General features: G+C 45.2%; 1 protein-coding gene across 2 annotated transcripts; it reads left to right on the forward strand.

The window, feature by feature from the left end:
• The first annotated feature begins 6,275 nt into the window (after positions 1-6,275).
• SMAD3 (SMAD family member 3) lies at positions 6,276-117,836 on the forward strand. Of its 2 annotated transcripts, none has more exons than XM_040414303.1 (9): positions 6,276-6,689; positions 96,546-96,739; positions 98,525-98,659; positions 100,545-100,616; positions 100,790-100,840; positions 107,453-107,665; positions 110,671-110,808; positions 113,010-113,154; positions 116,004-117,836. In XM_040414303.1, the coding sequence occupies exons 1-9, from the start codon at positions 6,484-6,486 to the stop codon at positions 116,125-116,127; spliced, it is 1,278 nt and encodes a 425-aa protein (XP_040270237.1). In that variant the 5' UTR covers positions 6,276-6,483; the 3' UTR covers positions 116,128-117,836. The 2 variants fall into 2 exon arrangements, with proteins under 2 accessions (XP_040270237.1, XP_040270238.1); XM_040414304.1 differs by lacking the exon at positions 6,276-6,689 and adding an exon at positions 28,723-28,858.
• Positions 117,837-121,896: the final 4,060 nt, after the last annotated feature.

A 121,896-nucleotide genomic window follows, 5' to 3' on the forward strand; every position in this document is an offset into this window, starting at 1 on the left:
GTAATGTGACCTGACGGCGCACAGCGTCAGGTCATAGTGCGTGCCTATGTGCACTACCTCTTGCTGCTGTGTGCGGTCAGGACACAGTGCACAGTGGGACCCAGAAGAAGAACAGGGAAGGTAACATTTTTTTTGCATTTCTTTTTCTCCTTTTTTTAAGTCCCCTTAGGGGACTTGAATATGCGATCTTCATATTGCTTTTCCCTTACACGGCAATGAATTACCATTGCAGTGTATGAGAGAATTTCTATTTTACTGTAGAGGCTTGCCACAATTGACCAAGGTATCTAAGGAGGTATCCGAGACTAAAAAATGTCTCCCATATGGCCGGGCCCCTCACACTGAATATTTACCTGGCTCCCCGCGCCACTGCTTCTCCCTGTCCCCGGGGACGAGCCTCCCTAGTGTCATCTTAGATGCTAGGGAGGCTCGTCCCCGTTAACCGCTAGCCAATGGCTGCTCCTCCGCCGACACCGGATGTTTTGATCCATCTGCACACAGGGAGAAGCAGCAGCGGTGGTGCGGGGACCAGGAGCTGTGCAGGGAGCCAGGTAAGTATATTGTCATGCTCCCACACCGAGCATAGGAGGGAAGGGGGAAACAGGGAATCAGGACTGAGAACTAGAGAAGAAAGATGGACACCTCCTAGTGAAAACCCTAACCAAAATCCTGACTGACTACCAGTATGAACAGATCCCAGAGGTAGGTGAGTTCATACGCAGGAATACCTAGAATCCTATCTAGCCCTATAGGACCCTGATACTAATGGCAGGGACGAGACTACCTGTTCCTCCAAAAGGAAGGCCGAACAGGAGTCTACTTTGGGCCTAATACAAACAATAGGGAAATGCAACACACAGAACCAAAACAAAAAACTAAATACAAAAGTGAAAGGAAAGACTTAACTGCAAATAGGCTACGGAAGCACCAGGAACTCAGCCGAGATCCAACCACAAACAATCCACAGGCACAGAAGCTATAAACCACACAGCATAGTGGGAGAAGCAACTATAAATAAGGAAGGTTAAATGACCACATAAGCAACACCTGGAGGCAAGGGGTGTGGCCATTACCAGAAACAACACAGACACCTATTGATCCAAAAGGAAAACCTGTCAGATCAAACCACGTGTTGCCAGTCTCACAGATCTCCTGCCACTCACTGTCGCCGGGACGTCCGTATGTCTCGGTACGTCCGTGACATATATTCATTGTGATGGGCCCGGAAATATGGGGGACATATTTTAGTCTTGGATAACCCCTTTAAATGTCTCCACTCGGCCTTATCTCTGTTCGCAGACAGTTGCTCTGGGCCAGTGGCGTCGCCAGGGGGGTGGACAGAGGGGCTTATTACTGGCACATGATGGGGGGCTTATTACTGGCACATGATGAGGGGGGGCTTATTACTGGCACGTGATGGGGGGCTTATTACTGGCACGTGATGGGGGGCTTATTACTGGCACGTGATGGGGGCTTATTACTGGCACGTGATGGGGGCTTATTACTGGCACGTGATGGGGGGCTTATTACTGGCACATGATGGGGGCTTATTACTGGCACATGATGGGGGGCTTATTACTGGCACATGATGGGGGGCTTATTACTGGCACATGATGGGGGGCTTATTACAATACTGGCACATGATGGGGGGGCTTATTACTGACACATTATGGGGGGCTTATTACTGGCACATGATGGGGGGCTTATTACTGGCACATGATGGGGGGCTTATTACTGGCACATGATGGGGGCTTATTACTGGCACATGATAGGGGAGCTTATTACAATACTGGAACATGATGGGGGGGCTTATTACTGGCACATTATAGGGGGCTTATTACTGGCACATGATGGGGGGCTTATTACTGGCACATGATGGGGGGATTATTACTGGCACATGATGGGAGGGCTTTTTACTGGCACATGATGGGGGGGCTTATTACTGGCACTTGATGGGAGGGGTTTTTACTGGCACATGATGGGGGGCTTATTACTGACACGTGATGGGGGCTTATTACTGGCACGTGATGGGGGCTTATTACTGGCACGTGATGGGGGGCTTATTACTGGCACGTGATGGGGGCTTATTACTGACACGTGATGGGGGCTTATTACTGGCACGTGATGGGGGGCTTATTAATGGCACGTGATGGGGGCTTATTACTGGCACGTGATGGGGGCTTATTACTGGCACGTGATGGGGGCTTATTACTGGCACGTGATGGGGGGCTTATTACTGGCATGTGATGGGGGGCTTATTACTGGCACGTGATGGGGCTTATTACTGGCACGTGATGGGGGCTTATTACTGGCACGTGATGGGGGCTTATTACTGGCACATGATGAGGGGCTTATTACTGGCACATGATGGGGGGGCTTATTACTGACACGTGATGGGGGCTTATTACTGGCACGTGATGGGGGGCTTATTAATGGCACGTGATGGGGGCTTATTACTGGCACGTGATGGGGGCTTATTACTGGCACGTGATGGGGGCTTATTACTGGCACGTGATGGGGGGCTTATTACTGGCATGTGATGGGGGGCTTATTACTGGCACGTGATGGGGCTTATTACTGGCACGTGATGGGGGCTTATTACTGGCACGTGATGGGGGCTTATTACTGGCACATGATGAGGGGCTTATTACTGGCACATGATGGGAGGGGTTTTTACTGGCACGTGATGGGGGCTTATTACTGACACAGGATGGGGGCTTATTACTGGCACGTGATGGGGGCTTATTACTGGCACGTGATGGGGGGCTTATTACTGGCACGTGATGGGGGCTTATTACTGGCACGTGATGGGGGGCTTATTACTGGCACGTGATGGGGGGCTTATTACTGGCACGTGATGGGGGCTTATTACTGGCACATGATGGGGGCTTATTACTGGCACATGATGGGGGCTTATTACTGGCACATGATGGGGGGCTTATTACTGGCACATGATGGGGGGCTTATTACTGGCACATGATGGGGGCTTATTACTGGCACATGATGGGGGGCTTATTACTGGCACATGATGGGGGGCTTATTACAATACTGGCACATGATGGGGGGGCTTATTACTGGCACATGATGGGGGGCTTATTACTGGCACATGATGGGGGCTTATTACTGGCACATGATGGGGGCTTATTACTGGCACATGATGGGGGGCTTATTACTGGCACATGATGGGGGGCTTATTACTGGCACATGATGGGGGGCTTATTACTGGCACATGATGGGGGGCTTATTACTGGCACATGATGGGGGGGCTTATTACTGGCACATGATGGGGGGCTCTTGTTACTGGAACCTTGGGGGGCTCTTATTACTGGAACGTGATGGGGGGCTGGGCTCTAATTACTGGCACAGAAGAAGAAGCTGTGCAAAACGCGCGTCAGGGGTGCGCTCACCAAGGTCCCAAGGTTTGGTTCCCCTTTATTATTATCTCATGCTTATTATCTCATGTATGTTTTCCATGCCAGTTGCGATTATTTATGTGTTGGGTGCATATTGCATTTACTAAGTTCGCTGTTGTGGATATATTATCCACACGCTGCACCCATTTCACTTGTGATGCGGCTGGCATGGTAACAACTGCACCACCACTTAAAGCCCACGTCTCTATCTGGCCTGTGTAAGAGGTTTCATCTCACTTTAGCCATTAGGCTTACTCAGACTAGCAAGTGACGTGCGCTTAGGGGATAGATCCACTCTGTGGAACCTTGGTGTGTCGCCGATCCGCAGTGTTGCCACATTACTGCATTACTTATCATATATTATCTTTGTCTACGGTTTTTGTCCTTTATGTGACTAATTAATAAAATATCCCGTTATTTACGTATATGTGTGTTGTTGTTTATCGGTTACATTGAGTTAGTACTCACATATGATTTTCTCACTGGTATTGAGAAGTATTTCGGTTATACCTCTACACTGTGCCACACAATAGACAGTATACCTCTACACTGTGCCACACAATGTACAGTATACCTCTACACTGTGCCACACAATATACAGTTTACCTCTACACTGTGCCACACAATGTACAGTATACCTCTACACTGTGCCACACAATGTACAGTATACCTCTACACTGCCACACAATGTACAGTATACCTCTACACTGTGCCACACAATCTACAGTATACCTCTACACTGTGCCCCACAATATACAGTATACCTCTGCACTGTGCCACACAATGTACAGTATACCTCTACACTGTGCCACACAATATACAGTATACCTCTACACTGTGCCACACAATATACAGTATACCTCTACACTGTGCCACACAATGTACAGTATATCTCTACACTGTGCCACACAATGTACAGTATACCTCTACACTGTGCCACACAATATACAGTATACCTCTACACTGTGCCACACAATATACAGTATACCTCTACACTGTGCCACACAATGTACAGTATATCTCTACACTGTGCCACACAATGTACAGTATACCTCTACACTGTGCCACACAATATACAGTATACCTCTACACTGTGCCACACAATGTACAGTATACCTCTACACTGTGCCACACAGTATACCTCTACACTGTGCCACACAATGTACAGTATACCTCTACACTGTGCCACACAATATACAGTATACCTCCACACTGTGCCCCACAATATACAGTATACCTCTACACTGTGCCACACAATGTACAGTATACCTCTACACTGTGCCACACAATATACAGTATACCTCTACACTGTGCCACACAATATACAGTATACCTCTACACTGTGCCACACAATGTACAGTATACCTCTACACTGTGCCACACAGTATACCTCTACACTGTGCCACACAATGTACAGTATACCTCTACACTGTGCCACACAATGTACAGTATACCTCTACACTGTGGAGTCTGTTCTATAAGCACCTTGTTCTGTGGCGGTGGACAGAAAATAATCTGGAAGTGCCCCTCCCGAGACCAGGCTCTGGATCCGCCACTGGTCTGGACCGCTCACAGGAGTGTACATTTCTTCTAAACTGTAATCCGTATGCTCTGACCTGCAGAAATCAGCACTCGCTCGGTAACAACTAACAGGCAGTACCTGTAGGCTGTAGCCTGGCCCTGTTACCGAAGCTAGCCGAGTGGTGTAAGGTTAAGGTACTAGTAGAGATGAGCGGCCGCTTAATCCTGATTTAAAGTTAAAGTTACTGCAGGATATGGATTACAGTTTAGAAATGTCAAATGTACACTCCTGTGAGAGGCGGGGAGGGAGATCTGTGGATGACACTGTTATGGAGGGGGAAATGGGGATGACACTGTCATGGGGTGGATCTGTGGATGACACATATAGCATAAGATGCTATATGGTATGTGTCATCCACAGATCCCCCCCATAGCAGTGTCATCCACAGATCCCCCTCCCTAAAAAAGTGTCATCCACAGGCAACTAGGACATGGAAATCTGAGTGATTTTATTTTATTTTTTAAACCACAGACAGCAGGACTTTTCTTCCCTGTTGCGGTTTTAGGTATTGGGTCAAGTATCGCAGCATTTCTAAGTGTACTTCTGTAAATGTATCGTTGTTATAGCTGCCCCCCCTACTTTTGTCCTGGCCCCCAGTGTGCCCCCCCAAAATTTGAAAGCTAGAGACGCCACTGCTCTGGGCGCAGTGGACCGCCTTTTCAGATCCCGTTCTTCCACCATAAACATACAGCGGGATTCCTGAAGGGAGTAATCATTTACTGTGGGATAGGAGCAGACTAGATAGAGAATAATCATTGGGGGGGGGGGGGGGGGGGGGGGTTCCTGGTTCCCACTGATCTGGTTCTTATGACCTATCCTGAGGATATGGGGCCGATTTTACATTATTCTATGGGGCCCTATGATATGTGAGTACAGCTCTTGCTTGGACTAGGTTAACCTTACACACTTCTGTAGAGTTATATTAGAAATCTTTGATATTTATTATAAACACGTGTACACTGAGCTTGGCACGGAATGGTAACTACTATAGGAAGGGCTGGTGGAACTACAAGACCAGATAACGGAGCGCACGGCAGCCCACAGCAACACGTTCCACCCACGCAAGGGAAAGTGAGTGACTAGAGACAGCCGCGTCACCGGGCGCATTAATCTCGCCGGACCTGTCAATCATCTCTGGCCCCGCCCCGTCGCTTTCCGTAGCCACTGGCCTATAGGCGCTTTATAGAACAGGCCGTCACTGCGTGGGGCGTGGCCACAGGGGTGTTTGCGGGACAACGTGGGAGTGACCGGTGTCAGGGGTGGGGGGAGGAATACCCTCAGAGGGAGGGGAGGTGACGCGGCTCAGACGGAGGGGGATGAAAAGTTAGAAGAGAATTGGAGGCAGAGTGAGGGAGAAGTGCGGGCAATGAGCGGCAGGTAGAGGCTGGCACAGGGCAGTGGCACGGACACTCACCGGACACGGACAGACTCCTCCGCGCCCTGCTGCCCACTCTTTCTAGCCTGCATCTTTTCCTACAGGGGGCTGCCATGTCCTCCATCCTGCCCTTCACTCCCCCAATTGTCAAGAGGCTGCTGGGCTGGAAGAAGGGAGAGCAGAATGGCCAGGAGGAGAAGTGGTGTGAGAAGGCGGTGAAGAGCCTGGTGAAGAAGCTGAAGAAGACTGGCCAGCTGGAGGAGCTGGAGAAGGCACTGGCCACCCAGAGCATCAGCACCAAGTGCATCACCATCCCCAGGTGAGGGCTGCCACCCAGCCATGCTGGCACAGCACTGCTTCTTAGTGTGCTTGGTACCCAGTGGCAGCACATGCCTATGTGACCACTGGGCCCAGAGGACCTTCTGCCCCCCAATGCTTATGGTGAAAACCCATGGGGGGCACAGAGCACTATGGCATCTTATTGGTAGGAATACACTCGTGTCCTATAGTACCTTCACATTGGGAACAGTCTCCCCTACTTCATATCATTTCTATCACCAAAAATAAAAAAAGTTCTGGAGCCGTCCTCCTCTCTAAAGTCATTCACGAATGTCTTATTGATATTTGGGTGACGACCAACATGGCTGCCATTAATATGACCCAGCCCCCGAGGTTCCCGGCTGACATGTCTGCCTAGCGATTCATTGCCTTCTACTATATTCTAGTGTAAGCGCGTCTATAAATTGTGAAAGGTGGATGACAACAACATGGCTGGTGTTAAGACTCCGCAGCGGCTGTCACCCAGCCCCCGAGACCTACTAGATCACAGCATAGTGAGGTCTAGAGGCTAGGTGACAACCCCTGGAGGTTCAGTGGCCATGTGGATTACTATGTACAGATGTCTACTCTCTCTGTATACACATATACCATGGATTCGGAAAGTCTTTAGACCCTTTCACTTTTTTACATTTTGTTATGTGACGACCTTGTGCTAAAATAAACAAAGAAGTTCAAGTTTTTCCCCATCATTCTGCCCTCAATCCCCCATAATGGAAAAGTGAAAACAGAATGTTAGAAATCTTTTCTAATTTATTGAAAAGGAAAAACTAAAAATCTTGCATTGACCTAAGTATTCAGACCCTTTACTCAGGACGTAGTAGAAGCACCTTTGGCAGTGATTCCAGCCTCCAGTCTTCTATGATGCCACAAGGTTTGCACACCTGGATTCGGAGATTTTCTGCCATTCTCTGCAGATCCTCACAAGCTCTGTCAGGTTGGATGGAGACCGTCGGTGGACAGCTATTATACAGTCTCTCCAGATGTTCGATTGGATTCAAGTCCAGGCTATGGCTGGGCCACTCAAGGACATTCACAGAGTTGTCCCCTAAGATTCTCCTGTGTTGTCTTGACTGTGTGCTGAGGGTCGTTGTCCTGTTGGAAGATGAACCTTTAGGCTGGGTTCACACTTGAGCGCATTTTATATGCGCGTTTAACGCGCGTTTTTTGCAATAGTAAACGCGCGTTTGACGCGCGTTTGTGTGATTGACTGCAGTGTCCTATGGCCACAAACGCGCGTCAAAACGCCCCAAAGAAGCTCAAGAACTTGTTTGAGCGTAGGGCGTTTTTCAGCGCGTTCAAACGCGCTGTAAAACGCTCAAGTGAGAACCAGGGCCATAGGGAAGCATTGGTTTTCATGTGTTGAGCGTTTTACAGCGCGTTTGAACGCGCTGTAAAACGCTCAAGTGTGAACCCAGCCTTAGCCCAGTCTGAGGTCCAGAGAACTCTGGATCAGGTTTTCAATAAGAATATCTCTGTACTGTGCTCCATTCAGCTTTCCCTCAGCCTTAACTAGTCTCCCTGTCCAAACTGCTGAAGAACACCCCTACAGTATGATGCTGCCACCACCATGCCTCAATGTAGGGATGGTATTGGGCAGGTGATGAGCGGTGCCTGGTTTCCTCCAGACATGATGCTTAGAATTGAGGCAAAAAGTGAAATATTTGTTTCATCACACCAGAGAATCTTGTTTCTCACAGTTTGAGTCATTTAGGTGCTTTTTTTTTATTTTTTATTTTTTATTTTTTTTTCAATCCCCAGGCAGCTTTCATGTGTTTTACTGAGGAGAGGCTTCTTTATGGCCCCTCTGCCATAAACCCAGATTGGAGGAATGCTGCACTGATGGTTTTTCCCAACTACACACGGGATCTTTGGAGCTCAGCCAGAGAGACCATTGGGTTCTTGGTCACTTCTCTAACCAAAGCCTTTTCCCCCAGTTACTTAGTTTGGAAGGGAGGGGGCAGTTTTAGGAAGAGTCCTGGTTGTTCCAGACTTCTTCCTTTTAAGAATTATAGAGGCCACTGTGCTCTTGGGAACTTTCAGTGCAGCAGAAATTTCTTTTGTTCCCTTCTCCAGATCTGTGCCACCACACAATCCTGTCTCTGAGCTCTACAGGCAGTTCTTTCCTCCTCATGGCTTGGTTTTTGCTCTGATATGCATTATCAGCTGTGAGACCTTATGTAGACAGGGCTGTGTCTTTCCAAATCATGTCCAATCAACTGACTTTACCGCATGTGGACTAAAGTCGGGGTGTAGAAACATCTCAAAGATCATTAAAGGGGTTCTGCACTTTGTTTTAACTGATGATCTATCCTCTGGATAGATAATCAGCTTCTGATAGGCGGGGGTCCGACACCCGGGACCCCCGGCGATCAGCTGTTTGAGAAGGCAGCCGCGCTCCAGTAGCGCCATGGCCTTCTCACAGTTCCATGTGAAATTTTTGTTTTTCCTTTCTAGTAAATTTGCAAACATTTCTAAAATCCTGTTTTCCCTTTCTCATTATGGGGTACTGAGTCCAGAAGGATGGGGAAAACTAGATTTTTTTTTAAAATTTATTTTAGCACAAGGCCGCAACATAACAAAATTTGAAAAAAATGAAAGGGTCTGACTTTCTGAATGCATTGTACATACTAGTGTGTCAAGAGGTTCCCAAGAAGTCGGTTCCCTTTTTTCTATATTTCTTAAAAGCATGGAGTGCGTAAAGGGGTTGTTAGATAACGTGGGGAGATAAAGTTTTTTACATAAGGGGCAGAATTAGTTAAAATGTTATTCGCCAATCCCTTGCCTTCGCCATTCCTGCGCTTACCAAGTCCCCACTGGTCTCTGCACACAGTAATGGGCCAGCATCTCCAGGCATTTCCCAGGTGTCACGTCAGCAAGTTTCATCTAGTATTGTGTGTGGTATGGCACCTCAGCTCAAATACTGTAAATTGGTCTGAGCTGCCATACCACACACAACCTGCTGACTGGCGTGGCGCTGTTTTGGTAGAAAGACTATTTATTTATTTATTTTCCTGGTTTGGGATAAATCTTTTAAAGGAGTTGTCTGAAGAGCGTATGCAATTTTTACATCCCCTACCTCTTCTAATGGACTGATGTGGTGCTCCGTCTCGAAGACAGCAGCCATGTCTTTATATTACTGTACAACCCCTTTTAAAGGGATCTTGTTCCTTTTGAGTGGATTGTACAGGCTGCAAATATTGATGACCCATCCTGAGGATCGGGCATCAATATCCATTCGTTGGAGGCCCGATCCTGCCGCCGTGACGCTACAAATGATGCTGTGTACAGGGCTAGCACCAGACAGCTCCACACACTGTGTAGTGGCCATGCCTGGGTACTGCAGCTGAGATCTTTTTCAAGTGAATAGGAGCTGAGCTGCAGTACGCTGGTGCTGGAAACTACAACATGTACCGAGCCTGCTGCTTTCAGCTCCGTACACTGTATAGTTTCCAGCAGCATGGGGGATGGCAGCATCGGACCCCACCGATCTGATATCCTGAGGATAGGTCCTCAGTATCTGTAGCCCAGACAACCCTGACAAATCTGGTCCCCAAGATCCAAGGAGGGAAGGAGGAGGTCTGTGCACGTGTGACATGTACATATAGATATATACATAAGCACGGACCTTGAAATCAGCATAAATGGTGCGACAGGGAGGATTGCGGGTGTTTTACAGCACATGGTGTTAGTGAGGTGCCAGATAATCTGTGGCCAGCGTGACCGAGCAGTTGAGTACCCCTCCATGTATGACTCTTCTGGATGCAGTGTCATGTCCGTGGTCATGCAGAAAGGTGTTGATCATTTGGACATTCTGCGGGTTTTTCTTCGGACGGCTCTAAGGCTTCGGTGTTACTGCCATCATACATTTACAAGTGGCATGTGGCCAAGGCGTCCGTGATCGCGCTTCCATCTCTCTGCGTGTTCTGTGTCAGAAAGGCACGTAATCTGCATGTTACCAAAGTGTCCCGGGCAAAGAGGGCATGTGAGCACATGTATGGGAACGGCAGGGGGGGCGGCCGAGCCCAGTGCTGAGAATAGCACAGTTGTAAAGCTGGATTTTAGCCATTCCTCACTGAAGGTATAATCCAATTGAAGGAATTTCTTGCCTCTAAATACACAAACCCCCCCAGTTGTTATGTCATCTGCTCATTTATCTAGGGCATAGATCCCAGCTGCCATCTGATCAGTAATGGGCAGGAAACGGGCGAATTTCCTGTGAGTGAAATACTCTTGTAGGACAAATATACCTGTGCAGAAAAAGTACACTTCCATCATCCACTGAGCATAGAAGGAACTCCGCATGATTGTATTGTGAAAGGGTATCCCTATGTCATGAAGGGATGGCCTATCGCTAGGATTTAGCATCCTATTATGATTGGGTGGGGGTCCGACCTCTGGGACCCATGCTAATCCTGGGGCAGCAGTGTGGTTCTGTCTCTGCTTTTCCTAGCACAGCAGCACTCCTGGTCCGCGGAAAGCCTCTGTCTGCATGTATTTTAATATATATATATATATAAAAAAAATCCAGCGGGAGCACTAACCAAGGAATGGGTGCAATGTCCACAAGGGCAACGGCAATGCCCCAATAATACAGCTTGAAGAAAATAGGACTGCACTCCAGATTAAAAGTGAAAATAGTGATCTTTATTCACCCATAGTATGGCAACCTTGCAAGGTTGCCATACTATGGGTGAATAAAGCTCACTATTTTCACTTTTAATCTGGAGTGCAGTCCTATTTTCTTCAAGATATATATATATTTGATTTTATTTTTTTCCAGTGGGTGGAGGGAGACGAGCAGCCACTATACACTTCTGATGACTGCTTATCTCCCTGCACAATGAGGGATCAGGTATGGTAAAATCCACCATGCTCCGTCTTCATTTACCCTGACATTAATCTAATATATACGGGCAAGTTTATCAGCGCCGTTTATGGGTATGTAGACAGAAAATTAAGATGTGGTAGAATTTAGAATACATACAAGACTAATATAACCTAGTAGAAAATGGGTTGCCACCTAGAAGGCCTCATTCACATGGCCATGGTGCCATCCATGCTTTTAGTTCTGGTGACAAGACCTGCCATTGATCCCAGACTTGTGGCCACAATACAGATATTAAGACATGGGGTTATGACCGTCTCGCTGAAGCCTAAAAGTTATCACTGATCCCAAGGCATGGTTTATGAGAGTTTACTTCACTGTTCATATCCACGTGGATGATCCACTGTGTGTGATCTTGTGGATCCCAGGTGGATCGGCAGCACTCCTAGTGGCCTACAGCTTCTCATGGTCTTTGCTGACAGTGAGATCTATCCTGTCCATGGTAGAGCTTATACATAAACTGAAGGACTGATGAGAGAACTGCATGCGTTGCACCTCCAGGGTTCGTAGCTCGTCTTGTACTTGGTAATGGTAATTGGTAATGCTTCCCACTGAATGTCTATACGGTGGGATATGTCGCAGCCTTCTTGCAGTGGGATCTATGCCTCCAATATAGGGCCAAAATGTCGCCTGATCTGAAGCTTCTTGTTGAGAATCAGTTGTTCATCCATGTAACCTATGGGACTAATGAGCGAGTAAATCGAGCTTCACTTGCCACGTTGCGTTACCCATCAGTGCAGCCACGTGTTTTGCTAGAAATTCAAGCATGGCTGCAGATCACGACAAAGCTTTAGTCGATGGCAGTTTTGGTGCAACCCTAGTAGAGAAAAGGTGGACAAGGCAGATGTGCAAAGTATCCCATTCACTTCCATCATAGAGCAACGTAGAGGAGATCTGTCACCACGACTGCGGACCAGTATCTACAATAATACATAAGTAGTACTGCAGATAGGGAGTCCAGACTGCTACTTTTTTATTTTCTTACGGCGCTCTGTTGCCCCACTGTCAGCGTTTACATCTGCACTGAGATACATTGTAAGGACTTCTGTGCTTGCGCTCAGGAGTCCTCTCCGTTATATTAGCGCAACACTACAGTCCAGGTTATGGATTTCAGTGCAGCTCTGACAGAGGGGGGAAAGCTGGGCAGGTGGAACATAAAACATGGCGATCTGGACTCGTTATGTGCAGTGCTATGCTTGTACTACTGCTGATGGTAGTCCAGAATCATGGCAACACATTCCCTTTAGGCCTCATGCACACGACCGTTGTGTGTTTTGCGGTCCGCAAATTGCGGATCCGCAAAACAGTGATGGTGTCCGTGTGGGTTCCGCACGGCACGGACAGCCATTGATATAACTGCCTATTCTTGTCCGCAAAACGGACAAGAATAGGACAGGTTATATTTTTTTTGCAGACCATGGAACGAAGCAACTTCAATAGTCAATGGGGCCGCAAAAGATGCGGACAGCACTCAGTGTGCTGTCCGCATCTTTTGCGGCCCCTTTGACTATTGAAGTGAATGGGTCCGCATCCAAGCCGCAAAAACTGTGGCTCGGGTGCGGACCAAAACAATGGTCGTGTGCATGAGGCCTTAGGCTACATGCACACAAACGTATTTTGTTTCCGTGTCCGTTCGTTTTTTTTTTTGCGGTAAGGATGCGGACCCATTCATTTCAATAGGTCCGCAAAAAAATGCTGCCCGCATCAGTATGTCCGTTCCGTAGCCCCGCAAAAAAAATAGAACATGTCCTATTCTTGTCCGTTTTAGGCATTGTTACAATGGATCCACAAAAAAATACGGATTGCATCTGAATGTCATCTATTTCAATTTATTTCATTTTTTTGCGGACCAAAAAACACATACGGTTGCGTGCATGTAACCTTAAGATGTAAAATGTTGCAGGATCACATAAGTCACATCAGCCTGTGACATTGTGTTTCTGTCCTATACATAAACCAGAAATTGCTAAATAAAAGGGAATTCAATCTGATGCTCACCTGTCCCGACATGTAACCTGCCAGTCTAGTGGTGATGCCCAGGCATCTCCTATCTGTATGAATATGTAGAAGTCTGTCATGGAAAGGGAAAACTTGTGCTGTTGTTTGTTCCCATGTGCGACCTGCTGTACATATGTTGGCACTGCTCCCCATGCACATGCTGCACCTTTGGCACTGGCTGTGATGATCTGTTTACTCGCCGCTCATTCTCAAGCATATCGGATATTGTAGTTCACGCGCTCTGTCGCAGTCTCATGCAGAGCACATTCCTGGGTTTGTTTACACACACCGGTCGTGTGGAGCTAGCGGTGAATGGCAGGGTGCGGCTGCGCTGATAGCCACAGGTGTGAACCGTGCCCAGATGTGGTAACTTATTGCCTAGGAAGACGTCAAATCGTGACTCATCCTGGACAAGCCTTCCCTGCCAAAGTGTATTGATAAGCGTCTCCCCTGCTCCTGACTGCGCCCTGTTACTGGAATATCTGATCGGTACAATCTCATAAATCCTGAATCTACTGGATCCCTTTAGATTATTGAGAAATGGAAGCGTTCAGTGATACTTTCAGTTGGAAGGAACTTTGAGAACTGAGATATTCTTGAATATTGATAGTTAAAATGCTGTCTTTAGTTGCCTATCTTTCCCATAGTCTTTATTTCTTAAAAGGTTATTTAAAAAAATATCATAACTCCCTTTGAAAACCGCCTCGCTGATCCCATTCAGATTTTTCCCAGGTGCCCAATGGCCTCTACTTCCTGGCCCCTCTTGAGTCACAAGGAATTCACAGGTCACAGTGGTGATTGGCTGAATAGTCATTTTCTATATGTCTAGCGGCCCTCCAGCTGTTGCAAAACTACAACTCCCAGCATGCCTGAACAGCTTACAGCTATCGGCCTACAGCAGGGCATGGTGGGAGTTGTCGTTTTACAACAGCTGGAGGGCCGCAGGTTGAGCATCCCAGGTTCCAGAGCGGATCCTTTTTTTGCTTGCACACTATAGGAAAAGGCAATGGCCTCTCTGGTGGGCGGGAGTGTGCATAGGCTGGCACCTTTTCCTATAGGCTGTAAGCACAGTCACTGCTGATGGATTGCAGGGTGGTTGTAACCATGGAAACAAGCAGTGTATAATGTGATGGAAAAATGAATCAAGCCAGCAAAGGAGGCAATATGGACAATCACAATACATTAGTAAGTGCCTTGTATTAACTTTCTCTACATAATAAGTGCCTCTTGCTGAAGTGAGACAACCCCTTTAATTGTAAAATAGTGTGTGTAATATGCACAGTGCAGTGAGATGTATGTGCCTGGATGCTGCTGAAGCTGGCTTGTAATAATGTATCCCGGTCTGAGAGATGGAAATGAAGTCATGAGGGGCGCACTTTATATAAAAGGTGGTTCTTCTGGAATGGCTGCCAGCATTCTGTCCTAGAATGTGAGCAGGACTGGTTGCCACCGGTCGCAGAGCTGCCTAGGGGGGTGATGTGTTGGGACCTCAACGCACACTACACTGCTCTTCCATAGATATTGATATGATCCTGCTTACAATATGCCATCATGGCTGAGCAGCCCAACAGCAACGCTCACCAATGTGTAGTACATGCAAGTTGCAGAGCACAGTGTGTAGTGAGGCCCCGTCCCCTCACCCCCTACACAGCTCTGCAGGTGGACGCAACCAGTCCTGCTCGCATTCTAAAACAGGTTGCTGGTGGCCATGTTAAATCTTTCACAGAGAACCCCTTTAACTTCTCGAGTAGTTAAAGAGGACCTTTCATGGGTTTGTAGTAAGTGAGATAAATATCTGTACCTGCGGGGTACCCCCCGCTGTGCTGCCACCCTGCCTGTTTTTTTAAAATAGCTCTCCTGTGGCCCGTTATGGCCCCCAGCAAATTTCGCTCTCCGTATGCTAATACTGAGCTTAGGAGCAATGGGGAGGAGACTGAGTCTTTCTCCGTGGGCGTCTCCTTCTCCCTGGCTGTAGCGCTGTCCAATCGCAGCGCAGAGTGTCACAGCCAGGGAGAAGGAGACGCCCACGGAGAAAGACTCAGTCTCCTCCCCATTGCTCCGATGCTCAGTATTAGCATACTAAGTGCGAAATTTGCGGGGGGCCATAACGGGGCGCAGGAGCGCTATTTAAAAAAAACAGGCAGCGTGGCAGCACAGCGGGGGGTACCGCGCAGGTACAGATATTTATCTCACTTACTACAAAGTACAAACCCATGAAAGGTCCTCTTTTTAATATACAGTGCATGCTATTTTCTAACTTCTCCTTTATGGACAGTTTCGGAAGGGACATATTTGGAAACCTATTACCGTTGACATTAATGGCAAGGTGGCATTTTAAGGGCCTAAAATGTGATGACAGTGTCCCTTTAGATAAAGTTCATATGAGCGCATCATTGTGGACTATGGATAGATTGTGGGGGTCATTTATCAAGCTGAAATGCGCTTAAATAAGCGTATTTCAAGCGCAGATTGCAGTGCAATGGGTAGTTGCGCCGCAATCTGCGTCTTGTCCCCGCTCACTCTAGGTCTAAATAAGTGGGTGTGGCGGGGAAGGGGACAGGCTGGCAGAACCGTCTCATTTACCATGTTCTATGCCTGTTTCAGGTGTAGAAAAAGGTCTAAATGTAAGACAGTTCAGAAGCTTCTGGATACGCTGAAGTTATGTAGAGGCCGACACTTCATAACTTTGGAAATCCACCGCCAGCGATGGGGCTTTATTAAAGGGGTTGTTTCATCATGGACAATGGGGGCATATTGCTAGGGTATGCCCCCATTGTCTTATAGGCGAGGGTCTCTATATCGAGAATGGAGCCCCTCAAGGTGGTGGCTGGAGGACTCCGGTCAGGCCACCACCAAGCTGGCTTCCTAGCGATATGCCCCCATTGTCCATGATGAGACAACCCCTTTAAGACCGGCGTCTTAATTGCCGGTCTTAATGAATGTGCCTCTGTGTGCTTGGAATTATGCATTGTAGTAATAATTGATATAGTAAGTACTATAATGTTTGCGGTAAGCAAAATAAGAGCTACTTCCACAGAGGGTGACTGAATATTGAGCAGGATAGCCAGGTGCCGAGGAACAGATGGGGACTGACCTGCTACGTACTGAGGCTGAACGCTGCATATAGAAGTCCTGACCTCCTCAAAAATAGGACGGAGCAGAGGCAACAACCTGAGGGTGAACACGGCTCACTGTGCCCATATTTGTGTTGTCTGGAAGCTACACCCGTATTACACCTCTCCATCCAAGGTGGGCTGGACAGCAGGAGAAATGCTAGGCCAAGTACGATATTTGGCAAGTTATGGCAATAATGAGATATATTACAGTGTCTAGGAAGGAAAGCAAAAAAAAAGCCATATGATATTTAAAGAGTATCCTTATTAACAGCAAGTCTTATCCCCCATAACAATTACATGTCTCTTTCCTGACCTATCACCCCTTTTACCCAGTGTCCAGATATATACAGTATTATGCAGTGCAGTGGAATCGTACCTGCTTGTCATTGGGAGCTGCCATTTAACAGGGCCAGAAACTCCCATCCCCAACACAGTAATCCATAGCGCCCCCTTGACCGGGCTGTGCATTACTTTACCTTCCTGCATGCTCCAGAACCACTGCACCCAGCAGTTATTTAGGCCTCTTGCACACGACCGTATGGCTTTTTCAGTATTTTGCGGTCCGCGGAATGGAACAGCTGGCCCCTGGTAGAACAGTACTATCCTTGTACGTTATGCGGACAATAATAGGGCATGTTCTATCCTTGAACGGAAAAGCATACAGAGTACATTCCGTTTTTATTTTTTTTGCGGACCCATTGAAATGAATGGTTCCGTATTTGGACTGTATACGGAACGCAAAAAAAAAGGAATGTAAACTGAAAAAAGAAACGTTCGTGTGCAAGAGGCCTTAAAGGGAGTCAGGAACTTTACATGTCTCAAACTGCTCACACCACACTGCGGGACACGTATGCAGAAAACAAATGGTACCTTTTTTAGGCTTTTATGCATCTGTAAAGCTCCAAAAAGAGCTTTGATGGGATATGCAAATGAGGATTGCAAGTGCCCAGGGGTGGTGGCTATCATTGCAAGTGCCCAGGGGTGGTGGCTATCATTGCAAGTGCCCAGGGGTGGTGGCTATCATTGCAAGTGCCCAGGGGTGGTGGCTATCATTGCAAGTGCCCAGGGGTGGTGGCTATCATTGCAAGTGCCCAGGGGACCCCAGTGTTACTGGTCGACATCTCCTGCCTTGTTTAGCTTTTAGCCAGCCCAGTGTCACATCACCACTGAGCCCAGGCATGTGCTGTGCAGTACCCACTATGGGCAGCGGCATGCATGAACGGACTGCACATGCACTGCTTTTCACACTAGTAAGTGGTGCATGAGCACTCTATCGATGCCGCTGGGCACATGCTGTGATAGCCACCGCCCCTGGGCACTTGCAATCCTCATTTACGTATACCAATAAATCTTTTTTGGAGCTTTAAAGACACAGAAAAGCCTAAGAAAGTAGCTTTTGTTTTCTGCCTATGTGTCCCGCAGTGCGGTGTGAGCAGTTTGAGACATGTAAAGTTTCTGACAGACTCCCTTTAAGGGCTCATGCACACGACCGTTGTTGTTTTGTGGTCCGTTTTTCACGGATCCGTTGCTCCGTCCTCTTCCGTTCCGTTATTCCACAAAACATATCCGTATGGTTTCCGTATGCGATCCGTTTTTTGCTGATCGGAAACTGAAACAGTAACTTATTAATCACCAAACACATGAGCAATATGGGCTGGGAATAGCATTTCTACAGTATGGATCCACAAAATACGGATGACCAACGGATGTGTTCCGTGTGCGTTCCATATTTTTTGCGGACCCATTGACTTGAATGGCGCCTCGGACCGTGATTTGCGGACAATAATAGGACCTGCACTACTTTTTTGCAGAACGGAAATATGGAAACAGAATGCATACGGAGTACCTTCCGTTGGTTTTGTGGACCCATTGAAGTGAATGGTTCCGCATACAGTCTGCAAAAAGAACGGCAGCGGAAAGAAAATAAGTTTGTGTGCATGAGCCCTAAAAGAGATGTTCAGCAGTAGAAAAACGTGGCTGCTTTCTTCCACAAATGCCCGCACAGCCCACGGACATTCCTGATGCTATTTCTGGCCAAAAGCAGCCATGTTTTTGAAAGCTTGGACCGTCCTTTTAAATATGAGCCCAATGCGTGGCTTTTATAACCCCCCCTCCTGTGTCCAGATTGCGTTAGCCCCCGCAGGGTGCCTGGGATGGCTGGCATTTGTAAGAGTCGCTGACTAGCTCTTGCCGGGGCTACTGACTTTACCAGATTTGAAGTACTGCAGTCCTGGAAATGAGTATGGTGGTAGCTGTAAATAGCCCGGCCCTACCTGTACACGTGGGTAATCACATCTATTGTGTGAAATAAGTGTTAAAAAAAAAAAAAAGGTCCTGTAATAAAACAGCAAGGCGTTAGGGCATTCTTTGGCCAGGCTCCCCAGGTGCTAACTATAGGAACTTTCTCTAGCGGTAATTGTATTAATGTCACCCACATAATAGCTGGGTCTGCCTGCATCTCTTCTCACCAGCGAGCGGGGATCAGCTGCATAGATTTCTCTGCCTCCTGAGGATTTGGCATAACAAGTCGGAGGGCTGTACTTTTCAATGTTTAAATTCAGCATAATTGCAGTCTTGTTAAACCCCCCATCCTGTTGTATCAGGTTGCAATATAAGAGCCCCGTTTCAATTAATGATAACCATCTGTACATGTGGATTTCTGTATATGCAGATGTTATTCTCACTACGAAACCTTCACAGTGCAGAGGGGGCGAGGAGCAGCCGGCTAGATGTGTTCCCTTTTATTGCCTCCCGCAGCTGCACTTCTACGCTCAGGAACCAAATTTTCAACTCTAAATGTAGAATTGCGAGCGCAAATGTGGAGGCTTTTTGCAAATGAAAACAATAGAGTTTTTCATTTAATGATCATCAGTTCCCGTGCAAAGGGTTAATGGGGCAGCGTTTAGATGTAAATGTACAGATGGGTTTTGGTTTGGTTCCAGAATTGCAAATAAAAACCGTTCTCTGCCAGAGAGGAAGTAACCTGCTTGCTGAATTCAGTCTAGGGTTAACACTGGGTTCAATCCCTTGGCCCTTCAGAAAATGAGGTTATCTCGGTGAAGTTAGATGGTAAGCTCTGTGAGAAAATAACCCAGGGATGTATCCTTTAGTGCACATGCACACAGCCGTATCATGGCTCTGTACAACCTTTTAAAGGGAGTCTGTCACCTCCAAGATCAGTTTAAAGGGGTATTCCAGTTCTTTCAATTTATCCCCTATCCAGAGGCTAAGGCAGTGATGGCGAACCTTTCACAGACCGAGTGCCCAAACTGCAACCCAAAACCCACTTATTTATCGCAAAGTGCCAACACGGCAATGTAACCTGAGTACTACAGTCCAATATTGTATATCTTACATGTACTTTATCATTTAGCTATAATAGCCTGCCTACATTCAGTGCTCTGCCTGTGTCGGTCATAGTGCGCCCTGCGCTGATGAATGGCAGGAAAAGTCTAAGGCATGTTGGTGCACCATAGACTTTTTACAGGGTGGGGGTGCCCACAGAGAGGGCTCTGTGTGCCGTCTCTGGCACCTGCGCCATAGGTTCGCCACCACTGGGCTAGGGGATCACGAGGACGGGGGCACCGTACCCCCTACATCCCCCTGAAATGAGCGAAGCTACCAGCTGCTCCATTAGTTTCAATGGGAATTTTGGAGATAGCAGAGTACAGCGCTTAAAGGGTTTGTCTGGGTTCAGGGCTGAACCCGGATATCTCCTCATCTGTATTAATTTAGTATGTGAGGAGCGTCGGAGCATTTCCTTGCTCCAATGCTCCCCTATGCCTGGCTGCATTGCGCAGCGGGAACCAAAGTTTGTTGTGAGCCGGTGACATACCTGGCTTCACAACATAATGCTAGGTGGAGGCTTCTGCCTAGCAGTGAGCCCGGTGATGTCACTGACACAGACGTGCGGTGTATAGGGCTGCCCTAGGCTCTTTTGGAGGCGGGTACTATGCTACTTTGCGGTCTCCCTTAAAGGGGTTCTCTGGGAATTAAGAGAAAGAAAATGCGTAAATATTACTTTATTATAAATATATTCCCAAATACCTTTCAATAGTTATAATGGCTCGTTTTGTCTAGAGAGCAATGATTAGGAGAAACAAAATGGCCGCTGTCCTATTAGTTCACACAAAACCTGTCCTAATCACACAGGAGGACAAGTTACTTAAGAACACTGAGGTAAAGAGCTGCCTCATCCTCTTCTATGCTTGTCAGGGATTATGATCCTGAATGCGGTTTAATATGATATTTAGCTGAATCTATGTGGGAATGGAGTTCATGAGGAGACATGAAGTACAGGGAGAATGGACAGGACAGACTGGGGTAATGGAGACTGCATACAAGTGCTGCTGCTCATTAGCCACATCTCCTCATGAACTCAATTCCAACAGAGAATCAGCTAAAGATCTTATCAGCCGTATTCAGCATCATAATCCCTGACAGTCAGAGCAGAGGAGGATGAGGCAGCTGTTTACCTCAGTGTTGTGAAGTAACTTGTCCTCCTGTGTGATTAGGACATGTTTTGTGTGTACTAATAGGACAGTGTCCATTTTATTTCTCCTAATGATTGCTCCCCAGACAAAACGAGCCATTATAACTAACTAATGTAAGGTATTTGGTAATATTTAAGTATTTTCATTTTCTTAATTCCCGGAGAACCCCTTTTAACTGTGCCCATAGAAATGAATGGAGCAGCCATGCTTATGTGCGACCAGCCACTCCGCTAATTTCAGGGAATGGGGGCTGCAGGGGGTATAAAAAAAAAAAATAGAACATGTCCTATACTTGTCTGCATATAAAACACTGTGGGACCTGCGGAAGGGAAAATGTGAGATGCACAAGGCCGGTATCTGTTTTGGGTTTCCACGATTTGCAGATGGCAGAAACAGATACGGTCATGTGCATGAGGCCTAAGAGTAAGCATTCCGCCATGTGCGGTAGATACCTCCAGCAGATCTACTCCGCTGACCACTGAAGAGGAGGTTGTTCTCTTCTTGAACGCCTAAATGCTGTTGTAGTGGGTCAGTCCTATTGTGTCCATGCCTTATCTCAGGTTTCTCCAGTTTTGATGATCTGTGAATTGTATTCACATCTGGCCCCATAGGGGGCCATTATATATATATATCACATACGTGTGGCCAGCCATAAGCTTTATTTTATTAAAGGGGTTATCCCAAGTAGAGATGAGCGAAGCGAGCTTCGGATGCTACATCCTAAGCCGCTTTGCTAAAAAATTAGTTATAACGCTGTACAGAGATCCTTCTCCGTACAGCATTAGAATGTACTGCCTCCGATGAGGCGAAGTCCGTTATTCACAAAGTTCTGCGAGACATCGGTAAATGATTATTACAGTGAAAAAACACTCCAAAACATGGAACCAAACTCTGCTTTGGTTCCGGGTGGTACCTTGGAACCGAAGCCAAGTTCAGTTCCAAGGTTTTTCACTGTAATAATCAATTACTTCACCTCATCGGAGGCGGTACATTCTAATGCTGTACGGAGAAGGATCTCCGTACAGCATTATAACAAATTTTTTTGCAAAGTGACTTCGGATGTAGCATCCAAAGTCGCTTCGCTCATCTCTAATCCCAAGAATTAAAAAATATCTGGAGTAGTAGTGCACACATCTTTAACACTATTATTTTATCTGTATCAGTGCAAAAAAAACTCTGCTCTCCAGTTTAATTTCCCCCCTTTTAGCTGCTTTACTCCCCTCTCTCCTGCTTTGGTCTTTTCAGTTTCTGTGGGAGGGCAGCAGCTCATCACATATGACCGTCCAGCACCTGCATCTCCCAGGAGTGTAGTGCAGTCAGCCCTTTTTGTCTTTTGCATAGAAAATGGACCCTCACACACAGCCCTAACGTTCCTACTGATAAATAGCGCTATGATAGGCAGTACCCCCCCCCCCCCCCCCCCCCCCCCAATCTCTTTCTCCACTGTCTAGAGAAAGAGCTATAGGTATATATATATTACTATGACTTAAGTAGAGATAAATGAATGAAAGGTGTCTGGGCCATTTCACTATAAGATTAGTATGCCAGCACTGAGAAGGGGAAGCTTCAGAGCACGTCAGTCCACCACTGAATGAAGCAGAAGGTGGACCAGAAGGATAGACAGCAGGGGGAGCTACCAGAGAGGTAAATATATGTAGAAGCAAAAAAAATATTCTTTGTTGCATGTATATTGCAATAATACTTCATTTAAGGCTCTATTCATTGCACAATGTTCAAAGGATAACCCTTAAAGGGGTATTCCCATCACATACAATGGGGGCCTATCACTAGGATGGATTACATTGTCGTAACCATGGAAACGAGCAATGTACAGTGTGTTGGAAAAATGAATCAAGCCATCAAAGGAAACCATATGGATAATCACAATACATTAGTAAGTGGCTTGTAGTAACTTTCTCTACATGGTAAATGCCACTTGCTGAAGTGAGACAACCCCTTTAATGCCCTTTCACACACAAATTTGCTCTGGTGTTTTTTGTTCACCCCAAAAAAAACCACCTAATTAACAAAATGCCACTAGGCAAAAAAAGCGTGTCCTGTGTTTTGTATTTCTCATAGACCTTCAGCTAATAACCGGAACTGGCGTTTTCTCCTGCAAAGAGAAAAAACACATCAGAACCTGCAGGTGGGAAAAAAAACCTCAGCATTAAAACGCCACTAAAAACTTTCCCTTTTTTTCCCTTTACATCTGACTGACTGCTGTGATACGGGCACTGACCGTGGGGCAGCCGCATGCGGATCGCGGACCCATTCACTTGAATAGAGTCCGCAATCCATCTGTTCTGCAAAAAGATAGAACAAGTTCTATATTTTTGTGGAACGGAACACCACGGAAGCACTCCGTAGTGCTTCCGTTCCGTACCGCATCTCCGGATTTGCGGACCCATTCAAGTGAATAGGTCCGCATCCATGATGCGGAATGCACACGGCCGGTGCCCTGTGTATTGCTGAACTGCCGTATACGGCCCCCAATACGGCCACCGGGGCACTACGGCCTTGTGAAAGAGGCCTTTGGCGTAAATAGCAGAGAAGAACTACACCAGCCAGAGGCTGGAGTAGTTTTTACGCCAGGCGCAAGGACCGCCACCGATGCGCGTAATTTATGACAAGGCGCACGCCTCGTCATAAAGTAAATAAATCTAAAGACAGCGCAGCGGGGAAACTAAGACCAGCGTAAAAAAGCTGGTCCTAGTAAATTTGCCCCTTGACCAATTAGGCTACTTTCACACTTGCGTTGTTCTTTTCCGGCATAGAGTTCCGTCACAGGGGCTCTATACCGGAAAAGAACTGATCAGGTATGTCCCCATGCATTCTGAATGGAGAGTAATCCGTTCAGTTTGCATCAGGATGTCTTCAGTTCAGTCGTTTTGACTGATCAGGCAAAAGAGAAAACCGTAGCATGCTACGGTTTTATCTCCGGCTAAAAAAACTGAAGACTTGCCTGAATGCCGGATCAGGCATTTTTTCCCATAGGAATGTATTAGTGCCGGATCCGGCATTCAGAATACCGGAATGCCGGATCCGTCCTTCCGGTATGCGCATGCGCAGACTGAAAAAAAGGTGAAAAAATAAATGCCGGATCCGTTTTTGCCGGATGACACCGGAAAGACGGATCCGGCATTTCAATGCATTTTTTCGACTGATCAGGCATTTTTAAGACTGATCAGGATCCTGATCAGTCTTACTAATGCCATCAGTTAGCATACATTTTGCCTGATCCGGCAGGCAGTTCCGGCGACGGAACTGCTTGCCGGATCTCTCTGCCGCAAGTGTGAAAGTAGCCTAAATCTGCTGTAAAGGGTACATCCGGCGATAATCGTCACCCCATCCCATGCGATTTGGCCAGCCTTGCTTTATTTCATGCTGCAAAAGGAGTTTGTGGCATATTTCAATCACATTCTTGCTTTGTTCGGGGGTGACGGAGGGATTTAAATGCTTGCTCTCCTGCGGTGCTATCAGACGCACCCCATATAGCTGAGCGGGCTTGTGATCGGTTTGAGTTTCCCCAACAGAGGCTTCTTTCCATTGCTCAGGCAATAAATAGTTTTCCTCTGTAACCACAACCCATGTGACTTTGGAATCTGTGCGCAGGGAGTGGTGCACACACAGCTCCTTCTGTGTGCACTCAGCCCAGTGCTCACCGGAGACGACGCAGATATATTTAGATCCATGTATGCCCAGTAGACTTGGGGTGCTCAGGTCTGGAGGCTTTAAAGCTCACAAGTTGTAATTAGCTTCATACACTGGGCAAAGGCGAATGATATCTGGAGAATCAACTATAACCTGTGCCGCACAAGCTCAAAATCATATTCAAAAACATAAGTAGTGTTACAGTACACATCCACCTGCTGCAAAAAAATCTGGATCGAAATCTGCAGCATGCTGTGCGGATTTCATCATTTGCAATGCATAGGGTGAAATCTGCAGCAAATCCATGGCGGAATTTCCTACTACGTGTAACTACACCCTTAGGGCTCATGCACACAGCCGTAGCTTCTGTCCGCATCCTTTTTCTGCAGATGGGATTCGGACCCATTCAGCTCAACGGGGCCGTAAAAGATACGGACTCGCCTGCATGCTGTTTGCATCCGTAAGTCCGTTGCGCGGCCCCGCAAAAGAGATAAAATGTGTCCTATTCTTACCCGGTTTGTAGACAAGGATAGGACATTTCTGCAGGAGTAGGAAAAAAAAATGGCAGCATGCACTCGGCAGGTATCAGTGTTTTGCAAACTGCAAAACACTTACGACCGTGTACATGAGCCCTTAAAGGGAGTCTGTCTCCTACAAAATCTGTTTCAAACTAAGCATGCCGCCATGTAGGGTAGGTGTCTGGAAACCTAACCCAGAGCAATAATTCTTTTTATTTTTATGCATGTATGGATATCGGTGCGCCATGGCGGAGCCGCTCCGTTTGTTCCGTCGGTGTCCCAAAACAAAGCCATACTTTTCTTAATTTATCGAAAAAATAAATAAAATATGGGGTCTGATTGGTTGCTATGGGCAACTAAGCCAGTTTTTATTTACACCAGTTTTGATAAAGTGATGCAAACTGATCTTAATGGAGGCTCAAAATAACGGAACCATTTGTTAAAATAATTTATATGTTCTGCTAACGCTAATGCTGAAAGCTAAGGCTACTTTCACACTAGCGGCAGCCTTCTCCGGCAGGGGAACAGTCGTAGTTTTATTCCGGCCGCCTCTCTGCATGTTTGCCGTGCTGCGGCTGGAGCTCCGTCCCGCCCTCATTATAGTGAATGGGGCCGGAGCGGACTTCCGGCGGCACGGTGCACTAGAGGCAGAACGGATCCAGCAGGCTGTTCCCCCACCGGAACAGCCTGCCAGAGAAGGCTGCTGTTAGTGTGAAAGTAGCCTTAAAGGGGTTGTCTCATCATAGACAATGGGGGCATATCGCTAGGATATGCCCCTATTGTCTTATAGGTGTGGGTCTATAGAAGTAAATGGGAGCGTACCGTGCATGCGCGGCCCCCGCTCCCATTCATTTCTTTGGGGCCGACGGAAAAAGCCGAACCAGCGCTCGACTATTTTCGGCGGCCCCATAGAAAATGAATGGAGGGCGCGGTGGGACCTGCACCTATAAGACAATGGGGACATATCCTAGCGATATGCCCCCATTGTCCATGATGAGACAACCCCTTTAAGGGCAATGTGAACGTGTGCCACTGGTGCTGTGCATTGGGGACTGCAATTTGGGGCACTGTCCGTGTGGCCTGCGCTGACTGATGCATACCCATTCAACTTCAATGGGTCAGTGATCCCTCTGCACTGCAAAAAATATAACTTCTTTTTTTTTTTTTTGCGGTCAGTAAAAAAGCGCTCAGTAGTGATGCCGTGGCCTTCCGCTCTGTGCCTCTGCTCCGTATCTTACGGATTGCGTTATACAGTGCACACACAGCGGGCTGCAATACGGGCACAGCCGGCACACGTTTGTGTGCATGAGCCCTTACTGATTCATCCACTTTGAAAGGAAGGCTGGGATTGGCATTATTAGCTGGTACAGATGGGTCTTTAACTATCCCTCTGAAATGCTGACACAGAAGGTGTGAGTCAACATGACGTGCTGCAGTATTTACCGCCACAGAGTTTCTTACATATTAATTCTCACAGTTTTTTGCTGGCATTATATAACTCTTATATAATTTCACACTATCCTCCGAAAAATTTCATAAAAAATCTGTAGCAGCACTAAGGCTCTGTTCACATCTGCGTCTGATCCTGGTCAGAGGAGGACAGAGGGCAGCAGCGACAAGATCTGTATCCTGGACCATAGAGGTGGCAAGATGATCTCAGCCGAATGTTTGGGAAAGTGGTCAACACATCGACCACAGGACAGAATTCTATAATACTTTAGCTGCCCCCACACCGGGCTTCTCTGAGTTGGGAATAAGGGTTTCCCTCGCTGTGTAACCTTTTTCTTTTTCTTTATTTTTTTAAAAACCAAAAACTGGAATGGGTTTTAAATAGTTAGACGTTCTCACTGTACACGTAAGATGGAAAACAAAGCAAATAGTACTCCAAAGCGTCCACATTTTGTTTTTGTCTACAGCTCCTATGCAGATGTATGCATCTCTATGGCAACAGACTACAAACAAACCCTGTGTAGTTTTAGGCCCCCTGCACACCACCATATTTTTGGCATGCCTCCGATCCACATTCTTTGCAGATCAGATGCGGACCCATTAATTTCAATAAATGCAGACAACACACTGTTTGCTGTCCACATCTGTATGTCCGTTCCACTAAAAAAATGATGTCCTATTGTCCGTTCTGTGTTGCACTGGGAGCCCATCGGGGCAGGTGAAGCCAAGTATGCTTCCCTTCGCAGGTCTGCTCAGGAGGGGGGGGGGGGTGGTTTGCTCAACCCTCTTCGCCCCCCTTCCCCCCCCCCCCCCAAAAAAAGTGTACAATCCCTTTAATTTTAATGACGACAAGCAGAGATCTTGAAAAATTGCAGTTGATACACAAAGTATATAAGGAAGTTTTGTGACTCTTCATTATGCAAATAATAGCCTTTTTTTTTTTTTTTTGCAGAAACCCGAATACCCCTTTAACATAAGCATATTTATTGAAAAGGATTAGAGATGAGCAAAGTTATCAGAAATTCGATTTGACTGCTCTGCCAAAGTTCTTGATGAATTACTTTGTCATAAATTGCATTCCATTGTATGTAGTGGACTCAATCACTGGGAACCGCGATTGCGCTTGCCCCCCTATTGAACCCCTTAGGTGCCACGTTTAATGTTGAACGCAGCATCTAACAGTCACATTGAGGCCTTTCAGGGGTTAAAAGCCAAAAAAGATACAAACTTCCCTCATCCATTTGCTCGAGAGGCCATGGCGGCCAACTTAATTGAAGAAAACGTGTCAAATCTTGTGCTGGCTGACGCGATGACGTCACCATGTCATCAGGCTGGCAGGACGCGCTGGCGTCACTGCAAGCAAATAGATAAGAGTATGTTGTTGTTTTTATTTTTTTTTACCACCATTTCAGTAAAAATTCATTCATTACCACAATGCGTAAGGAAATTCGGCTTTTTGACGAATCAAATTTTTCCTGAAATTCGGATCGAAGTCAACTTCGATTCGCTCAACACCAAAAAGGATGCACAGTGGACCCGAACAAAAGGTACTCCGCCGAAATATCGCATGCACATGACTTTTATAACTGCGAAACTGCCGGACAGCGTTTTTGACTGAAGAATACAACTCAAGGATGTGTGTTTCCCGGTCCGATATTTCATGGAAACGCTTTTTGGTGGTTAATTAATGTTTATTTTAAGGGGTTACTGTTGATAATTCCAGATCAGCACAATTAATACATCTGTTCCTTGAAATCCATCTCAGTCCTTCAGGGTTCAGTGAGATTAGGTGCGGTGCAGACAGCAGCAGGGTGAGCGCTCCAGGCATTAATGCAATTAGTCTGAGGAGGCTGGTTACAGTAATAGGCGGCCCTCGCAGGTATCGCGTTGCTGCAGACAGTTTATTCAATCTCCACTCAAGAACAACGGGATCTCACCGCTCCACCTTAACCCCTTGCACCCTGGCAGAAGTTTCCACGTACAAGAGGAGGGCTTCTCCTCCACTGGATATGTGGCCGCGCTCTCTGGCGGTATTCCAGGTGTTGTATAACCCGATTCGGAGGCGTTTCAGCCTGGCTTTCTGTAATATAAGCTGTGGTAGTGGAAACTGTGGAGGGTAATTTGTACTTACTCAGTAGACTTACTTCTGTCAATAAATAGACGGAGAATTTTTTCGTTTTAGTTAATGAGGAGGAGACTGGGGAACAGTGCGATGTGTGTGGATGCAGATGCCAACAAGATTATTCTTCCGCTGTAACACGTTATGTGGTGGAGCTTTTAGTGCTTGTTAGTCGCATAGTGCTGCTGGGATATGGCATGTTCAAATAGTGTTTTGGTAAATTGCATTTTAGGAATTTCTTTTAGTTGGGTTCGCATGGAGCTTTCTTTTTTTTTGGCTTTCTTAGGGTACTTTTACACCAGCGTTTCTCTTTTCCGCCTTAGAGTTCTGTCCTAGGGGGCTCTATACTGGAAAAGAACTGATCAGTTTTATCCCCATGCATTCTGAATGGAGAGTAATCCGTTCAGGATGTCTTCAGTTCAGTCTTTTTGACTGATCAGGACGGAGATAATAACGCATTCAAAATACCGGAATCTGTGACCCCTCTGCCCCTTCTCCAAATCCTTATTATGAAATCTTTCTCATTCGGATAAAACGCAACCGGAATGCCGGATTCGTCCTTCCGGCCTGCGCATGCGCAGACCGGTAAAAATGTAAAAAAAAAATACAAGACGGATCCGTCTGTCCGCATGACAAGCGGAGAGACTGATCCGTTCTTGCAATGCATTTGTGAGACGGATCCGCATCCGGATCAGTCTCACAAATGCTTTCAGTCACATCCAAATCGGCTGATCACACTGACGACGGAACTGCCCGCCGGATCACATTGCCGCAAGTGTGAAGTAGCCTTAGTGCTGTGTTTTACTACAACATCCTCTTTCCTCTAATGCAGTTTTTTTTTTTGTTATTCCGATTGTGGTTTCTTACTTTTTTTATATTTTTTTTCTAAATGTCCATTTTTGTTTTTTTGTAGTGACCATTTTAAGTTTCCTAATGTTTTTTTATACATTTGTATTTTTATACATGTATTATGATTGTCAGAATAAGGCCTCATGCACACAACAGTATTTTTTCACGGTCCGCAAAACGGGGTTCCGTTGTTCCGTTTCCGTGTGTCTTCCTTAATTTTTGGAGGATCACCAGACATGAAGGAAAAAGTCGTTTTGGTGTCCGCCTGGCCGTGCGGAGCCAAACGGATCCGTCCTGACTTACAATGCAAGTCAATGGGGACGGATCCGTTTGACGTTGACACAATATGGTGCAATTGCAAACGGATCCGTCCCCCATTGACTTTCAATGTAAAGTCAGGAGTCCCTATTAATATACCATCGGATCGGAGTTTTCTCCAATCCGATGGTATATTTGAACTTGAAGCGTCCCCATCACCATGGGAACGCCTCTATGTTAGAATATACCATCTGATTTGCGTTAGATCCTCAAAACTCAGATCCGACAGTATATTCTAACACAGAGGCGTTCCCATAGTGATGGGGACGCTTCAACTGTGTACATGACTGCCCCCTGCTGCCTGGCAGCACCCGATCTCTTACAGGGGGCTGTGATCAGCATAATTAACCCCTCAGGTGCCGCACCTGAGGGGTTAATTGTGCGTATCGTAGCCCCCTGTAAGAGATCAGGTGCTGCCAGGCAGCAGGGGGCAGACCCCCCTCCCTCCCCTGTATTAAATTCATTGGTGGCCAGTGCGGCCTCCCCTGTATTTAATTCATTGGTGGCCAGTGCGGGAGCTGGCACAGATTTAAGTAAGTCACACGGCCAGCGCCTCTGCATAACTTGGGTGCATTGAGCAACAGCACGGGGTTATTAAGCCCAGCGTCTAAAACGTTGGTCTTAATAAATGGCCCCATTGATTTGTATATTTGGTGAGCTGAACAGATGCCATGAGTGTCCTTTTGGTATGTACCAGGTATGTGTTGCAATACCTTTTTTCCCCCTCTCCTGGTATAGCTTGGGTTGCTGCTGTTTCCTGTACTGTTGACCACCATTAAAAAATGTATGTGTACAAACCGGGCCGTATTCTGTCCTAGATTCCTATGACTGCAGTGTGATGATCCGGCTCAGTTGCTTTCCATACAGTTTACAGTTTTGAAGATAAAAAGCTGATCCCTAGAGATGATCCCGAGCAGGAAATGCTGTGCTGTAAAGCTACTTTTTCCCGGGTTCATCTCATACAATTGATTTCTTAATTGCCCTGCGACTAACAACTGCAAAAAAAATCCATTGAGCGTGTGCCTTCTGACTATTTGTTGCAGGTCGGTAGGTGCATTCGGAAGTCTGGCGCCTGAGAAGCGCTCACAGCATTTCATTATCACATTTGCTGAATTATCCTCCGTGGCAATAGCAATCTGAAGGAGATTTGCAGCGAACCGTAGAGCTGTACACCTGAGCGGATTCTACTCCGTATCCGTTCACACTAACATTAACTGATTTCTTAATTTTTTTTCTCTTTTGATTGTTAGCAGTCTAAGTCTGGGGCATTATACTTAATAGCACTAATGACTAATGTTGGTATAAAAAAAAAATCCAGAAAAGAAATTAAGAAATCCATAACACGCGGGATTGTCACATCAGGGATCCAATTAAAATTATCATTTAAAAAAAAAAATATATTTATTGTTTTACTAATGTAAACTTGTGGGTTATAGGAGAAAGAAAATTAACAAGATTTAATGGACTGAGCGACCATTAATTTTAATTTATTAATTTATTAGCAGCAGTTATTTGTACGTAACAGGAGAGAGATGTCATTATTCTGCTTGAACTGCTCACTGATACAAACCGCATCATGGAGCGCTTGGTTTAAATTGAAATCAGTTCGTATTCCCCTTGGTTTCTTCTGTAATACGGGCTTGTATTAAACAATCTGAGCTGCGCTGTAAGTACCTGCTCTCAGCTGCACTCTTGGAGAGTGGCGTCTTAACCCCTCACATGGGTGGCAGTGCCGAGAAACATTACTTTTTTGCTACGCTCACTTATAGTTAATTAAAAATGCACCTAATCTATTATAATGAGACTGTCTGGAGCCGGTTTGGCCACAGGGACGAATTGATAGAGTGGTTTCCTTGGCCGGGACGATGAATAAAATGTATGTAATGTATTTCTCCCCCCCCCCCAAGTAAATATAAGTCCGCACCAGACATGTCAGTTTTTAGTAAATAATTGTATGATAAGTTTGCATTTTCTCCCCATTTCTAATTGTTTGCATTTTCGTCCACAGGGTGACAGTGAATGATGGTAATGCTTGTATAGCGCTGCCATCCCTCTGTTCTTCCTCCTACAAATCTATAAATGCATTGACGATTGGGTGGTGCCAGTTGAAGGTGTGTCCCCGCTCAGTCCGATACTATCCAGTCGGTGCTGCCAGTCACTGTGTGTTGTATCGCCTAGTTGTCAATTCATAAATTTATAGGAGGAAAAAACTGAGGAACAGCGTAACACAGAGCTAGTAGAAAAGGTGTTACATGGTGGTTATTTCATGGAGAATATAAGTATTTTTTTTAATAGGCACATTACGAGAGGTGACAAATCCTTTTTAAAGGGGGTTGTTCGGTGTCCTATGAGGTCCGACTCCCGGCACCCCCGCCGATCAGCTGTTTTAAGAGAACGCATCGCTTGCACGAGCGCTATGTCCTCCTCTCTGTTTACCTGCATCTGCGAGCAGGTGTAATTACTCACATTCACTTCAGTGGGAAGGAGCAGTTAGGCCCCTTTCACACGGGCGAGTATTCCACGCGGGTGCAATGCGTGAGGTGAACGCATTGCACCCGCACTGAATCCTGACCCATTCATTTCTATGGGGCTGTGCACATGAGCTCTGATTTTCACGCATCACTTGTGCGTTGCGTGAAAATCGCAGCATGCTCTATATTTTTCACGCAACGCAGGCCCCATAGAAGTGAATGGGGCCGCGTGAAAATCGCAAGCAAGTGCGGATGCGGTGCGATTTTCACGCATGGTTGCTAGGTGACGATTGGGCTGGGGACCCGATCTGTATTATTTTCCCTTATAACATGGTTATAAGGGAAAATAATAGCATTCTGAATACAGAATGCAAAGTAAAACAGTGATGGAGGGGTTAAAAATGAAAAAAAAATTAACTCTCCGAGTCCACTTGATCGCGTAGTTGCGGATCTCTGTCTTCTTCTGTAATGTTGAGCTGCCGGCTAAGGACCTGTGGTGACGTCACATCACATGGTCCCTCACAATGGTGATGAACCATGTGATTGGACCATGTGATGAGCACAGTGACGTCATCAAAGGTCCTATTCCTGTGCACAGCAAAGAAGACAGAAGAGATGCCGGCTGCGCGATCAAGTGGATTAAGGTGTTCCCGCAACGCACCCGCACCTTTTCCCGCAACGCCCGTGTGAAAGAGGCCTTACACTCCCGTCTGCTCCTTCCAACGTCGAGCAGGTAAACAGTGAAGAGAAGGCAGCGCTCAGAGGGGGTGCCGCCAGTCTGACCTCTGCCAAGCTGATATTGATGACCTATCCAGAGGAAACAGGAGAACCCCTTTAAGGCTGGCATCGTGGACATTTGGTTTCACACTGGAGTGGAACTCATACCAGAACTCATCCCATAATGTTCTGTGGGATCGTGTATTACATCGGCATCAAAGCTGATGAATCGGAGGTTAAAGTGCCGAACAGGAAAGACTTAGAATGCAGTATTTTTCTGTCTTTATATTAACTAACTCTGGCGTAAACCGACTGGCCGGACACAAATGATAAGTGAAAGCCCGGTCTAAGGCCTCAGGCAAACCACCGTATTTTCTGGTCTGCATCTGCTGTTCAGACGCGAACCCTTATATTTCTATGGTTCCGCAAAAAACGAGGACAGCACACCAAAGTCATCCGTGTGCTGTTTTCATCCGTGCAGCCTTTCTGCTAATTATAGGACATGTCCTGTTCTTGTCCATTTTGCAGACAAGAACAGGCAGTTCTATAATAGGGACCGAGAAAAGTGCGGGATGCTCATGGCCAGTATCCGCATTTTGCAGATCTGTGGTTTGCAGACAGGTTGTGCATGAGGCGTTACTTGTTGTCTCTTTTCAAAATGTTACATTCAGTTTCTAGTAAAGCTGCCACAGTAGTGGTCACTCCACTCACCTTTTCTAGTCTAGAATGGGGGCATTCACACGACCATATCCTTTTTTCGGTCCACAAATTGCAGATCAGAAAACACGGATATCGGCCTTGTGCATTATGCATTTTGTGGATCGGCACTAGGGATGAGCGAATTGAGTTCGGATGAAACATCCAAAGTAGATTCGCATAATGCTTCGTTTGAATACGGTACGGAGCGAGCTTGAAAGCATACCACTTGGAACCGAACCAACCGAACCAGAGTTCGGGAAATGTTTTTTTTTTTTTTTACAGTAGAATATGATTTATGAAGTTATTATGCGAATTCTTGCGAGACTTCGCAAAGTAATAACTTTGGCTCATAGGAGCCAATACATTCTAATACTGTACAGCGCGCTCACTCTGTACAGTATTCAAACTAAGTATTATGCGAATCAACTTTGGATTTTTCATCCGAACTCGATTCGCATGTTCTGCCTTTTCTTATGAATGACTGTTCTTGTCTGCAATACCGATAAGATTAGGGCATGCCCTATCTTTTTTGCAGAGCCACAGAACGGACTTACGGATGAGGACGGCACACGGTGTGCTGTCTGCATCTTTTGCAGCCCCATTGAAATGAATGGGTCCGCATTCGATCAGCAAAAAAATGCGGAATGGATGCAGACTAAAACTGCGGTTGTGTGAATTCCCCCTAATAGGTATTTCAGACAGGTATAATACTGCCACATTTTAGGGTCTTTTTCGGCAGCAACATACAGACCCCTCCCCATTGGTTCTGCTGAACTGAAATCACTATAGGGTTTTCTGGTGATCCAGGTTCAGAACAGTAGGTCCGTTGTAAGACACCCCCTGACGTGCAGCCATGTCACAGCTTTCTGACGTAGGTTTCAGGCCTCATTCAGACACCTACACATTACAGCTCCTTTTGGTAGCAGTATTACAACCAACTGAATGCAGCCTAATTGTACACTGGTGTTTCTTCGCTTTAGTATCACTGCAAATTGTCAGTGTTTTCCGGCTCCTCGAGACACGAACATGGAAAATGTAGCATGGCAGCCGTTCAGATAATTATCACTCTGTCCATGTAATACCTGGACAGCGTGAGTCCTCTGGAGAGGGTGCTTCTGCTTGGTCACAGGTCTCCCCTCTGTCTCATAGGTGGGCCCTCTCTTTTATGTCCTATATGCCTAACGGAACATAAGGAAAGGGAATGTTCTGGTTGACATGTTTAAAGTGTCCCTAGGCAACGTATCAAAGATTTTAAAAGGTGAGGAACCAAGTGTAGAGACACCCATCGATCGCTATAACGAGGAGTAAGGACTCAATAGAAAGCCTATGAGCCCGTCTTGTTTCTGTCGCCTGCAGCGAGGAGAGGGAGCGTGATATGTGAGAGCTTCCTTCTTCTCATTCTAGCAGTCAAGCGTGGTCTCTGCACTCGGAGCCCCACCGATCAAAACGTTTGACACCGCAAACGTTTTTTCAAGAGTGCAGTGACACTTTAAGACCGTGTTCACATTGAGTTTAGTTTTTGATACCTTTGGGTATATACAGTCAGGTCCATAAATATTGGGACATCAACACAATTCTAACATTTTTGGCTCTATACACCACCACAATGGATTTGAAATGAAACGAACAAGATGTGCTTTAACTGCAGACTGTCAGCTTTAATTTGAGGGTATTTACATCCAAATCAGGTGGACGGTGTAGGAATTACAACAGTTTGCATATGTGCCTCCCACTTGTTAAGGGACCAAAAGTAATGGGACAATTGGCTTCTCAGCTGTTCCATGGCCAGGTGTGTGTTATTCCCTCATTATCCCAATTACAATGAGCAGATAAAAGGTCCAGAGTTCATTTCAAGTGTGCTATTTGCATTTGGAATCTGTTGCTGTCAACTCTCAAGATGAGATCCAAAGAGCTGTCACTATCAGTGAAGCAAGCCATCATTAGGCTGAAAAAACAAAACAAACCCATCAAGGAGATGGCAAAAACATTTAGGTGTGGCCAAAACAACTGTTTGCAACATTTTTAAAAAGAAGGAACGCACCGTTGAGCTCAGCAACACCAAAAGACCCGGAAGACCACGGAAAACTGTGGTGGATGACCGAAGAATTCTTTCCCTGGTGAAGAAACACCCTTCACAACAGTTGGCCAGATCAAGAACACTCTCCAGGAGGTAGGTGTATGTGTGTCAAAGTCAACAATCAAGAGAAGACTTCACCAGAGTGAATACAGAGGGTTCACCACAAGATGTAGACCATTGGTGAGCCTCAAAAACAGGAAGGCCAGATTAGAGTTTGCCAAACGACATCTAAAAAAGCCTTCACAGTTCTGGAACAACATCCTATGGACAGATGAGACCAAGATCAACTTGTACCAGAGTAATGTGAAGAGAAGAGTATGGAGAAGGAAAGGAACTGCTCATGATCCTAAGCATACCACCTCATCAGTGAAGCATGGTGGTGGTAGTGTCATGGCGTGGGCATGTATGGCTGCCAATGGAACTGGTTCTCTTGTATTTATTGATGTGACTGCTGACAAAAGCAGCAGGATGAATTCTGAAGTGTTTCGGGCAATATTATCTGCTCATATTCAGCCAAACGCTTCAGAACTCATTAGACGGTGCTTCACAGTGCAGATGGACAACGACCCAAAGCATACTGCAAAAGCAACCAAAGAGTTTTTTAACCCCTTAAGGACTTAGGACGTACCGGTACGCCATGTTTGCAGAGCCCTTAAGGACGGGGGTTAATCGGAACAGGATGTCCGCTGAAATCAGCGGAATCAGCATAGGCGATCGCAGCAAACCGCAGGTCAATTCAGACCTGCAGTTTCAGGCTTTACCTGAGGTTTGAGGCAGCAATTGGCTGTGCCATCGGGCCCCAATGCGGCTGTAGGGGGAACCCGATGGCATGGAAGGCAGCGCGATGACTTCCTTAGGCATCAGCGCTGCCTTCCGGTGACGAGCCTGTGAGATCCAGCCCCCTGGATCTCACAGGCCGGAAGCTGTATGAGTAATACACACAGTATTACTCATACAGCCAATGCATTCCAATACAGAAGTATTGGAATGCATTGTAAAGGGGATTAGACCCCCAAAAGTTCAAGTCAGGGGGGTGATCAGGGAGTCTATATGGGGTGATCACCCCCCTGTAAGGCTCCATTCAGACGTCCGTATGTATTTTGCGGATCCGATCCGTGGATCCGTAAAAAACATACGGACGTCTGAATGGAGCCTTACAGGGAGATGATCAATGACAGGGGGGTGATCAGGGAGTCTATATGGGGTGATCAGGGGTTAATAAGGGGTTAATAAGTGACAGGGGGGGGATGTAGTGTAGTGGTGTTTGGTGCTACTTATTACAGAGCTGCCTGTGTCCTCTGGTGGTCGATCCAAGCAAAAGGGACCACCAGAGGACCAGGTAGCAGGTATATTAGACGCTGTTATCAAAGCAGCGTCTAATATACCTGTTATGGGTTAAAAAAATCGCATCTCCAGCCTGCCAGCGAACGATCGCCGCTGACAGGCTGGAGATCCACTCGCTTACCTTTCGATCCTGTGAACGCACGCGCCTGTGTGCGCGCGTTCACAGGAAATCTCGCGTTTCGCGAGATGACGCATATATGCGTGACTGTGCGCAGAGCTGCCGCCTCCGGAACGCGATCCTGCGTTAGGCGGTCCGGAGGCGGTTAAAAAGTGAAAGTTTGATTTATGATTATTCTGTCCCATTACTTTTGGTCCCTTAACAATTGGAAGGGAGGCACATATGCAAACTGTTGTAATTCCTACAACGTTCACCTGATTTGGATGTAAATACCCTCAAATTAAAGCTGACAGTCTGCAGTTAAAGCACATCTTGTTGGTTCATTTCAAATCCATTGTGGTGGTGTATAGAGCCAAAAGTTTGAATTGCGTCGATGTCCCAATATTTATGGACCTGATTGTATTTCCAATCCTGTGTTAGAGCCCTTACCATGGCATGCTGGTTACTACAGTAGTATAATCCCAAATGATCACAGTAGCCTGGCTAATTTCTGGGTGCTCGTCAAGGTATCTGTTCCTGGCTCCACCTCAGGATCCACACTATTTTTACAACTAGACAGCACTCCAACTGGTATGATAATTAGTGAATTTTTTCAGCTGGACATGATGGTGCACAACCGTACAGTTGTGGCAACGTTTCGGGCTGCAAAGAAGCCCTTCATCAGGCCAGGTTGTGACAACGAGCAGAGATACGCCGGCGCTGGTTACTACAATTACAAGTCACTTATTTGTTAAAAATAGTCTAGACGGTAGGAAACTGATGTGGTCCTTTTAAGAGGCACTTGACTCAGTTTCCGGACCTTTACAAATATGTTTTTAAGGTTTGTTTATTCTCCTTAAATTAAGCCAAGGGAATTCTCTAAGAAAAAAAGGAAAGCTGCCCTGGCAACAATAAGGTGGTATAAGGGCGAAGAACTTAAATGGCCTCGTTCACAATGTGGGAAATTGGATTGTAGACAAAATGCAAGACGCAGTACATCATGCAGGAGCCAACAAGATGGATGCAAGGTGTTTTAAAGAATAACACGTCTTGTATTAAACATTTTAAGACTGTCAAAGAGTTTTAACTTGTTGGGTTGACCAGGCTGATGGTATGTATGGGAACTCCCTGTAAAACGTGTGGTCCCTACTCTAAAAATAGGTCCACACAATGGCAGTAAACAAATTAACTTCACATTAAATCACTTTGTTCAGTGCATATATACATTCAAGAAGCTAAAAACCAAAGCTGACCATCATCTACTAACACAGGACTCTGGAGGCTACCTTCATATAGATTAGATCGATGGACAATCCCATCAAAATCACTGGGTTTGGCCAATCTCAATGGTTAGCTTAAGAATCGCTCCATACTACTTAACCTAGTTATTGGTCCTGGATTCTCTGTGCATATTTTCAAAGATTCCCTGCCACCGTTAAAAGGCGGTTTATAAGCAGTTTTGCATGCCAGTAGGTAGGTATCTGGGGAGAATAGGACAAACATACCTTTTGCAAAGCATTTTATGATTAGGAGAAGTTTGAAAAGGAACTTTCTCCTGGGTACTTCTTTTGTAAGTAGGCAGATCTTCATTATGAAATGCAGTCTGCATTGAGATACTTAGCCCCTCCCCTGTGTGTGACAGCCGTGACTGCTCCTCTGCTGTAAGTGACAGCCGGATCTGGGGGGCTGTGCAGCAGCTCGATGTAGAGAGCACTTTACAGTGAAGCTCCACCTCCAGGGCAAATGCAGGAGCAGATTCTGGCAGAATAAAACTTCATTTTTGGGATTTGAACCTGGGGCATCTACATGTAAGGCTGAATACTTACTTCTAGGCTATAGACTTATAATATTGAAAAGAGTGGTTTTCTATACTTAATACATATTACTGGTTTCTTTATAATCATACACTGTGCCTGTGAATAAATCAGTAATATGTACATTAGCTTTCTAAGTATAGAAAACTATGCTATAGTAAGTAGCGTATATATGTATATGCTAGGACACAGCTATGCCCTCAGAATGCTGATGTCTGTCAATCAAGGGGAGGGGGTAGTGTGCAGAGCACAGGGGTGTTTCAAAAACAGTGCTCCAAGGATTCAGCCCTGCCCCTTGGTGCTCTAATGCTCTCATTTGCATTTGAATAAAAATGCAGATATCTCTGCAGCTGTTTAACCTACAGACAAAAGAAAGGTATCGTTTTAATCAGCATGAACAACCTTACGAGCCAATAATAGGGTTGATCATGCTAAAAGTGGCACTTAAATTGGGGTACAGCACCCAATCACAGCCACTTTCAGCATCTTCTATTCCATGATGACCAAGCCATTTACTGGACTGGCCCCCGTCCGCTTTACTTCAGGATTTCCCTGTCATAGGAACTCTACTTATTTACTGTCTTTATTGAAGCTGATTTCCTATAAAATGAGTGTTTTGTTTTTCTTTTATATTTGATTGCCAGTGGCCTATTAGGGTCCATTCACACGTGCGCATGAATGGGTCTGCATTCATTACGCAATTTTGCGGAACAGGTGCGGACCCATTAATTTAACTAGGGCCGCAAAAGATGCGGACATCACAACACAGCTGTTCACATCTGTGGTTCCGTTTTGCGGCTCTGCAGAAAGAATAGGCATTTTCTATTATGGCTGCAGCCATGTGCGGTCCGCAGGTTGCGAAACGCACATAGCTGGTATCCGTGTTTTGCGGATAAGCAAAACACTACGGTCGTCTGATTGATGCTTTTATATATATCTTGATATGGGTCCGTCTCTAAATGTGAAAGGGGATAAAAAACCATTCTATGTATGAACAGTGCTGGTAGAAGTGGAGAGGGTACTGGGAGGCTTTAATAAAAGTTCTGCATTTTAAATATATGTGACTGGATAAATTGCTTTTTTGTATTATACCCTGTACTCATGGCTGAGCAGGCAGTTCTAGCTTGCATCCACAAATTAATTTTCTTCATAGTTCTGCTCACATAGTTTCTGTTATTGTCGCCAGCACAGTTCTGCAGACAACTAAATAAGCTACATCTCTAGAGTAATTTTATGCTCCAGCCCTCGCACACGTAGAAAGGTGTGACAAGAGCTCTAGTGTTCCTAATCTTAACTACTGCAATTTTAGTCTGAAGTAAATATCTGCTCACCCAGCCATGCTTTCATATTACTGTGGCAGCGTGTCAACAGGTCCGACCGCCGAGAAGTTGTGCACGTGGGACCAGTAGACTGAAATTGTTTATGAAGAAAAGATTGAATTTCTTCAGCGGTACTGCTGTATGCTACTGGGAGGAACTGGGAGAGGTTCTCATTTTTGTTTTTAGAACAGGAAGTTTACTTTAAAGGAAGATGATATATATATATAATCTCATCATCTGTAAAAGCAAGCAGCACTCCAACACATAATAAAGTGAAAAAAGTACGTTTATTCACCCATATGTTGTAGCGACGTTTCGGCTCTATACCAGAGCCTTTCTCAAGCTGGTTAGAGACGAAACGTCGCTACACTATATGGGTGAATAAACGTACTTTTTTTTCACTTTATTATGCGTTTGAGTGCTGTTCGCTTTTACAGTTTTATATTGGGTAAGCTTATTCCCACTGAGCGTGCACCCGGTTTTGATTCGCCCTTTTTTCAATCCATGTCGGTGCTGCCTTTCTTTTCTCTATCTATCTATCTATCTATCTATCTATCTATCTATCTATCTATCTATCTATCTATCTATCTATCTATATAATATATATATATATATATATATATATATACAGTGGGGGAAATAATTATTTGACCCCTCACTGATTTTGTAAGTTTGTCCAATGACAAAGAAATGAAAAGTCTCAGAACAGTATCATTTCAATGGTAGGTTTATTGTAACAGTGGCAGATAGCACATCAAAAGGAAAATCGAAAAAATAACTTTAACCACCTCCGGACCGCCTAACGCAGGATCGCGTTCCGGAGGTGGCAGCCCTGCGCAGAGTCACGCATATATGCGTCATCTCGCGATGGGCGAGATTTCCTGTGAACGCGCGCACACAGGCGCGCGCGCTCACAGGAACGGAAGGTAAGAGAGTTGATCTCCAGCCTGCCAGCGGCGATCGTTCGCTGGCAGGCTGGAGATGTGTTTTTTTTAACCCCTAACAGGTATATTAGACGCTGTTTTGATAACAGCGTCTAATATACCTGCTACCTGGTCCTCTGGTGGTCCCCTTTGTTTGGATCGACCACCAGAGGACACAGGTAGCTCAGTAAAGTCCCACCAAGCACCACTACACTACACTACACCCCCCCCCCGTCACTTATTAACCCCTTATTAGCCCCTGATCACCCCTGATCACCCCATATAGACTCCCTGATCACCCCCCTGTCATTGATCACCCCCCTGTCATTGATTACCCCCCTGTAAAGCTCCATTCAGATGTCCGCATGATTTTTACGGATCCACTGATAGATGGATCAGATCCGCAAAACGCATCCGGACGTCTGAATGAAGCCTTACAGGGGCGTGATCAATGACTGTGGTTATCACCCCATATAGACTCCCTGATCACCCCCCCTGTCATTGATTACACCCCTGTCATTGATCAACCCCCTGTAAAGCTCCATTCAGACGTCCGCATGATTTTTACGGATGCACTGATAGATGGATCCGATCCTCAAAACGCATCCGGACGTCTGAATGAAGCCTTACAGGGGCATGATCAATGACTGTGGTGATCACCCCATATAGACTCCCTGATCACCCCCCTGTAAAGCTCCATTCAGATGTCCGCATGATTTTTACGGATGCACTGATAGATGGATCCGATCCTCAAAACGCATCCGGACGTCTGAATGAAGCCTTACAGGGGCATGATCAATGACTGTGGTGATCACCCCATATAGACTCCCTGATCACCCCCCTGTAAAGCTCCATTCAGATGTCCGCATGATTTTTACGGATGCACTGATAGATGGATCCGATCCGCAAAACGCATCCGGACGTCTGAATGAAGCCTTACAGGGGCATGATCAATGACTGTGGTGATCACCCCATATAGACTCCCTGATCACCCCCCTGTAAAGCTCCATTCAGATGTCCGCATGATTTTTACGGATGCACTGATAGATGGATCCGATCCTCAAAACGCATCCGGACGTCTGAATGAAGCCTTACAGGGGCATGATCAATGACTGTGGTGATCACCCCATATAGACTCCCTGATCACCCCCCTGTAAAGCTCCATTCAGATGTCCGCATGATTTTTACGGATGCACTGATAGATGGATCCGATCCGCAAAACGCATCCGGACGTCTGAATGAAGCCTTACAGGGGCATGATCAATGACTGTGGTGATCACCCCATATAGACTCCCTGATCACCCCCCTGTCATTGATCACCCCCCTGTAAAGCTCCATTCAGATGTCCGCATGATTTTTACGGATGCACTGATAGATGGATCCGATCCGCAAAACGCATCCGGACGTCTGAATGAAGCCTTACAGGGGCATGATCAATGACTGTGGTGATCACCCCATATAGACTCCCTGATCACCCCCCTGTCATTGATCACCCCCCTGTAAAGCTCCATTCAGATGTCCGCATGATTTTTACGGATGCACTGATAGATGGATCCGATCCGCAAAACGCATCCGGACGTCTGAATGAAGCCTTACAGGGGCATGATCAATGACTGTGGTGATCACCCCATATAGACTCCCTGATCACCCCCCTGTCATTGATTACCCCCCTGTAAAGCTCCATTCAGATGTCCGCATGATTTTTACGGATGCACTGATAGATGGATCGGATCCGCAAAACGCATCCGGACGTCTGAATGAAGCCTTACAGGGGCATGATCAATGACTGTGGTGATCACCCCATATAGACTCCCTGATCACCCCCCTGTCATTGATCAACCCCCCTGTCATTGATCAACCCCCCTGTCATTGATCACCCCCCCTGTCATTGATCACCCCCCTGTCATTGATCCCCCCCTCTGTAAGGCTCCATTCAGATATTTTTTTGGCCCAAGTTAGCAGAATTTTTTTTTTTTTTTCTTACAAAGTCTCATATTCCACTAACTTGTGTCAAAAAATAAAATCTCACATGAACTCACCATACCCCTCACGGAATCCAAATGCGTAAAATTTTTTAGACATTTATATTTCAGACTTCTTCTCACGCTTTAGGGCCCCTAGAATGCCAGGGCAGTATAAATACCCCACATGTGACCCCATTTCGGAAAGAAGACACCCCCAGGTATTCCGTGAGGGGCATATTGAGTCCATGAAAGATTGAATTTTTTGTCCCAAGTTAGCGGAACGGGAGACTTTGTGAGAAAAAAATTAAAAATATCAATTTCCGCTAACTTGTGCCAAAAAAAAAAAATTTCTATGAACTCGCCATGCCCCTCATTGAATACCTTGGGGTGTCTTCTTTCCAAAATGGGGTCACATGTGGGGTATTTATACTGCTCTGGCATTCTAGGGGCCCCAAAGCGTGAGAAGAAGTCTGGTATCCAAATGTCTAAAAATGCCCTCCTAAAAGGAATTTGGGCACCTTTGCGCATCTAGGCTGCAAAAAAGTGTCACACATCTGGTATCGCCGTACTCAGGAGAAGTTGGGGAATGTGTTTTGGGGTGTCATTTTACATATACCCATGCTGGGTGAGAGAAATATCTTGGTCAAATGCCAACTTTGTATAAAAAAATGGGAAAAGTTGTCTTTTGCCAAGATATTTCTCTCACCCAGCATGGGTATATGTAAAATGACACCCCAAAACACATTCCCCAACTTCTCCTGAATACGGCGATACCACATGTGTGACACTTTTTTGCAGCCTAGGTGGGCAAAGGGGCCCATATTCCAAAGAGCACCTTTAGGATTTCACAGGTCATTTACCTACTTACCACACATTAGGGCCCCTGGAAAATGCCAGGGCAGTATAACTACCCCACAAGTGACCCCATTTTGGAAAGAAGACACCCCAAGGTATTCCGTGAGGGGCATGGCGAGTTCCTAGAATTTTTTATTTTTTGTCACAAGTTAGTGGAAAATGCTTATTTTTTTTTTTATTTTTTTTTTCATACAAAGTCTCATATTCCACTAACTTGTGACAAAAAATAAAAAGTTCCATGAACTCACTATGCCCATCAGCGAATACCTTGGGGTCTCTTCTTTCCAAAATGGGGTCACTTGTGGGGTAGTTATACTGCCCTGGCATTCTAGGGGCCCAAATGTGTGGTAAGGAGTTTGAAATCAAATTCTGTAAAAAATGACCTGTGAAATCCGAAAGGTGCTCTTTTGAATATGGGCCCCTTTGCCCACCTAGGCTGCAAAAAAGTGTCACACATCTGGTATCTCCGTAATCGGGAGAAGTTGGGGAATGTGTTTTGGGGTGTCATTTTACATATACCCATGCTGGGTGAGAGAAATATCTTGGCAAAAGACAACTTTTCCCATTTTTTTTATACAAAGTTGGCATTTGACCAAGATATTTATCTCACCCAGCATGGGTATATGTAAAAAGACACCCCAAAACACATTCCTCAACTTCTCCTGAATACAGAGATACCAGATGTGTGACACTTTTTTGCAGCCTAGGTGGGCAAAGGGGCCCACATTCCAAAGAGCACCTTTCGGATTTCACAGGTCATTTACCTACTTACCATACATTTGGGCCCCTAGAATGCCAGGGCAGTATAACTACCCCACAAGTGACCCCATTTTGGAAAGAAGAGACCCCAAGGTATTCGCTGATGGGCATAGTGAGTTCATGGAAGTTTTTATTTTTTGTCACAAGTTTGTGGAATATGAGACTTTGTATGAAAAAAAAAATTAAAAAACAAATCATCATTTTCCACTAACTTGTGACAAAAAATAAAAAATTCTAGGAACTCGCCATGCCCCTCACGGAATACCTTGGGGTGTCTTCTTTCCAAAATGGGGTCACTTGTGGGGTAGTTATACTGCCCTGGTATTCTAGGGGCCCAAATGTGTGGTAAGGAGTTTGAAATCAAATTCAGGAAAAAATGAGGAGTGAAATCCGAAAGGTGCTCTTTGGAATATGGGCCCCTTTGCCCACCTAGGCTGCAAAAAAGTGTCACACATCTGGTATCCCCGTACTCAGGAGAAGTTGAGGAATGTGTTTTGGGGTGTCTTTTTACATATACCCATGCTGGGTGAGATAAATATCTTGGTCAAATGACAACTTTGTATAAAAAAATGGGAAAAGTTGTCTTTTGCCAAGATATTTCTCTCACCCAGCATGGGTATATATAAAATGACACCCCAAAACACATTCCCCACCTTCTCCTGAGTACGGAGATACCAGATGTGTGACACTTTTTTGCAGCCTAGGTGGGCAAAGGGGCCCATATTCCAAAGAGCACCTTTCGGATTTCACAGGTCATTTTTTACAGAATTTGATTTCAAACTCCTTACCACACATTTGGGCCCCTAGAATGCCAGGGCAGTATAACTACCCCACAAGTGACCCCATTTTGGAAAGAAGAGACCCCAAGGTATTCGCTGATGGGCATAGTGAGTTCATAAAACTTTTTATTTTTTGTCACAAGTTAGTGGAATATGAGACTTTGTAAGAAAAAAAAAAAAAAAAAAAAAATCATAATTTTCCGCTAACTTGTGACAAAAAATAAAAAGTTCTATGAACTCACTATGCCCATCAGCGAATACCTTAGGGTGTGTACTTTCAGAAATGGGGTCATTTGTGGGGTGTTTGTACTGTCTGGGCATTGTAGAACCTCAGGAAACATGACAGGTGCTCAGAAAGTCAGAGCTGCTTCAAAAAGCGGAAATTCACATTTTTGTACCATAGTTTGTAAACGCTATAACTTTTACCCAAACCATTTTTTTTTTACCCAAACATTTTTTTTTTATCAAAGACATGTAGAACTATAAATTTAGAGCAAAATTTCTATATGGATGTCGTTTTTTTTGCAAAATTTTACTACTGAAAGTGAAAAATGTCATTTTTTTGCAAAAAAATCGTTAAATTTCGATTAATAACAAAAAAAGTAAAAATGTCAGCAGCAATGAAATACCACCAAATGAAAGCTCTATTAGTGAGAAGAAAAGGAGGTAAAATTCATTTGGGTGGTAAGTTGCATGACCGAGCAATAAACGGTGAAAGTAGTGTAGGTCAGAAGTGTAAAAAGTGGCCTGGTCTTTCAGGGTGTTTAAGCACTGGGGGCTGAGGTGGTTAAATAAAAGATAGCAACTGATTTGCATTTCATTGAGTGAAATAAGTATTTGAACCCCTACCAACCATTAAGAGTTCTGGCTCCCACAGAGTGGTTAGACACTTCTACTCAATTAGTCACCCTCATTAAGGACACCTGTCTTAACTAGTCACCTGTATAAAAGACACCTGTCCACAGAATCAATCAATCAAGCAGACTCCAAACTCTCCAACATGGGAAAGACCAAAGAGCTGTCCAAGGATGTCAGAGACAAAATTGTAGACCTGCACAAGGCTGGAATGGGCTACAAAACCATTAGCAAGAAGCTGGGAGAGAAGGTGACAACTGTTGGTGCGATTGTTCGAAAATGGAAGGAGCACAAAATGACCATCAATCGACCTCGCTCTGGGGCTCCACGCAAGATCTCACCTCGTGGGGTGTCAATGGTTCTGAGAAAGGTGAAAAAGCATCCTAGAACTACACGGGAGAAGTTAGTTAATGACCTCAAATTAGCAGGGACCACAGTCACCAAGAAAACCATTGGAAACACATTACACCGCAATGGATTAAAATCCTGCAGGGCTCGCAAGGTCCCCCTGCTCAGGAAGGCACATGTGCAGGCCCGTCTGAAGTTTGCCAATGAACACCTGAATGATTCAGAGAGTGACTGGGAGAAGGTGCTGTGGTCTGATGAGACCAAAATAGAGCTCTTTGGCATTAACTCAACTCGCTGTGTTTGGAGGAAGAAAAATGCTGCCTATGACCCCCAAAACACCGTCCCCACCGTCAAGCATGGGGGTGGAAACATTTTGCTTTGGGGGTGTTTTTCTGCTAAGGGCACAGGACAACTTATTCGCATAAACGGGAAAATGGACGGAGCCATGTATCGTGAAATCCTGAGCTACAACCTCCTTCCCTCTGCCAGGAAACTGAAAATGGGTCGTGGATGGGTGTTCCAGCACGACAATGACCCAAAACATACAGCAAAGGCAACAAAGGAGTGGCTCAAGAAGAAGCACATTAAGGTCATGGAGTGGCCTAGTCAGTCTCCGGACCTTAATCCAATCGAAAACCTATGGAGGGAGCTCAAGCTCAGAGTTGCACAGAGACAGCCTCGAAACCTTAGGGATTTAGAGATGATCTGCAAAGAGGAGTGGACCAACATTCCTCCTAAAATGTGCGCAAACTTGGTCATCAATTACAAGAAACGTTTGACCTCTGTGCTTGCAAACAAGGGTTTTTCCACCAAGTATTAAGTCTTTTTTTGTTAGAGGGTTCAAATACTTATTTCACTCAATGAAATGCAAACCAGTTGCTATCTTTTATTTAAAGTTATTTTTTCGATTTTCCTTTTGATGTGCTATCTGCCACTGTTACAATAAACCTACCATTGAAATTATACTGTTCTGAGACTTTTCATTTCTTTGTCATTGGACAAACTTACAAAATCAGTGCGGGGTCAAATAATTATTTCCCCCACTGTATATATATATATATATATATATATATATATATATATTATACACACACAATATATTACACCGTATTTTTCGCTTTATAAGACACACTCCCCCCCCCCCCCCCCCAAAAAAAGTGGTGGGGAAATGGCAGTGCGTCTTATAAAGCAAATGCTGCCATTTTTACTCTGCTGCACAGCGCGGCCTGCGATGTATCAGTGAGGAGGGAGGAGGGGCTGGAGGCCGGCAACTGCTGTTGGAATCGCGGCGGAGCCCGGTGCAGTCGCTGTACTCTATTACATCGGGCCCCGCTCACAGCAGTCTTTATATGTAAAGTGTAGTCATGGGAGCTTTGTTAAAGTATCGCAAACCTCTGTAGTACTCACTATCAAACTACTGTAGCAGGCAGGCTGGCAGCGTAACGTCACTTACTCTGTCACGCGATCTGTGGATGACACATGCAGTCAGGTCCATAAATATTGGGAAATCGACACAATTCTAATATTTTTGGCTCTATACACCACCACAATGGTTTTAAAATGAAACGAACAAGATGTGCTTTAACTGCAGAGGGGGACTCCAATGTCCTATATAAAGAGTAGTGTCTCAGAGGCTACCTTTGGGTTGTGTACCCCTTGGTGAGAAATTGTTGACTGCCAGACATGCCTCTGCGGTGCACTTGAAGACATTTTCTCCAGTTGACAGACTTTGTGAGGGGGCTCATCATTGGGCTGAGAGCAAGATGGTCATTTCTGTGAATTGAATGCCATCTTGGCCATTCTGACCTAGCTGTTGGGAGCAGTGGTTATGTGAGGGCACACACGGCGAACAGGCTCTGGATGGCCCAGACAGACCACCAGTAGAGAGAATCGTATGATCCGCTGACAAGCACAAGCAAATCCCACAGTTTTGTTGACCACCTTCATTACACATCCCTGTCTCTGCCCGGACCATTTCCAGGCACTTAGCAGAAGGAACTTTAGTGTCATGTCACCCATTATGTGTCCTGCCATTAACAGACAGCCACTATGGCCTTCATTTGCAGTTGTGTTGTGAATGAGATATCTTGAGGGCTATGGACTGGAACCATATTGTCTTTAGTGATGAATCCAGGTCCTGTCTTTTCTGGTCACCAGATTTATCGCCAGTCAAGCAGTTATGGGACCAGCTTGGACACCAGCGCGTCAGCACCCTACAAATCTGCAGGGTCTACAGGCCCAGCTGTAACATCTGTGGGCAAATGCTACACCCCTCTTAGTCTGAATTGCGCTGGAGTAAGAGGCCACAAATGTATAAGTTTGTTGCATCGTTACCTGTCCACGTGCCATGAGCTGGCATAGATTTGCACTTTAAGGCTGATTTCCAGCTCAGCCCTCATGACAGCACCACAGGAATGTAAGGAGGCTGTTATCAGGGAATCCCGGGAAATCGAATTACTGATAAGTCTAATTCCTTTTTTGATGCAATTTTCAATCCCGTGAAGAAAATCAAAATAATACTCATCTCCTAGCAACCATCAGTGAAAAACGCATTTCATTTGTGTGCCTTCCGTTTTTCACACTAGCCCCATTCACTTCTATGGGGCTAGGGCTGCATGAAAAACGCACAGTATAGATTTTTCCTGAATGCAGAGATGATCACTGAGAAACAACGCTCATGTACACAGACCATAGAAATGAATGCTGTCCGCTCACATTACGCATCACATCTGGACGGAAAACTTGCTCGTGTGAAAGAAGCCTAATAATAATAATAATAACTTAACTCTATCAGGACACAGCCTCTCCCACTAAGGCCCCCTGCTCACGAACGTGTGCTTCCCGTTGCCGTATTGCGGTTCCGTGGGCATTCCGCATCACGGATGTGGACTCATTCACTTGAATGGGTCCGCAAATCCGGAGATGTGGAATGGTGCGGAACGGAAGCACGGAACGGAACCCTATGGAAGCACTACGGAGTGCTTCCGTAGGGTTTCGTCCCGTACTTCTGTTCCGCAAAAAGATAGAACATGAACGGCTGGATCGCGGACCCACTAAAGTGAATGGTTCCGCAATCCGCTGCAGCTGCCCTACGGACTGTGTTCGTGCATTGCGGCCCGCATTTTGGCCCGCATTAGGCCCCCTGCGCACGTTCGTGTGCAGGGGGCCTAAGTCACACTGACTTTTCAGAAAAAGTGGCACGAGTAGGGAAAAAACATTGAAAATTCACAATATTTTGTGCTAATGAGGCTTGCACCAAAATTTCAATCATTTGTATGCCAGAAAAGCGGCGCGCAGCTTTGATAAATCCCCCCCCATAGTCTCTACCAGTCTTCCTGGCCATGTAACCTACCACAACACTTGCAGATCCTTTCATCTGTGCCAGGGAAGCTTGGACGATAAAACATATTGGAACCTAAATGTCAGTTTAATCACTTCATGAGCCAGTACCGCCACAGGCGTCAAATAGCGACCGTCATATACATCAACAGCAAACCATCCTTACAGGTAGGCACCGATAGCAAATTGCTGAGGACTGGGTTGTCCTTGGTATTTGTCTGATCATGAAGGACAGGTTAGACCCGAGCTACATACATGCAGGTTGTCCTTAATGCTTTGCGTTGTGCTGGTGGACATCATGAATCACTTATTTTACCAGGGCCTCTATGTACAGAATTTCTAGTCATTCAAATTAAACTTCCAGCCAAGAAATTCTGGCTTTTGTGGAAGAAAAAACCTAAGCCAGCTGCTTTTTGCATCAGTCAGGTATAATAAGTCTGATATCTGCTGAGCGCCGGTGGATATGGTTACAGACATGAGCTGTATGTTTAGCTTTTAAATTTACTTAGCGTAATATTCCTAGTTAACGTCTCCCTCCCAAAGGGTTTTCCGTCAGCTCTGATGTGGAGTGAAATCCATACATTTGACGAGAACCAGGTAATGGGCACCCCATGTCATTTCTGCCTTGTAACCCAGGAGGTTAATGCTTTCCATCGTCTTCATAGGGTTTTCGTCACACAGCTGCTTGGCCGTTTGTAACTTCGTTGGATATCCATATCTGCCTTTTCTTAGTGGAATGATTTACAGTACAGATACACTGGTAAGGCCATAAGGGGCATATTTATCGCAAAACCTGTGACTTGACGACTAAGCCCATGCACAAGAATGTGGGTGATGCAGGATTAACGGCATGCATGTGTATACTACCATTACCGTTCCAGGTAGCTGTCAAGTAGAGGGAATTGTGGCTTTCTCTTAGAAATATACAGGTTTTACTGGTTATAGTGGGTGTATAAAAAACTAAAGCCTCAGGTACTTGGCCTTGTTGTGGCCCGATTCAACCTCCGGGTTATACAGGGCTGTAATACAGTGCCTATTGATTTCTATGGGACCGTATGTCGCCTGCTCCACATGAAGGCAAACAGATTTCATACATATTCAACTAATAAAAAAAAAAAGTGGGGTCCTCCATTGCTTGCTGTATTATAGAATTGAATAACGCTGAAACAGTGTGCGGCATAGAGCACCATATGGAGGGAATCCCTCACCAGGAAATTCACGGTTAAACTAGGCACAATTGCGGTCATTTATTAAGACCGGTCTCAATGCCCCTTTAGTTTGGTTCTACATAACACCGCCTGTCTAAATCTACGCCCGCTCCCTTCCTGGCATAGATTGACCATTTTCTATGCCTAAAAGAACCATGGAAAATGATAAATGAGACATGCCTGCCAGCCCGTCCCCTTCTCCACCCGCGCCACCTTTTTTAGAGCTGGGAAAAGTTTCAGATTGCGGCGCAAATAAAAAGTGGTGTATATCTGTTAGTAAATGACTCCCAAAGTCTTGTAGTGTCAGCTCAGCTGTATGTAATGATAACTTTCACTTAGTGCTCCTTTGCTTTAGGCCGAATGCACACAGCCGTGGAACACGGACGTGAGCGGTCCGTGGTATCCCGGCCTGGCATCCTGCTGACAGCAGGAGCGCACGGCGTCATTGGTTGCTATGACGCTGTGCGCTTCATGCCGCCGCTGCACTACAGTAATACACTCGTTTGATCTATACCAGTGTATTACTGTAGTGCAGCGGCGGCATGAAGCGCACGGCGTCATAGCAACCAATGACGCCGTGCGCTCCTGCTGTCAGCCGGATGCCAGGCCGGGATGCCACGGACCGCTCACTTCCGTGTTCCACGGCTGTGTGCATTCGGCCTTATTCTGGAGAAAAAGCACTTTTAATTCATATACAAATGATCCGTGCACTGAGGGCGGGCCCAAGCATCCTTGCTCTTCCTGTGTTAGCCCCTCCCTCTCCTTGATTGTCAGAGCCAGGTTCCTGCATAGTCATCTTGCCTGGCCTTCACGATCAAGAAGGAGCGGGAGAAGCTGAAGGAGGAGCAAGGTTGCACAGAGTGGCTTGGGTCCGCCCTCTGTGCACTTAACTGCCCATTTGCTTATGAATTAAGTTATTTTTCTCCCCTGTGAAGCAACGGATCAATAAGTGAAAGGTATCATTACATTCAGCGGAGCTAGCCCTACAAGACAATGTGCCTGACTAGGCTACTTTCACACTCGCTTTTTGGCATTTCGTTTGTGAGATCCGTTCAGGGCTCTCACAAGCGGTCCAAAACAATCAGTTTTGCCCTAATGCATTCTAAGGCCTCATGCAAATGACCGTTGTTGTGTTCCGTGTCCGTTGTTCCGTTTTCCGTGATTTTCTGTGGACCCGTTGACTTTCAATGGGTCCGTTGAAAACTCAGATAATGCACCGTTCGTCGTCCGCGTCCGTGATCCATGTTTCCATGACCTGTCCTATTTTTTTCATGGACAACGGTTCGCGGACCCATTCAAGTCAATCGGTCCGTGAAAAAACACGGAGGCACACAAGATTTTTTTTCCTATCATTTGCAAGGCAAACTTGACTTGAGATTTTTTTTTTCACTTTTCATGTCTGGTAATCCTCCAAAAATCAAGGAAGACACACGGAAACAAAAACGGAAACGGATCACGGAACAACGGAACCCCGTTTTGCGGACCGTGAAAAATTACTGTCGTGTGCATGAGGCCTAAATGGAAAAGGATCCGCTCAGAATGCATCAGTTTACCTCCGTTCAGTCACCATTCCGCTCTGGAGGCGGACACCAAAACACTGCCTGCAGCATTTTTCTGTCCGTTCTGGGATGCGGAGCGAGACGGACAATGTAAGTCAATGGGGATGGATCCGTTTTCTGACACAATAGAAAACTGATCTGTCTCCTATTGACTTTCAATGGAGTTCATGACGGATCCGTCATGGCTATAGAAAACATAATACAACCAGATCCATTCATGACGGATGCATGCGGTTGTATTATTGTAACAGAAGCGTTTCTGCAGATCCATGACGGATCCGCAAAATCCGCTAATATGAAAGTAGCCCTACCAGTGAATTACACTGTAATCTTTATTAGGCTTAATACAGTGCACAGGAGCGCCACCTTCATCCTCGATAGCAGCATCTTGGAGGAATGTCAGGAATTACTATTCTGGGCGTACAGATTTTAATAGCAGTGTATATGATTACTAGTGGGGAAAGTCCTGCTCAGGCATGTATTCTGTATTTAGAAAGAATTTACAAAGGAATCTGTAACTATGCAGAGACTGGAAGTATTAGAAGTGGTGTAAGTTATTATAACTGGTGTGCTGATATCGTCTACTGTATTATGCAGGGGAGTAACATGGAAGCATTCTGTGTACCCCACAGGCCACCATACTGCCTTGTACCCATGGCTCAAACCACTCTGAGGACCTCCCATCTGAAGCTGACATGAGGCAGATCATTTGCCTTTTATTTTAGTAATATTTCACAGATAAAGCTACTTTCACACCAGCAAAAATGCCTCCGTCATAGTAATGCTACTTTCACATCCCTTTCCGCTATTGATCTCCATCATATGATCTCAATAGGGAGGGGGGGGGAGAAACGCTGCCATTTTGTCCCCATTCATTGTCAATGGGGGCAAAACTCAACCGGACGAAACAGAGAGCACCAGAATGCATTCCGTTCCGTTTGGTTGCGCACCCATCGCGGACAGAATAACGCTGCAAGCAGAGTTTTTCTGTCCACAATGTGCTGAGCAAGACTGATCCATCATGACACACAACGTAAGTCAATGGTGGCGGATCCATTTTCTCGGACACAAATGAAAACTGATCTGTCCCCCATTGACTTACAATGGTTTCAGATACTGATCCATCATGGCTATTTTAGTTCAGTTTTGTCCTCATTGACAATGAATGAGGACAAAACGGACGCGTTCCCCCCCCACTATTGACATCCTATGACAGATCTCGATAGCGGAAAGGGAAAGTGCAGATGTGAAAGTAGCCTAAACTGGTTACAAGTGATGCTATGGTGCATGTGTCAGATAAAATTAGATATGTCGGTTATATCATTTCAATAATTCATATTAGTTGGCTGAAACCAGGGGTGCATTGGCCATAGACCCTACAGGGAAATTTCCCGGTGGGCTGATCTCTAGGAGGGCCACCCAAGCCATCCTCACGGCCGCCACCTAGGTCCATAATGATCTGATTCTCTCCTACTCATTCAATTGTTTCTATGTCCTCAGGACAATGATACAGTTTAACCACTTCCCATCTGGGCCATTTGCCCCCTTCCTGACCAGGCCTAATTTAGCAAAACTTTACCACTTTATGTGGTAATAACTTTGGAACACCTTTACTTATCCAAGTCATTCAGAGATTGTTTTCTCATGACACATTGTACTTCATGATAGTCATAAATTTGAGTCAATATATTTCACCTTTTATTTATGAAAAAATCCCAAATTTACCAAAAATTTAGAAAAATTCACAATTTTCAAAATTTCAATTTCTCTGCTTTTAAAACAGAAAGTGATACCTCATAAAATATTTATTACTTAACATTCCCCATATGTCTACTTTATGTTGGCATCATTTTGGAAATGTCATTTTCTTTTTTTTGGACGTTAGAAGGCTTAGAAGTTTAGAAGCAATTCTTCAAATTGTTAAGAAAATTGCCAAAACCCACTTTTTAAGGACCAGTTCAGGTCTGAAGTCACTTTGTGGGGCCTACATAGTGGATACCCCCATAAATGACCCCATTGTAGAAACTACACCCCCTCAAGTTACTTAAAACCAATTTTACAAACTTTGTTAACCCTTTAGGCGTTCCACAAGAATTAAAGGAAAATGGAGATCACATTTTTAGATTTCACTTTTTTGGCAGATTTTCCATTGTAATCTAATTTTTTTCTTTAACACATCGATGGTTAACAGCCAAACAAAACTCAATATTTATTACCCAGATTCTGCGGTTTACAGAAACACCCCACATTTGGTCATAAACTGCTGTATGGGCACACGGCAGGGCGCAGAAGAAAAGGAACTCCACATGGTTTTTAGATGCCATGTCCCATTTGAATCCCCCCTGATGCACCCTTTTAGTAGAAACTCCCAAGAAGTGATCCCATTTTGGAAACTAGGGGATAAGGTGCCAGTTTTATTGGTACTATTTTTGGGTACATATGATTTTTTTGATCATTCATTATAACACTTTATGGGGCAAGGTGACCAAAAAATTTGTTGTTTTAGCACAGTTTTTATTTATTTCTTTTTACAGCGTTCACCTGAGGGGTTCAGTCAAGTGACATTTTTATAGAGCAGATTGTTACGGACGTGGCGATACCAATTATGTATACTTTTTTATTTATTTCACTTTAACACAATAATAGCATTTTGAAACAAAAAATGGGACATACGCCTTTTTGATCACTTGGTGTTGCACTTTTTGTGATGTAAGGTGACAAAAATGGCTTTTTTTGACAGCTATAAAAAAAATGTATGGTGTTTATTGGACTGGGTTGATTATGTGATATATTTATAGAGCCGACCGTCACGGACGCGGCAATACCAAATATGTCTATTTTATTTTATTTATTTTTTTGTTCCTTACTTGGGGAATTATTTTTTTTTTTACATGTAAAACCTTTTTTTTTAATTTTATTTTTTTAACACTTTATTTTTTAATTTTTAATTTTACATTTTTCGTCCCCCATAAGGTCATACAAAACCTCTGGGGGACATTTACTTCACTTTTTCTTTTTTTTTTTCACTGTTGATTTCTCCTGTAACTGGGGCTGACATACAGCGCTGTACAGCCTCAGTGCAGGGCTGATCGAGGTCTGTGAAAGACATCACACAGCTCCTGCACTCTCCGGTCCCGCCGGGCCGGAACAGGAAGCGCCTCGTTGAGCGCTGTGTATGCAGCAATCCAGAAGGCAGGGACACCTGGGCACTGTCCCTGCCTTTTCTCTGGGTTGCCCTGCTGTCACTGACAGCGGGCAACCCGATCAGCAGCTGCACGATTAGCGTGCAGCTGCAGTTTCTGAACGGACGTTCTGGAACGTCCATTCAGAAATAGAGAACCACCTCCCGGACGTTTAGGCTACGTCTACACAACGATCGCGCGACAGATAGGGCACAACTACACTGCAACATTTGTAGCTCAACATTTTGTTGCACTAATGTCGCGCGACAATTTTTATAATGGCAGTCTATGGTGTCGCACTGCAACATGCTGCGACTGCGACGCAACAGTCGCAGAAAAATCCATCTCGAATGGATTTTCTGCGACTGTTGCGTCGCAGTCCAGCTGGGGGCTTAATGTCTCCCCGATGGAGTTTCTCTTCAGTCAGTATAAAAAATATTTTTTCCCCTCAAATTTCCAAGAATGTTGAAAAAAAGAAAGAAAAAGCCTTAATGGTAACATGCCCTCTTTGTTTTTAGAACGAAAAGTAGCATAATTTCCTGCTGTGTCTAAAGCCAAATATTAGAAGCGGACACTAATTGGATTAAAGTCCTCCAGTGCGGGAGTAGAATAGTGATCACCATGCTTTACATGTACTGCAGACTCTAGGGAGAAAAAAATATTGGTACAGATTATTTTTTTTGTAGTGATGCAACATTTGTGAGTGGAACAGATAATTTAGCCTTAGAGAAAATTAAATGAGGGTGCGGTTTTATATGGCCTATGAAGTAACACATAAGTGTTGGTTATTAAAGGGGACGTGCTTAAATTAGATTCATCATCCCTGTAATACGAGAAGAAAGCTCCCCATTTTTATTCTAGCCATTAGTGGGTACATGGGCTAGCTTTTGTAGGAACAGACTGATGAAGTCGAATCTCTTTCGGGCTACTTTCACACTGGCGTTTTGTCTTTCCGTTTCTGAGATCCATTCAGACCTCTCACAAGCCGTCCGAAACGGATCAGTTTTGCCCTAATGCATTCTGAATGGAAAAGGATCCTCTCAGAATGCATCAGTTTGTCTCCGATAAGTCTCCATTCCACTCTGGAGGCGGACACCAAAACACTTCCTGCAGCCTTTTGCTGTCCGCCTGACGAAGCAGAGCCAAACGGCACACAATGTAAATCCTGGCACACAATGTAAGGCCTCTTTCACACTACAGTATGTCCATTTCAGTGTTTTGCGTTCCGTTTTTCACGGATCCGTTTTTCCGTTTCTTTGTTTCCGTTGTGTTTCCGTTTCCATTCCGTTTTTCCGTATGGCATATACAGTATACAGTAATTACATAGAGAAAATTGGGCTGGGCATAACATTTTCAATAGATGGTTCCGCAAAAAACGGAACGGATACGGAAGACATACGGATGCATTTCCGTATGCGTTCCGTTTTTTTGCGGACCCATAGACTTTAATGGAGCCACGGACCGTGATTTGCGGCCAAATATAGGACATGTTCTATCTTTCAACGGAACGGAAAAATGGAAATACGGAAACGGAATGCATACGGAACACATTCCGTTTTTTTTTTGCGGAACCATTGAAATGAATGGTTCCGTATACGGAACGCAAAAAACGGACCGCAAAACGGAAAAAAAAAACCGGTAGTGTGAAAGAGGCCTCAATCAATGGGGACGGATCCGTTTTCTCTGACACAATCTGGCACAATAGAAAACACATCCGTCCCCCATTGACTTTCAATGGTGTTCAAGACGGATCCGTCATGGCTATAGAAGACATAATACAAACTGATCCGTTCATGACGGATGCATGCGGTTCTATTATTGTAACGGAAGCGTTTTTGCAGATCCACGACGTGTGAAAGTAGCCTAAGGGGGTTTCCTAACAAAGGACATTTATCACTACATCACAGAATAGGCAATAAATGTCTAAATACTGGGGACTCCACTGATGGGACCCCTCCAATCACTAAAATAAGAGTTTGAATGGAGTGGTGGTCATGTACAGTTGCAAGAAAAAGTATGTGAACCCTGTGGAATGATATAAATTTCTGCACAAATTGGTCATAAAATGTGATCTGATCTTCATCAGTCACAACAATAGACAATCACAGTCTGCTTAAACTAATAACACACAAAGAATTAAATGTTATCATGTTTTTATTGAACACACCATGTAAACATTCACAGTACAGGTGGAAAAAGTATGTGAATCCCAAGACTAATAACATCCCCAAGAGCTAATTGGAGTGAGGTGTCAGCCAACTGGAGTCCATTCAATGAGATGAGATTGGAGGTGTTGGTTACAGATGCCCTGCCCTATAAAAAACACACACCAGTTCTGGGTTTGCTTTTCACAAGAAGCATTGCCTGATGTGAATGATGCCTCGCACAAAAGAGCTCTCAGAAGACCTACGATTAAGAATTGTTGATTTGCATAAAGCTGGAAAGGGTTATAAAAGTATCTCCAAAAGCCTTGCTGTTCATCAGTCCACGGTAAGACAAATTGTCTATAAATGGAGAAAGTTCAGCACTGTTGCAAGACTGCAAGAGCACAGCGCAGACTTCTCAATGAGGTGAAGAAGAATTCTAGAGTGTCAGCTAAAGACTTACAAAAGTGTCTAGCATATGCTAACATCCCTGTTAGCGAATCTACGATACGTAAAACACTAAACAAGAATGGATTTCATGGGAGGATACCACAGAGGAAGCCACTGCTGTCCAAAAAAAAACATTGCTGCACGTTTACAGTTTGCACAAGAGCACCTGGATGTTCCACAGCAGTACTGGCAAAATATTCTGTGGACAGATGAAACCAAAGTTGAGTTGTTTGGAAGAAACACACAACACTATGTGTGGAGAAAAAGAGAAACCGCACACCAACATCAAAACCTCATCCCAACTGTGAAGTATGGTGGTGGGGGCATCATGGTTTGGGGCTGCTTTGCTGCGTCAGGGCCTGGACGGATTGCTATCATCGAAGGAAAAATTTATTCCCAAGTTTATCAAGACATTTTTGCAGGAGAACTTAAGGCCATCTGTCCATCAGCTGAAGCTCAACAGAAGATGGGTGTTGCAACAGGACAACGACCCAAAGCATAGAAGTAAATCAACAACAGAATGGCTTAAACAGAAGAAAATACACCTTCTGGAGTGGCCCAGTCCTGACCTCAACCCGATTTAAGATGCTGTGGCGTGACCTCAAGAAAGCGATTCACACCAGACATCCCAAGAATATTGCTGAACTGAAACAGTTCTGTAAAGAGCAATGGTGAATAATTACTCCTGACCGTTGTGCACGTCTGATGTGCAACTACAGGAAACGTTTGGTTGAAGTTATTGCTGCCATAGGAGGTTCAACCAGTTATAAAATCCATGGGTTCACATACTTTTTCCACCTGCACTGTGAATGTTTACATGGTGTGTTCAATAAAAACATGGTAACATTTAATTCTTTGTGTGTTATTAGTTTAAGCAGACTGTGATTGTCTATTGTTGTGACTTGGATGAAGATCGGATCACATTTTATGACCAATTTGTGCAGAAATCCATATCATTCCAAAGGGTTCACATACTTTTCCTTGCAACTGTATACAATAAGAACAGAGACCTGGGGGAATGAATGGACATTTTGAAAAACAGCGGAACAGAATATCAAAGATCATGAGAATGAGTCCTTAAGTATCTTACAGATAAGGGGTGTGAAAGTTTTATGGTCTCTAAATTGATGTTTTCTCAGAGACCTGGTGCCCGACTATGTCCATAGAAGACTCTTTAGATCTTGTAGTGTGTCATAAATCCCGGGGACAAATTTAGTCCAGTATTCAAAGTGTCAAGCAGTGTTATAAATTTGAATTCCCAAATTCTTCTAGCTCTTTGGGATTTGAAGTTACCATTTAATATGAGAACTTTCATGTGTTCTTCTTTGTGTCCTGGGCTACAGAAATGCTGAGCCACAGGAAAGTGTAGCTTCTTCTCTTTAATTGTGTGGCGGTGGGACCTCATCCTTGCATTGATTTTCTGTCCTGTTTCTCCAACGTAGAGTCCTCCAACAGGACATTTAGTGCAGAGAATCAGATAAACAATATTAGATGTAGAACATGTGAATGTCCCAGGTATCTTATAGTCCTGCTGTGTGTTGGGGATCCAGATCTCATCTGTTGTCATTATATGGGAACAAGTTTTGCATCTTCTTATATTAAAGGGATGGGTTCCTTTTTCTGTGGTACCTGGCCTTGCACTCGATCTGATCAGAATATTCCTTAGATTTGGAGGTTGCCAGTAAGCTAGTAAGGGGGGGGGGGGGGGGGGGGGAGATCTGGGAAGATTGTTTTTAGTCGGTAATCCTTATGTAGGACATGGTGTAATTATTTGGCAGTTTTCCGCAGTACCTCTAGTTGCGGGTTGTAGGTCACAACCAGAGGTACGCGCTGGTTACATAGTAACATAGTACATAAGGCCGAAAAAAGACATTTGTCCATCCAGTTCGGCCTGTCATCCTGCAAGTTGATCCAGAGGAAGGCCAAAAAAAACTGTGAGGTAGAAGCCAATTTTCCTCACTTTAGGGGAATAAAAAATTCCTTCCCAACTCCAATCAGAATAACTCCCTGGATCAACGACCCCTCTCTAGTAGCTATATCCTGTAATATTATTACGCTCCAGAAATACATCCAGGCCCCTCTTGAATTCCTTTATTGTACTCGCCATCACCACCTCCTCAGTCAGAGAGTTCCATAGTCTCACTGCTCTTACCGTAAAGAATCCTCTTCTATGTTTGTGTACAAACCTTCTTTCCTCCAGACGCAGAGGATGTCCCCTAGTCACAGTCCTGGGAATAAATAGATGATGGGATAGATCTTTGTACTGACCCCTGATATATTTATACATAGTAATTAGATCTCCCCTCAGTCGTCTTTTTTCTAACGTGAATAACCCTAATTTTGATAATCTTTCAGGGTACTGTAGTTGCCCCATTCCAGTTATTACTTTAGTTGCCCTCCTCTGGACCCTCTCCAGCTCTGCTATGTCTGCCTGGTTCACTGGAGCCCAGAACTGTACACAGTACTCCATGTGTGGTCTGACTAATGATTTGTAAAGTAGTAGGAATATGTTCTCATCACGGGCATCTATGCCCCTTTTGATGCAACCCATTATCTTATTGGCCTTGACAGCAGCTGCCTGACACTGGTTTCTACAGCTTAGTTTCCTGTTTATTAAAATTCCTAGATCCTTTTCCATGTCAGTGTTACCGAGTGTTTTATCATTTAGTATGTACGGGTGACTTGCATTATTCCTTCCCATGTGCATAACTTTACATTTGTCAGTGTTAAACCTCATCTGCCACTTATCTGCCCAAGCCTGCAATCTCTCCAGATCCCTCTGTAGTAGTATATTGTCCTCTTCAGTGTTAATTACTTTACACAGTTTAGTGTCATCTGCGAAAATTTATATTTTACTATGCAAGCCTTCTGCAAGATCATTAATAAATATATTGAAGAGAATAGGGCCCAATACTGACCCCTGAGGTACTCCACTAGTGACAGTGACCCAATCTGAGTGTGTACCACTAATAACCACCCTCTGTTTTCTATCACTGAGCCAGTTACTTACCCACTTACAGACGTTTTCTCCCAGTCCGAGCATTCTCATTTTATATACTAACCTTTTATGTGGTACAGTGTCAAATGCTTTGGAGAAGTCCAGATATACGACATCCATTGATTCGCCGCTGTCAAGTCTAGAACTTACCTCCTAATAGAAACTGATTAAATTGGTTTGGCGTGACCGATCCCTCACGAAGCCATGCTGATATGGCGTTATTTGCTTATTTCCGTTGAGATGCTCTAAGATAGCATCTCTCAGAAAACCTTCAAACAGTTTACCCACAACAGATGTTAAACTTACCGGCCTATAGTTTCCAGGCTCTATTTTTGGACCCTTTTTGAATATTGGCACCACATTTGCCATGCGCCAATCCTGTGGGACATTCCCTGTCAGTATAGAGTCCACAAATATCAGAAATGGTTCTGTTTCTTTTCATTGTATTGGAGAAGTTGACTTCTGGGGATCTTGGTGGCTCTTGTGATCTGATCTTTAATTGAAGCAGGATGATAGCCCTGGTGTAAAAATGTCCTTTTAAGATGTTGTAAATGCTTATCCCTGTCTGATGGGCTGGAGCAGATTCGGTTACTGTATATCTGATGTATTGACTATAGATGATGGACTTTTTAATATGTTTGGGGTGGAAGCTGTCCCATTTGAGGTATGTAGGTTTTTAATACAGGGACATCTGTATTGAGCCGTCTTGAAGTTTTATGGTGGTGTCTAGAAAGCTGACTTCTTTGTGAATAGTTGAGGGTCAGGTTTATGGTGGGATGGAATTTGTTGAATTGTTCATGAAATTTTATCAGTTCATGTTCAGAGTCGGTCCAGGTTATTAGGATGTCATTAATGAAACGAAAGTAGGCCAAGAGTTTTCTGGGGTAGGATACCAAAAAGTCATTTTCCAGTTTTGCCATGAAGAGATTTTCATATTGCGGTGCCAATTTACTGCCTATGGCAGTCCCAGTGCACTGTAAATATATCTCCTTGTCAAAAGAAAAATAGTTATGGGTCAGGATGATTTTGGTTAGTTGTAGTACAGACTCTGAGACGATCCCATTCGCCTCCAGGTATATTCGGCAAGCAGTTAATCCATCATCGTGTGGGATTTTCGAATACAAGGATTCCACATCCATGATGGCCAAGATTGTGCCTTTAGGGAGGGGACTTATGGTTGACAGTTTGTTCAATAAGTCAGTGGTGTCCTGTAGATAACTAGTTGTGTTCCTCACTAATGATATGAGGATGCCCTCTATCCAACCTGAGATTTTTTTCCAGTGAGGGTTCCCACACCTGAAATTATCGGCCTCCCTGGATTCCCTGCATCGTGTATTTTGGGAAGCATCTAGAATACTCCTATCCTGGGATTCTCAAGTCTAAAAGTTGCGGGGATCCTGCAGGAAGACCCCTAATGACCTTTTTAACTCTCTCAAATATTTCTGAGTTGGGTCTCCCTCCATTTTGATGTAGTAAGGTTTGAATCGCCCTCCTTTCCTGTATGCTGATGAATGTTTCTTTTATATGTTTGGCCCGTATTGTAGACTGTACTACATTTCTAAAGGAGTCAATGTACTGGTCCAAAATGGCAGAGGGGTCCAGTCAGAGTCAGACTGTTTTTTGTCCACCAGTGCCAATTGTGTTTGGCTGTTTGAGAATTCTCTCTCCTGTTTGTCATGGAAGACCTCTTTTAGTCTTAATCTTCTAAAATTCTTGGATTACACATGCAGGGCTCATTGACACTAGAAGTCAGCAAGGATATATTTCATCCACTTCTTTTTCTTTTTTTTCCACCCACACGAATGGCAAAATTAGACATTAGATTACTTACATGATGTTTAGTTGGCAAGCTAAGCATTTTCAACTGTTGTATACAAAGGGACTGTGGTACATGTATATATTAGTATTTTTTAACAGTTTGCATGGTGCTAACATCAAACATACTGTGAAGCGTGAGCTGAAGTGGTGTGTGCTCACTAACATTGGGCTCTGGAGCAGAAGAAATGAGTTTTCTGCTCGCCAGCTGGTAGACTGATAGGGATGAGTGAACTTCTGTTTTCCAGTTCGGCGTACAAGGTTCAGGTTATCTAAGAATTCCGTTATGGAGTCCACTACCACGGACCATAGGTCATGGTCCGTGGTAGCGCAATCCATAATAGGAATTCTTAGATATCCCGAACCTGAACCTTGTACGCCGAACTTAAAAACAGAAGTTCGCTCAACACTACTGATGGACTGACTCACAAATCTGGGTGGACGGAAGAAGACTTTCTGAACAGAGCATAGGAGCAGTATTTAGATGAGGATAATGGTCTGAAGTAGTTCTTCACGATTATGAATGGACCGCTTAGTTCTAGGAAAGAAAGAAATCGTAGGCCTCATGCACAGGACTGTATCTATCTGTTTTGCAGTCTGCAGATCACTGACCTGCAAAATATGGATGCGGACCCATTGACTTTAAAGGGGTTCTGCACTTTGTTTTAACTGATGATCTATCCTCTGGATAGATCATCAGCTTCTGATCGGCGGGGGTCAGACACCCGGGACCCCCGCGATCAGCTGTTTGAGAAGGCAGCGGCGCTCCAGCAGCGCCGCGGCCTTCTTGCTGTTTACCGCCGGCCCACTGACGTCACGACTAGTATCAACTAGCGTGGGCGGGGCTAAGCTCTGTTCACTCGAATGGAGTTTAGCCTCGCCCAGGCCAGTTGATGCTAGTCGTGATGTCACTCGGCCGGCGGTAAACAGCAAGAAGGCTGCAGCGCTGCTGGAGCGCCGCTGCCTTCTCAAACAGCTGATTGGCGGGGGTCCCGGGTGTCGGACCCCCGCCGTTCAGAAGCTGATGATCTATCCAGAGGATAGATTATCAGTTAAAACAAAGTGCAGAACCCCTTTAATGACATTTTGAGACATATTCTGTCTTTTTGCGGAACGGACATACTGCTGCAGAAATAACACTGGTGATCCTTGTGCTTTCCACATAGGTATGTCTGTTCTGCATAGGAATAGAACATGGCCTATACTTGCCCACAAAATGTGGACCATAGACCCAAGGAAGTCAACGATTCCTCAAAAATGTAGATGCAACACGGACTAACGGTATCCATATTTTGCGGATCCGCAATTTGCAGACAGCAAAAAACATTTGGTTGTGTGAGTGAGAGAATTGTGTCTTTCCAATTGTGTGACAAAACAAGGTCCAGAACATCACTTTGAGCACAGAGCATGGATGACCTCCCCATTGGGTACATTTTGGGGATGGTCACAGGTAAATGTTGAGGTACAGTTAAAACCACATGGCTAGAACTGTAACATTGAATGTATTAACTCCATATACACTTTCAGTTTTACCTGTATTCTTGAGACAGACTGAATGAAAATCCCTGGTGCCATGTTCCAAAATATTCCAATAGTCCAAGAAGCTGATATCAGAGCTGCTGTATGTAGGAGTTTCACACCGGAAGCTGCTTTAGCCCATTCCTTTAAAATTGATGTAAAGGGGTTCTGAAGGGTTAAAGCAAAGACACCGTTTTCTTCTGTAAGTTGCAGGCAGGCGCAAGGACCCTGCATACGGTAACCAGTATACATTTCCTGACCTGTGTGTAACTGTACTTATACTTGAAACTTTTGGCTAGTGCTCTAATTGAAAGTTGACTTTATCTTACAGAATACTGTGTGATGGCTTGTATATATAAATGTTGTGTATGCAGCAATTATTTAATATCGGTTTCAGTGGGTTTGTTCATTTTCGGGTGGATTGTGGTGCGGAGGGTAAGGATTTGCCTGAACTTCCTCATTCCAGACAGTTGACTTATGATAATTTGTACAGAAAGAAGCTGCAGTGATACTCGGCTGGCACCCGGCACAGCAGTGATGAAGTGTCTGCTTTCTCTGGAAGGATTTTCGCATATGTAAACTGTCACATTTTTCCTCTTGACCACTAAATTCATGTTTTGTTTTGTTTTTGTTTTTTTTATAATTATTTTCTATGAGGAAACAAAAGTAAAGTTGTTTTTCCTCCCCATTGTTACATGATCATTTTGCACTAGCATTTTTTTCTGATTATTCTTCTATGGAGGGAATGTTTTTAAGGTAAATCTAGGCAGGAATAATTTTTTTATGCATTTATTTCATGTTATACCTTTTTAGATATAGTAAAAGTCCAATCCTACAAGATGGTGGGTGATATGAAGGGGGTGGGGGGTAATTTTAGAGGACATTTTTTTGTTTCCTTCTGCTTTTACATGTGTGCAACTATTAGTAAAAAGGCAACTATTTCCATTAAACCAACGATATTTTTTATGCTCATCCCACTGTTATATGTAATGGTGAACCCACATGTGTAATGGAGAGTTCACATGTGTTAGGGGTTTCCATCTTGTTTTCCGTCATGTAAAACAGAAGTCAAGCTAATGAATTCCAACAGGGCTCTATAGTCCACACTGACTTATAAGGAGTCCGTCTGGGTGGACAGGGGGATAAGCCAGTAGCAGGCATCTCTGGTAGGTTTATCTGCTGGGGGAGCAAAGAATCAAGCACTAAGTCTGCCTTCCAGATTGTTGGGTTGCCCCATTTTAGATGGTTGGCCAGTCCCAAAATGTTGGGTTTATCTCACTTTAATCTAATTTGTGTAGCCAGCTTTAGATTCAGGTAAGTAACAATCAGGATATTTCATATTTATGGCAGTTATCTAGATTAGTAAAATTAATATTGTATAGTGGACGACAAACTAGCATTGGTTGTAGAAGGAATACAGATTTTCAAAAAACTGATGGGTGAAATGATTTGTGTACCTACCAAAGCACTGGCGTCTGAACTCTGAAATGACGGTCATCTAGTAAACACTAGGTTGTAGCAAACCTAGCCAGGTCTTGGTGACAGCAGCTACAAGATTTAGGGCCGAGTCCATACAACCCTAGTTGAGGAGAACATGATTTGCACATTCATAGATATGAGTTAGGCCTTTCACATTCCCCTTCTCAGAGATGAAGACCGTCCTTTAAAAGGTATATCATAGACAATGCTCCATGTGGTGTCCCCTCTGAGCAATCCGGTCACACACTACATGTAATACTACTTTAGAAGGACTCGTTCACATCCCCATCAAGCAGATCCGACACAAATGCCGGCTGTCGGCCGGACAAAATAAAAAAAAGTTGCTTGCATCTGTTTTTGTCTGGCCAAAATCCGACATTTTTGCCGGAAAGTGGATGGATCTTATTAGTCAATGGGGATCTGGCGGTGAACTACCGTAGAGAATCTGGCAATGCCTGATCTGGTGAAATCCAGCAGGCCGTTGTCTGATCTGCTTGACGGAGATGTGAATGAGGCTTAGCCACCTTTCCCTGGCTGTAACAGCTGATCTCCAGGGTTAGGGAAGCTGGACCCGGTTTCTATTTAAAAAGGAGTCCTCTTTCATTCCCTTTCAGGTATGTACACCCTCGCATCCAGTAGTAAAAATCCTGTCCCCCTCTCCCCTTTGTAATTAGGAATATCAGAAAAGTCTTCTGTTTTTGCACATTTTGTGTTATTCTGTTGACAGATGCACAAATGATGTCTCTCCTTGTGTGACGATGACTTTGATCTCGCCCTGTCACCCATTAATGTGCCTTCAGATTGAAACCTGAATGACATAAGATATGCTCTTCATAAGTGGCTTTTTTGTTAGCAGCAAAGTTGTGCAAGGTCTTCACTGTCTGAATAGAAACTTTGTGATGCCCGTCCCTGTAATGCCGGGGTATGCCTGCTCTGGGTGTAGGTGGATGTTTGGTTTGTGGCCTGCTCTCGGAGGTGGTAGTGTCCTCAGAATTAGCATTTCTTTGAACAACGACAGCTTTCATACGCTTCTGATCGATGTTAGTCAGCTGAGCCGGAAACAGCCTGCGCTTTTCAAGGGTTTCAGAAAGATCTCTTCTGATTACATACAGCCTGTATGGGTTAAGAGGACGACGCAATGAAAACCAGAGCTTTCGAGAACTAGATGGATCCTCACTTTAGTGTCCAGTACAGTATGTGCAGTTAGGCAGTTCTATGACCACTAATTATAGGGACTGAGAATATGGCAGTGTAACTGCAGCCTTACTTGATGTGTACTGATCCTGAGTAACAGCTTCTATTATTTATACTCCAGAGCTGCTTTCATAATTCTACACAACATCACAGCATTCCTTACTGAGGACTGGGGCAGATTTATTTGAGCTTTTACGCCACTTTTGCTTAGAAGAAGTTGAAAATTATGGTGCATGTCCTTATTTGTGATTTCTTGCCACTCGTGGACCGCTGGGTGCAAGATTTATGCCAAAAATTTCTGGCCTATGGACAGCTGGAGGAGATGCCAAATTTGAGAGGCCTGTGCCTATAGGGTTGGAATACTGACCCTATAGTGAACTGCGTTTTGTCGTCCGTTTTTTCCACTGCACTGCAAGGAAAAAGAAAATGGGGACATAAAAATTTGAAGCCGCATTTTGATGGCAGAGCAGAAATTTGGGGTGATTAGATATGAATGATACGAATATCTGCACCTCCCGTAGCAAATTCAGACAGCTGCAGTTCCCCTCAATGCCGATTAACCTCCCAAATAAGCCAATACCTCAGTCATTTTATGTCTTTTCTCACTAATATCGTGTGCCGCTCATCATATCCTGATAGTTAGGGTGCTGCCACACGTTCAGGCTTTTTTTAATGCAGTTTTTGAAGCCAAAATCAGGTGTGGATCATAAAAAGGAAATAAAGTATTAAGAACAGAGATGTCTTCTCCTTTTGTGAATCCACTGGTTTGGGCTTCAAAAATTGCATCCCAAAAACCTGAACGTGTGGCGGCGGCCTGAGGCCTCAATAAATATCTGGAAAGCCTAATCTAAGGATGATGTAAGTTCCCTTCTGTCTGGTTCTTCACATAGACATGAACTCATTGGGGTAGGCAGGACAATGATGTGAGAGAGAGGTGACGATCGTTATCACTTTACTCAATCCGTGCACGAGGAGATCTGGATTCTGTCCTCAGGGGGGAAAACGAGCAGAAAATGGAGCCATGTTAAGTCTGCTGGCCTCGCTCGGCCTGCAGTCTACCTTAGGTCTCATGCACACAACAGTTGATGTTTTTGCGATCTGTAAATTGCGGATCTGCAAAACACTGATACCGGCTGTGTGCGTTCCGCATTTTACGGAACGTCTTTCCTCTATAGAACTGACCTATCCAAATCTATTTTTTTGCAGGTGCCACGGAATGTGGACAGCAGACTTGTGGCCCCATTGAAGTGAATAGGTTCGCATCCAACCTGCAAAAAATGCAGATCGGATGTGGCACATTTACAGCGGCAGATTATCACTTACACTTGTTGGCGATAATCTGCCCGATGTCCGAGCACTGTAAACAGGCCTTAGAAAGTGTGCTCTTCTGGCCTGGTGTAAACCTTCCTGCACAGCCTCGTTCTTATACACTATCTTTTAGACAAAGCCCTGACCCTCTCACAGTATAGAGAATGTGTCTCACATTTGTCCTCAGCTGGCAGTCACTGAAGACTTGTGATACGCTGCTGGAGCCTTCAGCTACCAGTTACTGAGGGACTGGACAGAACGGACATGGTGACCTTCAGCTTAGTTTCAGGAAGAAATGTGAGATCTGGAAAACTGCAAAAATGTGCAGTACAAGCTGCGACTAGGTTGCCAAGAAAACAGCTTGTAAGTTGGGTGTACTGGGAAAAATGACAGAACAAAATTGCTTTTACAGTATTAAAAGTCCATTTCTAGACAAAACCTAAAAGCAGTAACGGCCTGAGAAATGCCATGAGCTAGGTAACCAACACACCTAGATATCCTGAACTTGCTTCTCAAGCTGGTAGTGGACGACCATTTAATGTGTATCTGAGTGTCCACCGGATGTCGGCAGAAAGGGCGATTTGGGCATGTTGGATTTCAACACGCATGATCCTTTTGTTCTCAAGTGAGGTAAGTGGCCGGTGGCAGCTTATTCCCCTCTCCCTATTGAGAACATATGCATGCTCGGCTGAGTGTGTATGGAGAGGTTGAGTGATATGTTTATCTGGAGGTTGTCTAAGGTGTATGTATACACCATTTTTCGGGTTGTTTTTGGACTTCTTTGTGTGATCAGTGGGGCTCATACGTGAGCAATTCCAGCTTTATTCTAGCTCACCAATGTTTTGTTCCCAGTAGAAATGCTTTTGCTGTCCTAGGGTCTTCAGAGTTGACATAGTAGGAAATATGTAGCCACCAGGATATCTTTTGGATAGGTCCTCAGTATTAGACCAGTGGGGTCTGACCCCTGGCACCTCCAGCAATCAGCTTCTTGAAGAAACCCAGTGAGCAGTTAAGCCTTTTTCTAGGCCAGAGGACAACACCTTTCAGTTTTCTACAGCTGATTTTGGGGTAAGACTCAAGAAGCCAGATATTTTCCATTTACTGACCGGCATTACAGGAAATGTTATTTTGGCCATAGAAGAAAATGTTACGGGTTTGGTAGAGAAGCTGCAGTTACTGGAAAGGCTCGGGAATTGCACTGACGCCTTTTATATTGAGGCTTTAGGGAGATGGAAAATCTTCAAGTCGCGCATTCCACAACTTTACAACTCGGCACACTGTTATTTAGCAGAGGAAATTAAAAGCATTCTCTTGTATTGTGAAGGTAGCATTCTCCTGCATTAGGAGTGAAACAGCGGCTATGTCATGAATATAAAGTGCCTATCCACAGAAGTGCGGCAACGTGGAAACCTGGGTGAGGAGCCCACGGCAAATAGAATAATGCCCGATGAGCAGGACATCTAATGGCTGTTGCATTCTTGTTCCTGCCTTGTGTATGTTCCATTAGGTTAAAGAAAACCTGTGGATTCCCACTGCCTCTAAATCTGTCCTGACAGATTTAGGGTGCTTTCACTTGACCTCATGTATTTTGCGGTCCGCAAAACACAGATCTGCAAAAAATATGGATGAAGTCCTTGTTGCATCTGTTTCTTTTTTTTGCGGACCCATTGTAACGATGCCTATCTATTCTCTGCAAAACGGACAAGAATAGGACATGTTCTATCTTTTTTGCAGAGATGCGGAAAAGACATAATGATGTGGACTGCAAACGTGCTGTTTTTTTTTTTTTTTGCGGTCCCATAGAAATGAATGGGTCCGTGTGCAAGCACAAAAAAAGTGGATGCAGACCAAAAATATGGTTGTGTGAATGAGGCCTTATTATCAAGCTCAGGTTCTTGTCATCTCAGACAGGGCAACAGAAATTACTCGACAGGGTCTCTTTCATTGAAGTCTCCCAAGTCATATTTACAGGGGTCTTGGAAGCCAAGATCTGTCCTGCTGTTTGCAGCCTTGTGATGGGGCAAGCGCTAGCAACAATCCGTTTTCTGCGCTGCATAATAGCCTTTCAGATCAAGGAACTTAATAGCAGAAGGAAAGATCTGAGCTTTCTATGCTGATATAGTGTAGACCATCCACTGGCATGGAGACAGCTGCCGGTCTTCAGAACCTCTGCTGCATCTTTGCTTGTTGCTGAGGGGTCCCTTAAAGGGGTATTCCGGTTGTTTGAAGTTATCCCCTAACCACAGGATACGGGATAACTATTAGATCTGTGGGATTCCTACCTCTGGGACCCACACTGATTAAGAGAACGGGGGGCCTCGTACTCTCTGCAGCCACCCTGAAATGAACGGAGCGGCCGGTTGCACATACGCTTGGCCACTCCATTCGTTTAATTCAGAGTTCTGGAGATAGCCGAGTACAGCGCTCAACCTTTTCCGGAATTCCCATAGAAATAAATGGAGTGGCCGCACCCATCCCCGACCGGCCGCTCCGTTCGTTTCAGGGGGTGTGCAGGGAGTACGGGGCCCCCGTTCTCATGATCAGTGAGATTCCTAGCGGTAGGACCCTCACTGATCTAATAGTTATCCCCTAGGTAGGCTGTGGATAGGGGATAACTTCCCTTAAGGAGGAAGATTGCTGAAATCGCTCAGATTTTCTGTAAATGTCAGGTGTGAAGGGCCCTTCTTTACTATCCGTACACATTCACATTATCCTCTTGGATCAGACTGGAAAAATCAGCTAATTTCCATGATTTGAATGATGGTATGTGTAATGCATACACTAATATAATACTGTAGCCATACTGCTGGCCGTTACATAATTACATGGCTGGTGGTTACACAGGGTGTACGTGTAGCTGGAGACAGGTGCTTAGAAGCAGAAGTGTGTATTTTCATAAAGCCCACCTACCAGCCTTCATATCAGATGAAGGCCATCAATCCCTGCAATTTACAAAATCTTTTAAATCGGGATTCCACAAAATATGGAACTGGTTTGTGTTGCATCCGCATTTTTTGTGGACTTAATAACTTCAATGGATCCGCGGCCCACGTTTTGTATGGGACACGTTGTATCTTTTTGCGGAACAGACATTTGGATGCGAAAAAGCATATGGATCATCTGTCTGCTTTCTGCATCCATATGTCTTTTCCGCAAAAAGAAAGACCATGGCTGCAAAATGCGTCCGACTGACCCGTTGAGAAAACAATGGGTCCGCAGATGGAATCCGGACGCCACACACACTGGATCTGTGTTTTGCGGACAGCAAAATGGATACAGTCGTGTGCATGAGGCCTTAGTGTGGTTGTGCTATAGTTGTGCAATGAGAACATTGTAGCATGAAACACTGGAACAAGTACACAGGCTACAACAAAATGGCATCCTCCTCCCGAAACACATTTGGATTACCCCATATTGTATTAAAGGGAACCTGTCATCGACTTTTATGCTGACCTCACTGAGGGCAGCATAAATTGGTGACAGAAATGCTGATTTCTCCCCTTCTCTCAAGCAGAGAACTGCCAGTCATCAGGGGGGAGAGCAGGAGATTATAATAACCAGGACTCTTCTCAGGTAGATCTGACTCTTTCCAAGGCCTGGGCTGCAATGATTATGATGCTGGTTCTCGGCAACCACTTACTTTTAGCTCATGACTGACACACCGCTGACATCAGCATTTCTGTCACTAATTTATGCTGCCCTCAGTGAGGTCAGTATAAAGTTTATGACAGGTTCCCTTTAAGTGACCCCACTTGCTTTACTTATATTTGGGGGGAGGGGGGGTCATCACCCCGGGAGCTGCTCTTGTGAAGCATTGGCCTCACTGGGTTATTTTATTTTCCTGAACGCTTTTTCATACACATGACAAATTAGTTGCCGAACTTTTGACTTTCCCAAGTTATCTGAATAGAGATTGTAGAAATCCAGATCCTTTGCCCCGAAACATCCTCATTTTGATGAACCGAACTGATTTTTAGTCTCAAAAAATTTCTGCAACAAGTCTGCTGCATGTGAATCTACCTTTAGCCAAATAACAAGGACATTCTCTTTAGCAAAACCCCTTCTGTAAATCATTTCAGTTCCTGCGGTACAATCATGGGGGGGGGGGGGGGGGGGGGTGTCACCCCTCAAAATGTCACCCTAATTTCTTGACTTTTGTGGGTGTCTAGCTGTGTGACGGGCATATTGTAAATGTCAGAAAGCTCCTACAAAAGTCAGAGGTGGGTCGCAAAGTCAAATGTATGCCTTGGCATCTGAGGTGCCTGGTGCATGTATGCCTTCATGCCAAGTCTGTGTTCCCCTCAGCCGGCCTCCTGCGGGGCTCTATCTCTCATACAGGGAGGTGTGATTGCTCATTTCCTGTGTGTGTAGAATGATGTTGTTTTCTGCGGCTGCTGAGAACCGAAGGCTTACTCAGGGGAACTCTCCATAACCTCCTCACCTACACAGGATGAGGATCCAGTGCCTCTGCAGTCACACGTGGGCACTTAGTCACTGGCTTGTGAAATCCTGTAAGTGACCGTTCATGTCTGTGCGCAGCGTACACGGGCTGAACAATAATCCGCGTCCCAATCCTTCCTGTCTCTTTATCTTTCTTCCCCGGGGTCTCCTTGCTGCTTGGATTTTTTTTTCACACTTTGTGTTTTTTACTTGTACTTCTACAGTGTGCGTTTGAACATACCCTTAAGTTTTTGGCCCCTTTCTCACGAGCGTGATGGATTGGCTCCGGATGCGTTCAGTGAAATTTGCACCATTTTGCAAGCAGGTTCAGTCAGTTTTTTGCGTTTGGATGCGCTTTTCACACGCGTGATAGAAAACGGAAGGTTCACAAGCAACATTTCAACCATCAGTGAAAAAACGCATCACACCCGCACTTGCTTCCGGATGCAATGCGTTTTTTACTGCAGCCCCATTCACTTCTATGGGGCCAGGGCTGCGTGAAAAACGCAGAATATAGAACATGCTGCGTTTCACGAAACGCAGAGCTGATGGGTGGAAAAAAAAACCCGCTCATGTACACAGACCCATTGAAATGAATGGGTCAGGATTCAGTGTGGGTGCTATGTGTTCTCGTCACTAAAAACTTGCGGCAGACTGAGATCGTGAAAATGGTAAGGAATGGAAACACAAAGTGTATTAGAAAACCATGGTAATTTAAAGGGGTTGTCCAAGTTCTAGATATTGATAACTTATCCTTAGGATAGTCTGGTTCAATGGCGTGGCACTCTTGTCCAATTCTTGGGAGCTTTAGTTGTGGGTTCCCAACCCTCTATAACAGGGACCGGCAACCTTTTTCAGACAGAGTGCCAATTTAAAAACAAAAATCAAAGTTGAAGCGCTCGGCGTGTCGGGCAATACAGGAAAATCATATAATACAAACTGTATATGACATAAACCAAATTATCAGTTTAACTTACCATTCAGTGTGATCCCTGACTTTCTTAGATTTGACTTTGAGCTAGACACGGGTCCCTCTGCAGTCAGCCTGCTTCTTGAGGGGCAGAGGGCACCATTCAGATGTGAGATCTGTTCACATAGATACGTCAGCCCAAAGAATGCCACGCAAATACAATCTTCAAACAGTCAAGTTTCTCTGAAGTGATTTCTAACACATGAAAAGGGACTGTGTGAGAGATTTATCAAAACTGGTGTAAAGTAGAACTGGCTTAGTTGCCCATAGCAACCAATCAGATTTCACTTTTCAGTTTTCACAGCTCCTTTGTAAAATGAAAGGTGGAATCTGATTGGTTGCTATGGACAACTAAACCAATTCTACTTCACACCAGTTTTGAGAAATCTCCCCATGTGTTTACTTTGGATGTTTCAAGTAGCTTTTCACTGCTCCTTTGAATCCCCCTAAGGGAAAATATATGGGGGACCCCTCTACCAACCATGCACTTACTGACAGTGGTGGGCAGGACAGCCCTCACTCAGTCATTTTCAATGAGGGCTCGCCACTGTCGGTAAGTGCATAGTTGGTAGAGGGGTCCCCCATATACTGGCATCCAATACACCCCCCCCCCCCCAGTAATAATCAGAGCTTAGCCCCATGGAGGCATACCACCCTTCCCCTCCCCCACAGTTGTCAGAATCTTGCATCCCATAATCCCCACATGCCCCCCCCCCGCAATCAGAAAAAAGTTCACCATCCCCCCCCCCCCCCCCCAGCAATCGCATGCAGGCTAACCATCCTCCCCCACCCCCCAAAATTGTCAAAAGCTTGCTCCCCATCTTCCTACATTTCTAAACAGCAGGCATACCATTCTCTCCCACACCCTAAAGTTGTCACAAGTTTGCTCCCATTGTCCCACCATCCTCCCCTCACCCCCAAATTAGTCACCATGCTCCTTAACCTTACCCCTAAGCTCACCAGCCTCCTTTAATCCGCCTGCTGCACCCAAGGTGACAGATTCAGATATCAGCCATAAGGTAGCAGCAGAATGCATTTGGGTGGCTGGCAGGCCCGAAAGCACGAGGGGCAGGTCTAGGAGATGTTCCCTGCATGGCGCGTCTCCCATTTCTTCATTTATTAAAGGCACAGCGCGGTGTATTGCTGCGCTACACCGCCAGCCCTGGAGGTAGCAGAGTCTACTCTGCTGGCTTGCGTGGTGGAAAACATCAGAGGCGGCGGGCCTGGCACATCTGACATTAATTTGATTATTAAATGGTGCAGCCACCACAAATTGCAGTGGCGTGCCAGTAAAAAGCAGCCTGCGTGCCATCTTTGGCACACGTGCTGGGGGTTGCTGACCCCTGCTCTATAAGGTTGTAATAAAACGTAAAGGGGTTATCCCATGAATAATGTAAAATATGAAAATCAGACATCATATAGTACATGACAATACCTTTCTAACATGGATCCAGAGATCTCCCCATTCATTGCTCCGCTAGATTTATATCGAGCTTACAGCTCAGGGGGCGTGTCTTTTCTGCTGCTGCTCAGGGGGCGTGTTCGTGCTCTACCTATCACAGCTCAGGAGGCAGTTGAAGGATGAAACTGAGCATGTGCGACCATCTCAGTGAGCAGGACAAAGAAATAAGAAATTAAGTGGCACTATCAGAGGTCGCAATAACGCCTGTACAAGCGCCATAGACGCCTGTTCAGGCCATTTTACTCCCTGGAAAAAGTCTAAGGCGCACCGATACGCCTTAGACTTTTCCCTGCCATTCATAAGTGTAGTGAATGCTGTGAACGGCGCAGGCAGCACAGCGATGCTGCTGCTGCCTGAGACAACCAATAACAAGGCTCCTTACAGTGAGGAGCTTTGTTATTGGTCAGTTTGAGCGGGCTGCCGGAGCTTAGGACACACCGCTCTGAAGGGATGAAGGAGGCGCGCGACCCTCACTGGCAGGGTAAGTGGTGGTCTGAGAGCCTTGTTTTTACCCTATAGTGATGAGTCTGAAGCGCTCAGCCGAGCGCTCCTCCCTGCTGAGCGCGGTAGTGAAGACAGCCTCAATAGAAGGTCTAGTCTAGGGGACCGTCTTCACTACCGCAGTCAGCAGTGAGGAAAAGTGGCTGAGCGCTTCAGACTCCTGCTTATAGAAGTCAGCGGGGGTCCCAGCGCTGGACACGCCAACAGGAGACCTCCATAACGGCAGACCTGTCACCCGTAGACCTCTGTCGCCTGTCAGCTTTCTTACGAATCCATCAAGGATTCATTGCAGCATGTTCCATCAGATGCTTATAAGGATTTCTTCTGTAATGCGGTGCCGCATGTGGCCATTTACAGCCTCCAGGACATAGTCACTCTGCCAAGCACATGAAGTACTTCACTGTAAAACTGTATAATCCAATAACCGGCGGTGGTGGCTTTTTTGTGGAATGAGATAGGGCAATGGGTCATGGAAGACAAACCCCTTTATAGCAAGATCAAGCATAACACAAAATGACAGCCTCTAGATCAGGGATAAGCAACCTCCGGCACTCCAGCTGTGCTGAAACTACAACTCCCAGTATCCTCCTTTCACTTCTTTGGGAGTTACAAGAACAGCTGAGCAAGTGTGCATGCTGGGAGTTGTAGTTTCACAGCAGCGCTGGAGTGCCAAAGGTTGCTGCTCCCTAGATCAGTGGTTATCACTGCGTGATGTCATCATCCAGATCCACAACATGTGACTGTGGCGGTGCAAGGTATGTGCCCGGGTCTTTCGCTTGTGCCCTTGGCACCAGCATGCACCACTATCCATTGTGCCTGTGTCCTGCTCCGCCAGTGCCTCAGGTCTCTTCAGAGTCTACCAACAGCCCCGGTGGCACCGACATACCCACCTGAGAGCTCATCTACAAGGACGTAACTTTGGTGGGCAGCAATGGCCACGTGATGGATGGCAAACCCCAGTGACTAGCAGCACAGAAACAGCAGCAAAAATTAAAGGGATTGTCCCAAGATCAACACTATTTACCTGTCCATACTTGACCCAGAGAACACTAGAACGTGGTAACCAAGGTGGGACCCCCAGCGATCATGTACTTGAAGGGGACATGTCTGTTTTAGTAACTACTTGCATTTCCCATGCAATAACAATTCTGGGGAGTCAATTCTTGTGACTCTATATTGTACCATTACTCTATTATTCCTTCTAGAACTTATGAACTAATTGCTAGTAGTCTGCAATAAAGGTCCAGCTGGATGTTACCAGTTGACAGCACTGATTGAATAATATCAGGCTGTGCGGTGACACCCCCATCTGGACCTTCACTGCAAACTACCAGCAAGTCATTCATAACTAAGAACAGGAATAACAGTGGAATGGTGCAACATAAAGTCATAAGAATAGATCCTCCAGGATTGTTATTACATGTGGGGGTGCAAGTAGTTACCAAAACAGAGAAATCAGGAGTGGTGAGGGGTCCTTTTTTAACGACAGGTGATAAATATCCATCTTAGGAAAAACCCTTTAAACCTCATAAAATCACTGCAACAGTGACCTCAGCAGTGCCGACCCCCTCAGAGCAACAGGGACCTCAGCGGTGCCGACCCCCCTCAGAGCAACAGTGACCTCAGTGGTGCCAACCCCCTCAGCGCAACAGTGACCTCAGCGGTGCCGACCCCCCTCAGCGCAACAGTGACCTCTGCGGTGCCGACCCCCTCAGAGCAAGTGACCTCAGTGGTGCCGACCCCCTCAGAGCAACAGGGACCTCAGTGGTGCCGACCCCCTCAGAGCAAGTGACCTCAGCGGTGCTGACCCCCCTCAGCCCAACAGTGACCTCAGCGGTGCCGACCCCCTCAGAGCAACAGGGACCTCAGTGGTGCCGACCCCCTCAGAGCAACAGGGACCTCAGTGGTGCGACCCCCTCAGAGCAACAGGGACCACAGTGGTGCCGACCCCCTCAGAGCAACAGGGACCTCAGTGGTGCGACCCCCTCAGAGCAACAGGGACCACAGTGGTGCCGACCCCCTCAGAGCAACAGGGACCTCAGTGGTGCCGACCCCCTCAGAGCAACAGAGACCTCAGTGGTGCCGACCCCCTCAGAGCAACAGAGACCTCAGTGGTGCCGACCCCTCAGAGCAACAGGGACCTCAGTGGTGCCGACCCCCTCAGAGCAACAGGGACCTCAGTGGTGCCGACCCCCTCAGAGCAACAGGGACCTCAGTGGTGCGACCCCCTCAGAGCAACAGGGACCACAGTGGTGCCGACCCCCTCAGAGCAACAGGGACCTCAGTGGTGCGACCCCCTCAGAGCAACAGGGACCACAGTGGTGCCGACCCCCTCAGAGCAACAGGGACCTCAGTGGTGCCGACCCCCTCAGAGCAACAGAGACCTCAGTGGTGCCGACCCCCTCAGAGCAACAGAGACCTCAGTGGTGCCGACCCCCTCAGAGCAACAGGGACCTCAGTGGTGCCGACCCCCTCAGAGCAACAGGGACCTCAGTGGTGCCGACCCCCTCAGAGCAACAGGGACCTCAGTGGTGCGACCCCCTCAGAGCAACAGGGACCACAGTGGTGCCGACCCCCTCAGAGCAACAGTGAGTGACCTCAGTGGTACCGACCCCCTCAGAGCAACAGTGACCTCAGTGGTGCCGACCCCCTCAGAGCAACAGTGACCTCAGCGGTACCGACCCCCTCAGAGCAACAGAGACCTCAGTGGTGCCGACCCCCTCAGAGCAACAGAGACCTCAGTGGTGCCGACCCCCCTCAGAGCAACAGAGACCTCAGTGGTGCCGACCCCCTCAGAGCAACAGGGACCTCAGCTAAATGTAAAATTGTCTAAATTTGCCATTTATGCATGGAAGAGAGTTCTAGATACTAGTAATGGTTTTCATGCATAAATAGCAACCCCTTAATGTTATGTAGGCCTTCGTATTAACTATTTGAATTACTGTAACTTTCGTACTCCTCATCGGCGGAAAATACTCCTCAAAAATGGTAAGAGGAGTATTTTTACTCTTCCAGAAAAAATGTAGCGCGACCTCTGGGCACTATAAAGTAGGGCTGGGCGATATGGCCTAAAATCTATATCATGATATAATTTGAAGCATGTGCAATATAACAATGTATCACTTTCTTCTGTATGTATACAAATTTCAAAACTTTTCAAGACATTTTTAAGATGTGTATTGTGTAACAGGTCTTTTTCCAAACAATGTAAAGATGAAGTGTTAGTAAAACACAAAATTGTTTAAAATAAAGTGCAAAATGCTGTCCTGATTATATTGCACAAAAATAAAGCTGCACATATTTAAAACAAAAAAACCTTCAAGTTCAACAGGTTTCTTTTCCATTAAAGGGAACCTGTCATCAGCTTTGTGCTGCCCATACTAACGGCAGAATAAAGTAGAGACAGGTGAGTTGATTTCAGAGGTCTGTCATTTATAAGTTAAAAGTGGTTGCCGAGAACCAACATCACATTGCAAACTGGGCCTGGGAAAGAGTCCCGGCCACCTGAGAAGAGTCCTGGTTATCCATGAATCCCTGCTCTCCCCCCACCTGCTGATGGCTGACAGTCTTCTACCTAGTTTTCTCCCTTTCTCTCTAGGAGAGAACTGCCAATCATCAGCAGATGGGGGAGAGAGCAGGAGATTATAATAACCAGGACTCTTCTCAGGTAGATGTGACTCTTTCCAAGGCCTGGGCTGCAATGATTATGATGCTGGTTCTCGGCAACCACTTACTTTTAGCTCATGACTGACACACCGCTGACATCAGCATTTCTGTCACTACTTTATGCTGTCCTCTAGGTCAGCCTAAAGCCGATGACAGGTTCCCTGTAAATATACCACAAATTTTGTTTGCAATATGTAGTGCAAATACGAACATGACTGAACAACATCAGTGTTTATGCTCCTTGCGTGCTGTGATTAAACATCAGACAAGGTTTTTCGCCAGGAAGACAAGTTTGTCCACAGTCTCCGGCTTCGGTGCAGATCGGTGGCATGTTACTATGTTGCCACTGGTGCTGAATGCCCTTTCTGAGGGGGCACTCGTGGCAGGTATGCAAATGTATTTCTTGGCTAGGCTTGCCACCCTGGGAAAATTAGCCTGGTGCAGCCTCCACCACACCAGTAGTCAGCCTCTCCTTCTACATCCAGTGCCTGCAGGTAACTCTTAGGCCTAGTTCACACTTCAGTGATTTGGTCTGTGATTTCCATCAGTGATTGTGAGCCAAAACCAGAAGAGGAGCCTAAACAGTGATAAAGTATAATGAAATGATGTGTATGTGCTCTGTGTAGTGGACCAGCACCTGGTTTTGCCTCACAATCACCGATAGAAATCACTGTTTAAATCACTGAAGTGTGAACTAAGCCTTAAGCTCAATGTCAGCCGCTTCTCTGTCAGTGAAGGCAGCTGGGCCAGGCTGAGCGGATGCCTTTTTGAAAAAGCTGCCCAGACTTCATTTATAGAAACATAGAAACATAGAATGTGTCGGCAGATAAGAACCATTTGGCCCATCTAGTCTGCCCAATATACTGAATACTATGAATAGTCCCTGGCCCCATCTTATATGAAGGATGGCCTTATGCCATTTACTCCTCTTGGGTCCTCTCTGGGCTTCTCCATCAGCTCCAGTGCTTGTGTGTGATGGTGGGGACTCTGTGGCAGACACAGCTCGCGGTTGCGTCTCTAGCAGTGCCTGAATTTCTGCTGCTGCTTTTGTGAAGATGAACTCTCTTTGGTCATCTGCTATATATAATGATCTGAAGCGTGGGTCGACAAAGAAGGCCATATCCAGGAGGTCATCAGTTGCAGAGTCTGAGTACTTCTCATTTAAAATACTTGAGGATGGCTCTCTTCATGTCCTTCGTCAGGTCTGTGTCAATGTCATCATCAGCTAGAGGAAGAACTGTGGTGTTTAGAAGGTGGAGCACAGGTTTGACATACGACACACTCGCATACTCTTCTCCAGACAGAGCATCTGTGAACTCCAACAGGGGACTGAGGGTCTTATAGATTCTAACACATCAATGTCCTGCCAAGTTGGTACCAGGTACCGGTGATATGGCCTTCTCTTGTTCAGGCACCCACTGAATCATCTTCTGTGGAGACCGCCATCTTGTTGGTATATTATTAGCACAATACCCCCACATAATGTTGAACTAGGCTAGGACTAAAAGAAACGTTTACCTACTGATGGCGAGGTGGAGCCTGTGGCCGAAGCACTGCAGTCTTGTCCAGCCGTTCATTTCCACTGCTTTCACGATATTTGCGCCGTTGTCGGTGGTTATGCAGACTTGTAACTCTTCTTTAAGTCCCCATGACTCCAGCATTTCCTTCAATCCCTGAGATATCAGTTCACCCGTATGATCCTCGGGGAAATAAGATGTCTGTAGGCATCTGCTGCACAACTTCCACTCGTCATTGATGACGTGGACTGTGAGACTAATGTAAGGCTCCATTGTGCGACTGGACCACAAGTCCGTAGTAGCTGCATAGTGTTTTATGCTCCAGAGTTCTTTCTTCACTTGCTCGCAGACTTTGTCATACAGTTTGGGCATTTCAGTTTGGGTAAATTGTTTGCGGCTAGGTACCTTGTAACGTGGATCGAGTGTCTTAAAGGGAACCTGTCACCGGGATTTTGGGTATAGAGCTGAGGACATGGGTTGCTAGATGGCCGCTAGCACATCCGCAATACTCAGTCCCCATAGCTCTGTGTGCTTTTATTGTGTAAAAAAAATAATGATTTGATACATATGCAAATTAACCTGAGATGAGTCCCGTAGGTGAGATGAGTCAGGGACAGGACTCATCTCAGGTTAATTTGCATATCTATCAAATCGGTTTTTATACACAATAAAAGCACACAGAGCTATGGGGACTGGGTATTGCGGATGTGCTAGCGGCCATCTAGCAACCCATGTCCTCAGCTCTATACACAAAATCCCGGTGACAGGTTCCCTTTAATCATGTTCTGAAAGCTGCTTTTCTCCACTGTAAGAAGCGGCACCATGTCCTTACACAGGTACAGGGTAATGGCATTTATAATATCAATCCACCGCTGATTTCTTTTGTCATATGGAATGCCTTTAGAAAATGCTTTTAAAATATTAATCTGGTGTGTAGGGGCAGGGCCACCTTTTTGGTTTCCACTTGACTGACTGGGCATTTGTGGAGGGGGGCGCAGTTTTTGGCTATCTTCGTATTGCAAAACGTGCTTCGTTTTGAGGTGATAAAACAAATTTGTTGTATTTCCCCATCTTCGCTATTATTCTCGCCCGGTATAGTTTGCAGATTATATTTTTCTGCTCAACATCTGACTCCTTAAACCCAAACCAGGTCCATATGACTGACGTTGCACCGGTCTTCTTTATTTGTACCTCCTCCTCCTCCACACATGTAAGCTCCTCCATGCTTGCGAGTTGACCAAAACGAGCACACAGCTTGATGACATCTAGGGCTGCAGGAAACGATTATTTTAGCAATTGAATATTAATCGAATACTCTAATAAGAAAAACCTTAACATATTACTAAAATTGCTTTATGAAAACATTGCTTTTATTTATCAGCCCCATGCCATTTGCCACCATCATCATGTCCCCCAGCCAGTGCCATCAACCCCATGCCATTGCCACCATAGTCATCTCCCCTAGCCAGCGCCATCAGCCCCATGCCATTGCCAATTTGCCACCATCATCATGTCCCCCAGCCAGTGCCATCAGCCCCATGCCATTGCCACCATCATCATGTCCCCCAGCCATCGCCATCATCAGCCCCATGCCATAGCCATCCACCACCTGACCTCCCCACATCCAGGTAAATTCGGGCCCCTACTGCTACTTAACTTTCCTGCACGGCTGGCTGATGGAGTCCGCAGGAGACAAGACGGGCCGCGTCTTCTTCCCAGCATGCACTGGGAGGGACCTAACCTCACACACAGCGTCAGCCAGCGCGCTGACTATGTGTGAACGCAAGGGCCAGCAGCGCGGTGCAGAGTCGGGAGGCCACGGAGCGGTGAGTGAGAAGCTTCTTAAATTCACTACCGCTCCGTGGTCTATCGCGATATAACTAAAATCTATATCGTCGGCCGAATTGATGATGATAATATTGTTTATATCGCCCACCCCTACTATAAAGCTACTAAATAACTCAGTAGCTATACAACATTTTTAATTACATGCAGTTACAAAAGTATTCAGATCCAGATGCTGGTTTGCAAACTGTAGAATATTTTTCGTGGGACATCCCCTTTTAAGCACTCCTCTGAGTAAAGTGTGATCAGTGCATCATTTTTATTTGATTTTACTTGCAAGGCAACTTAAATGCATGTGTGACGTTTCGATCAAACACTAGAATAAGAACAAAATATGACTTTAAGCATACACAGAGTAACAAGTAAAATAATACATATACAGTAGTCAAGTTTTGCATCTGTAGATGTAACCTTGATGTATCCGTTAGATCAGAGATGCTTAACCTCCGGCCCTCCAGCTGTTGCAAAACTACAACTCCCAGCATGCCTGGACAGCCTACAGCTATTAGGGCATGCTGGGAATTGTAGTTTTGCAACAGCTGGAGGGGCGTAGGTTGAGCATACCTGCTTTAGATGTTTTCTTAGAATAGATCGTCAATATCAGAGGGGTGGGGTTGCTACACCTGGCACCACCACTGATCGGCTGTTCTCAGTAGACAGAGCCAGAAGTAGAACTCCCAGTCCACTGTGTAGTGACCATGGCGGCTTACTTTAGAGCTCAGCCTCCCCCACCAATCTAATATCGATGACTTAAAGAGGCTGATGGCCTCAGGATCGGCCATCCCTATCAGATCAGCTCCTGGCACCCCCGCCAATCAGCTGTTTGAAGGTGCTTGTGTGAGCGCTGCTTCCGCTTCCAAATTACCTGCGCGTCATTTCGCTTGTAGAGGCGGTGCAGTGTAATCACGACGACTCCGTGAAGCTGGAATATTTTTGGTTTTGGTGGCCCTCTTACAGTTAGCTGTATAGGATTTGAGATGGACGTCGTTCTGTAGAGCCGTCACTTCCTTACCACAGGGTGCAGTCTAGCAGAAAAAAACCTTTTCTCCCGCTGAAGCTCCATGGTGAACTCTTCTCACAAAGCCTTTAAGATCAGAATTGGTGTTTAACGGTCTTTTCTTCACCGTCTTCTGTGTTTTATGTAATAGTTGTGTAATACAATGATCACTCCCAGGACTTCTCCGGCTCTCCAGTCCTTGTACCCAGAGAATGTGAGCAGCAGACATAACACTGTGAACATTCAGACTATACACTGTGATGAAATGATATTCCGGGGTTGTTTCCCATAACCTTGATCCGCCACAATCCAGTTACCTAGCAGTAAACGCTCTCACACCGAGGATGGTGGTTATTGTACATCCTCATTATTCTTGAGGTAAGTATCCACATTTTACTGCAAGAATACACCTATTTAGTGCTCTTTCACACATGAATTCAGTTTGGCGGTTTTGTTTCCTGGCCACTAAAAAAAAAAAAATACTGGTAGAAATGAATGCGCTTTTTTTCATGTCAACATGCGCTTTTTTTATGGCTTCCCCCTTCCATGGGAATGGAAAAACAGCTGAAAAAAAACCCCATTTCAGTATACATCACTGAACAATCCCTACTACTTTGCCACATTCTGGCTGATCAGAATCATATCTGTATGGCGACTTTTAAACTGGTCTTCAGTTTCATAGGCAGGCAGCGTGAAACGGCAGCAGAACTACGAGGGGAATTTATCATACCCACCATACCACTTTTCTGCCATAAAAAGAAGTTGCACTTGCAACCCCTGTGTTTGCGACTTTTTATACATCACTGAGCCAAAATCTTTTGCAAGTGCCGTTTCTACGCTGCCCATACCACAATCTGAAAAAGGGAAGGATGTGGGGCCAGCGAGCCTGGAACATTTACCTTCATTTACACCAATTTTCTGACGCAAAGAATGCTGAAATCTACCGCAGCTCCGAGCTGTCGTAGATTTCAGTCTAGGCGCGCGGACTGCCGGAGGATGTGCCTAATTCATCATAAACTAAGCGCATTATTTGACAGAGCAGGGGTGTCTTGAGCCAGTGTAAAACGCCGGTCTATAATAAATCCCCCCCATGTTTTACTCTGAAATACCGTAGTGATTCAGAGGAAACCTAGAGGGTAATTTACTAGGGAGGGTCAAATCTGGGAAATGCCAAACTTAGAGGCGCACGACTGTTTTTTATTTTTTTTACTTAGTAATACTAAGGTAAAATACTGCCCAAATCCTGACCGTGTGAAAGTGGCTTCATGCCGTTTCCTGCTTGTGAAAGCTGCGGATGAGTCAGCTGATACAGTGACCCCGCTGCTATAAAGCCGGTGCTATATGGCGTTCAGATACGATACCTTTTGTTTGTTATTGGGCTCGTTCACAGAAAATGAGGTAAGCTCCTCTCTGTGGAGGAAATGAGTCATCCTCCAATTCCTTGCACTGCAGCGGGGTATGGAGAGGAAGAGAATGGCACAGTAGTAGTAGGAGGAGGCAATGACTGCGGCGCCCAGTCTCTTGTAGTGAGGGTTGTGCATTGATATGTGCTGCTGTTGCGTGGTTTATTCCGGGTCAGCACAGATACAGTGCATCCAGAACACTGAGGGGCATACATGCGCCCCAAACAAGATCATTACTACTTTTACAGACTTTTCTTTGGTCACTTCAGGTCTCGGGCACATGGCTGTAGCCAATTTTTGGTCTGCAAAAAACAGATCCTTGACAAGGCGTTTTTGCTGTCCGCTTTTGAGATCTGCCATGGGATCTCAAAACCGCAGCAAAACGCATCGTTTTAAATAAAACAACCAGGTTGTATTATATATCGAAAATGAACATACCGGACACAGAAAAAAAAAACGGATCTGGCACTGCTTCCAGCGGTTTTGTGTCCGGCATGGGAACGCAACAAATCCGAACGGAATGTATTCTAGTGCACTTCGTTTCGGTCTGTTTAGTTTTGTACCCATTAAAAATGAATGGGGACAAAACTGAAGCGTTTTCCTCCGGTTTTCAGATCCTCTGCTGGATCTCAAAACCGGAAAGGAAAATGCAGATGAGAAAGTAGCCTGACAGCCCCCAGGGGTATTCTACTTTCTTTTTCTCCCTGCCATCAATGTAAAGGGGTAGTGTTATCCACAAAACTGGACAAGAATATGTAGGACCTGTGTTGAGATTCCCAGATTCCTCAGCATAGCTCATTAACCCCTTCCCAACCTCCGCCGTACATGTACGGAAGAAGTTGGGTCTTCAAACATGGCACCCGCTCACATAGACATTTAAAGAGGTATTCCCATCTCAGACAATGAGGGCATGTCGATATGTCTGATAAGTGCAGGTCCCAGAGGTCTCGTAAACTGAGCCGGCAATGTGCTACCACCCTACATTCATTTCTATGGGGCCGCTGAAAATAGCCGACTCAGCAATTTCTCTCAGCCCCATAGAAATGAAGGGTAGTGCACTGCTCTTGCGTGGCCACAGCTTCCATTCACTTCAGTGGCGCTCTGCTATTTTTGGCGGACCCATACAAATGAATGGAGGGTGGCTGCACATGCGTGGGGCACCTTCCTTCATTTTGCCGGCTGCATTTATGAGATGGGTGCGGGTCCTAAAGGTGGCACCCACACTTATCAGACAATCGTGGAATATACTAGCGATGTGCCCCTATTGTTTCTGAGATGGGAATACCCCTTTAACCCCTCAGATACCGTGGTCAATTCTGACCACGGCATCCAAGATGGCTTTCCCCAGGAGTGCTGAGCTCTCGGGGGCCCGAACAGCTCCCCTGCGCTGAGATCAGCGGAGCCATTTGTTCGATGTGGTAGTTTGGAACCCTCTGAAGGATCCAAGGCTACCACAGTAAGGCCCCTTTCACACGAGCGAGTATTCCGCGCGGATGCGATGCGGGAGGTGACCGCATTGCACCCGCACTGAATACTGACCCATTCATTTCTATGGGGCTGTGCACACGAGCGGTGATTTTCACGCATCACTTTTGCGTTGCGTGAAAATCGCAGCATGCTCCTCTTTGTGCGTTTTTCACGTAACGCAGGCCCCATAGAAATGAATGGGGTTGCGTGAAAATCACAAGCATCCGCAAGCAAGTGCGGATGCGGTGCGATTTTCACGCACGGTTGCTAGGAGACGATCGGGATGGAGACCCGAACCTTATTATTTTCCCTTATAACATGGTTATAAGGGAAAATAATAGCATTCTGAATACTGAATGCTAAGTAAAACAGGGCTGGAGGGGGTTAAAAAAAATAAAAAATCATTTAACTCACCTTAATCCACTTGCTCGCGATGCGGGCATCTCCGTCTGACTCTTTTACTGTATAGGACCTGTGGAGAGCATTAACTATAGTTTAAGGACCTGGGATGACGTCACTCTGGTCATCACATGGTACGTCACATGATCTTTTACCATGGTGATTCACCATGGTAAAAGATTATGTGACATACCATGTGATGACCGGAGTGACGTCATCGAAGGTCCTTTAGCCAGGTCCTAAAGAAAAGAATACAGAAGCAGATGCCGGCTGCGCTATCAAGTGGATTAAGGTGAGTTAAATTATTTTTTATTTTTTTTAACCCCTCCAGTGCTATTTTACTTTTCATTCTGTATTCAGAATGCTATTATTTTCCCTTATAACCATGTTATAAGGGAAAATAATACAATCCACAGAACACCGATCCCAAGCCCGAACTTCTGTGAAGAAGTTCGGGTTTGGGTACCAAACACGCACGATTTTTCTCACGCGAGTGCAAAACGCATTACAATGTATTGCACTCGCGCGGAAAAATCGCGGGTGTTCCCGCAACGCACCCGCGCATTTTTCAGCAACGCCCGTGTGAAAGAGGCCTAATAGTTTATATGGAACCATGCCTGCCTAAGAACATAATGAAACTCCCATAGGTTGCAATGGAAATTCACTGTCTATGCAGTCTTTGCTACAGACCACCGGCAAAAACCGCAGCAGACTTTTCCGCTATATTTTCAGATATTTGCTCAACAAGAGGTGGGGTTTAGTGGGAGGGGTGGGTCTCATCAGAAAAGAGGCGTGGCCTAAGACATAACATTGTTCTCTTGTCTATAGTGACCTCTACTTCTGCAGCTGTATCTTATATTGTTGCTTGGGTGCATTTTACTAGCGTTGAGGGGTCCAGTATTTCTTTATTAAATTTTCCGAATTTGGGGATGGTCCTCTCATTGGATTTAAAGAACGCCATGATCTGCACTGAATAAGTACAAAATGGAAGACTGGAGGATTGACTTCAAAGGGGATATCTAGCCAAGATTTATGATTTGGCATACAACAGCGACATGTCTGTAAATCGCATCACCCAAAACTATAGAGCACCCAAACCCCGTTGACACCATTTTATTTACAGCAGTGTGCACACTTGACTGTTCATTTATCTTAACATGGCCAGGTACGTGTAGCAGAAAACGTAGTGCCGCACTAATTCCAACACAATATCTCGACTTTTCCGGGAGTTTTATACCGATCTGTCCTCTGGATAGGTCATCAGTATCTGATCGGTGGGGGCCGACAACTGGGACGGCGGTTATAGCGGCCGTTCTTGGTATCACGGCTCAGCCCTATTCACTTCAGTGGGGTGAGCTGTGTCTAGGCCACGTAACCGATTAATGTCATGTCACACGGCCTAGGGAAAGCTGTGAGAAGGCTGCGCTGCCTTCTCAAACAGCTGATCAGCAGGGGTCCCCGTTGTCGGCCCCCCACCGATCAGATACTGATCACTAGGGTTGAGCGAATCTGGTTCGGATTGCTAGATCAGAACCCAATTCTTTAAAAACGAAGTTAAGAATATCTGCTCCGTCCTACAGTAAAATATATTGCCTCCGCAGAGGTCGTTTCGAAGTTTCAGCAAATGTCACAAGACTTACTTCGTCTCGCCTCGCCTCTATCACGTGTCACTTTGTTTATTCGCATAAATTACTGTATCAATTTACGATGCCGAACTCGGTTTCGTGCCTCATAGAACGACCTCCACGGAGGCCATACATTTTACATTAGGAAGGAGCTGATATTCTTAACGTAGTTTTTAAAAGAATCGGGTTCGGACACAGCAATCCGAACCCGATTCGCCAAACCCTACTGATTACCTGTCCTAAGAGAGCTCCCAGAAAACCGTTTTCGGGGGTTCACAATACTGGTGGCATAGTCTTATGACAGGTGGTCCATTCGGGCTAGTGCTGCAGCCTCTTCATTGTTTACACTGCATGCCACCTTCTTAGGTCTATCTTGGGTGGCTTTCCCATTAAGTAAATTGTTGTTTTAAAGGAAACTGTAAAAATCGGGTGGTTTTTATTTCTTCCTGTTTCATCGACAGTGCACAATCTCCCTCGTCTCTTGCTGTACAGGGTATGGGAATGGTTAAACCTCCCAAGCAGTGAGCCGTTCTAAGTGTGGAGTCGAGCTCCGACTCATAAAGTGAAGTTGAGGCTAACCGTCACCGGCGGCTCGGAAGAAAGAATGTTTACCATGCAAAATATTCCAGAAATAAATAAGAATGGCGCTTCTCATCTGCGTTGCACAGCATTTGTCACTTGCTGTCTCGTTCAGGACCACCAAGTGTGCTCCCACAGCTTTGAGACGGCGCAGGGATTCTGGGGGAGACTGTCTGATCCGGAGGTTTTTGTATACATGTGAGCACACAACATTGCTCTCACATCCTGGGGTTGTCTTGTATGACTCCACAGTCTGATTAGAGCCTTGTTTAGCCATGTGGCGGACATGACTGTTCCTCGTGGATATCGAGGGCTCATTCAGATGGCCGTATGCTGTCCGCAAAAATGCAGATCTGTTTTTTTTTTGCGGACAGTTCAGCATGTCTGCAAAAAACGGATTGCATTCCATTTTTTTGCTGATCCATAGACTTCAATAGGGCCATGTCCTGATTTTCACTGACAAGTATAGCACATTTTTTTTGCTGAGCTGTGCAATGGAAGAAAAGGGCACCATCGAAATGAATGGGTCAGCATCTAATCCGCAAAAAATTGGATCCGCGGACAGCATACTGCCGTCTGAATGAGCCCTGAGTCTGAGTGTATTGTTCAGCTTACCAGCGCTTGGCTAAATAGAAGTTTCGAAAGAGCATCAATTTTTCCCCCACTTTGACAATAAATCTTGGAGGGCACATGGTACCAATAAATGGAATGTATCACGGCTGTATGACGAACGCCATTGTGGGCAGTGGAATTCCATGTTGCCATTCATAAGACGGTAGATTTTCTTCAGCAGAGATTTGAAATCCGATTTTTTAAAAATGGGGCTCATCTGCATGCGGCCCTGCGGCAATGGTAAATGCAAATCCACAGCAGAAGTCTTATGGGTCCATACTGTACCATTTTATATTATAGATTTATACAGAATCCATCAGAAATTGAAATCATGTTGTAGAGGAATTGTTCTCTTGCTTCTAGGGGAGAATACGTTGCCACATGGAGGCATGACACAGGGAGGGTTTGTGATAAAGACCGCAGCACTCTGTGTGCCGCCATTCAGGGTCTAGTGAAATAGAAGAACGGAGCAGTTGCCAATAATATCTAGAATTTTTGGAGACCCTTTTGAAAATGAAAGCAGAACCCTGATCAGGCAACGGCTGACCGCTTCAGTGTATGGGAACGGTTGGGGAGCAGTGTGATTGACAAGCAGCTCTGACTTGGCGGTCAGGTTATATATATATATATATATATATATATATATATATATATATATATATATATATATATATATATATATATATATATATATATATTTTTTTTTTTTTTCGCGATACGAAAAAAATGCGCTGACATCCCCTTCCTTCTCCCATGGCCTGGTTATCCATCTATACATTTGCAAGGCGTGCTTTGTAATGCATATAATATATCCGTACGGGAATCGGATAATCCGGCTGCTTTTACAGTGGGAATAAAATGGCCATTTTACAATGTTTCCCGCATTGGACGCTGTGTGCGGCAGTTTGGATGGAGCCTAAAAGTCTGTGACAGATCTGCGTGTTTACAGGCTTCGAGAGGTAGATCGGAAGGTTACATGTTTGACATGAAACGCTCATACAGACAAACATCAGATAGCGTGTGCTACTGTGCTGCATATCTTTTTCATGTGTAAATGAATTCATTGCAGCACAGGCTTTTTTTCGCACTTCGTAAGTGGCTGACTTGGCAACAATGGGAGTACAAATGGCAAGGCTCCGCTCTACTGGATTAAGGCCAAGACTGGCAGTCGCTTGCAGGCTTTAGACGTGTTTTCTGGCAGAGGGCAGGTCCCAGCTAGAGCTCTATCCCCTTAAAATAACTTTATTGTGACCTGGAGCTCAGCACTTTCTCCGAAGTGTCCATGAGAATAATTAGAATCAGTCGCTGACTATAAAGCCTGTCACTCATCTGATTATATATTAAAATTTTTCATGTACTCTATAAATTGTGTACTGTCCCTATACCTAAACAATACAGAAAAAGCAAACTCGTACAGTTTTTGTCAGCTCTAGTCGGATATAAGATTATCTTCTGCGCTTTAGGTTACATTTACACGAAAAATGGATGAATTCAACTGGCTTTTTTTCCCCCAAAAAAAATCCCAACATTTGCAGTGCCCACCATATACACCCCCCATGGTGCCCCCGGTATTATTAATGCTTCCATTAGCGACCCCTGGTATTATTGCCTCCATTAGTGGCCTCCTTTACTGCCCCCCCTATTAATAATGCCCCCATTAGTGCCCCCCCTGTATTCATAATGCCCCCTTAGTGGATCCCAGTGGATTATTAGTACCCCCCTTGGTCCCCATTAAGCTTGTGTAAAAAAAAAAAACTCACCTCATCCACTCAAACACGCAGAGACATTCGCTCCTTGCTGGATGCAGCAGGAAATGACCTGCACATCCAGCATGATGATGTCATCACACTGGGAGTGCAGGTCCTTTCCTGTTGCATCCAGTGAGGAGCTAGTGTCCCATGCATTCAAGTGGATGAGGTGAGTATTTTTTTTTTCCCCCTAAAAAGGCCCTTTGAACCTACATTTAACGGCCGTTAAAGGGGTTCTCTGGGAATAAAGAAAATGAAAATACTTAAATATTACTTCATTTTAAATATATTCCCAAATACCTTACATTAGTTATAATGGCTCGTTTTGTCTAGGGAGCACTCATTAGGAGAAATAAAATGGCCGCCATCCTATTAGTGCACACAAAACCTGTCCTAATCACACAGGAGGACATGTTACTTCACAACACTGAAAGCTTCAGCTAAATATATTAGGGTCGGTTCACACGTCCACAAAATGGGTCCGCATCCGTTCTGCAAAATTGCGGAACAGGTGCGGACCCGTTCATTTTCAATGGGGCCGGAATGTGCTGTCCGCATCCGCACTTCCGTTCTGCAAAAACATAGAACATGTCCTATTCTTGTCTGCAATTGCGGACAAGAAATGCATTTTCTATAAGAGTTCCGGCGATGTGCGGTCCGCAAAATGCGGAACGCACATTGCCGGTGTCCGTGTTTTGCGGATCCGCAAAATACATACGGACATGTGAATGGCCCCTAAACTGTAGTCAGGATCATAATCCCTGACAGTCAGAGCAGAGACGAGGATGAGGCAGCTCTTTACCTCAGTGTTGTGAAGTAACTTGTCCTCCTGTGTGATTAGGACAGGTTTTGTGTGTACTAATAGGACAGCGGCCATTTTATTTCTCCTAATGATTGCTCCCCAGACAAAATGAGCCATTATAACTAATAAAAGGTATTTGGGAATATATTTATAATAAAGTAATATTTGCGTATTATAATTTTCTTAATTCCCGGAGAACCCCTTTAAAAACATTTGCATTGATTTTGGTGAGGTCCTTCTGGCCATTAAAACAAAGTAAAAAAAAAAAAAAACGCCCTATTTTTTTTAACAGCCGCTATTCACTAGCTGTTAAAAAAAAAAAACAGCAACGTCAATAACCCCATAGACATTAGTTGGCTGTGAATGTAGCCTTAGGAGGCCAGAAGACTGGTGTAAGTTAGCAATTGCTTCTATTTCTGTAAAAGTACTAATGTCTTGTGATTGTCCATATTGCTTCCTTTGCTGGCTTGATTGATTTTTCCATCAAATTTTATACTGCTCGTCTCCATGGTTATGACCACCCTGCAATCCATCAGTGGTGTTCGTGCTTGCACACTATAGGAAAAAATATCGGTCTCCATGGTGACCGGGACTGTGGGAGATCACATAGGCTGGTACTTTTTTTTTTTATAGTATGGAAGCACAGCCACTGCTGTTGGATTGCAGGGTGGTCAGAACCATGGAAATGAGCAGTGTATAATGTGATGGAAAAATGAATCCAGCTAAAAGGAGGTAACCTGGACAATCACAATACATTAGTAAGTGGCTTGTAGTAACTTTCTCTACATAATAAATGCCATTTGCTGAAGTGACAAAGCCCCATTAAGTAAGTTACTCAAAATATTATGTAGATTAATTCTACATCTTAGGATTTATAACAATTTGTAGCCAATAGAAATATAAAAATGCAAATGGAAACACTGGTTTGTTGACCTGTGTGACTATGATGAGAAGTGGTGTTAAGAACAAGAGTCGGCTCTATCTGTGACTTTCATCCACAAAGCACCATCTCGGTACATTTAGTGATGGTCAGTGTTATTGAGCTGTTGTGCCCACAGATGAAACAGCCGACATCTAGAATTGAGATTCCTCAGTGGTTGATACCTTTTAATGGCTAACTGAAAAGACTATAACAAAATTGCAAGATTTCCAGACTACTCAGGACTCTTAATCAGGCACCTGCTCTCTCTGCAACCTTGCAGTTTGAATTTAGGAGAAGTCAGAACCAGACATGATCAAGTTTTCACTGCCTGGCCCTGTCAAAATGCAGAGGGTGCAGTAGTTGCAGAGAGAGCAGAGCCTCTAGGTGTAACGGCAACGCCCCCATTGCCCCTAGAGGTTCATTTGCATATATTAAAATATCATTTTTGAGCAGTGCGGGCACATATGAACATGGGACCAACACAGATGCCTTCACCTGCTAGGTGCACATGTAACAGGTCACTTTCATAGGGACAAATCTGCTGACAGGTGCCCTTTAAGATTGTGCTTTTGGTGTATGTTAAGTCCTAAAAAGTGGTGTCAGATTCAGTGTGAATTTTTGAAAACTCACATGACGTTTTTGCCGCACGTTTAAAGTACATGTTGAGAAAAAACAATGCAAAAGTGGTAGTACACCACGCTTTTCCATACCACAGAGTCAAGTAAAAAAACTTATGATATATAAGTTGTTTTTTTCAGTGGAAGCATATGGTGACGGATGCCACTGTATGGCATTGGTCAGAAACATCTGTTTAATGTATATGGAAGACAAAAACGTGATGTCAACTTAGCCTAAGTTGTCTCCATGATCAGGAGAACACTTTGAAATGGGAATCATACGGAGTTGTTCAACATAGCCGAAAAACGGAGTAAATCACCTATTACACGTGTTTGGGAGCAGGTAGAGCACCGTCTGCCATGAAGGGTTAAGCATTAACAGATGGCATTGCCATGAGGCTGGTTCCCCCTGCCTCTTATCAGTATTTTATCTTATCCGGCCAGACCTCCCTTTTCAGCTTGGTGACCTGTCACACATCCTGTATGTGTACGCTGAATCCTGCTGACTTATATATAAAGTCCTCATAGTTCAGGCGTCCATGTGGTTTGTAAGTGCAGCGTGGTCGAAACCTGACTCTGGCCAACAAAATGATGACTCCTGCCAGCTAGGAGACACCTCATTTATCTATCATTTCTAATCATTTGGATGCTGTGCAGAGGATGCTATCACTGCTTCTAGCACCAATGTAATAATTCACATTGCCTCAGTAGAGATTGAAGAAGAGATTGTCTTCTCTTTGACTGGCAATGGAAGCCACAAAATCTGAATTAATCTTTTTTTTTTTTTATCCTGAGCAAAACACTGTAACCGAAATTGTAGTATTTGACCTTAAACTTAATGTCTAAAAAGACCCTTTTATGCGATTATGAGCCTAAAGATAATTTAGAATACACATTAAATGGAACATGTCACCATGACATGCTGTGTTTATAGAGCAAACGGAGCTGAGCAGATTGATATATCCGCATTTTTTGCTCCATAAGGCACACTGGCCCATAAGATGCACGTAAGATTTAGAGGAAGAAAATCGAACCTCAGATAAGACCCCCAATCTTCATCAGACCTCAGATCAGACCCCCAAACTTCATCGTACCAGACCCCCAATGTTCATCAGACCTCAGACCAGACCCCCCAATCTTCATCAGATCTCAGACCAGACTTCCAATCCTGATCAGACCCCTAATCCTCATCAGACCTCAGATCAGACCCCAGAATTAAACCTCCATTCCTAATTAGACCTCAGATCAGACCCCCATTGATTATTAGACTTCAGCTCTAGCCCCCATCAGACCTCCATAATGGAAGCGCTCACTAATATTCGCTCCATAAGACTCACTGCCATTTCCCCCCACTTTTGGGAGGAAAAAGTGCTTCTTATGGAGCGAACAATATGGTATCCAGTATAACTTGTACTTTTATTAATTGAACTCTCCGCTCTTTCTAGACTGGAGTCCAGTGGGTGGTTTTACTGATTGACTTACAGCCTTCTCTGTAGGAGTGTATATACAGAGATGGCTGCCCATCACTGTCCACATGACTCCAAAGCATAGAAAGAGCAGAGATCTCAAGCTTTGTCTGAGATGTGAACCTGTACTGAAGGTCGCATGTGGTGCAGAGCGATGCTGATTACAGATTGTGCCTTATCTTCACAGATCTCTGGATGGTAGGCTGCAAGTGTCCCATCGAAAAGGACTGCCACACGTCATATACTGCCGCCTCTGGAGGTGGCCAGATCTGCACAGTCACCACGAGCTCCGGGCAATGGAAATGTGTGAATACGCTTTCAACATGAAGAAGGATGAAGTGTGTGTCAATCCATATCATTATCAAAGAGTGGAGACTCCAGGTATCTGCCTTCACACCACAGACATATTCATTATATTGAAGAGACTTTTTTTTATTTATTTTTTTGTAACGATTATTATTCTTTCAATATCTTATGTATGATAATTGTTCCATGTAAATGAGTCAGCGATCAGCAAATGTGGCACTTAAAATCGTTTCTCGGCAACACACTGATTTGTGTATCCTGGGATCTGCTGCAACGATCGTGAACATACGGTTCGTTCCCAGTCACTGCTCTGTGTTTCAGCGCATGTAAATGGGCCCTTTTCTAAGGAATACCAACTGATTATTTCTGTTGTCAATTCTACCAGGCTATATTCAGGCACCATTAAAGGGGCTTTCTGACACTTTCATACTCATGATCTAGTCATCAAGATAGGTCATCAGTGTCTGATCGGTGGGGGGTAGACTGCGACGTTCCTGTGAGAGCACCACTGCACCCTCGTAGCTTACCAAGCACAGTGCTGTGCATTGACTAGCAGTTGTGCTTGGTATCAAGTGAATGCGGGTGAGTTGTACCTGGGCCACGTGACTGATAAACGTGACGCTGCTGACCTAAAATAAGCTGTGAGAAGGCTGCAGCGCTGCGGCCTTCTCTCACAATTGATCGGCAGGGGTCCCGGTTGTGGGACCCCGACCAAATAGATACTGATAACCTATCCAGAGGATACGTCCTCAGTGTAAAAAAGCCGGAAACCCCTTTTAATGCTTGCATTGGGTGCAATTGGCCATCATGGTAAGAACAGTGCATTTTGTTGTTCTGTTTTGCTGTGAAATTCTTTCTCGAATGGATTTCATAACTTGGATCCATCAATTTGATTACTAAAGACAGTGGGTACACCACTAGATCATGGCCTCCATTAGAAATGGAACCAGTGTGATCGAATTGCAAACTGCCCCATAGAGAAGGCAGAGGAGCTTTATTTTCTAGTCCTACCCTGGAACCCAAATGCATACACTCCATGCATCAGACTGACTAGTGTGGGATCATGCACACGACTGTATGTAATTTGCGGTCCACAAAACTCGGATCCGCAAAAAAGAAATAAAATAAAAATGACATCCGTGTTGCATTTTTTATTTTTTTTGGGTATTCATTGTAACAATTAAATAGGACTTGGTGGAATAGACATGTGGATATACGGACACGGAATGCACACAGAGTCATTTTTCTTTTTTTTTTTTTCAAGCCCCATTGAAGTGAACGGTTTCGCATACGGACCTGTAAAAAAAAAAAAAAAAAAAAAATATGTTCGTGTGCATGAGCCCTTATTCTCATATATGCTAAAATTTGCTTAACTGTGGCTGGTGATGCATGGAAGAAAATCTAGTGGTAGTGAAGTGGTTAATGGAAAAATCCAGCAGTACAGGTAATCACTTTGTCGCGTGTGCTCTCCATGGGAGCAGACATGATTTCCTTGCATTATTTCCTGCATATACGATTGCTGTTTTTACGGAGGTCACTCACCCACAGAGCAGCAGATTCACTTGCATTACGCTGCCCTTCCTGTGAAACATAGTGCTGATATGTAAGTTGTTCTTTCTTCTGTTTTGAGTGTGACGTTTGCGCAGAAAAAAAGATATAATCATCTCTATAGGTATTTTGGGAGCAAAATGTAAAAATGGTGAAGCAGGTCAGATGCGTCAGTGTTACATATTCCAAAAATGGATGCGGTGGAGCCATGATAATCGTCTCCTACCGGCGGTCTCTCTGGTTGTAAAATCTTCAAAAGTTTTTATTTTATTTTTTTGTTGTTGTAATGTCTTTATCTCTATTTTGCCTCAGTTCTGCCTCCCGTGTTAGTCCCAAGAAACACCGAGATTCCTACAGAATTCCCTCCCCTCGATGACTATAGTCATTCCATCCCGGAGAATACCAACTTCCCAGCCGGCATTGAGCCCATAAGCAGCTACATTCCAGGTAAGGATGTACGCTCAGTTCATGTATTGTAGATCCTTCCATGATTTATAATCTATGTATCGTACACTAATTTACATCCCAGAAATTCACTACACGGTGGTGCAAACCTACCACATTGGAGATTGGCGAGATGCAACCTGCTTGATAACTTATAGGGCCTCCTTTTTCAAAACTGTCTAACAGGAAAACGGTCTTTGTTGCCCATAGCAACCAATCAGCCTCGCCTTTCATTTCTTAACGTGTTCTGAAAAAATAAAAGGGAAGCTCTGATTGGTTGCTATGGGCACCATAGACGGTTTTGTTAAATGAGGCCTGTTGACTCTAGCAGTGGCAGCATTAACAATGCTTCAAGCACAACCATCTTCCTCTGTAAATTATCATTACTTGGGGGGGAGAAGCCGAAGAAATTTTAAGAAATAGCGTTCTTCTCAATCTTCTATGGAGGATAGAACATGTCCTAGAGCAACATGACCCAAAGCTACTTGATGGGGGGCCTGTCAGCAGTTTTTACCCCTTAAAATTACCGTTCTTGTTAGATACATGTGACGTGAAATGGATAAAACACACTTGGGTGGGTGGTCATGCTAGTGACATAACCGGAGCCCTGGGCTTTCTGCAGTAAGTGCGTCCCCACTTCTCTCCTCTGCTCTTCAGCAATGGCTCTGGGGGTCTCTGGTGGATGCTAGAGCCATCACTCAATAGCAGAGGGGTCGCTTGGAGAGCCTTAAACAGAACCGGTCACCTCCTCTGACATGTCTGTTTTAGTAAATACTTTACTAGTGCTCAGTAAACGTGCGATGTTCAAGTTTGGCGTTCTTTTTATCTAAGAATCCCGTTATGGCTTCCGCTACAACGGAACATAACAGAATTCTATGACGGCATGCACCACGGAAGCCTATAAGAGGCAGTCCGTATTGCATTCCGCCATAAAAGAAGTCTATCGCACGTTCACTCAACACTATACTTTACTCCCCATAAGATAACAATTCTGGAGAATCTTTTCTTCTAAGGCTCCATTCACACGTCCGCAAAATGGGTCCGCATCCTTTCCGCAATTTTGCGGAATGGGTGCGGACCCATTCATTCTCTATGGGGACGGAATGGATGCGGACAGCACACAGTGTGCTGTCTGCAGCCGCAATTGCGGAGCGCGGCCCTGATTTTGGGTCCACAGCTCCGCAAAAAGATAGAGCATGTCCTATTCTTGTCCGCAGCTTGCGGACAAGAATAGGCATTTCTATGGGGGTGACAGGCTGGTGTGTTGCGGACCCGCAATTTGTGGGTCCGCAACACACCACGGACGTGTGAATGTAGCCTAACTCTGTGATGTGCCATTCCTCTGTTATTCCACCTAGAACAACTGTATAACTTGCCAACTAGGTGTTACTATTTCCTAAACGGTCAGACATTGGCAGTACTGACTGGAGAGTGTCAGACTGTGCATGCACACGAGTTTGACAGTGTTTGCAAAGGTTGTGCACATTAGAGGGGTTGGCAAAGCCTTCCCCACTCCTGAGCAGACCTGCGAAGGGAAGCAAACTTTCCTGCTTCCCGGCACTGGCTCCTGGCTCCTTCTCTCCACAGCCTAGGCTGCTCCTCTGGGCTCCCTGGATGTAAACTTCCAGTTTGACACCTCTGCAGCCAATCGCTGGCTGCAGCAGTGAGCCACTTACATTGCAGGGTGGCACGAAGGAGCCAGCATCGGGAAACAAGTATGTCTCCCTCCTCAGGTCTGCTCTGGAGGGATGGGGGTTGGGCAAAAACACCTACCAAGGTGCAAAACTCCTTTAATTTTTCCCTGTGCCAGTACCTTATGGGAGAGTGAATCTCTTTAATGCAATTTATACTCATACACTGTAAAATAATGTCACTTATTTCTGCCTAGAAACTCCACCTCCTGGTTACCTGAGTGAAGATGGGGAAACTAGCGATCAGATGAACCACAGCATAGACTCAGGTAAGTCTATGGACGGAATGGAGTAGGCTGACTGACGTCTTCTCTGCTTCCTCTAACACGTGTGTGCTGCCAAGAATACTCCAGCCCCAGTGCCGTGTTGCCCATGACCTAAGCCTGGTAAAGGTGTCGCGATAAGTGGATTAACTCCTATTATTATTATTATTTTCTTTTAGGGTCACCAAGCCTGTCTCCAAATTCCATGTCCCCTGCACACAGTAACATGGGTAAGTTAATGGTTTTCTACTTCATTCTTCCCAAAATATTTGTAAGTGTAAAAAATGCCATTTTCTGTACACAGAAATGTTCAGGGGAGATGAAGACATTGAAAGAGCGGTGTCCAATTTTGGCTGAATTGCATGAGTTGTTAGGCAGCTTTCTGGGATACTTCGGCCTCTTTCACACGAGCGTGACGGATTGGCTCCGGATGCGTTCAGTGAAACTCGCACCATTTTGCAAGCAGGTTGTCAGTTTTGTCTGCAATTGCATTCAGTTGTTACTTTTTTTTCTGCGCAGGTGCAATGCGTTTTGATGCGTTTTTCATGTGCCTGATAAAAAACTGAAGGTTTACAAACATATCTCTTGGCAACCATCAGTGAAAAACGCATCGCACCCGCACTTGCTTGCAGATGCAATGCGTTTTTCACTGAAGCCCCATTCACTTCTATGGGGCCAGGGCTGCGTGAAAAACGTAGAATATAGAACATGCTGCGATATTCACGCAATGCAACTGATGCATGAAAAAAAAACCACTCATCTACACAGACCCATTGAAATGATTAGGTCAGGATTCAGTGCGGGTGCTATGTGTTCACGTCACGCATTGCACACACGCGGAAAACTCGCTCGTGTGAAAGGGGCCTTTGTGGTTCATGTTTTTTTCCATTAATTTCAACATCTCTGGTTGCAGTCAATGAATGGAAACATATATATATATATTTTTATCCAGAGGCTAAAAGCCTGTCCAGATCCATGTCCAGTTGACACAGCTGCTTTGATGCCCTGCATTTTGTGAGCACTGTTTTATCACTGACAGCAAGCACAGATCAGACAGCATTGATTTGTGATGCTGTGTAACCCTTACAGTTCTGGAATGTACTGGATAACACTGGCATGATGCTGCCAGTGTTATCCAATACATTCCAGAACTGTAAGGCAGCGATGGGAGGTCAGGCCGGGTGCTGCGATGCGGACTCGCTGCGGGAGGAACACTCGTCTGCAAGGGGCCTTTAAGTTTCATATTTTAAAGGGAACCTGTCACCATGCAGATGCAGTGCAATCTGCAGGCAGCGGGTTATAGAGCAGGAGGAGCTGAGCAGATTGATGTATATAGTTTTAGAAAAGGTTCAGAAAAACTTGTCATTTATTCCTTCATACCTCTGGGCTTATGGGACAATCTTATCAGGGACTGACAGCTATCTCTGTATGCAGTCTCTCAGGGAAGGCTGTTAATCACAAGGTATGACCACCCCCGGAACTCCTAAGCCCAGAATGAGCAGAGATGTAAATGAGAAGTTATACTGAATCTTTTCCCATAAAACTATATATCAATCTGCTCAGCTCCTCCTGCTTTATATGCCTGCAGATTGCACTGCATTTTCATGGTGTCAGGTTCCCTTTGAACAAGTAGCATTTGATTATCAGAATGTGATGCTCATGTGATTGAGTCGACCTAATTCCATTTGGCAGAATAAGCCTGATGGACATCTATAATTTTCCAGTCCATTTGACCTTATTATGGTTATAGTTGGCATCTGCTGATCATCTAATAAGCTTCCTATGGGGCATCACTGGAGAGTTACACATTTCTTACACTGCATAAGATCCTGCGTCTATTACTGTTATGCTACTGACCTTCTTTTCATAAGATTGTATTATACTAGAGCAGTAATGGTGAACCTTTTACAGACCGAGTGCCCAAACTGCAACCCAAAACCCACTTATCGCAAAGTGCCAACACAATGTAACCTGAATACTACAGTCCAATATAGTATATCTTCCATGTACTTTATTATTTAGCTATAATAACCTGCCTGCATTCAGTGCGCCGCCTGTGCTGTTCATAGTGCGCCCTGCGCTGATGAATGGCATTTTGGTACACCATAGACTTTTTCCAGGGTGCGGGTGCCCACAGAGAGGGCTCTTAATGTGCCATAGGTTCGCCACCACTGTACTAGATTAATGAATGCATTGCAGCCCTTTCATTTGTGTAAGGCACGTTAAAGGGTTGTCCGAATTACCTCCCAAAAATCGCTAAATGTTATAAAGCAAATAACCAGCCTACAGTGACTTGTTACTCCTCCGCCATAGCCTCACAGTGTTTGTGCCGTACTGCTGAGGTTAGTGATTGGCTGCATCGTTCTCATGCTGTCTACCTCTACATCACCGCTGCAGCATTGTACACAAACCCTGCGACCGGAGCTGTGGTGCTGAACACGACAGGGGCGTAACAGGTAAGTATAGGCCCATTATTTATTTTATAGCATCTAGTGCCTTTTGTGAGAGATTGAATTAACTCCCCTTTTAACCCTACGTTTAGGGTATATGCCATTTTCCCAATTATATCCATGGTACTTTATTCACCTTTTGGTCTCCATTGAGCCAGTTTGTATTATATCATTTTTTTTTAACAGTATGGTATAGTATACTTAAACTATTGTAGACGGTAAAAAAGTGAATGCAAAGTGAATGGGAGGCAAACCTCCATAATAACATGTCTCCATCCATGCATGATCGATCGGTGCTGATTTATTTTATTTTTTTACATCTGGCTGTGTGAGAGGATCTATAGGGTACTTTCAGACTTGCGGCAGAGGATTCCGGCAGGCAGTTGCGTCGCCGGAACTGCCTGCCGGGTCCGGCAAAACGTATGCAAACTGATGGCATTTGTCAGACTGATACGGATGCGGAGCCCCTACGACAGAACTCGGTGCCGGAAAAGAATAACGCTAGTGTGAAAGTACCCTTAGGCCCCTTTCACACGGGCGAGTAATCCGCGTGGATGCGATGCGCGAGTTGAACGCATTGCACCCGCACTGAATCATGACCCATTCATTTCTATGGGGCTGTGCACACGTGCAGTGATTTTCACGCATCACTTGTGCGTTGCGTGAAAATCGCAGCATGCTCCTCTTTGTGCGTTTTTCACATAACGCAGGCCCCATAGAAATGAATGGGGTTGCGTGAAAATCGCAAGCAAGTGCGGATGCGGTGCGATTTTCATGCACGGTTGCTAGGAGACGATCGGGATGGAGACCCGATCATTATTATTTTCCGTTATAACATGGTTATAAGGGAAAATAATAGCATTCTGAATACAGAATGCATAGTACAATAGCGCTGGAGGGGTTAAAAAAATAAATAAAAATAATTAAACTCTCCTTAATCCACTTGATCGCGCAGCCGGCATCGCTTCTGTCTCCTTCTTTGCTTATTGCAGGAAAAGGACCTGTGGTGACGTCACTCCGGTCATCACGTGATCCATCACATGATCTTTTACCATGGTGATGAATCATGTGATGACCGGAGGGACGTCACCACAGGTCCTTTTCCTGCAATAAGCAAAGAAGGAGACAGAAGCGATGCCGGCTGCGCGATCAAGTGGATTAAGGTGAGTTAAATATATTTTTTTTAACCCCTCCAGCCCTATTTTACTAAGCATTCTGTATTAAGAATGATATTATTTTCCCTTCTAACCATGTTATAAGGGAAAATAATACAATCTACAGAACACCGATCCAAAGCCCCAACTTCTGTGAAGAAGTTCGGGTTTGGGTACCAAACATGCACGATTTTTCTCACGCGAGTGCAAAACGCATTACAATGTCTTGCACTCGTGCGGAAAAATCGCGCAAGTTCCCGCAACGCACCCGCACCTTTTCCCGCAACGCCCGTGTGAAAGAGGCCTTAGTTTCACCTTGCTAATAAACTGTAAACTGCTGACTGCAGCATTTTACATAGAAACTCACCTCAAAGTGCCTTTTGTGTGTACAAACCACAGTACCCAGCCTAGGGCCTTCTTCAGCAGAAGCACAGGCCTTAGCTGAAGTAGTGCTCCTGCCAGCGGACAGAACGTGCCCTGCATTATATATATCTGTATACCGTTCCTATGTACACCTTGCCTGCAGCGTAACTGTGACACACACCTCAGGTAACGTAGATACTAGAACCAAAGGATAGGCATAAAGGTGCCCTAGTACATTTATAAGGAACTGATAATGGGGGGTTACTGGGGAGTAAAGTAGAGAATACACAAGTCTCTGTATACGTTACCGTAGTCGGATAGCCCCTTTACGGGTAATAAATATTGGCTCTCTGGGAGTCCGACCGACGGGCACCTCAGCATTCCCGAGAAGGTCTCTGAATAAAGTCCACCACTCCTTTCACTTCTGTGGGACTGATGGAGCTCTGTGGATGGGTGACAGATGATTTTGGTGGGATAACCCCTTCAATGTTTGTAGTCAGGGCCAACAAATTTGAGATGGGTCATACTTTGAATTTTCATTTACTTAGCATAACCCTAAAATCTGTGCGTTTATTATTTTTTTTTCCCTGCTGCGTGTAAATGGGAAAAACTACAGTCGCTTCTATTTTCTGCATATTTACTTATGGGACCAGCAAGGGAAATCCACAGGAATTATTCAGTAAATTACCCTAACCTGAAATAGGTAAGCCAATGTTTTTGTTACAAGGGGCCCAGATGATGATCAGATGATAGATGCTGGGGATCCACTAGAATCTATGGTGGAATGTGACAGTGAGTGTTCAGTACTGCTGTAGCGCCACCACAGGGGTAATAAAGCATTGCACAGTGATCATTGAAATCAATGGGCTGTTATTGTCAGAACCAGAGATGCTTTTGAAAGGTGAAGGAGACAGAGCAGAGCATTTTATCTAAGGTATGGGTCTGCAGAATCCTGTTTCTCCCCTCTGTTCAGTGAAGGACTTTTCTGATACCTGTGCGGTCCACGGCTTAAACATCTGCACGCTATATCTCTTAATCCCAGATATTGCCCTTCATGGATTTAGCCTCGTCCTGATTTCTTTGTGTGACTGTGGCACTGAAGGAACGCATTATAAAGGGACAGCCTGTGCATCAGGGGACATGCGCTGCCGCCACCGCTGTGGTTCCTTATCAGTTCTTGGCCCCAGAATCTGCTCTTTCCAGCTCCATGACTCAGTCCTTCCCATCTGTGTAAGCTCTGGCTCTGGCTAAGCATGAGCCGATCTGCCGTCGCTTTGTTATAAGTGCCCATATTCTGAATGAATCACAAGACGAAGGATGCAGCCAAGGGACTGTGTCAGGCCATGCGTATCATAAAGGATGGCTACCCACGGCGGTATCCGTGATTCCTGTAATATCGCCGTGCCAGGCTGTGTGCACCAGAGTGGCAGTAGTGCCATAAACTGTGGCCTGATGTCCACCTATGATGACTTAGGGAGGAAAAGAGGCGTAGTACTGCAGAACCACGGAAATTTCCTATAAGTCTATTCTTTGTGAAATCTCTGTGCAGTTGAACATAATCGAGGCTGGGAGTAGTATTCGTCCAGAAGAATCCCTGACCTTGTGATCTTACAGCTTTATCTCACCTACACTTTGAAATACGTCTGTGTGCGCAATATTAGCTCTGCTGCATATAAACCGCACTTTCCTAGACTGTAGCTCCCAGTTAAGGTGGCCGTCCCTTCTGTTTAGGACACAGGACATCTAGTGTGATGTGACGGTCTGCCTCGGTGATTGCATGTAAGTCCCCATTGCACATCTGTTCCCGATGAGCGCTGCATATCTGTGTATATTTTGACAGTAAAGTGGATTGTCAGCGATTCTGTAAGAATAATAGATTACGATGGCTCCGTATATTAATATTAATATAAACATGCCCCTGAGTGCTCTCCTCCCGATCCCGGGGAAGTTGGCCGGATGTAGAGTTTAGGTCAGGCGGTTTTGGTTGGCCGGGTGCCAGGCCTGAATATACGAGGGGCCTGTCCTTATCAGAGAGGTTGTGGGAGTGAGATCAGCTTTACTTAACTCCCTGCGCTCTTCCTCTTCTTGAAGAAAGCTGTGGTTTCTGAGGTGAAAACCTCTATGGTGTATGAGAACTTAAGGCGTCTTGTATCATCACTTCAATATCAGAACATACAAGTTTTCCCATTGCAGAGAAGATCTCTTGTCCGCCTCTTCTTGGTGCATTATTTTATTATGTAGTTCTGAACCCAAGGCTAAAATCTCTAATTAGGGGCGTCCCCCCCTGAAATTAAAACTAATATGGCCGTATATGGAGCAGTTTACCTATTGCTTTCCCAGACTCCTAACCTAAAAGTTTAATTTTCCCAGGTATCCAGTGTTAAATCCCCATCTGTCATATTGCTGGTCATGCAGGACTCTAGGAAAGATGAGTCCTGTTGGTTGTTACTCAACTCCTGCATTAACAAATATAAGTAGGGCTATGTTCACACTTGCTTTAAAGGCTCAGTACAACGCCTCTGTACTCAATTCTGTCAGATTACAAGGCAAGAATAGAGCGTATTGCCAAATAAAGGTGCAAACCGTGATGGAATCATAAACGACCCCAATGGGGTATGTGGAACATCAATGCGGTTTATCATATGAAAGACCCGGCTCAGAATTGTGGCTGGCGTAATGAACACATATGTGAATATAGCCATAGGCTCTGTTCACACTAGCATCATGTCTTACTCTCAGATTGACGCCATGATGTGCTTTTCTTAGTAGCCATGAGGCCTATGTGAAGAGAGTCAACTGAGAGATTTATTTGAAGGAAAATGCATGTTTCTGATGACTAGTAATGGCCGTATATTTCTGCTTTACGTCTGCACAGATCTTCAGCCTGTCACATATTGTGAGCCTGCCTTCTGGTGCTCCATCTCATACTACGAGCTCAACCAGCGAGTGGGCGAGACGTTCCATGCATCCCAACCCTCCATGACGGTAGACGGATTTACAGACCCATCAAACTCTGAGCGCTTCTGTCTGGGCCTGCTCTCCAACGTTAACCGCAATGCTGCTGTGGAGCTGACCCGGCGACACATTGGTGCGTATAATGTACAATGCATGGCCTGCTGGAAGATATGTGGAGTGATGTCAAAAGCCCACTGACTGAAAAGTGTAATTGAAGCATCAACTCCTTATAAGCCACATTGTAAGAAAAAGTGCAGGTTTACATCTCGCGTATAGATGTAATCTATAGAAACGGCTGGGTACGTTTTAGGAATACACTGCATCAGCTCCGAGTTACATCCAGAGCTGCATGCATAGTTCTGTGTGGAACATAGTTGTTTGTGGAAACAGTTGAGCCTGCATTCCACATTGGTATAGGCCAGTGATGGCAAACCGTTTAGAGGCCGAGTGCCCAAACTGCAACCCAAAACCCACTTATTTATCGCAAAGTGCCAACACGACAATTTAACCTGAATATTACAGTCCAATATAGTATATCCTCCATGTACTTTATCATTTAGCTATAATAGCCTTACTACATTCAGTGCACTGCCTGTGTTGTCCATAGCTCGCCCTGCGCTGATGAATGGCAGGTAAAGTCTAAGGCATATTGGTACACCATAGACTTTTTCCAAGGTGCGAGTGCCCACAGAGAGGGCTCTGAGTGCCGCCTCTGGCACCCGTGCCATAGGTTCGCCACCACTGGTATAGGCTATTAGCAGAGGGGAGCGAGGGCAGGAGCTCTGCAGCGCATCGCTCCTGACATAGCCCATCTGTGCCAGGCCAGAGGAGAGCAGCCCTGGTACAGGCAGGAACAGCGACGTGCTCCTGACTGTACAGCTGTCAGTCAGGCCTCAGTGAAGCCGTACACCCATACACGGCGGTATATGGAAGTACGGGTTATAAAGCACAATAGGCACCTGAACTTTTAGATGCCTATTTTGCTAAGGAAAAGTAAAAAATAATAATAAATAAATCATATTGCAACAATTAATTTAGTCGCATTTAGAGTAGGTTTCAATAAAGTTATAGCAGTTGTCCAGCCATATATATATTTTTTTCTGATTTGAGGAATTCCGACACCCAGCACTCCTGCCGATCAGCAGTTTGACGAGGAGGCGGCGCTCCATGTGAGCACCACTTCCCATTCATTCCACTGCACTTCATCTCCGAAGTGCAGTGGAAGGACGAGGACTTGCTCCACAAGAGACTAAGCGTAGTGTAATGACGAGGAAGCAGTGCTCGCAAGGAGCGCCGCCGCCTCGCCAAACAGCTGATCTGCGGGGGATGTTGGACCCCTTCCGATCAGATATTGATTACCTATCCTCACTATAGGTCATCAATATATATGGCCGGACAACTCCTTTAATTTATACGTTTAGGTACACTTTAATTTACTTGGGAAATATTATTCTCCCTCCCCACCTCTCCCATCTTAGAATCTCTTCCATTGCTCTGTACAGTAATCTGCATTCTCTCTCATCACTTGCACCACATAGTAAAAAAAATCCAGTAAAGTAAAGGCGTTCGCTAGTCTTGCTTCTCACAGTTTGGTTTTCAGGTCCTGTTTTGGGTCTGCTAGGAATAGTATTCCAGAAAATGAACATTTGTGCCTGAGACGAAGTAACTGGAACCATTCAGTCTCCTCATTAATTCAGTGGTTACAAAAATTTTCCATTCTGGACCTTTGAGGGTGAGAATAGAGGACTTCCCATAACATGAACCCTGCCCAGAGAGCACTGCAGGATCTCAGTGTGCACCCTCAACACACACAGTCCCCCCCTTTCTGTGGTTCACCGACAACCGCCTGGTCATGTGTTACTTGTATTCCCAGGTCGTCTTTTTCCCCCTCTTTCTATTAATAATAGTTTTTTTTTTGTATAGAGATGTTTTGCATTAGTTGCACTTATTTAAAGGGACAACAGCACATGTTTTTATGTATCAATGTTTTCTTGGTATTTCTGAGGCGCCCCTGCGTGGGCCATCACATTGCTACATGTCATACTTGTGTCATTCTCTTTTAATAAAATGAGTTTAAAAAAAAAAAAGGGACAACAGCACAAAAAATATGCAGTTTGTGAACTTGTCATAACGTTAAAAATATCAATTGTTTTAGATGGAAACCAATCAGTAAAGCAAAACAAATCTGTTAGTACTTTAATGCTTACTATCTCACATAACTAACATAGAGGGGTTGTCTCACTTCAGCAAATGGCAAAGTTAATACAAGGCACTAACTAATGTATAGTGATTTTCCATATTGTCTCCTTTGCTGGCTTGATTTATTTTTCCATCACATTATACACTGCTCGTTTCCATGGATACGACCACCCTGCAGTCCAGCAGCGGTGGTCGTGCTTACACACTATAGGAAAAAACGGTGGCCTATGTGCACTCCCACAGTCCCGGCCAGCGCCTTTTCCCATAGTGTGCAAGCACCACCACTGATGCTGGATTGTAGGGTGGTCGTATCCATGGAAACGAGCAGTGTATAAGGTGATGGAAAAATTAATCAAGCTAGCAAAGGATTCAATATGAATAATCACAATACATTAGTATTAATGTTGTCTACATGATAAATGCCATTTTCTGAAGTGAGACAACCCCTTTAATCATATGTACCGTATATACACTGTGTATACAATATATATGTATATATAGTCAGAATGGATTATTAGCAGTTCCATCATATGTGCTGATTACCTGTATGGCATCCATTACAGGCTGGAGTGATCTACAGCAACCCTTTATAGAGCAGGGCAGTAGCACAGACATGAAATTCCTCACTGCATCTCTGCAGGCACTGGCGTCAGTATACAGACAGAATTTATGGCAGCCTGTATTCTGTGAATGGAATGAGGTGCTACAGTGCTTGCAATTCCTTGTGACAGTCTCTCTGCTTCTTCTGTCATAAATGGTGTCTCGGGGGACAGCGTTATCCCAGCCCATGTCCTTCCTTATCACACTAATGGCTCCTAATCGTAAAGGCTGCATTTAGGTGCTAATCACGTGTCAGAGAATTACTGATGCTACCAGTCGCTATTATTAGAATGGGTGTTTGGACTATGGGGGCATTTATTTCCTTGCTATTTATTTCAGGTAGAGGAGTACGTCTGTACTACATTGGAGGTGAAGTGTTTGCTGAATGCCTCAGTGACAGTGCAATATTTGTACAATCTCCAAATTGTAACCAACGCTATGGCTGGCACCCTGCTACTGTATGCAAGATACCTCCAGGTAATAGAGCACTGCTTCCTATAGTGAATTGCTTTCTAGCCCAGCACCCAATGTAACGCTGACGTATCAGGATTTTACCAAACCACAGTAAGCTGTGTAGAAACAGTCATTTCTATGAATGTGAACATCTGTTCATCTGCGGCTGTTGGTAGCGACATTACCATCAGGAAATGTGGGCATCAGTTACTTAAAGTGTACCTGACCTATCAACAATCTCTGCATTAATCCATAGTTCAGTGTGTGTACGTGAGGAATACCACTATTTCTGGACACTCTATGACTTGTATTTGGCAGTGGACCCCTGTACATGGTGAATGTCAAGTTTGCCAGAGTTGGTGGGTATAGAAAAGCTGCAATGCACTGCACACAGAAAGTGGAAGATAATCTGCTTCCTAATCTTCTCTTATGCACTGAGAAGCAGCCCCAAGGTCATGGAGGACAATACAGACAATTACTGACCTGTATGCTTGTGAATTTGTTTCTCCTTGAGTCCCTTCTCAGTCCTCCATCCTACCCTCTCCATAGACTTGCATTGACATGTGTAATACGACCATCTCCATAGGGATTCAGAGCATATTTCAAACAGAAAACAATTAGAAAAGGGGGCGGGGGGAGAGAGATAAACAGCTGATAACAAAACTAGACATTTCTCTCTGAAAAGATATTACAAAGTTTCTTGTGGTTGCTTGTACTATTGAGTACAAGTTAGCGACCATTTCATTAAAGGAATCTTAAAGTGTAAATTATTTCAGTTCATTATTAATATAGTGTAGGTACAGGGATGTTATACGTTTTTATATTATACTTTATTAGGGAAAAATGTTTGTGGTAGAAAAGATGTAAAGGGGTGTAGAGTTGTTCTAGTAAACCTGTAACTGAGCGTTACTAAGGAGAGTCTGTCTTCAGTTCTACTGAGCACTGAAGACACCTGCGTGTAACAAGTCAGATAGGCAGGGTGATGGGCAGTGATAATTAGGCCATATGTACATAGTCAGGGACCAGGATAGTGACAAGAGGCGGACTGGAAGCCTCTGTATGTTACACACAGCGGTCTTCAGCGCTCAGTAGAACTGAGCGCAGACATGGTGATTCACATATTCACCTAAAATTACAGTATAATACATGTGGATGGGGTTTTGAAAATGCCATGCACATGAAACAGAAAAATTCAGTGTGGAAAACGAGCATACTCATTAGGCTGCATTCACACGACAGTGGGATGGCCATGCCTGTTTTGCAGACAGCAAAATATGGGCACTATCCATTTGCACACCGTATTGAGTTGTGGACCCATTGACTTCAATGGGTCCATGATCCACAAGATGCGGCTTATAATAGGTCCTCCATGTGCTTCCGGGTCTGTGCCGCTGCGCCGCAGAGGATAGGACATGTCCTATCTTCAGCCACATTTTGCAGATCGTGAAGTCAATCAGTCTGCACCGCAATGCAGTGTGCACACGGCTGGATTTTTGTTGAGCTCTCTGGTGGAAACATTCAGCCTTATGTGGCCCTTAACCTTAGGAAAGATACTTGGGGTGGATGTAGCTTTTAAGGTATGGCAATTTTCGTGCATACCAAAGTTGCAAATTTTGTTGCAAGTGACGTTTTGTGCCAAAATGACACTTTTACAAAATGTGGGAGTAAAGGAGAGGGCCAGCCTGTGCACCTGAGATACATGCCAGCTCCCTGCTGTGTTAGATTTCATTTTCTAGCACATGGAGCTCCTGAAGATGTGCCAGAGTTATTACCTCTTCATCCTTCCGGCACTTGTACACCAGCAGGGCTTGTTGTGTAAGAAGCACCAGTCTTAATACAGTTCTCCCCCTTAGATTCTGATTTAAAGGTTTCCTTTTTCTTTTGTAACAGTGGGGCATGGTCCACACCTCTTTTTGTGGTTCTTTTTCATGGTACCACTAGAATCGCAAAGGCTTGCCTCATCTTATGCAGCTCTGTGCCTACCAAATGTCTGCCATTGACTATGCTTTTTAATACAGTAGAGGTAGCTATACCAGCCAAATGTTTGTCAAAAATATATGTCTGGCTAATGAAAGTTTATGGGCACGTTAGATGTATTTTTCGATGTATAGGCTCCAACATGCACCCCAGATATGGCGGGAACCTAGTCTTAGCAAGGCCCACAGTTGCATGCATTAAAAATGTGTAGATTTGAAAATAACTATATATTTTTCCCTTTGTCCCAGGATGCAATTTGAAGATCTTTAATAACCAGGAGTTTGCAGCTTTACTAGCCCAGTCGGTGAACCAAGGATTCGAGGCTGTGTATCAGCTCACCAGGATGTGTACTATACGGATGAGCTTTGTCAAGGGCTGGGGAGCTGAGTACAGGTTAGTAAAAGCGACTAGCAGGTTATAATAACTGACTAGTTCTTTTCAGACCCTATACATCTAGTACATATACTGTATGCCTACATGTATAAGGGCTCATGCACACAGCTGTGCCCGTATGGCAAATAGCGGACGGGCACCGGCTATGTGCACCCCGCATCACGGATGCAGACCAATTCACGTAAATGGGTCCGCAATCAGAAACGTCCAGTGCGGAACACAGGCACGGAACTCCACAGAAGGACTACAGAGTGCTTCCGTGGGGTTTCTCTCCGTGCCTCTGCACCGCCAAAAAATAGAACATGTTTTTTTGTGTTTTTTTTTGCGGTGCGGGAGGATCACAAACCTGTTAAGGCTACTTTCACTCTAGCTTTTTTGCTGGATCTGGCAGGGTTCAGCAAAAAACGCTTCCGTTACTGATAATACAACCATCTGCATCCGTTATGAACGGATCCGGTTGTATTATCTTTAACATAGCCAAGACGGATCCGTCATTAACTCCATTGAAAGTCAGAGGAGGACGGATCCGTTTTCTATTGTGGCAGAGAAAACTGATCCGTCCCCATTGACTTGCATTGGGGGTTATGCCGGATCCGTCTTGCTCCGCATCCCAGGCAGTGATGGCAAGTTCGCAGTGTTCGCCGAGGAACACATGCGATCTGCCATCTTTATTCCCAAGCCCGGCGATGCAGAGGTAAGTCCTTACCTGTGCCTGCACCGCGAGCCGCTCTGAAACACATGCGGTCACCGGGAGCAGACAGCTTTCATTTTTTTCCGGTATTGAGACCGTATGAGGGATCTCAATACCGGAAAACTTAAAAGCTAGTGTGAAAGTAGCCTAAAGTTCAAGGTAAAGGAAGTTTGATGACCTTTGATTGGTGGTTTCCAGTCTCAGAGGGGGCGACATTCTATTTCTAGGATCTCCTAAATGGATTTAGTTGTGGTCGTACTGAGTTCAGCCCCAACATCCGGGGAGGTGACAACAGTGTGACAAATGTCATTATTTGGAGGGTGTAGCACACACTGCCTGCCAGAGTGTAACATTCTGCTTTGTGGGAGCAGCAGACACTCGAGAGCACATCTTCCCTTTGCCTGCTGATTTCCAGATGTTCAGTGACCATTTATGCAGTTAACTCTTTCCTGCCGGGAGGGCGCATGATATGCTACGGCAAAATCAGTACAGCGATTGTAAAGCTGCCTAGTGTCGAATGGGTTAAATCTCATCTTCCACACTTGACAGCCAGTTCCAGCCCTGGCCCAGAGCCAGAAGAACTAATGGAACCCAGATGTGCCTCTGTTTGGCAGCCTCATTACAGATCCTGAGGTTTCTTGCTCACATTTCACTTAACGTCTTCCTTTAGTAACCAATTCATTACCAAACCTTCTGTGCAGATGACTTGACTAACCTCAGAACTAGCAGCTAACTGCAGAGTTCAGTTATATGAAATAATTAGGTGTTACTGGCCGTGCAAGTTTGTGTAAAGTGAAAAAATACAGTTTTAGGACCCCTTCACGCACATTTTTTATTTTTTTTTACATGCATTGTGGTGGCATTTTTTTTTATTTTGTGCTGGCAGGTTTTTTTCCGACAGTTTTGGGAAGTTCCATAAAGAGACATACGGAGAAGACAATTACATATGTAGAGCATGCTACTGAAAATTCTACTCACCCCGAAAATGCTACAAAAAAACACCAGAACGATGTGTACACAACTATAGACTAGCTTAACATCTGACTACAGATGTGGGGTGGGGGTCACAAAAAAGATGTCATGAAAACTGCAACTGGAAACGCATGAAAACGTTTTCCTTCGCTGTCAGTCTCATTGGTTCCAGCTCCTATTTCTCAGAGGCCCTTTTGAAAGTAGAAGCAGTCAGGAAGTGCTGGGGATCGGAGCGATCATTGGCTAATTGATCTCCAGTCCGTATACTGTCACGCCCCATACATACTCATGACCATTTACTGGTAGTCACTGATTTTTTTATATTTTTTTTTTCGTTTGGCTGCAATGATGCTAAAAAGTTAGGTTCATTAGAGCAACCATTTTTTCTTGTCCTAATGAAACCTGGAAGGAAAAATGCAGATGGTGAACCCCTGCATGGGGGTTGTTGTCCGTTGTGATGGGGACACATGGGTCTGTAAAGGGTCTAGATAGAAACAATTGGAAATTTTTAATCAAAATTATTTGCATAGTTGTTTCATCTTTGTTTTTATCAACCTAACCTTTAGGGCTCATGCACACGACCGTATGTGTTTTGCAGTCCACAAAAAACGGATCCACAAAAAGTACAGATGACATCCGTGTGCATTCCATATTTTGCGGAACGGAACAGCTGGCCCCTAATAGAACAGTCCTATCCTTGTCCTTAATGCAGATAATAATAGGACATGTTCTATTTTTTTTGTGGAACGGACATTCAGAAACGGAATGCACACGGAGTAACTTCTGTTTTTTTGTTTTTATTTTGCGGACCCATTGAAATGAATGGTTCCGCATACGGTCCACCCAAAAAAAAATAATGGAACGAATACGGAAAGAAATTACGTTCGTGTGCATGAGCCCTTAGGAAAAAAGGTATCTAGAGCCATTTATTCTGAATAAGAACGGTTTACAAGGTATATCTTGAGGGCTCCTTAAGGCATACATCACCACAACGTTTCGTGTTTTGGAGGTGTATGTTCACTTTTCAGGAATATCTGACCGCACCGTCTTTGACCAAAATAAATTAGCCTCATAGTCTGATCTCTGCATGACAGCACACCATGATATGTCTAAGCAAATGGACTTTTTTTTTTCCAGATGCTGTTACTTCTAGAATTACCCCTCACTTGTATTTCTGTCTTTGCAGGCGCCAGACTGTGACTAGCACACCCTGCTGGATCGAGCTACACCTCAACGGCCCCTTACAGTGGTTGGATAAGGTTCTTACTCAGATGGGGTCTCCAAGCATTCGATGCTCTAGTGTCTCATAGAGCAGTATGTCCAGGTCACAAAACTCAAGGACCTTTAAAGTACCAGTACTACACAGTCCACATGGAGCAGGAGCTCAACAGCACAAAGGCAAACCAATGTGGAACTATTTCTTGTCTTCTCATTCACCAGGAACCATTACCCCTTGCAGCTGGTATGTCACCGGCTTCCCAGTCCTCAGCATTACATTGGAAATAAAACATTCAGCTGCTTTTCCTGCCATTGCGGCAGGAATCCCAACGACGTTCAGTATATTGAGAAGACTGCAATATGAAACTTTTACACAGACTTGACGTAGTTTATGATTGGGAACGTCACTGAAACTCAGTGGAAAGACTAAGTACAGGTTTTGTGATACAGGGTACAGATTTTACTACATCTCTCTCACAGGACCTATCAAGTATTAGGTCTTCTCTTCCACCTCCTCCAGTAGGTGTGGTGTGCCTTTAAAGTCTCCCATGGATCTCTGCTGCAGGGGTGGCCTTCATAACTTTGGTCCGTTTTAGTCTTGTTTTATAGGGTAAGGCGATTCTGTTCATTCTGTTGGAACAGATGTGTATCCTAAACGTGGGACAGGCTTTCAGACTGGACCATTGCATCACACAGCAGCATTACTGGCATCGAGCCTCGTAGTCAGGTCCTGATTTGGAAAGCCGGTCTTAACGTCCCGAGAACTTTCTTAAGAAAATGACAACTGGAGGAGTACATTTCTGTCTTAAGTGCTCACCGCCTGAGTGTGAAGCCTGCTGTTCTACACGTACATCTCACTAATAAACCCAGCTTGGGATGGGGTGGCACCATGATTGCCACACAGGCCACAACTGGGTGGGAACCATTCCAGCTCATCTGGATAGCACTTTGCTTAACATGTTTAATCCCTCGTTCTCTGCCTGGCTGGTAAACGTTTACTTACCTGCACAGTTTGGGATCTGGTTCATTCCCTAATGCTCGTTTTTTGAGTGTAGGCCCCAGTGTTTTTCCAGCTGGAATCATGTATCTCTACAAAAGCAGCAAGCTGCTCATTCGTGGTGCGCTCTCAGTTCTCTATAGGTTGGCCCTTTTAGATCTCAGATTAACTTTTAACGTTTCTTATTCTTGGTATATCTGAGATAAAATTAAGTTCTAGCACCTGGCCTGTAGTATTATTTATGGAGGATATTGGTGAAGCACACGCATCCTCCATACAACTGCAGGTGTAAATGTCTTCTAGTACTTTTCTCCAGAACCAGTTAGGAACGACCTGCTCTGGGTTCCTCACACTCCCTCTACTATGTGTAGTCAAGGTCGGATGGCATCCCATGGATTTGTAGCATGTTTGTGGGGATCTTATCCCCCATCTGTTTGTAGCATGAAAGAACAGGGCCTGCCTACTACCTGCAAATGACTTGTCTCCTGGAACGTCTCATTTTATTTGTATAAAATTCTGCCTGTTTTTCTATTATTCTGCCTGATATTTGGTTACTTTCTGCTTATGTGTTAAGTACTTCTGAATTATATTGGAGCTGCACCCATCATATATGTCATCAGATTAGATTTCAGGTTTTGATTAGCTAGGGCTTATCGCCTCGACCAATCATAACAGCGGATAAGGGAAATAATCAATATATTAGTGGTATTATTCAGAACAAGTCCATTACTTTTAATCTCTCCCCCCACTTTCAATGCTTGTGTAAAGTTCTGATTGTGAATGTAAATAAACCCTTTACATATATCTTCCTGTAATAGTTACAAAATGTGTAAAATATGACAGTGTTGACAGCGTGTGAATGAATTCATTTGATGGGTCTCCACCTGCAGACACTGAAGCACCACTGTAAGAAACACAAGGTACAGTATTTGCACTATCCCAGGGGACAACTGGCCATATACCAGTGATGGTGAACCTTTTAGAGACTGAGTGCCCAAACTGCTACCCAAAACCCACTTATTTATTGCAAAGTCCATGTACTTTATTATTTAGCTATAATAGCCTGCTTACATTCAGTGCACTGCCTGTGCCGTTCATAGTGCGCCCTGCGCTGATGAATGGCAGGAATAGTCTAAGGCATATTGGTACACCATAGACTTTTTCCAGGGTGCGGGTGCCCACATAGAGGCCTCTGAGTGCCGCCTCTGGGACCCGTGCCATAGGTTCGCCACCACTGGTTCCTGGTGGACCAATGCCAAGGGGGCCACCCAAGACCTCCTCACGGCCGCCGGCTGGGTACATAATGATCTGATGCTCTGAATGTTAATTAATGTAAGAGCATCGGGTACTTACGTTTACAAAAAAGAAAAGGGGGGGGGGGGACCTAATCTGGGTAAAGGTATTTGTATACACATATACACTTGCCTAAAGAATTATTAGGAACACCATACTAATGCGGTGTTGGACCCCCTTTTGCCTTCAGAACTGCCTTAATTCTACGTGGCATTGATTCAACAAGGTGCTGATAGCATTCTTTAGAAATGTTGGCCCATATTGATAGGATAGCATCTTGCAGTTGATGGAGATTTGAGGGATGCACATCCAGGGCACGAAGCTCCCGTTCCACCACATCCCAAAGATGCTCTATTGGGTTGAGATCTGGTGACTGTGGGGGCCATTTTACTACAGTGAACTCATTGTCATGTTCAAGAAACCAATTTTAAATGATTCGAGCTTTGTGACATGGTGCATTATCCTGCTGGAAGTAGCCATCAGAGGATGGGTACATGGTGGTCATGAATGGATGGACATGGTCAGAAACCATGCTCAGGTAGCCCGTGGCATTTAAACGATGCCCAATTGGCACTAAGGGGCCTAAAGTGTGCCCAGAAAACGTCCCCCACACCATTACACCACCACCACCAGCCTGCACAGTGGTAACAAGGCATGATGGATACATGTTCTCATTCTGTTTACTAGGGATGTCCCGATATCAGTATCGGTATCGGGACTAGGGATCGACCAATATAGATTTTTTAGGGCCGATACCGATAATTTGTGAACTTTCAGGCCGATAGCCGATAATTTATACCGATATTCTGGGTATTTTTATTTTTGAGAAAAAAAACATTTTCCTACACAAATCTGCTGAAAGTTAATATGTTTATTGTTAACGTGTATTATTATTATTATTTTTTTTTAAATCTTTTTCATTTATACTTAATATTTTTGTGGTTTTTTTTTTTTACTAACTTTTAGCCCCCTTAGGGACTAGAACCCTTGTCCTATTCACCCTGATAGATCTCTATCAGGGTGAATACGAGCTCACACTGTCCCTGCTTCTCTGTGCTTTGTGCACACAGCAGCATGGAGCTGAACATGGCAGCCAGGGCTTCAATAGCGTCCTGGCTGCCATGGTAACTGATCGGAGCCCCAGGCTTACACAGCTGGGGCTCCGATCGGAGGAGCAGGGGAGAGGGGATCCTGTGGCCACTGCCACCAATGATTAATACTGGGTGGGGGGGGGCGCACTGCGCCACCAATGTTTTTACTATTGGGATGGGGGTTCGGGGGCGCACTGCGCCACCAACGATTAATACTGGGGGGCGCACTGCGCCACCAATGAAGATAAGTCTCTCAATCATTCATATACAGGAGGCGGGAGCTGGCTGCAGAATCACATAGCCGGCTCCCAACCTCTATGAGCGGTAGCTGCGATCCGCAGCACCTAAGGGGTTAACTACCGAGGCGCAGATCACAGCTACTTGTCATAGAGGTCGGGAGCCGGCTATGTGATTCTGCAGCCAGCTCCCGCCTCCTGTATATGAATTAATGAAAGACTTATCTTCATTGGTGGAGCGGTGGCCACAGCCCCTCCCCTCCTCTTATCTTTTCTCCTCTCATTGGTGGCAGCGGCAGCAGCATCACAGGGGGAGGGAGACACGGCTTCCTTCTCCCCTGTGCTGCGGAGGGAACACAGAGAGCGCTGACAGCAGCGCGATCTGTGTTCCCAATACGTTATCGGTATATCGGCAAAATAGATGCCGATACCGGTCAAAATCCTCAATATCGGCCGATAATATTGGTAAAACCGATAATCGGTCGATCCCTAATCGGGACCAATACCGGACATTTGCACGAGTACTTGTACTCGTGCAAATGTCCCCGATACCTGTGCGCCGGTTCTAAATGTGTCTGTGTCCGTCCGCGGCCTGCCCCTGCATCTCGCAAAGCAAAAACAGCTTCTTCTTGCTCCCAGTCTCCGCCCCTCGCCCTGATTACCAGCTGCCTCCGCTGTCCCCGGCGCCTCGCATGTTTAAGACTCCGCCCACAGCCATCCGACGTGATCAGTTCTGCATGTGGTGTTAGGAGGTTGTCTGGAAAGAGACTTTTCCCGCGGCTGCTCTGATTCACACTTTCCGCAGCGGCCGCCACCGTCCCCGGCTCCTCCCCCCATGTTCCCGATGACTCCACCCACAGACATCCGATCTCCGAATCGGAGCACAGGAGCAAGCCAGCCGCGGGAAAAGCCTCTCCAGAGTCCAGACACCCTCCGGCCTCCTCAAACAGAGTTCGCCTGCCAGTAGTTTTAAAAGTTATAGGAACCGACCCTAGTAAGTGTATAAAGCTTGGTTAGAAGATTATAACCAGCCCAAGTGGTCACAGACAGAAAGAAATAAAGGTGTTGTGTCTGTCTTCTATGGCCCAGGTCCTTCCCTTCCTGCCTGCAAGCTGCACATTGATCTCTAAAAGCGGGCATTAGGGCAAGAAGAAATATACATTACTGTATGATGGCCACAAGACTATTATACTGAGGAGGGGGGGCTTCAAAAATTGTTGTCCTGACTCCTTACAGTAGCGTCTCCTTGTGGCCGCGCCATACAGTGTAACGTCTCCTTGTGGCTGCCCCCATACAGTGTAACGTCTCCTTATGGCTGCCCCCCATACAGTGTAACGTCTCCTTGTGGCTGCCCCCCATACAGTATAACGTCTCCTTGTGGCTGCCCCCATACAGTATAACGTCTCCTTGTGGCTGCCCCCATACAGTATAACGTCTCCTAACTCTCCTTGGAACCTCAAGTGTTTTTTTTAATTCATGTTGCCCATGACTTTGCCCACAGACATCTGATCTCCGAATCGGAGCACAGGAGCAAGCCAGTTGATACACTGCCTCTTGTACTTAAACAATGTTATAGTTCTGTTTTTGGGCCTTTTGGTTGGTCAGTGCTCACAAAATACATGTGTGTGTATTTTATTGTTAAAATTGGTATCGGTGAGTACTTAAATAAAAGTATCGGTACTCGTACTCAGTCTTAAAAAAATGGTATCGGGACATCCCTACTGTTTACGCCAAATTCGGACTCTACCATTTGAACGTCTCAACAGAAATCGAGACTCATCAGACCAGGCAACATTTTTCCAGTCTTCAACAGTCCAATTTTGGTGAGCCCGTGCAAATTGTAGCCTCTTTTTCCTATTTGTAGTGGAGATGAGTGGTACCCGGTGGGGTCTTCTGCTGTTGTAGCCCATCCGCCTCAAGGTTGTGCGTGTTGTGGCTTCACAAATGCTTTGCTGCATACCTCGGTTGTAACGAGTGGTTATTTCAGTCAACGTTGCTCTTCTATCAGCTTGAATCAGTCGGCCCATTCTCCTCTGACCTCTAGCATCCACAAGGCATTTTTGCCCACAGGACTGCCGCATACTGGATGTTTTTCCCTTTTCACACCATTCTTTGTAAACCCTAGAAATGGTTGTGCGTGAAAATCCCAGTAACTGAGCAGATTGTGAAATACTCAGACCGGCCCGTCTGGCACCAACAACCATGCCGCGCTCAAAATTGCTTAAATCACCTTTCTTTCCCATT

Source organism: Bufo bufo, chromosome 1, assembly GCF_905171765.1.
Source record: "Bufo bufo chromosome 1, aBufBuf1.1, whole genome shotgun sequence".
Classification (NCBI taxonomy): domain Eukaryota; kingdom Metazoa; phylum Chordata; class Amphibia; order Anura; family Bufonidae; genus Bufo; species Bufo bufo.

Coding starts and splice junctions, on each gene's coding strand:
- SMAD3 (XM_040414303.1), top strand. CDS start 6,484: ATGTCCTCCATCCTGCCCTTCACTCCCCCAATTGTCAAGAGGCTGCTG. Junction 96,740..98,524: donor TCAAAGAGTGGAGACTCCAG/GTATCTGCCTTC, acceptor ATTTTGCCTCAG/TTCTGCCTCCCGTGTTAGTC. Junction 100,841..107,452: donor CCCTGCACACAGTAACATGG/GTAAGTTAATGG, acceptor ACGTCTGCACAG/ATCTTCAGCCTGTCACATAT.